A 144179-nucleotide genomic window follows, 5' to 3' on the forward strand; every position below is an offset into this window, starting at 1 on the left:
CACTATATGTACATTGAGCGCAGCCCTCCAGACTCCTCCTTCCTCAAGTATTACTTATAGAGGGTTCCCCCTGTCTTTTGGAGACCAGCAACCTGTATACACCATTATCCCTGGTGGATTAGTGCCACCTCCCTCTTTTCCATTATTTTATGATATATTCTAACTGCATTCTGATATGACTAAGCATATACAAAAGTAACAGACAACACATTCTTAGGATGAAACTCAATTATTGGAGATCTCCATAAGATGTTAGCTTTCTGAACATTTCCCTGACAGGGATGCAGTTAAAGTCCCGGCGGTATGGATCCCGGCGTTCAGAATCCCGACCGCCGAAATCCCGACACTTTCTCCCTCCGTGGGTGTCCACGACACCCCTGGAGGGAGAATAAATTAGTGTGCCGAGCTTAGCGAGGCACCGGGCCCGCTGCGTGGCGAGCGCAGCGAGCCCGCAAGGGGGGGGGGGGGCGATCCATGTCCCCCCCTTGTCGGGATTTCGGTGGTCGGGATTCCAGCGTCGGGATTTTGAACGCCGGGATCCCGACCGCCGGGATTTCATACTGAATCCCCCAGACAACTGTAGCTGACACCAACATTGCAAAAAAAAATCACATACTGTGACAAAGGTGCACAGAAAATTCTGCAATATTGCTGTATCATTATTCTCATAGATGAACATCACAACTGTTCCATATAATGCTTTTCAGAATGTACTCTACATTGAAAATACAACTGGTGCCAAAGAGTCTTCCTCTTTGGATCTAGCGTGGTCTGGGCCCATGTTCTAAATCAGTAAATTTTTACTGCGGATTATATTTTTACAAACATATTTCTAAAATGTTTTCCTATGCTTAGCTTCTCCAAAACAGGACATTTACAATGTTGTTGATTTATTGTAATCACCTTGACTGTTCCCTGTCATACTTTGAGTGTTTTGGCAATACACAATTGTGTTGTGTATCCACTACAATTTACTTGATCTGATTAGTACTTATTTTTATTGCACTTTTATGTGCTTGCTGGCTTCTCCAAGAATCTATGCAATAACTCTAATCACACTATTGGTCAAAATGATTGGAATGCCTAAATAAAACCAATGTGCATATAAAATTAATTTTCAACTTACATGTGTGTGTGTATTTTATCCATTGAGTTATGCATGACAACATAAAACCTTTCGTGCCATCAAAATTTACTATGATATGCAAGACACCACTTCAGAGCATATTTCACTACAGACCATTACTGTTCAAGACAAATGATTAACTGTACTGACACTTCATACCATAAAACAGAATAATCATATTGCTGTTACACTACATAGACATACCACTCAGCATGACTCTAGTTTACAATGTGGAAAAAAAAGTGTTATGCTTCCTTACTTTTTTCTATCTGAACTGAGTTAACCCCTTCCCGACAATTGACGTACATTTACGTCATGGTCGGGAAGTACTTCCCGACACATGGCGTAAATGTACGTCATGGCATTTAACTGTCACCGCGTCTATAGACGCGGTGACAGTTTCAACATGTCTGCTGTCCCTGACAGCAGACATGTCCGTGCATGCCCAGGGGGGGCTGCGATGCCGCCCCCCCGTCGGCGATCGCTGTGATTGGCTGTTCAGTGTGAACAGCCAATTACAGCGTTTTCTGTGTCACCGGCGAATAACGTTCGCCGGTGACACGCGATCGGAGGTGATTGGTGCTGTAAAGTACAGCACCAATCACCGCGGGGTGTAAGGGTGACACTGGTGTCACCCCACCTCACCCCGCCCGCCCCCAAAGGCCGTGATTGGTCCGTCGGACCGACGGACCAATCACAGCCATGGAGGGGGGTTTAAACTAACGGTGACTGCACTGCAGACGCCATTCCGGTCTGGAATTGCGTGCAGTGCGGTCACCGTGCCTAGCTGCCGCGATATACTGACCAGAACCTTGCAAAATACTTACCTGATCCTTGCAAATATCTTGCCTGCTTCATCACTGCTTGTAGTGTGCTGGATGCTTCCTGGATCCTGTTACTTGTGACTTCCTGTGTTGTGAACTTGTGCTGCTGCAGTGTAATAGCGTTAGTTAGATAGAGAGAGATAGAGAGAGATAGTGTCAGAGAGTGCTATATTTTGTGCTGCTGCAGTGTGATATAGTTATAGAGAGAGAGATAGAGAGAGATAGAGAGAGATAGAGAGAGATAGAGAGATATAGAGAGAGATAGAGAGAGAGAGATAGAGAGGCCTAGTGACAGAGAGTGCTATATTTTGTGCTGCTGCAGTGTGATAGTTATAGATAGAGAGATAGAGAGAGATAGAGAGAGAGAGATAGTGACAGATTGTGCTATATATTTTTTATATAACTGACTGCTGCCCCCCCTTTTGTGCTGATCAGTATAAATTAACTGATCAGCAACTTTTTGGGGGCGCAGGTTTTTTTTTATATATATATATATATATACCTGTCACTGCTGCTGCTGCAGTGTCATAGAGTGTTAGATAGTGAGAGATAGAGAGATAGAGAGAGATAGTGACAGAGAGTGATAGAGAGTGCTAAATTTTGTGTCTGCTGCCCCCGCCTTTTGTGCTGATCACTATATCTGAGGTGATCAGCAACTTTTTGGGGGTGCAGAGGTTTTTTTTTTTTTATATATACCTGCCAGTTGCACTGTCAGTTGCACCAAAGGTTGTGCACCTGCTGCCCCTCACTGGTAATCAGTGTCGCATCACTGATCACCTTTTTTTTTTTTGTGTGTGCTGTGGGGTCTTTTTTTAATTTTTTTTTTACACACACTGTGATTTTGTGGGTGTCCTGTGGCCGCTGTGCGCTGATCAGTGACGTACATCACTGATCATCTTTTTCGGCACAGGGTTGATCTATTTTTTTTTTTTTTTTGATCAAATTCCTGTTGCCTTTGAGCGCTGTTCAGTGACGGACGTTACTGACCAACATCTGTGCTCAATTTTTGGCGCAGGACCTTTTTTTTTTTTTTTTTAACCCCTTCAATTTTTTTTTTTAACCCCTTCAATTTTTTTTTTAACCCCTTCAATTTTTTTTTTTTTTTAACCCCTTCAATTTTTTTTTTTTGTATAAAGTATTTTTGTTTTTCTGCACTACATACACACTACACACTACATACCCCCCGGGTTGAAATAAAGTTTGTACCCCCCCCTACACTATACACGTGTTAAAACATTTCACTACCAGTAACACAAAAATAAAAATGGCATCCCAAATGTCATCCCAAATGTCATCCCAGTCATCCAGAAGAATGTATTCAGCGGAGGAGGCATATGCCATGCTTGCTTCTGACTCTGACACAGCCAGTGATGCAAGCGGGGAATTTGAAGGATTCGCCTTAAGCTCCTCTTCCTCCTCTGGTGATGAGGGACCCCCTCAAAGACGCCCCCGTAGAGCAGCTGAGACCCCCCCCCCAATAATTGATCTCGTATGGACCCCACCACCAGACAATTTTGAGCCCCAGGTTCCTGAGTTTTTGGCCATGCCAGGAATCCAATTTAATTTCCACAGGTCTCAGAGAAATTGACTTTTTCAAATTATTTTTCTCTGATGATTTTATAAATTTAATGGTGGACCAAACTAATTTATATGCCCAGCAGTTTATTGCTCAAAACCCCACATCATCATTTGCTAGGTGGACCCCTGTAGATGCAGTAGAGATGATGACGTTTTGGGGTCTGGTGTTTCATATGGGCATAGTAAAAAAGCCAGAAATTAGGCAATATTGGAGTACAGATGTTCTGTACAGCACCCCATTTTACCGTATGGCCATGCCCCGGGCTCGATTTGAGACGATCCTTAAATTTTTGCATTACAACGATAATGCACAGTGCCCACCCAGAGATGATCCCACCTTTGACCGGCTATTCAAAGTCAGGCCGGTCATTGATCATTTCAGTGCCAAATTTGAAGACATGTACATCCCAGATAAATTCATTTGCATAGACGAGTCCCTTATACATTTTAAAGGAAGGGTTAAATTCCGCCAGTACCTTCCCAGTAAGAGGGCAAGGTATGGCATAAAAATGTATAAGCTGTGTGAAAGCACCTCAGGGTACACTCACAGGTTTAGGGTATATGAAGGGAAGGATTCAAGAATTGAACCGCCAGAATGCCCCCCCTCCCTCGTAGGTGTTAGTGGAAAAATTGTCTGGGATTTAGTGCACCCCTTCCTGGATAAAGGTTATCACCTCTATGTGGATAACTTTTACACCAGCATCCCCCTGTTTAAGGCCCATGGTTCAAGAGGTACAGCAGCTTGCGGTACTGTGCGCAAGAACCAAAGAGGCCTCCCAAAAACGCACATTGCCCAAGTAATGAGAAGGAGTGAAAGCAGGGGAATATGCACCGGAAATATGTTGTTGGTCAAATATAAGGACAAGAGGGATGTCCTTATACTGACAACAATTCACGGAGACAGTACCACCTCCGTCCCTGTACGAGGTACCAGTACCCACACCTCAAAACCTAATTGTATCCTGGATTACAATAGGTACATGGGCGGAGTGGATCTTTCAGATCAGGTACTGAAGCCGTACAGTGCCCTGCGGAAAACAAAAATCTGGTACAAGAAGCTGGCCGTGTATATCATCCAGATGGCACTGTATAACGCTTACGTGCTATTCCGTTCTACCGGCCAGAGGGGGACATTTATGCACTTTCAAGAGGAAGTCATAAAGGGCCTAATATTTGGGAACCAGCAGGCAGAGGGCCCCAGTACTTCTAGTACTGGCCCCCGTATTGTACCAGGGCAGCATTTTCCTGATGAAATCCCCTCCACTGGAAAAAAGGGCAGGACACAAAAAAGGTGCAAAGTTTGCTATAAAAAGGGAATAAGAAAGCAAACTATTTTCCAGTGTGACACTTGCCCCGACAAACCCGGCCTATGTATAAAGGAGTGTTTTAAAATATACCACACATCTATGGATTATTAGGTTCATAATTTCACCGTGCTTCGGGGGTCTTGCTAATGCCACATAGCACCCACCATTCATTCCACCAGAATCTGAGCTGCAAAATCCAAAAATCACTCCTTCCCTTCTGAGTCCTGCCATGCACCCAACTGGTATTTTTTGGTCACATGTGAGGCATTGCCGTACTCGGGAGAAATTGGGGCACATATTTTGGGGTGATTTTTCTCCTTCATACCTTCTGAAAATGAAAAATTTTGAGCCAGAACTGCATTTTTGTGTAAAAAAATGTAATTTTTCATTTTCACTGCCCACTTGTATCAAAATTGGTGAAACCCCTGGGGGTTTGAAATGTACACTATACCCCTAGATGAATTCCCTGAGGGGTGTAGTTTGCAAAATGGGGTCACTTGTGGGGGGGTTCCACTGTATTGGTGCTTTGGGGGTCTTGCTAATGCGACATAGCACCCACCATCATTCCACCAGAATTTGTGCTGCAAAATCCAAATATCACTCCTTCCCTTCTGAGTCCTGCCACTTTTTGGTCACACATGAGGCATTGCCGTACTCGGGAGAAATTGGGGCACAGATTTTGGGGTGCTTTGTCTCCTTCATTCCTTCTGAAAATGAAAAATTTTGAGCCAGAACTGCATTTTTGTGTAAAAAAATTTAATTTTTCATTTTCACTGCCCAGTTGTATCAAAATTGGTGAAACCCCTGGGGGTTTGAAATGTACACTATACCCCTAGATGAATTCCCTGAGGGGTGTAGTTTGCAAAATGGGGTCACTTGTGGGGGGGTTCCACTGTATTGGTGCTTGGGGGGTCTTGCTAATGCGACATAGCACCCACCAAAATTCCACCAGAATCTGAGCTGCAAAATCCAAAAATCACTCCTTCCCTTCTGAGTCCTGCCATGCACCCAAATGGTATTTTTTGGTCACATGTGAGGCATTGCCGTACTCGGGAGAAATTGGGGCACAGATTTTGGGGTGCTTTTTCTCCTTCATACCTTCTGAAAATGAAAAATTTTGAGCCAGAACTGCATTTTTGTGTAAAAAATGTAATTTTTCATTTTCACTGCCCACTTGTATCAAAATTGGTGAAACCCCTGGGGGTTTGAAATGTACACTATACCCCTAGATGAATTCCCTGAGGGGTGTAGTTTGCAAAATGGGGTCACTTGTGGGGGGGTTCCACTGTATTGGTGCTTGGGGGGTCTTGCTAATGCGACATAGCACCCACCAAAATTCCACCAGAATCTGAGCTGCAAAATCCAAAAATCACTCCTTCCCTTCTGAGTCCTGCCATGCACCCAACTGGTATTTTTTGGTCACATGTGAGGCATTGCCGTACTCGGGAGAAATTGGGGCACATATTTTGGGGTGCTTTTTCTCCTTCATACCTTCTGAAAATGAAAAATTTTGAGCCAGAACTGCATTTTTGTGTAAAAAAATGTAATTTTTCATTTTCACTGCCCACTTGTATCAAAATTGGTGAAACCCCTGGGGGTTTGAAATGTACACTATACCCCTAGATGAATTCCCTGAGGGGTGTACTTTGCAAAATGGGGTGACTTGTGGGGGGGTTCCACTGTATTGGTGCAACATAGCACCCACCATTCATTCCACCAAAATCCGTGCTGCAAAATCCAAAAATCACTCCTTCCCTTCTGAGTCCTGCCATGCACCCAACTGGTATTTTTTGGTCACATGTGAGGCATTGCCGTACTCGGGAGAAATTGGGGCACAGATTTTGGGGTGCTTTTTCTCCTTCATACCTTCTGAAAATGAAAAATTTTGAGCCAGAACTGCATTTTTGTGTAAAAAAATGTAATTTTTCATTTTCACTGCCCACTTGTATCAAAATTGGTGAAACCCCTGGGGGTTTGAAATGTACACTGTACCCCTAGATGAATTCCCTGAGGGGTGTAGTTTGCAAAATGGGGTCACTTGTGGGGAAGTTCCACTGTATTGGTGCTTGGGGGGTCTTGCTAATGCGACATAGCACCCACCAAAATTCCACCAGAATCTGAGCTGCAAAATCCAAAAATCACTCCTTCCCTTCTGAGTCCTGCCATGCACCCAAATGGTATTTTTTGGTCACATGTGAGGCATTGCCGTACTCGGGAGAAATTGGGGCACAGATTTTGGGGTGCTTTTTCTCCTTCATACCTTCTGAAAATGAAAAATTTTGAGCCAGAACTGCATTTTTGTGTAAAAAATGTAATTTTTCATTTTCACTGCCCACTTGTATCAAAATTGGTGAAACCCCTGGGGGTTTGAAATGTACACTATACCCCTAGATGAATTCCCTGAGGGGTGTAGTTTGCAAAATGGGGTCACTTGTGGGGGGGTTCCACTGTATTGGTGCTTGGGGGGTCTTGCTAATGCGACATAGCACCCACCAAAATTCCACCAGAATCTGAGCTGCAAAATCCAAAAATCACTCCTTCCCTTCTGAGTCCTGCCATGCACCCAACTGGTATTTTTTGGTCACATGTGAGGCATTGCCGTACTCGGAAGAAATTGGGGCACATATTTTGGGGTGCTTTTTCTCCTTCATACCTTCTGAAAATGAAAAATTTTGAGCCAGAACTGCATTTTTGTGTAAAAAAATGTAATTTTTCATTTTCACTGCCCACTTGTATCAAAATTGGTGAAACCCCTGGGGGTTTGAAATGTACACTATACCCCTAGATGAATTCCCTGAGGGGTGTACTTTGCAAAATGGGGTGACTTGTGGGGGGGTTCCACTGTATTGGTGCAACATAGCACCCACCATTCATTCCACCAAAATCTGTGCTGCAAAATCCAAAAATCACTCCTTCCCTTCTGAGTTCTGCCATGCACCCAACTGGTATTTTTTGGTCACATGTGAGGCATTGCCGTACTCGGGAGAAATTGGGGCACAGATTTTGGGGTGCTTTTTCTTCTTCATACCTTCTGAAAATGAAAAATTTTGAGCCAGAACTGCATTTTTGTGTAAAAAAATGTAATTTTTCATTTTCACTGCCCACTTGTATCAAAATTGGTGAAACCCCTGGGGGTTTGAAATGTACACTATACCCCTAGATGAATTCCCTGAGGGGTGTAGTTTGCAAAATGGGGTCACTTGTGGGGGGGTTCCACTGTATTGGTGCTTGGGGGGTCTTGCTAATGCGACATAGCACCCACCAAAATTCCACCAGAATCTGAGCTGCAAAATCCAAAAATCACTCCTTCCCTTCTGAGTCCTGCCATGCACCCAAATGGTATTTTTTGGTCACATGTGAGGCATTGCCGTACTCGGGAGAAATTGGGGCACAGATTTTGGGGTGCTTTGTCTCCTTCATACCTTCTGAAAATGACAAATTTGGAGCCAGAACTGCATTTTTGTGTAAAAAAAATAATTTTTCATTTTCACTGCCCAGTTGTACCACAATTGGTGAAACCCCTGGGGGTTTGAAATGTACACTATACCCCTAGATGAATTCCCTGAGGGGTGTAGTTTGCAAAATGGGGTCACTTGTGGGGGGGTTCCTAACTTTTAGCATCTTATGGTGCCTAGAAACCTACATGGTGCCTAAAAAATAATCTCATAAAAAGGAGGCTCCAAAATCAAGTAGGTGCTCCTTCTATTATGAAGCCTGTGGTTTGGTCAACGTGCACTCTAGGGCCACATATAGGATATTTATGAAAACAAAAGAATTGGGGGAATCAATTTTTAGTCACATTTCTCTAGTAAAATGTACTGTGTTCCTTAGAAAAATGTATTAAAATTGCAAATCTGCAAAAAAAATGAAATTTTGAAATTTCACCTGCACTTTGTTTTAATTCCTGTGAAACACCTAAAGGGTTAACAAACTTCCAAAATGCTGTTTTGAATACTGTGAGGGGTGCAGTTTTTGAAATGGTATCATTTATGGGGGTGTCTCACATACAAGTCCCTCAAAGTCACATCAGAACTGAACTGGTCCCTAAAAAAATCAGTGTTTGAAATTTTCTTGAAAATTTTAGAATTTGCTATTCATATTGTAAGCCTCCTAGTGTCCAAAAAAATTAAAAGGAAGTTGAAATAATGATGGAAACATAAAGTAGACATATGGTCTATGTTAGTTATTAACTATTTTGAGTGGTATGATTATTTGTCTCACAAGCAGAAAATTTAACATTTTGCAAATTGCTAAATTTTCCATTTTTTTACGACATTTTGGTATTTTTCACAAAAAAACACAGACTGTATCGACCCAAATTTACCACTAATTTGAAGTACAATGTGTCACGAAAAAACAATCTCAAAATCACTGGGATAAGTAAAAGCAAAAAAAAGTTATCCCCACTTAAGTGAGACATGTCAGATTTGAAAAAAGGGCTCTGTCAGGAACGCAAAAACTGGCTCTGTCAGGAAGGGGTTAAAGCATTTTATTATAATATCTACTTCATCCCACATTATTGCAGCTGGTAAATATGTGATTATGGTAGAATTAGAAAACAAATAGGTTGCTGGGAAAACACCCCAAAAATAATAATCAATAGTCATATAAGTATGTGTAACAAAATAATTTAATACTATTGTTTTGTGAAGTGATATATATTCAAATTTAAATAAACCAGGCCATGTCTTAACAATAGCATTTTAATACATTATTATGATCATCTAAAAAAAAAATGGTGATGGATTATAGTGTTACATTAATTTAACACATTGTAACATAACTATGCAGTTCTCAAACCTGTCCTCTAGGCACAACTTCTGTTCAAGTTTTGTGAAAGTATTATTTTGTTATAATGATCAATAATTCATCTATTGTTCTGAAAGAGCAGAAAACATGACATAATAGTGTCCTTTAAGTATAGGGTTGAGAACCACTTACATCAATTACTGTATAAATAGTTACAGCACTCCCAATGACAAATATAACATAAACAGAACAATTTTTGCACAATGGATACATACTATATTTAACACAATTGATCGACAAATTGTAATTTATACTGCAATAATATTTACTATACAATGCGCAAATTGCAAATTACAAAGTTTATTTTTTTATAACTTATTTCAATTATTAAATAACTTTCTTATGGTTACATAGATTCAGACATATATTTATTTTGATAAAAATTACTTTATGTTAAAATTAAAGTATAAAACAGTAAAACCAAACATATTTAAACTGTTTCTTAGATTTGGTGAGAAGAAAAATAGGACATTAATTAAAGTGCACTACCCTGAACCTTGAAGTGAATAACTATTTTATATTTACCTGAGTTTCATTATGTAAATATTTGCTGACAGCAAGCTTCTATGAGTGCATAGCTTTACTGCATATGCAAAAATTACATGGCAATATATTTTTCTCACTATGACTATAAATCACATGTGCTAAAGGAAGATATTTTGAGCTGGTACAAAGATAGTAGAGATAAAGAACATTTTTAAATCTGTTCTGCAAAATATTTGTTTTATTCATCATTTTTTCCATATAACTTTGTACAGAATTTGTCCGTAAGTGTTCTGAGACTTATTCTAACAACACCATAAAGCAAAGTAGAATACAAACAAAGGGCCAGATTCTCTAAGCTTCATAAGTGATAAAATGGATAGTTATAAAAAGCCAGCCAATCAGCTCCTGCCTCACATTTTTCAAACACAGTCTGTAACATGGCAGGCAGGAGCTGATTGGCTGGCTGTTTATCACTCTCCATTTTATCACTTTTGAAGCTTAGAGAATCTGTCCCTCAATGTGAAATGATTTGGAACTGAGTAGAGTAGCAAGGATGAAACCTAAAAAAAGAAGTGGAACTACCATTGGTGCAGCAGGTTCATTGTACCGCGCCCCTTAGGACCAAGGGGCCCATTGCTGCCACTATCAGCAATTGACTTATTGGGTTGTGGTAGAGGAGGGGGCCCAAATTATATTTTTGCACATGGGCCCATCCCTCACAAACAGGCTGATTAGTCATGAACCCTTTGTACACAATACATTTGCCACAACTTTATTTATTTAATAGATAGCATGTATGGATTCCCTGATTCACAATATACATATTACCTCCATAAAATCAGTATGTGGCTACATTACCTTTGCAGTTCTGAGAACACACAGAAAATACATATTATGGAAACATTAAAAACAGTGTGTATAAGTCCAAAAAAATACTTTAGGAACCTATACTATATATTTATTTTTTATCCTACAATCCTTTTTTAATTAGAATCATGTATGCATTAAATTAACTGTGAGATTAAGGGAACATCTGGATAGTATGTGTTACATGTGCCAATCTTGTGGGTGTAAAGGTTTTTGTTGCATTGGCACAATTGTGCTTTAAAATGTGCATTTCTTAAAAGTGCATCTGAAAAGTAAGAAATACAGCCCATTAACCCTTTCAAGTTCAACGTCTAGTCAGGTTCAACAGCCCTAGCGCTAGTAGCAGATCCAATGGACAGCCACTTAAAATAAGAACATCGTCGTCAATTTCAATGAAGGCCATTTTTTTAATTAAAAAATGACAATTAATTTAAACAAACTGTTTGAATTGCAAAAAAAATTGGACTGTAAAAGGCTAAAGGTAAAAGGTGCACACCTGGAATTCCAGCACTTACTTATAAACACTGCAATAAGCCATTTTACACCCATAAGTAAAACAGGGAAACTCCCTAGATGTGCAAATCCTGTACAAAGTTTTTTTTTAACTAAAGTGAGCAATCTTCGGCACCTATGACCTGATTCAAGTCAGCTGGTGCCAACATCTTTACCTGTAAACTGCATTAGCCAGGAGCACATAACAGTTTTTGATGTGACAAAAAAATGCAATTTGGCAATTTTGTAATTCATGACTAAATTATTAAATATATTTTAATAATTACATTAAACACTAAATCTGCTATGAATACATTAATACTTGAATACTTCTACTTAAAATGACAAATTACTATGCAAATGTGGAATGCACATGTGCATATAAAGCAGCACTGAGTCAAATGTAATGAATAAACCGTTTTTAATTAGCCATAAAAATGTATATAAAAACAATGTAGCAATGTAGCCCTGCTTTATATGTACATGTGCATTCAACATTTGCATAGTAATGTGTCCTTTTTGGATTTATGTGAGGTTTGACTACCCACAATCAAAGCAGCTGCTATTGGACTACTCCCCATATCAAGCGCTCAATTTGTAGCAATGGTAACTTAATGTAGGCTAAATACTTCTACTTAATCTGATTGGCAGTGGTCTCATTGTTCATTGTTGTAACCATTTAACATTAGTTACTTAATCCAACACATATTACAAGAAAAAGACTTTACAGATAAAATGTGAGAACAGCCAATGGAAAGATGAAGTAGAAATGTAGGGTTAACTGCATGTAAAAAATACATACATTTTTTATGTAATTTTGTAAAAACTAATAGCAGCTTCCAAGACCAAAATTCAAAGAAAATGCTTAGAAATCATGCCTGCCAAATTATTCTCAAGTGACTAAAATTAAACTTGCATTATTTTAAATAAATCCTAAATATGAAAAAGAGCACAAATGGAACAGATTGTTTTATTATAATTTTCTATAGTGCTTTCCTCTAATAAGAGTGTTACTTCCCCAAATGAAAAAAAAAAAATAGAAAATACCATTAAAAAATATATCAGCTCAAAAAACACTATACACTACAGTACTGTTATTATTTAAGTTTTAATTTGTAGAAAACACATGAACATTTTTTCCTGCATTTACTGTGGTTTGAAAGTGAATCAGACAATCTGGTTAAGCCTCCAAAAGAGATCAACATACATCAAAATCACCACTCAGCCCTCAAAAACGGCTTGCAGTATAAAAAGGTGAATACAAAAAAAATATTTGACAAATAAAAATGATTTTCAAAAAGTGGAGGACAGGAAAACAATTAAAATTGTACACTTACATATATTTACATACTTACCAGCATTTCTACAGATACAATTCTCAAAAACAGAGGTTCAAGTAAGTATCTGAAAAGTAGTGAAAACTAATATTTTTATATAAAATAAATATTATCAAATATACATTTATGTTTTTCAGAGGCAACTTGAGAGAGGGCAACCAGCAGCACTGGTGCCCCAACTAAAACATGCAAAAAATGAAACTGCATAGAATACTGCATAGAATAATATGATTCTATGTTACATTTGTGAAGAAATATATCTACATCATATTCCAAACATCTACACATGGTTTAATAGTAAAAGATAACTCACAAAAAATGAACTATTGTTTCAAGCAACTTTTACAGTGTACAGTTTGTTAACCTCTATTTTCAAGAAAGTTCTTTTTAATAAATGTCCATACAAACATACAATATGTTGATAAAGAAATACCCAACTATACAGCTGTTTAAGTACTCGAAGGCTGTCTAATAAAAAAGTAAAAGGTTTTAAAGTTTGTTTTATTCTCTATGTATTCTACTCTACTTTATCCTAACTCTCTTAGTCCACTTGCCCTTTTCGTTGAAGTTCATACAGCATTTCTCTAATACATTGCTAACAAATTTAATGATTAACTTTGTCCATTGCTGTTCAACTTTGCGCAATCCACAACGCATGCCAGCAATTCATTTCATAATAAATACTATTAAGGTGTAAAAAAACTGTTGTTTTTTTACCCTTTTAGGCCACTCCATCTGTTTTCCAATCCATGAATTTTTAAAAGGTGAAGCCAAAAAATAACTAATCAAATTGACTTTATTACATCTTAGATTATTGTCTCGTTTTTTTTATCTTAAGAACCTATCTTAAAGAATGGAAACACATGATTTAATATACCACGAAGCTCATGTTAAAACTGTCTAAACAATAGACCTGCCAGTGGCAAGCAAGTTTTGCTGAGCTGGTTATGTATTTGAATCCCCCTATTTTAAAATAACCCACACTAGGCTGAACCAACTGGGGGCTTGATGCTATAGCAAGGGAACAAAGAGTCATAATGGCAACCAACCCCTAACTGGTAAGCCCAGGGCTGGAATTCTTAGGGAAATTTAGATATCTATGATATCAGCTGTAGTCTGCCCTAGATACATCTAGGGGATACTTAATAAAGAGAGAAGCAATAAAGGAAAAACCAGACACTTGGTACTCGCAGGTTTCTTAAGCCTTTTCCCGAAGACATCCATGCAATCAAAGTCACGTGGAAATGCTAGTTTACATATATATATTTTAATATGTCTTGATAAACTGTGAGTTATAAAGCTATGCATCATTTGCACATAGTGGGTGAAATTTTATAGGATGAGAGATTCAGAAAGTGAGAGATTTGGTAAGAATTCTCCAGGTTTTTTAAAGTGCCAATCATTTACACTGCAAAACCAGTTTGATTTTGAAGTGAAAATGATTGCCGCTTTAAAAAACCTGGAGATTTCTTCCCAAATCTCTCACTTTCTGAATCTCTCCTATCAAATTCCCCCATTGAGGTCTTCAAAGTAAATTAATAAAATAAAAAGTTACATTTTTTGCTTTATTGCTAAATGTCTATTTTAATCTAAGGTTCAGTACAGCACATAAAACTATTTTATAAAAAATAATTTATTTACTCTAATTTGGAATAAATGGAGTACTTTTGTAAGTGTAGTACACAACCCTGAATATGCATTTGTTTAGCTAAATATTTTATTTCCTGAAAAAATTATGACTGTGGCCTATAAAATAGTTGGTGTGCTAACCAATACTATAATTGATTTGATTTTTCAACATTATTTTTTCACTGGTAGATGATGATGATGATGATGATTCCTACTATCCTTTATTTATATGTTGCCACAAGGGGTCCACAGTGCCTTAAAAAATATATAAACAGAAACAGTATGCACAAAACAAGAAGTGACTTGCAGAACATGAATAAGGTTCATAAAACATTGCTATTATTAGCAGTCATAATACCCAAATAAGCATTAACATGGAAGAACTCAAAAGGTTTGGTGGCATTACAAGTAGTGGGGTTGAGATCATGGTTTGAGGGAAAGAAAAGCAAATAAAGAAAGAGTATACAGCTTGTGAGAGCTATCAATCTAAATATCTAAATATTTCAAATATGAAACCATTTACATATAATTAAAATTCTTATAAGAAATACATTCTAAGTTATTTTGTAGTTCTTAAAATAGTACAAATAATAAATGCAAAATGCTGTTAAATAAAAACATTTTTTTTTCAAAACATAAGACAGTATATTTTTTATATAACAATATTATAAAACAAAAAAATGTAGTAACATATTCCTTAGCATTTTCAATATAAAGAAAGTGGATTTGGTTGTATTTAGCAAGATAAGTCAAATGCACACCTACAGTATTTCCCTGAAGTTTGGTACTTTTAATTTTTGTAGATGGTAAGTGATTTAGGTTCATTCAATGTTATCTGATAAAACTAACAGTACCATTAATCAGCATACCATTTTGTATGATACTTTTTTGTGTTAGGTGTACAAAAATAAATCATATTAATACCAGTTTATTTTATATACTAGTTTCCCTATCATTTAAATTTTTATCTGCATTGGATTGCTTTTTAATAACATCAATGGGTTCTGGGCTCTTCAAAGGTTCTGTCTCTTTTTCAGGTTTTTTTGCGTCATTTGCCAACTTTTCCTTTGCTAGTAGTCTGTAATTAATGGCATTTCCAATAAATAACCATATACTTGCAACGATCACAATTATGCCACATACGAAGTACATATATTTATAGTTTCCAGTTATGTCCACCAACCAACCTGAAAGACAAGAAATATATATTTTTTGTTAAATATGTTCTATCACATCTATTGACACTCAGCTATTATTGAAAAGCCTATTTTAAAAAAAATGTATCATAAGGTGCCCATACACGATACAATTATTGTATACAATATTGCATACAATATTGCATCTCATTGCATCTCGGTTTTGCGATGAGATGAGATCTAGCACAAAAAGTATGTGCAGCACATACTTTAGTTACTTTAGTTTTTCTTCAAGAGACTTGCTTCCCATCCCATCCCCAGGCTTCTGTGCTCTGTTGCCCACTCACAGACAGCCAGCTTATCATCCCATACCCTCTCTCCACCCCTGTCATACCACCAGCGGTCAGCAGACACACACTAGTGAGAGCTGACCCACTGGCATTGGTGTGGCACCTCCACCCCTCTGGTATGTTTACACACAGAAACCCCCCCCCCCTTCTTCACCTTCTTTTACTCTGTACCTTTATATAAATAAATAATCTTCATGATTGCTAACAACACTGAGTACTAGCCATTCTTCACCTGACACTCACACACCTAGAGGGTGAGCGCAGAACCAATTAACCTTTTCTGCAATCCACTTAGGAGTATTTTACCACTCCGGTTCAGCTGCCCCCTTGAACCACTGTACTTTAGCGCTGTCACATCTTGTATTTGCTATTACAGTAAGTACAAGTAAAGTGGTTGGACCAGATGTAGCAGTCAATAAATTAGGAAATGTCTTTACTAAACCTTTTCATGTTTGCAACTCTGCATACCGAGCGATGTAAAATTTACCTGCTTATAAATATTTTGTAATATTTATTATATTCTCCATATTCTTCAGTGACATGACATCATAGTGGTTAATACTACTGCTTCAAAGCACAAAGGCCTTGAGCTAGATTCTGACCAAGGCTATCTGCATGGAGTTTATGTATTGTCCATGTACATGTATAGACTTCTGGATACTGTGCTATTCTGTTATTGATCAAAGGCATACAGTGCTGTAGGTACTGTATGATAATTGGCTTCTTAAAAAATTAACCTAATGTATGTGATTGTCAGCAATAGGGATTTTGAAACAATCAATGCGGTTTCATGATGAATTTATTTGATTGTTCTATGGTACATAATATATTTGGATACTACAGTACCTGTATATTATATAATCATTTTTGCTGTACTAGCTTTATGTAAATTTTATAAAATTGCTTACTTTCTGCATACTGTATGTCTAGCTTATATTTTATGCAAAATATCCTTGATCTTAAACACATGAATCTTGCAAAAGATTTTCATTTGATGAGTTTCATATCTTTCAACACAATGTTCTCTTGGGCTCCAGGAATTTAAAGTTAATCATGTTATGTCCTTCAGCAGACAGGCTTATATAATGGTTCAAATTCCTCTAAGAACTCACATTTAATGCCACAATATAATTCTGATATAATTTTATACACTGAGTTTACAATTATGATACTTTACTAAAAAAGAATTCTTGTAAATATAATAATTCCCTCACTGGTGTCAGGAGGAGACAGCACTTCCCTTCAATACAAAGCATGTATAGGTAAGACTTAACAATAAGTAATTTGACCACTTAGTACTGTACAGAAGTTGTGGAACGGCTAGTAGTGCCTCAAGTACATGACCGATTTTAAAAGCAGCACATACCCATGTTGGGGTGATGGGAAGCTGGGTGAGGTCAAAACACTGGAGAGGGTCCTACATAGGGTTTATTGGCCAGGGAACACATGGACAGGAAATTTTTTGCCAGAATTGCCCCATTTTCCAGAAATATATAATATTTTAATTACATTATTTTTAACACAGTTTTTTTCACTGGTGTGCTGCTCTGGGCTTTCTGTCTTATATTGAACTTTTGGGGTGCTGCAGCCTGCACCTAGATATAGCAATAGAGGGTACTTGTTTCCTAGCACGGCCACACCGATTAAGATCGGGGTGGTCGTGCTGAAAAAAATCGGGTCGATCGCATCGCATGCGATTTGGTCGCATGCGATGCGATCGACGCGACCGACCGATTTTTGACCCGATTTTTTTCATTGAATCCAATGTAAATTGGGTCCCTGGGACCCAATTTTACATTGTATTCAATGAAAAAAATTCCCAACCCCCCCAATTGAAGCGCGTAAACAGCAGCCCACGATAGACGCATACCCGAAGCGTGGCGAGCGCAGCGAGCCCGCGAGGGGCGGCGGTACGCGTCCTCCGACCTTTTCATGCCCTACTATCCACTAGGGCGTGGAGTGAGAATAGAATAGTGTGGCGAGCGCAGCGAGCCACCGAGCCCGAAGCGTGGCGAGCGCAGCGAGCCCCGCGAGGGGACGCGGATACCTTCACAGGTAAACGCGTCCCTTCGCGGGCTTCACAGGTGTCCGCGTCGCCACGGACACCTGTGAAGCCCGCAAGGGGACGCGTATAACTGTGAAGGTATCCGCGTCCGCTCGCCACGCTTCGGGCTCGGTGGCTCGCTGCGCTCGCCACACTATTCTATTCTCACTCCACGCCCTAGTGGATAGTAGGGCATGAAAAGGTCGGAGGACGCGTACCGCCGCCCCTCGCGGCCTCGCTGCGCTCGCCACGCTTCGGGTTGGCGTCTATCGTGGGGCGACGACGGGGACATCTATAATGTGAAATGGGTCATATGGACCCATTTCACATTTTTTGACATTTTTACACCATTTCAATGTTAAAAATTTTTTTAACATTGAATCCTATGCAAAAATCGGGGGCATCGCGTCGCATCGCGTCGGGACCAATGTTAATGGTCCCGACCGACGCGATGCCCCCGATATTTTACCTTTCCCGACAAGATTTCAATGTTAAAATATTTTTTAACATTGAAGTCTATGGAAATATCGGGGGCATCGCGTCGGTCGCGTCGGGACCAATGTTAATGGTCCCGACCGACGCGATGCCCCCGATATTTTATCCTAGCCGGCAAAATGGACCTGATTTCAAAAGAAATCGGGTCCATCGTGGGTAATCGTGTCCCTTAAGTAAGGGACACGATTACTCACGATTGTGGCCGTGCTAGGAAACAAGTACCCAATAGAGATCCCCAATACACAGAGAAGCCTTGACGATGGCTTCGGGGCTTATTCACATATTTGCACAAATTTAAAGTTTGTAACCAAGATCTTTGAATTCTATTATCATGTAGTGCTTAAATCTGGTTACCGATATAATTCAGTGTGCTGGGGGAAACAGTGTAGTTTTTCATACACATTTGCCAGAAAACCTGCCATAATCCTTGATACTGGCCCATTGTTACTCCACTACCATTTATACAGATGCCCTTTGAACAAATTGTCATGGATTTGGTTGGACCCCTAGAAAAGTTGGCTCAAGGCCACCAGTATGATTTGATACCCATTTGAAAATAACTAAGGAAATTCCTCCTGGGTACAGTATGTCTTTCATGTCAAGGCTAATGTGGGATTTGTGTCAGTTGCTAGGGGTAAAAACTTTATGCACATCTGTTTACCATCAACAAATGGATGGACAAGTGTAGAGGTTTAATTGGACCCTGAAGCATATAATCAGGAAGGCAGTTCTGTAGGAAAATAAAAGGGACCAGGGCTAGGAAAGTAACTGCGTGTCTTTTACCACTGTGCGACACAACGCGCTGGCTGTGTTGTCACACAGAAAATGGACGATTACAATTGATGCAGAGCAACTGGGAGGTGAACAAGGTTATCAAGTGGTTCTTAGCAGTACAGACTTTTAGGTTTACAGTAAAGCATAGGCCTAGGATTTTACATGAAAATGTGAATACCCTGCCCAACAAATTTGCACTGAGTGTTATGTCACCATTGCCTGACTTGTCAATGCTAGGGTGAGGGATATGTGGCAGTAGGATGAGTGTTCTACAAAGGAACCATGGATGTTTAGCTGACAACATTGTTGAGAATATTTTACCTGTATAATTGACCTGTATAAATTACCTCAGTGAATGTCTCCCTTCCAGCTTGGTGCAGCTAACACAATGATTAACCAGTGTATATATGAGGAATTCCCTTAGGTAAACAGGATTGACATGTAGCTATAGCGCTAGGGACCCCTAATATACAGAGAAGCCTTGACGTGGCTTGGAGCATATTATACACCTACGCAGGTATATGTAACCATTATCTCTGAATATTATATTTTTATTTTTATAGACGGAATGCTAGATATATATTTTTGCTTCATATCATAAAAAATTTGAGAAAGATATAGACATTCTTACCTCCCAAAGGTGGCCCAATGAGAACCGGGATACATTCCACAATGGTTACCAGTCCAACAGCACTTGAGAATCTTGCTGCTCCCACAAGGTCCATTAATGTTTCAAACAATACACTGCTTACCATGCCAAAGGCAAAGCCAAAAAACACTGCGTAGATCACTAATCCAGTGTAGTCATTAGCTAACGGGCACAAAACATGGCAAATACCATTATACAAAATGGCAAAACTGAAAAAATATTGTATCTTTGGACGAACATATTTGGAGTTTGCTACTATTCCCATTGTAGGTCTTGCAAACATATCTACAAAAGCTAGAATGGACAATAAAAATGCAGATGAATACTGATCAATTCCCATATGCTTAGCATAGGGTGCTAGGAAAACAATTGGAGCGAAGAATCCAACAAACATGATGACATTCCCAGATAAATATATAAGAAATCCCCTGTGTTTAAAAAGTGATAGATCTAAATATTTGTTAATATGTTGGTATACTGTCAACTTTGTGTTTTGGTTCTGTTCAGTTTTTTGTTGCACCTTCTCCACGTCTTTGTTTACTGGTCTAGGTCCAATTGGCCTCATGAAACATCCAGCCACACAGCAGTTTAATAGGAGCCCTCCTAAAATTAAAAAACTCCCTCTCCAACCAAATTTATTAAACAGAAATTGATTTAGAGGTGCTAATGTGCTCAAAAATACTGGGCTTCCTGCCATAGCCAGTCCATTTGCAATTGGGCGTTTTTTGAAAAAATACTTTCCAATAATGGTTAGAGAAGGTTGAAGATTAAAAGCTAATCCAAAGCCTACAAGAAACAATAAAACCTAGGTAAATCATAAAGCATTATTAACAAACACTAATCAACATTGTGCTAAGTGCAAAAAATGTGCAATAATCATGCATTAACCCTTTTATGGGGAAATGAAAACAGGACAAAACTACTGTGAGAATGGAACTTCTATATTTACTTATATAGCATTGGTTGTTATAGCATCTGAGTTCAGCGGCTGAGCGGTATACCAGCCAAATTCTGACATTTTTTAAAGGAGTAAACATTTACAAGGCAAAACCATGCCTTGCAAATGAGTGCCCCTTTAATGAAAATGTCTGAGTTGGGCCAGCATCCCACAAGGCCCTGTACTGGGATGCTATTACATCCTACTCTAAACATAAATATATATATTTATTAATTGACATTACACTTATGCTACATTTAGGGAGGTATTCAATCTCCAGTGAGCATATCCCGTCAGGCCCTATTCAATGCTGTCTTTCCCAACAGCATTGAGCAGAGTATCTCGGCAGAACAAGCCCGACCGCACAAGCTGTCAGGCTCGTTCTGCCGAGAACGGCCGGAAGTGACGGGTTGCCGGCTGCAGCTCACCTTTTCCCGGCTGCAACTCGCGGCCATGCCCCCTTCTCACTCCCAGGCAGGCGGGACATTGAATCCCACCTGCATGTTCTCGGTCAAGCTGGCCGAGAACGGGACTGGGTCACGGCGGTCGAGCAAGCTCGACTGCCGTGACCCTCACATTGAAAACCCCCCTTAATGTTATAATATTTTCATCTGCCCCAAATGTTGCTATTATGTAAATGGTAATACTTTAACCCTTTGGAATTAAAATTATACAGTAGCACAGTTTCATAATCTTTGTTCTACATGGAACTGAATGGCATAAACTGATCATCAATGGAGGTAGGGCTATTAATATACAGTATCATTATAAGGTAAAAAAAAAATGACTATTATGCTTTAGATCACAATGGGATGAAGACCATTTTTTTTAAGTCTCAATTTATATATTTATTGGAGTAATATCTTAAGTTTACATCTATGAATAATCATTGATGTATATATAACATTCCAAAATGAAAACATTATTTTCGGTACTTATATGTTAGTTGGGCGCCCACTAAGCTATTTGCTTAGTTTTACGTGTCCGCTCGCCACGCTTCGGGATCAGTGGCTTCGGGATAAGTGGCTTCGGGATTAGTGGCTTCGGGATCAGTGTGGCGCTCGCCACACTATATAAAATCAACTCCACACAGGCATGGATAGTGCGGGTATGAGCGTACTAACTATAGTGGGCGCCCAACTAACATATAAGTATGTTCTAATGGGGCATAGTTTCCCATTACCTAATAAACAACACAGGTAACTACTGTAATGGATGATAATCTTTGTTACTCACCGCCAATAACACCAATGCATATGTATAGCTCAAGGACACTGTTGCAGAAAGAAGCAGAAATCATTCCCAAGGAGCATAGTAAACCTCCTGCTAATACAACTGGACGACTGCCATACTTGTTTACCAGGATACTGCTTATTGGACCTATAGTAAAGTAATAAAGCAATAATGACATGCACATTATTAACAATTAACAGTCATTTTAATATTTTTATAGAATAATAAGATTAAGGCATGAAAGTTATTATAAATGTGCAAAAATTGGTAGCAACCACTCCAGCAATTGGTGTCATTTTATGACTTGCAGAAGATCAATAAACAATAATTGGTAGTTTGCGGCTATGGTGTAGTGCAGGCAGAGGCGGAACTAGCAAGCTGTAGGCCCAGGTGCAAAAATATGTTTTGCCCCTCCCCCCATTACACTCACATTACACCACATAGTAGTGCCACATGCACACTTTGAGCCAGGTAGAGCCCCTCACACCCCTGTGCGATGTAAAAGGACAACAAAAAGGACCTACTGGGGATAGAAATCTGAAAGATCCCCTTAGACACTGTGACAGGATTAGGTACACCCTAATGCCCATTACACATTGTCATACACTATAATGCCAATTACACATTGTCCCATTGCAGTACCCATTACATTTTATGTTACACACCATAATCACCATAATGCCTATTACATATTGTTTCCTACTGTAATGGCCATTACCGCACAGCCCATTACACATTGCCACACACCGCAGTTTCCCTTACACATAGTCGCACACCGTATAGCCCATTACACATTGTCGCACACTGTATTGCCCAATACACATTAAGACACACACACCATAAGGCCCATTACACATTATGCCACAAACATAAAGTCCATTACATATTATACCCCCCAGTAATGTCCCTTACACATAATTCCCCCAGTAGTGCCCCTTAAACAATGTCCATTTTAGAGCCATATAAGAGGGGAGGAGCTTGCAGTGGCCCTGTGTTGTATGTGTTCAGCTCCTATGCTGCTGAGCGGCTCATACCATCGCTGACAGACATTTGGCGCAGGCTAGTGAGCAAATTAAAGCTTGCTGTCCGTCAGCCAATCGCTAACTGCGTCTGCCGGTCCGTGAGCTCTGATAGGCTGGTGGACAGGAGCAATATATCAAATGTCCACCAGCGCTGGTTTAAGCCACTAAGAAGACAAGGAGCTGTGCACACACCACACAGAGCCATGGTGGTGGACGGTGAGTAGCCATCTCTCCATCCTTCTCACCCCTGCATCTCTCACTCCCCCCGCCTCTCCATCCCCATCACCCCTGAATCTCTGACTCCTTCCACCTCTCCACCCCCATCACCCCTTCAACTCTCACTCCCTCCACCTCTCCGACCCCATCACCTCTCTGTCACTATTGAACCTCTCCATCCCACTGCTTCTCCATGTCCATTACCCCTGCACTTCTTTGCCTCCTTTGTCACCGCTTCACAGCCCACATACACCCCCTAACAGCTATCACCATACCCCTATACCCTTACACTACTCCCCCTGTCCACCCACCCACACACTACTACTGCCCATGTTTTCCCACATGCACCACATAGCCCTCTACCCACAACATACCCTACTCCCCCTATCTCCTACAAACACTCTATATACCACTACCTTCAATCAATCCTGCACTTCAGTTCCTGTCCCCAATATACACCCAATAATAACCACCTATCCTGGCCATAGACAACACATGCCATAACCCCCCCCCATCCTATATGACCATCTGGTGGCCACTGACAGTCCCTGACATTCCTGTACACATCCCATTCCTGTACACATCCCTCCTTGCCCCCTTTCTTCATATCCCACTTTACATCCTTTATCTTTGCTTTGAAGTGGTTACTTCTGGTAGCCACATCTTGGGAGCCGAGCAGGAGGAGGTTAGCTGTGGCAGGCAGCTGGCTCTGTTCTCCATCCTATAGCCTGTGCAGGCCCGGCGCAGGCTGCACAATCACAGACAGCTTAGAAGTCAGCCGTCACAGCCCCTATTGTGATGGCGGCTGTGACGGCTGTCAGTGAGCAGTGCCGCAGATCCACAACAGAGATCCAATCGGTGGTGCACAGCATCCCAATCACTCAACATCCCCAACATCTGTGGCGTCTGAAACGTTGGCTTGCGGTGCAGACAGCAGTGCCGCAGTGGGCCCCATGAACTGGCTTGGGCCCCGGTGCACTGCAACGTCTGCACCGCCAGTAGTTCTGCCCCTGAGTGCAGGATATTACTTGTTGGTAAATAGCCCTGTAATTTGACATACTGAAAATCTTTGATAAACAGATTCACAATTACTCAATAAAAATTGAGCATAAGCAATTTACCTGGTAAGACAGTATATACAGTTGTATGACTTCTTACTTTGCAATTTTACACATTTCCATACTGCACATGTGGAAAAATATGTGCTACAGTATTATGAAACAGATTTATGTAAAAACCTGGAAATGTGTGGGCTTATGACGATCAAAAATGTGCTCCCATATGCTGGACACAGACAATAATCACTCAGACAAATTGTTTAAATCAATCTGATATAACAAGTTTATTCAAGCAAAATGTTTTTTTCTGTTTTCTTTCATTTGGGAACACATTTTTGATTGCCATTTGCTCTTATACATTTCCAGGTTTTTGTTCCTACCAGATAGATTGAACAGGTAAATCTGTAGTGTACACCCAGCTTTAGAAGTGAAGCCACTACACTTAGTAGGGATATGAGTACAATGTTCCCTTGCTATCAAATTACTCAATTTATAGTTTAAATTCTAAAAAATGCTGACAAGTATTTTTGTTTTTTACTTTTCATTTTTTCTTTACCAGAAAGAACATATTTTCATTTTAACAGTAATAAAACGTTGTTCTAAGTAATAACATTTAAAGCTGCATTACTACCTTGTAAAACTTTAATAAGGTAGGCACTTTTTAGTGATAAATTAATAAAGAAAAAATGGAGATTTCAGTTTGTGGCAATCTAGCTAATTACATACAATAGAGGATTGGGATGAAACCTCCAGCCTATCGTACAAAAATTATTAACATGAGCATGTAACAGTTAACACTGAAATAGGTAGTCATCAGATCAGATTCTCTGGTTCTGTTTTCTAATACATTCAAATGTACAGTGATGGCAATGACCTGCTTGAACTTGTTCTATGCCAAACAAATATGCACTTTCTATGTGAGCTCTGTAAAGTTTTACGCCACTTGTTTTGTTAGGAATTCTACTGGTCATGGTTGATGCTTATAAGTTAAATATACCTTGCATGCTGAGGAAGTTTATAAACTCTGGAAATATTATGACAGAATAATAATGAAGTGATACACAAGGTACATTTGTAACACTTCTGCACAGTAGACAATGATAAATAGAACACTTTATTGTAAAAAAAAAAGGGGGGGGGGGGGTGATAATGTTTAACCATAATACTTGACATATGCGGATTATGTTTGTTTCAGACACAATAATGATGCAGATAGCGATTGATTTTTACCTAAAGAACAATACAATTAATCGAAATGTGTGTGTTTCAAAAGCAAAATAGTTAAGAAGTATGACCAAATCTAATGTTACAGCAGAAGCTTTAAAATAAAAAGTTTTTAACACATAAAGTGATGCCACTGACCAGGGGCTGGCTGGCAAATTTTAGCCTGGGGGGCAAGACCAGAGCACTGGCCCATAAGTTATAGCACATTGTTAAATTTAGGTTTTTCATTAAAAAAATATGTATTAATAAAAGAAAAGATTAGGCCTGGAGTTGATTATATCAACTCCAGACATCACAGGCTGCTCTCCTGCACAGATGCTTTACAGACGCAGAGGTGGGCGGAGTCATCATCATGACATCCACCCGCAGCGTCTGTCACCGCCGGCGCTGAGCATCAGAAGGAACAGGCTGCAGGGCCCTCCTCCATGTAGCCCTGGAGGCCGGCGGCCATGTTCCTGTAGCCGCGGCCATGATTTCAAAGTCTACAGGAACATGGCCGCCCACAGTGGAGGAGCCGAGGTGGTGGTATGGCGACCGCGGCCCGCAACACTCCAGTCATTCAGATACACATTGCAGATATTGTTTATTGTTTTTTTCCGAGTGGCCTGATATAATAATACTAGTTACATCTGCCCCACGTGCACATGTTACATCTGCCCCACATGCAGTGCACACGGTTTTGCCCATTTTAAGAACAAATTTGTACTGCGATCAGATCTGAATAAGGGTCATAGTCTACTTATTTCAGCAATAATGTGTAGCAATGCTTTTACCCCTTCAGTGGCAATCCCAAGAATTTTCCGGGCTGTACCTCAGTGCCCAGTTTGGCAAGCCCGGAAAATTCTCAGGATTGCCCCTGTTTACAGCCGGGCAGCGCTGCTGAGTTCAATCACTCCCATCTGCAGCGCCTCCGGCTCCCTCCTCCTCCCCCCTTCCCTCCAGGTTTTGTATGAAGTCCCCGGCGCCGGCTTATGACAAGCTGGCTGCCGGGGACAGGGACACGGTGCGGGGTGCGCAGGTCCGGGCAGCCGCTGATTGACAGTGCTGCAACGCTGCCCGGACCCAGGGAGGCAGTGGTGTTTTTTTTTTAAGGAAGCGCTCCCCATAAAAAACTCACCCAGTGGGGAGCGCTCCCAAAAAAAAAAACACCACTGAAGGGGTTAAAGTTTATTGTTATTTTTGTATCCTTGAAAAGTGGTTCATACACAGATTAGCAATGTCATCCCACATAAATAAAAAAAAAATGATTGCTCTTACTGTCAACTGTTTATTTGTCCAACACCTTTATAATTTAACAAATTATTGAGGCCACTATGAAATTTACAAACACATTCTGGTTATGCAGTTTGCTGTAATTGCACTAATGATTTGACTTTTTTGACCTTCAGATACTTTACTACATTAATTTATTTCTCTATGAAAATAAATAATTAAAAGCTATGCAACAAATATGTGAAAGAATGGTAATTATGTTCATTTATTTTATATTGAGAATTTGTTATTTAAAATTACAGTAAACCATCTGCTTGTCCATATGGTGTTATGGCTTATCCCAGAATATAGGTTTAGCAGATATTAAAATATTAATAAATGCCAACCAATAATGAAAACATAAACACGTATACAATATGGCCATTAAAGTATTTTAAAGCAAAACTAATTAAAAGTAGAGTGAATACTATAAATTCAATTTGCAGACAAGAACCATAAGGATAAATTACTTTGACTAGTGTTATCCTTCCATTCCACTATTACAAAGTATTACATCTTGTCAGAACAATCCAATGAGAGTAGAATCCAAAGAAAGCAGTCATTTATGCCACTGTACCTAGCCCTGCCCACTGTATGAATCAACCAATCCACAAAGACCATCAATGCAAGGTAAGTCTACCAAGCAATGCTATTCATTTTATTAGAGAACACATCATTTCTAAAATTGCAACAAGGAATGTGGTATTAGTTATGCATGGTAAAAAGGTTCTTACTTTACACTTGACTATTAGCTCTACTCACTGAGGTCAAATGGTATTTTCAGCTACCATTAGATAGCTTAAGACAGTTGCCTAAGAGCGCCATGGTGCTGATGGCTTATGTGGTCTGGATCTAATCATACACTATTCATGGCTCCCATCTTACATAACCTCACTGGTTACTGACAGGTCCGCCATGTCACTGCTGCATTTGGGATGTCACTTAATTTAACAGCATTTGTACCCACCATAAACCCTCACATCTCATTCTCTATCTTCACCTTCATTTGGAGAAGAGCAAACATCTGGCCTGGACAGTGGCTTAGAATAGAAACTGTACTACTGTCCCAGCAGGGCCATATATTTGCTATTTTCCGGAGAGGGGGGAGGGTGGGTGGTGGTTGTTAGTGGGGGGGGGGGGGGATGTGTCTGGAGTATTTGTTTTATTGAATATTGTTGCCTAGGGCTTTAGGTATTTTACAGCATATCAACAGTCATGGTTAGCATTAACTAGAAAAAGCCTGCAATAGAAGAACGCTACCCGAATCTGACACCCAAATGCATCAATCCTCCTAGGTCATTCACAGCTGGGGTCTCTTTCCGATCTCATCGCAAAAATCTGTCACATCTTTTGGTTGATATTTGCAAACCCACAGGATACCACCCACACTTATTCTTTGGTGTCTTACAATAATTAATATCCGAAAAAGTATTCTTTGATTATCTTCCTTCAAAATACCATCAAAATACAGATTGGTCATTCAGCAATATGTAGAAATGATTAAATAAATTGTGAACATATATACCTAGAGCATGTCATTATGTGTCGGCATATCCACAATTTAACTTGTAAGTGTATTTTTCAGGTAGCAAGTTTGAAGCCAAATGCGAATCATCCTCTATTTATACAATAAACTACAACTATCTAGAGAAACTGTACAATTTGACAGTGTATTTACCAATGAAATACCACAACATATTTGTGTACTGTACCTGATAATCCAAATGGAAATGTACACGACGCCATTGCAGTATTCACTGTATTTCATTTTTTCCATCTTAAGGATGATTAATACATATGATGTATTAGACATAAAAGCACAGTGACCTACTGTACATGCGTGATGCATACTGTATGTTATGTCAGCCCTTTCCCAATATACAGTATGTGTAAATAAGTAAAAGATTACTTTTTTAACCAGATATACTGACAATACCATAAAGGTAGTAGTAAATGATCAATACAATAATAAAGTTATGAGTAAAGCTATTAGCAAATCCTAAAGTTACAATATTCTATTTGTACAGTGCATAATATAATAATTTATCATATACACAAGAAACTATTATGTCTGGGCAGTTTTTTAAATACAGTATAGGGAAAACATGTTTTCCACAACAAATATAATTACAATCGAACAAATATAATAGCTTAAATTAGAGACATCTTTTTCCGAACACCATTTTCCTTCTTTAGTAGCCTAGACCTAGACTGTCAAGTAAACAGTATAAATAGACAGTCACAAATGATATAATACACACATAGCACTAAGGATTAAAGTATTATCAGCAAGAGAGGTCAACACACAATCAGTCAATCAGAAGCAACTGGTGATAGTCACTATCATCATTGTTGCCTCAGGCCTATATCTGTTTATGTATCCAGGACTAATTTTGTCACAGTTACATGAGCACGTAATTACTGTACTCAGTATGTCCTTACCTGCCCTTGATCATTTTCTCCACTCATAAGAAGTAAATAGTAATGTATATGCACATATGCACACACATTTGTGGCATTAATATTCACTACTCATGTTGGGGTTAATTTGATTAGATCCGAGCCCTATCATATGCCAGTGCAAAGTGTGGACATGCAATCAATGATACATAAGCTCCTCATATTAATCTGAGATTTCAGCACTTGGTGGGACTGTTAACTAAAATCCATGGGGGACCATCAACACGCACTACTCACTTCTACCATCTACTTCTAACAGACCTCAATGACTCTTTCAGTGCTGACTCTTTCTCCCCTCTTTCTGTATTTAGTTGTGCTGCTTTGTATCGCCGTATAAAGTGTAAAATTAAGTAAAATAAATATGTTACCAATTTGGTTCAAAGAATTTATATGGATTCTTCAGGATAAATTTACTAAGGTGGGAGTTCTTTTAAAGATGGGATGTTGCCCATAGCAACCAATCAGATTCTACTGCTTATTTAGTTAGCACCTTATAGAAGATAATAGCTAGAATCTGATTGCTATGGGCAACATCCCATCTTCAGTAGAACTCCCATATTTGTAAATGTACCCCTTAGATATGGAGTTTGCAGAAATAGTGACATTTTAGGCAGATGTCTCAACATTGTCCAATTTTAAAAATAACATAATACTTCTACAAATATAGTTATATATGTAATAATTAAATTTACATGCATAACATTACACAAAAAATATATACAGATGGAGTGTCAGCCATCCTTGGCCGGCACTCGCCAGATCCCTTGCACTGGCGAGCGCTGGTGATAGAGAGTGGGACGCGCGTGCATCTCACACGCAAGTGTATCCCAGTATCACGGTGGCTGGGCAGCATCTCCCTGCCCGTCTCCCCTTCAGGGAGACACTGCCCAGTTCGCGGTGGGGTCGGGGCGGCAAGGGGTACCAGTGGGGGAGGCGGAAGAAACCGGCGGCAGGCTCCGTTTGGCAAGGGGCGTGCAAGCATCTAGTGTGCGCACGCCCCTGGTGGCAGCCGGCCGCTGGCGGGGGAATCGCCAGCCCCTGCAATGTTAAGGCCGGCTCCATCTGTAGAACAATAAACAAAAAGGCAGTATCATACAAAATAACAAAGTACAATGAATCACACAAATTCCCCTATCTCAAATTGAAGACTGTCCGATGCGCAATGTGTTATAAAAAAACAGGTTATGCATATAAACAAAGATTCTAAAGTTTCAATAGTTTGTTTTTACAATTCATCAACATGCAAATGAATATTTGGTGTCTAAAACTGACCTAATTAGTGGAATATTTACACAATCCTAGGAGAATACATTCTAAGCCAAGCTTCATGATTAGAAGTATCCGCTGTGCTACATTCTCTTTACTGTTGACTCATTAGCAACATTTTGGCCTGAACAACATTGTTCTAACTATCTTAATAAGTAAGGTAATGTACGTTTTAAAATCTAAAGGAGCACATTTATTGACGTGCAGTTTGCGGAACTATTTAACCTATATAATTTTTAATCATTAAAATACAGTTAATTAAATATACAAGCCAACATCATAGTAATCTACAGATATAGCCGTGCTCATTGGCGCTATGATATGGTCGCTAGTGCCTACTTGGTGAAGCAAGTTGTGACTCGGATAAGCTACACTACACCGTGCACTGGCAAATTCTTTTGATTGAGCCATAGGTTCGATTTTGATGCACGAGTATGCCGATGGGTGCACGCCTTCTGCCATGCTCGATAAATGTGGCTATATCTGTTCTGTAAGTCACCACAATGCAATCAGCTTCTGACTGTCATGAACGAGGATTTGTGAACTCGGTCATGACTGTTGTGGAAAGTGATAATTAATATGTTATAGTAGAATACCTTGTAGCAGGCTGGAACTAGCAATGCCAGAATGGAATTGGAGGAATAGTCAGGTATGCTGGATTGTCACTAGAGTACTGGGGATAGCAGACCAGGAATGGATGCCGGAGGAAGAATTTGAGGATACTGGAATGTACAGGTGAATGCAGGATATGGGAATACTGGAAGGTTAGTGGAGGACTTTGTCTGGGGATACCAGACAAGTTCCAGAATCCGGGGAAGCCTTAATGTATAGCTGGAGGCTGGAACTGTATAACCAGAGTAACCACACAAAGAGACTAGGTGGCAAAGTCAACTGGAGACTGAAGAGCGACTAAGCAGCTAACAAAAAACTGATGATATGTGCCTTAGGAGATGAAAGACAACTTAGTAGCATAACAGTGATGGATTGAGGAAACATCTGGATACTGGTAGCATCTTAAAAGCACAGGAAACCGGGCAATGGCAGATGAGTGGCTAGGAACCCGGGCAGCAGCAGATGAGCAGCAGAGATTCAGATACAGGCTGATGAGCAGTAGAAACATAGAAACATAGAATTTTACAGCAGATAAGAACCACTTGGCCCATCTAGTCTGCCCCTTTTTTAAACACGTTACCTCAAACCATATTTGATCCTAATTTTTTTGTAAGGATATCAATATGCCTATCCCAAGCATGTTTAAATTGAACTACTGTATTTTCCTCTACCACCTCTGATGGGAGGCTATTCCACTTATCTACTACTACTACTCTTTCTGTGAAATAATCCTTCCTCACATTTCCCCTGAATCTTCCTCCCTCTAGTTTCAGTGCATGTCCTCGTGTTCTGTTGCTCCTCTTCCTGTGAAGAATCTCTCCCTCCTGTCCCTTGTTAAAACCCGTGATATATTTGAAAGTTTCTATCATGTCCCCCTTTCCCTTCTCTGCTCTAAAGTATACATATTAAGATATTTTAGTCTTTCCTGGTATGTTTTGTGATGTAGGCCATGCACCATTTTAGTTGCCCTTCTTTGTACAGTCTCTGATGTATTTATATGCAAAAAAAAAGAAAGAGGACAGAAAAGGAGTCTGTTCGTGGCGCACTAACAGTAATGATAATTCTTTAAAAAAAATTAACTTTTATTAGGTTATGGTAAAATTATGGTCTATTGCCACAGCAAAAAAATTTTTAAACTTTTTGTAGATGGAGTGTAAGAAGAAATTTGAAATTTAAAAATAAACTGTGTCCAAATCGGCTAGATGTGTGTGTGTCTTTTTTTATTTATTTCCTCTCTTGCTTTACAGTGTACTTGGGTATGTATCCATGTAACTATAACATATAATTAGTTGGATAGATACTTAATATCTGTTGTAGCTAGTCTGGAAATCAGAGCTTAATTACTTGTTTCTTTTTCCAATGTATCCCCTGTAATTTCACAGGGTGTATTGGTTCAGTTCCCTGTTCTTGCTATATTATTTGTTGCACATCCAGTTCTCATTCCACGAGGGTGTCTGTGCAGTGGACAAGCAGTGATTTATGTAGGTGACTTATGTAGCCACCTACATAAATCACTACATGTCCACTGCACAGACACCCCCGTGGAATGAGAACTGGATGTGCAACAAATAATATGGCAAGAACAGGGAACTGCCCGTCACCTACATAAATCACTACTTGTCCACTGCACAGACACCCCTGTGGAATGAGAACTGGATGTGCAACAAATAATATAGCAAGAACAGGGAACTGCCCGTCACCTACATAAATCACTACTTGTTCACTGCACAGACACCCCCGTGGAATGAGAACTGGATGTGCAACAAATAATATAGCAAGAACAGGGAACTGAACCAATACACCCTGTGAATTTACAGGGGATACATTGGAAAAAGAAACAAGTAATTAAGCTGAGATTTCCAGACTAGCTACAACAGATATTAAGTATCTATCCAACTAAATATATGTTTTACTTGCATGGATACATACCCAAGTACACTCTAAAGCAATAGAGGAAATAAATAAAAAAAGACACACACATCTAGCCGATTTGGACACAGTTTATTTTTACATTGAAAATTCCTTCTTACACTCTATCTACGAAAAGTTTTAAAAGAAATTTGCTGTGGCAATAGACCATAATTTTAACAGAACCTAATAAAAGTTAAATTTTTGAAAGAATTATCATTACTGTTAGTGCGCCACGAACAGACTCCTTTTCTGTCCTTTCTTTTTTTTGCATCTAATTCAAAGTCTGAGGCCGCACCCCTACAAAAACATAATCAACTGTAACAATAAAATAAACAATAAGGGGCCATTTTCTGAAAAATAATAAATATCTTGAGAAATTAGTCCTAGTGCGGGTATTGTCTCTCCAAAACTTCTAATGTATTTATATCCTTCTGGAGATATGGCCAGTGGAATCCAGATGATGATTATTAGCTGGATATAGACTGGAGTCTGAATGATGTATATTCACTGAATAGCGGCCAGAGTCTGGATAATGAATGCTTGCCAAATAGCAACTGGATATTTGATGATGAATATTTGCTAGATAGCGGCTGAAGTCTGAATACTTTATACACGCTGGATGGCTGTGTCAGGATGGCGCCGATAGCTGGGCAGCGTAGGAGGCACTGGAAGACCGGGCAGCGGCTGCAGCTAGATGATTCCGAATGGCCAGACAGCAGCGGGTGATTTGATGCAACTGGGAAGCCAGGAAGCTGGACAGCGATGGTGTATCAATAGTGCTGGTTACAGGTACAGGTCTAGATACTAATAAAAGTCTATAAGCATCAGATAGTGATGATCAGCATTGAAGACAACTACAAGTCAGAGACACGGAACCAGGTCAAATCAGCGACGTTGCTCAAGGCAACTCCTGTTGTTTGAACAGGATATTTAATCCCCTTTCCTAGCATGGATTGGTGGACTAACAGGATGGTAACTGTAATCTCAGGAGTGGAATTCAAAAATTACAGTGAGAGCTCAAATGGTGAATGCTGAAACACTGCTAGCAGGAAGCTAAAGGGTTATAGCTGTCAGAACACTGGGCTAGAGTCTCTAAGGTGTCTAATCAGGGAGTGCCTAGCATAGGTCTACACACAATGATTGCAGCCTAAGTGCATGCTGAATGAATACAGGCAGAATACACTGAAATACCATGCAGAAACTGAAGAACAGAAGGACAAACACACAGGTTTGTTACACTGACATTTTATAGTGATAGATCAAAGATTGAAATGTTGGTAGGTTGCTATGGGAAATATATCCACTTTATCACTTTGGAAGGTTGGATATACCTCCTCCAGAGTGAGAGGTAATGAACTGCAAAGACCCAGAATTCCTGTCACCCAATGTTGATATAGACATTTCTAAAAGTAAATGGGCAATATATTCTCATTTATGTTCCATAACGTTCTGCTGTGGAGGTGGTCCTTATACATAACCACTGTAGAACTATGGCCTTGGGCACTCACTAAAAATGGTGGGAAGGAATGAAGGTGGCCCTCAGATGGAATTCATCACTTCTTATGAACTTTTCCTTTGTGTAAACTGATTTAAACTGCTGATAAACATTTTCATTCTAGAAAAATGATATTAGCAATTGCATACATCATTACATGTAAGTGTAAATAGTTACAGTGTCAACACAGTGCAAACAAGAACTTGCCCAACCACTTGCACTGGCTGCTCTTTGCCAGCCAGATAGATTTAAATTAGTAGTAACATCAAATAAAATTGTTGATTAGTGTTCATTTCTATTCCCTCACTTTTTGAATATGACCAATAGATCATTCCAAGCATAAAATCAGATATTTTTTATTTAGATTTTTTTTGTCATTACAGAACAAGAATGTTGGAAATGTTGTTTGAAGTTTTTTGAACTTTAAGTTAATTTGAGTTCATTCTGAATATCATTTGAAAGCTTGTGTATATAAAAAGGCAAAAGGATGACAAGAATGTTTATGAGAATAAATCTATGCCAACATTAAAGAGAGAAATAGTAAGTGGTTTAAGACCTGACTCCTGAAAACCTGCTCTGCACCACAACATTCTACCCGAATATGATGTGTTTCCTATTGCTTGAGGGATGCAACTCTGTACATCAAAGAGTGCATGTCTTTTTTTTCCTTACCATCAGTATAGTAACAACATCAGCAGATTCATTAGTGTTTATTTTGCTATATAAATTAAAAGCAAAAAAGTAAGCTTAGTATACAATTTCACTGGTTAGTATAACTAAGCGCAGGAAACCAAAAATTTGTCCCAGCTGCCGTCTTAGAAGGGATACTCAACCCTTCTCAAAGTCAAAAAAAAGGAAATATACAGATAGACGGCGCTAATGGACAGAATTACAATAATTCAGTCTTAATTTAAAATACAATATATATTTTTTATTTTTGCGATATCTAAAAAACAGGGCACCGGCCGGTGGGACCAAATATCAATACATTAATTATGCATAACACAAACAAATACAATGAAAATGGCACACTAATTCCAACATTCACAAAAATAATAATATCACTTGCTCACTGAGCAGACTTGCTGTAGGTTTAATTACAGCAGAAAAGAGCTATAAAAGCTGTTAGCTTGGTTTTTGCATACATGGGGTTAATACTTCATCCTGTCCAGCAGGAATAAATGACAGTTAGTTGGTAGGCAAGCAAGCATAAGCAGAAGTATCCGTTTTGAGGTTATTGGTTAGTCAGTGAATAACTTTTGTTAGTGGCTCAGTCATGCACACAATTAGCATATAGTTTATGCAGAAGAAAAATGTAGGAGCTCCGTTATGCACAGACTTTTTTAGCATACATTTTATGCAGAAAGGTAAGGAGTGATATACTTAGTCTCCTGCAGCTGCGGAATTGGTGGTGATTTGTAATCCACTTTTCAGGAGTAAATTTCCCCTGCCTCGAGCGTGTTCCCGGCTGCGCTGTGTTTTCAATAACGCTAGCCTTATCTGGAAGTCTTTGCTCCGGCTTCTGGGTCTCTCCAGCTGCGGTGATTCCTGTCACAGGCACTTGTGGATGACGCGTTTCCCCGCCTTACAATGTGTCAGCGGCTTCATCTGATGCTTGCCTACCAACTAACTGTCATTTTTTCCTGCTGGACAGGATGAAGTATTAACCCCATGTATGCAAAAACCAAGCTAACAGCTTTTATAGCTCTTTTCTGCTGTAATTAAACCTACAGCAAGTCTGCTCAGTGAGCAAGTGATATTATTCTTTTTGTGAATGTCGGAATTAGTGTGCCATTTTCATTGTATTTGTTTGTGTTATGCATAATTAATGTATTGATATTTGGTCCCACCGGCCGGTGCCCTGTTTTTTAGATATCGCAAAAATAAAAAATATATATTGTATTTTAAATTAAGACTGAATTATTGTAATTCTGTCCATTAGCGCCGTCTATCTGTATATTTCCTTAGTATACAATTTATAAAATGTCTAAAGCAAAATCCCCTTTGCTTCAGCAACATGTGATGAGTTTAATCTGCCCCTCTTGTGTTACAGATGTAGCATAGTATTTTTAATGATACTAGGACACGGGATGAAGTCAAAATCCCGACGGTCAAAATCCCGACAGGGTCAAAATCCCGAATGGGTCAAAATACCGACAAGGACAAAATACCGACAAGGACAAAATCCCGACATTTAAAATCCTGACAGGGTCAAAATCCCGACATTTCAAATCCCGACAGGGTCAAAATCCCGACATATAGAATGTACAGGTGAAACAGTCTACATGACTTTCAGTTGACAGGTGCGAGATCGACATGGTTTTTTTCACTGCTTTTTGAACCGACATGTGCCGACAGGCGGTATTTCATGCCCTACTATCCACTAGGGCGTGGCGGGAGAAAAAAATAGTGTGCCGAGCGCAGCGAGGCACCGTGCCCGAAGCATCACGAGCGAAGCGAGCGATGCGAGGGGCTGCGGTTCACTTCCAGCAGTGACGATGTCGACTGTGTCGACATTCGGGTAAAAAACCAGTGAAAAAACCCATGTCGACCTCACACCTGTCGACCGAAAGTCATGTAGACTGTTTCACCTCTACATTCTTTATGTCAGGATTTTGACCCTGTCGGGATTTTAAATGTCGGGATTTTGTCCATGTCGGGATTTTGTCCTTGTCGGTATTTTGACCCATTCGGGATTTTGACCCTGTCGGGATTTTGACTGTCAGGATTTCATACCGAATCCTAGGACACCATGGAACAATGAAAGAATAAACAAATTAGTACCACAATAGCTGCAACAGATTCTATAACGGTACTAAATTTTCAATGCGTGACAATTCTGAATCCTCTTAAAACATATTTTTGCAACACATACTGTATCTTTCATACATCTGAATTGCATCTACACTTATGACTAAAGAACTGGAGCTTTTGGGATGTTCCCATGTTGTTCAGTGAGGCACGGGGGCAATTATGTCTAATATCACGGGCAATATGGTCGCTGAGCGACCATATTGCCCGCGATTGGAGTGTGCACCGGCGATATATTGCCGGGTGCGTGCTCCCATTTTCTCCCCCATAGTGAACGCTGGTCGCAGGAACATGCTCCTGCGACCAGCTGATTTCCACTGCCGGGCTCCCCCGGCAGTTTCTTATTCATCAACGACCATCGCTGGTCGCTGATGCAAACTGCACAATGAGTGATATATCGCTCATCGCTCGCCATATATCAGCTCCTAATTGCCATGCCACAGGTTGTTTGAAAAATGGCAATTGGGAGCTGAGATATCCCCGTATGAGGGAGTATCTGTTGCACCTAGGAATAGATGCAAGTGATGATAATTACTAGTAGGACAAAAGGCATATGTATACAAGTGTTCAACATAAGGGCAAATATGAATGCTTTTTCTGTTTCTCTAGTAGAATGGTTCTCAAACTCGGTCCTCAGGACCCCACACAGTCCATGTTTTCCAAGTCGTACCACAGGTGCATTTATTACTCATTGACACATTTTAAAAGATCAACAAGTGGAGCTAATTATTTCACTTGATTATTTGAGGAGACTTACAAAACATGCACTGTGTGGGGTCCTGAGGACCGACTTTGAAAACTTGTGCACTAGTACAACATACACATGATTTACATATAACTCTGCATCAGGACAATTAAGCTCATGTCATAAACATATTAACAGACAGAATTATTAACTGGATATAATTGTGTAGTAGTTTACTGCAAGCCAGATTAGTGAATACAAGTGACTTATTGATTTATTTGAGCCATATAAGTTCTGTTATATCAGTCATTCTGTATTTTACTGGTTTTATTTAGCCACAATACCTTTATCGCCCAAATGTGTCCATTACTAATGGAATGTACTGTACTGTCGTTTTTATAAGGCTTAGTAAATTGTAAGTTATCATCTGTATCATGTCTGCAGGAGGAGAGCACATTACTACATTCCCTACACACAGGTGACAGCAGAAGACCAGGGGAAGTACAGTTTGTATTAAGTTATCAGCAGGGGGACCTGGGGAAGTGTAGCACTAACAAATCCTGATTTTTGTGGGCCAGGTCCCTTTTTTGGGACTATTCTGCTGTCCCACCTGTGGTAGGGGGGTAGTTGTGAGTCCCTTTGTGAATAGACACTGTGTGCATAGGCACAGCATCTATTTACAGTAGACAGAGGGACTCCAGAGCACTGGCCATGTTCCCAATAGTGAGGGAAAATGGGGCATGGCTCACAGATGTGGCATTTTCCCTCATGGGCCATGCCCCTTCCTCCAGAGGCTACACCTATATTTGGGTGCACATGGTAGATGCTGCCAACCAGTACCGATTCCTATGCTTAAAAATGTTTATGGAACTTTAAAAGTACTATAAAAAGAGTAGCAGTTGTTTGAAAGGCTTTAAAATAGAATATAAATCTAACTAAGGCTATACTTGGTAGAATTTGCAAGAAGCAGAAAGAACAGGAATTCATTTGGTAAGTTTTTAAACTGTAACAAAATGCAGGCTTTATGGAGAAGTGAAGCTCTTGACAAGTAAAGATGATCGGCCCGAATACAAACTTCTTTGGCAACACAGAGGTCAACCAAGCATTTCATCATTTACCATAGACTGTGTTGAGAAAACAAAAGCTCAACTGGATGATAAACTGACTGACACTTAAATAAATATCATGCCATAGGATTATTAGGACTCCTCTTACTGCTGTCAGACAATGTTGCTAGGCAGCTATCACTGCGCTGCGATGGCATTATTTTAATAGTGAATTTGAGAGGATTTTTGTAATTTTATAAATGCAGATAAAATATATAATGCAAAATGTGAAATATAAGGGTTTGACAAACTCATTTCCACGCAGATGGAAATAGGGGTTTTATAGTGCAAACATGCTCAGAGAAGCATCATGAAGCTTGCAACATCTAGGGCCATGTGAGGTTGCAGTGATAGTCACATGACACTATGGTTATAAATCAGCTAGTAAAATGTAAACGGGTGAGCGGCTCATCCCTCGCTCTGCCCCAGATAAACTTATATCTGTTTTTGTTGTAATGGTCCTTCTCTCCCCTTCTGGTGTGTCCTGTTTCTGTCACTATGGGGGTTCTTCTTTCTGACAAATTCCTTCTTAGATGGACAAAACCATGTGCACTGCAGGTGGGGCAGATGTTAATTGTGCAGAGAGAATTAGATTTGGGTGGGATTTTACTTCAAAGTGAGATCTATATTGCAGTGTAAAAATAAAGCAGCCAGTATTTACCCTGCACAGAAACAAAATAACTCACCCAAATCTAATTCTCTCTGCACATTTTACATCTGCCCCACCTGTAGTGCACATGGTTTTGTCTTTCTAAGAAGGATTTTGGCAGAAAGAGTGAACTAGAATAAGGCACTATGATTGGTTCAGTGGGTGGGGGTTAGGTTAATATATAGGCTGGGTCTCCTTTCCCTCTCTGTTCCATCATTTGCTCTGTCTAGCCATGACTCATGCTTTATTCTGCCCCCCCCCCCCCCACCACTATTTGCAGCTCTGACCTTGCTGCGCTCCAGGACAGTTGTTGTATAAACAGCAACCTGGAGAAACAAACCAAGGAATAAGGGTAATTACCAAGCACCTTATTATAGCCTTCAACATTGATTTATGTAAAAAGAGCATAACTAATGTAATTTTCATAGGATTTATTTTTTTATTTAATGGACAACTAAAATCATTGTTTAATGCATATAATGGACAAAATGTGTAACCTCGCATAAATGTTTGTGCACTAGCTACTGTCGCAGTTAGTTTTTTACACAAGAAAATGTAATTGTATTAATCACGGTGCCGGTGGGGGATTACTCCCAAATGCCCCACTAATGGTTTTAAGAGTCCCAATTGCTGGTAGGAGGGACTATACCCTCAAATTTGGACTGTCCCAATGAAAATAGGATGGTTGGGAGATACAGTATGTGTATTTTATCACAGTACAGCATGGCATACAGAAACATATAACTAGGGATTTCTGTCTGTTTTTGTGAAATGTTCACATTTTTTTTTTAAATGTACGGTAATAGCTTTGCAGAATAAAAAGTCAGTTCCAGATGTATTTTCCATCTTAACACTGTAACCTCACTGTACCATCAGATTTTGTATACAGTTACAATCACAATAACGTACAGAATATACTCATACTGCAAATCATTTTAATCAGCAGAAGCTGTTGTACATTGGCCCAGTTCAGACCCGATCTAAAAAACAGAGCCCTGCGATCATTTAGCCGCTGACCTGCCAGAGTGAAATCACGGCCTTGCCAAAATCTGCTATTCCATCCGCAATCTCTCACCATCGAATGATTGCCAACATGTGCCCAGTACATGAGTATCCCAGGATACTTAATCCACCCAGTCTCCCTGATAACGGCTGGGTCGCCTGCATATTTTCTTGACAGTCCCTGGACATGATCAGGTACCACCCCCAAACGCGGGCCCCTGTCAATCTTCCTGCATACTGCCAGCAATGAAAAGCCGACGCTGGCTTTCACCACAGGGAGACCTCCTGCATGTGCACTATGGTCCATGTGCATTCTAAAATAGCAGTTGAAACTACAGGTCTGAATTGGGCCCAATATGCATATGATGCATTTGACAGAAAAAATAGTATAAAATGACATCTACAGCACATGACCTACTTTGACAGATCAAAGAATATTTAGCATTTTTAAGGTTACAAATAATTTTAAAATTATCTGTTGCAAATGTGCCCTAATTGTGTACTTGGAAATGATTTTCAGCATTGCCCAGTACATCGTTTCCAAAACAACAAGCTCTATTTGTGTCCAACTTTATAGAGCTGTTTTGTGTGAGACTGTCTTACTTGGCTATCATTACATCCTGACCTGCAACTGTTATACTATACGATGAATTCTGGTTGGACTTAAAAAAAATCAGATGCTTCCTGCTGTAAAACTACAATCAGCAGCAATTGGATCTGATTTACAATCAGAGCATGAAAGGTGAGCAACTTTTTCCCAGTCACTAAAATTGAATGTCATTACATCCAAGCCTCCATGTGGTATCAAAGAGTGGCCTATTGGTGTGAAGAACTGCTGGTTTGTGCCTTGCATTAATGCAAAACATTGCATATGTTTCAAAATACATAAAGCTGCAATAGTTAATGTAATCTGATTCATGTAGAAGCTGATTAGTTGCCTTTTTCCAACTTCCCCACATTATAGTTCTAGAAAATTCAATACATCTCTGCTTATGTATGATAACTTTAAAAAATAAATACACATAACCTAACTACTAACCTGTTGGAGGAGCCAGACATGAGTCTAGGGCAGATGCTGAATGCATCTACCAATTGCAGCGTGCAGTGTGACTTTGCTGTACAACACATAGGGGAAAATTTATTAATATGGGGATAAGACTTCACATGTGATGTTGCGATGGGTAACCAATCCTGTCTACTATCTTCTAGAGGGTGCTAAATAAAGAAGAATTAGATTCTGATCGGTTACCCATAGCAAAATCACATCTTAGTAAATTTCTCCTAGTGTATTTTCCTTGGTGTTTTCTGGAACGGGTGTGGCCACATTTTTCTGTAACCCCGGTACGTGGGTCTCATGGGAGTCTCAATGGCCCTATATTGAGCTTTAACAATAATATAGCTGTGGCCTTTCCACAACACAAATTAGTCTGTGTGTAATTAATACATAAAGTGTTATTATGTAATAATGAATTGGTTATTATAAACAAATGCATTGACTTTACCCAATGCCATGGTTCAAAGGGATACTGGGATAATTGGTTCTAAAGTTTTAACATTTGCAAAAATTTTAGACTGACAATGTAAATACAAAGGAAAAAAATATACAGCGCTGATGCACACTCTACTTATAATGTATATATGTAACACAAACAAGGTTGAACATGCGTAAGTTTGTTTAAGCTTTACTGGCTTCACTGAATTGTGTTTTTCATGTTTCTCCAAACTTGAGAATTACAATGTTGACTGCTCGTATTAAAATAACACATAAATGGAAATACTACTGTATAACATTTAGGACTAAACCTTGTAGAGTAACGAAGTGGACACCATTAAACTACCAACCAATCAGCTTCTAACTCATTTTTTAAATATAGCCTGTAACAAGGCAGTTAGGATCTGATTGGTTAGTACTTTATCCCTCTACATTTTATCTGTCTACAAAGCCTTAGTACATCTGCCCCTATGCCAATAAATCTTAAATAAGTAGAAAATGTGACGTTTCAAGCTACAAACAGCAAACACAAATGTGAAATTGAATTAACAATTTAGCTGTTTTAAAATTCACATAATTTTAGCATGTTGGATCTATTTAAAAAACGATAGCACTGAGCATTATTTGAATTGCATTGCTTTATATTACACATACTGTATGAGGAATATAATGCATTTCAGAATGTTTTTACTAAACTTAGATTTTTATTTTATCAAGCACAGTTTAGCTACACTGTTGTTTCTCTTATATATGTAAAGATAACTAATATTTAAATATATTAGTTTGCATAGTGGATGATAACTTGGATACAGTTATCCACTCTTTATATTTATTTATATGAGTTCCTATGCATTTTTAAAGTGGAGATTATAGCACTGAAACTACTGTATGTAAAGGGAAATCAACAAAGGAGATTTGAATTAGTATCTGTAACATTAAACCCAATCAAGAGGAGTTGAAAATATATGTTATGTAATTGCAGCGGCTTTCTGGGATTAGTTTCACACATAGAATCCTCCAAAGCACAGACAGTGATATGGCCTTGTGTCATGCCTCCAAAATGTGCATGCTCCCCCATTCTTGTCACACAAGGTGTCTGCACACATCATCCATTACACTATTGTCACTGCTCAGAGACACTACCTTAGGGTGTGGCACCAAAATACTGTGGTGTCATCACTAAAAAATGGTGGTCTGCATTTTATAGTGATGCCACTGTGTAAGTTTCTTTAGTTTTGCCCAAAAAAATAATGCAAAGAGCCCTAACAGTAAACACCCATAATTACTGTTAACATTACCATTTGTACCCAACTGATAAACAGCAAGGTATTGGATTTGACTACAAAACAACAAATTAGCTTTTGAATTCTCTTACCACAGAAGAATCTTATACCCCTTTCACACTGCACTTTTAAAACGGTATATTGCTGTTTTTTTCCATTTTAAAACGTTAAAGGCTGCAGTGGGAAAGTGCCAGAGTTGATTTACCGGTTAAAGTTAACCGGTATTTCAACACGGTTAAAAAGCAGAGTCCTACACGTTTTAAAGCCGTTTTTTTGGCAGTTTGAACAGCTCTATTTCAATGGCTTGAAACGTGTCCCTTGGGGGTTAAACGGGTTGAATGTTTGAATGATATTAAATGATTTTTAAAACGGTTTTCACCTGCAATGTGAAAGGTCTCAAGGCTCAGACCCGTTTTAAAGTCCCATTTAAGAATACCGTGTCATTACCCATTTCTGCAATGTGAAAGCAGTATGAATGAGGTATTGTGAACTTTTCTTTACAATCACTAATCTATATTCATCTACTGTAGAAATAAGTAAACAGCAAAAATCAAATACAATGGAAAACTATTGTGCTGAGTTCATGGGAAAGAAAACATTAAGGCTATGTAGTTACAAGAAATAAGGTCAAAGATAACTCATAATGCAGATTTTGCAATGTAAAAACATGGCTAATGTCTCAGATAAGATGCCTACAGATAGATTCACATGATTAGCTTAGTGAAACAGTTGGAGTCACAGCAAACAATTGTTCAACAACTCAAAACTGGACACACTAAAATTTGTGGTTATTTCCTTTTACTAGATCAAAGCAAATACGGACAAAAAAAATCATATTAATTAATTTATATCCACAGGTGTTTTACAGCACATCAACCAAACACACTCATGATTTAAATGTCACATAGAATAAATTAAATACAGAACAAATTAATTACTGAGGTTTTCAAATTACCTTATTTTACTCAAAAAAGTTTATACTGTTTTCTTAAATAACAAATGCTGTGTACACATGGTGCGATTTGCGCTATCGATTTTGACTACATAGTACAAATCAAACTAAGCTTTGCAGCACCAGATCCAGATTTGATCCTGATGCACAACCCCACGGCATCAGAATCGAATGTACAGCCTATTTCTACTATCTTAGAACGGGGACACAGCATGGTCCTCGGCAGGTGCCTATATCAAATCGATATCGTGGCCCCCAAATTGTAAAAAAGGATTTGTTTTGATTTTCTTTAAAAAGCTCAATATATGCATTTCTTGTCTTTTTTTTTAGAAGAATAGATGGATATTATAAACTCTGAGTCACTCCAGAAGAACAACCAGTGTGATAGTGTCATTCTGGCTTCATGGTTATTATTATGGTCTTTTCCTAAATAAAAGGCTATATTTCACCCATACAGTAACCCTTTACTATGTTAATGATGAATCAAAGGACCTTATGTATAGAACTATCCTGATAGTTAAAAAAATGAAAAAGACTGGCCAGGCAGAAATAGCGGCTGTTGCCTATTCAATGCTGCCATTATTGACAGCACTCAAGGCAGGTTCTGACTAAACAGATCCAACATTAAAACAAGGGGAATTGTCGAATTCACAGCTGTTTTTCACCAATTCACGGCCATTTTCGCAGATTTGTGGACTTTCCAACACTCAACAGTTGGTACATTGAATATGGAAGGAACGAAAACGGAACAGATTCCGACTGTTGGAGCATCTCTGAGTCTCAATTCCTCCCTTAAGGGAAAATGTAATAGAATGCAAGAAGAAAAGGAGGGGCATTCAATTGTGGATTCTTACTGTTGGAACTTTCCGAAAGTCGAGATCCAGGTCCATTTATTCCAGGCTCGACAGTTTCTCGATGGCCAGAATTCAATGTTCAACCTATTGAGTGGCGAAAATGGGTCTTGACAGCAAAAACGGCTGTAGATTGACAAGATACAGCCATGAATTCATCAATCCGTGGCCATTTCCGACAAAGCAGATCCGACTGGTTTGAATGTCAGATTTGTTTTGTCAAGATCCGCCTTCAATGCTGTTGGAAACAGCAACATTGAATAGGCGGCAGGTACTATTTCCACTAAATTGAGTGGAATATCCCTGGAGTCGCTGGAGTTTATTTGAGAATTTAAAGCATCAATTCTTGTACAATTCTTGGACAAACTTGTACATCTGGCATCTCACACTCGTGGGGTAGATATAAACATCTAGTAATAGGAAGATATTACTAAAACTTGTAAAATTTAAAGATTCAGATTCTATAACTTTCTTGGATACATTAGGCATTATTTTTAGAAGCTTAATTAAATTTACTGCAAATGGTATGTGTGCAGTGCTGGCATGGCAAAGGGCCCTGGGGACAGCACTATCTCTGCCTTTGCAGCCAGTGTCACTGCTACACCTTTTGATGTACTTATTGTGCTGATGTATAGTGATGTCATGCACTAAGGGGGTGGGACTCGGACTATGTGCACTGGTTGCTCACCTCAAATTGTTGACTTTTTTACAGCTCTTTAATGAGTAAACATTGACTCAATGTATTTTCTGTGTGATAAGCTAATATGATGCTTGATGTGTAACTTGCTAATGGTTGTACTTGTATTTCATCTAATATTTGTTTTATGTTAATAGTATTTCAGCAAATTAAGGCAGGTCTAAGAAACAACAAATGAATGTATGACCTGACAATGTTGTCGCTGGCTGAAATAAGTTTCCCCGGTTGTAGAGGAGTAGAAGGTAGCACAATATGCGTACTTCATTCAATTAAAGAGAGGTTAAGCCACAACATAATGAAGCACACTGCAAAGGTGTAAACAGACACTATTGACTGTCAACCTTTTCACAGTTAATCTATTAAACTACCCCAATCCAGAATATTTGGAGTAAATAGTCCTTTGAGGAGATTTTGGTTCAAATTGCTGCTTTTATTAACTAGCATTTTATAATATCCAGTATGAAATTCTCTGCTTATGGGCCCGTTTTCAATCATCGCATTTACACTGCAAAATGGGTACGATATTATTGCCCAGAATCACAATGCAGTATTTATCAAAAGCCCCATTTATCAAAGAGCACTGCAGGTTCAGGGCTCCAAAAGGAACCTGTCCTTGCAATGTGATCAGAGTGATCAGTTGGAATCTTGCACAAGTGCTGTCCAGATGACCATCCAGTGGCAGGACAAAAACAGGCGCCTTAGGTCAAAGTTCTGGGACCCAATGTTACCATTTTGTGACGTTTTCTTCCAAATCCAATATGTGGAAGGCCCAGAACAAGCTACCTGTGTCAATTTTCTGTCCAGCGCATTCCAACTGAGGTCCAACCAACCCAAAACTATCCAGTGGCATGCCGAGAAAAGGCCCCCAGTCCCCTATCTTGTGTGCAACAATGGAAGGTCCAACTGAGACCACAACCCCCTAGTACAGGGGTAGCCAACTCCAGTCATTAAAAAATACAACAGTTAATGTTTTTTCTGGTCTCCTCATAGAATTGCATGTGAAGTAATTAGCTCTATGTGTGCATCTTTTCAATTGTGTTAGTGAGTAATGAATACATCCGTGCACTTGCTAGGTCTTCTGCATATTGTGAACAGTTGGTATCTCTTTTGGACTGGAGTTGACTACATTTGCCCTATTATATGTTCTGGGATACTATTTTAACACTTTTTGTGAAATTTTCATCCAAATTCTTCCAGTGGCAGGCCCACAATTGGCTCCCCGGGTAAAAGGTCTAGGCAGCATATGTCCCAACTGGGACCCCAACCACATAGTATGTCTACTGGGAGCCAATGTTTCTACTTTGTGAAGTGTTTTTCCTCTATCTATCAAGTGTAAGGTGCAGAACAGGCTTCCTAGGTCACGGTTCTGCTCACCACATTACACCATATGGTTTTTACACTCTGTGAAGTTTTCTTCCTAATCTATATAGTGGAAGGTCTAGGATAGACTCTTTGGGTCAACGATCTGTCCAGCATACACAAATGAGAGGTCTGACTGGGACTCCAACCCCCTTGTTTATCTTCTGGTATCCAATGTTACTATTCTGTGTAGTTTTCTTCCAAATGCAAACCCCCAGAACAGGCTCTCCATGTCCCGGATCTGGCTGGTACATTTGTAGTGAGGTCTGACTGGGGCCTTAACCCACCAGAGATAGATAGATAGATAGATAGATAGATAACAGCTGTAAAAATCTGTTGGTCTAACACCTGAAGAAAACAGTGTAAGAATGTGTATAATTAGAATAAACATGTTTGCTAGAAAAGAGAGCTATTCATAATACAGTAACTGAGCTTGGGGTGGTAATATAAAACATGACAGAATACCAGCAGCAACTGTGAGGTAAAACAGACATAAGTGTCTAAAATATTACAGTTGGGAACCATTGAGAAGTCACACAATTGTAACAAAATGGGAGTCTAAATAGGTGTATAGTCTGCTGGACATCCCTTCTCATTTAAAAGTATTAAAAACAATGCTTTAGTTTAGAGGCAAAGTTGTATGGGGCCACGCACAGTGCTACTATTGTGTAGTCCTGCCTTTTGTTAGTGTACTGTTCTTGAACAGTAAATAGTGGACACATTTTATTCTGCATCACTCAGATTGGCAGAGATACAGAATATATCCACTGACCCATCAATGCTACATAGACCACTAGGTGGCATAATTATAAAAAAAAATCTATTATGCATTGTAAAGAATTATCTCTTATAGCTGCTATAAAACTACAAAGGATAGATCTTTATCAAGCAACCCCAGCGGGGAAGTCCGTCTGCTGTCCCAATAAAGGGTTTATATTACTGTAATAACTTTCACTATCACTACTGTAAAACATGTACTTGAAATAAGGACTCGATAGTCAGGCTTCCAGTGAATACACAGTATCTATGTACAGGCAGCAGACACTGAAGAACATCATACTCAGGCTTAAGCCTGGAAACACAGGTACAGTACATACAGAAACGAAGTAAATTAACATAAAAAGTCCCAGCACTCCTCATGCTTAGAAATCTTTTAACATTTTTATTAACGATATTGGGATAGGGTTACTCAGCAATGTATCCATCTTTGCGGACGATACAAAACTTAGCAAAGTCATCAAATCACCAGAAGATGTCACCATGCTTCAAAATGATCTTGCAATTCTAGATGAGTGGGCAAAAAAATGGAAGATGAGGTTCAATGTAGATAAATGTAAGGTTATGCACCTTGGGAGACACAACCAGTGTGCAAGTTACAACCTTAGCGGAGAGGAACTGGGTAATTCCATACTTGAAAAGGATCTAGGAGTCCAAATAGACAGCAATCTAGGATGTAGTGCCCATTGTAATGTAGCTACAAAAAAGGCCAACAAAATTCTGGCATGTATTAAGAGGGGAATGGAAACTAGGGACTCAAGGGTAATTATGCCACTATATAAAGCATTGGTGAGACCTCACCTAGAGTACGGAGTACAGTTCTGGGCCCCACACTATAAAAAGGACATCATAGAATTAGAAAAAGTCCAAAGGCGTGCAACAAAGCTTATTAGGGGAATGGAGAATTTAAGCTACGGGGAGAGATTAAGCAATTTGGGACTATTTACATTAGAAAAGAGACGTTTAAGGGGGGACATGCTTAACATGTACAAGTATATCAAGGGCCAATATAAGGAACTGTCACACACCCTATTTTCTACTAGAAAGGAATCTAGGACGCGAGGGCATGAGTATAGATTAGAAGAAAAAAGATTTCATTCAGCTAGTAGAAAGAATTTCTTTACGGTCAGAACAGTCAAACTCTGGAACTCTCTTCCCAGAGAGGTGGTAACGGCTGGCTCATTAAATGCGTTCAAGGCAAAGTTGGACAAACATTTACTGGAGAAAAACATCCATGGGTACAAATAAGAAATATAATTTGTCTGTAAAATACCAGAACCTACCAAATCAGCAATGGATATCTATACCAGGTTGAACTAGATGGACGCAAGTCTTTTTTCAGCCTTACCTACTATGTAACTATGTAAAAATCAGTCCGCTGTAGTGGGCTACAGCCAAAATCGTCCATGCTCTCTTTAGAAGGCCCTTGGCCCTTACAGTCACTCTCCTTACTATCTGGCCTCTAACATGCATTAATGCACTGAGGACTAGGTGAATGAGAGTTTAAAATGATTCCTCTGGTGCTGACCTCCCTCTGGCTCTGGAAAACTTGGAAACCCTGGAATTCCACTTTGAGCTATGCTGGAGTTCCAAACATCTACTGCAGCTGTAGAATATGCCAGTATTGCTTTCTTTTACCTTGGAGAGATCTGATCCCATGAGAGTGTGGACAATTCAGGTGAGAGGCCACCCCTCTCACCATACAATATACTTCTAGAATCTGATCCATCTCTGCCACTGAACATATGTGATCTATGCCCAGGCATGCACATAACAGCATTAGAAGAGGAAGGGGATATTTGTGCATCTTGCTGGGTAGGGATTTGAAGATCCCTCTCCAGTTGGACTCTGTCCAATGGATAACCAGCTAATGCTATATAAAATTGATATTACCTTTTGAAAACAAGTTACAAAAAAAGAAGCGTTTTGGACCTTGTTAAATATCCCCATATAGCTGCCCCTATAGATAACTGAATGTATTGATTTGTAAACTCTACAACAGATATATCCAGCATTATAGCATTAATACATACTGTAGCAGTATAACATAAAAAACTGTTGTCCTGCCATTAATTCAGGTTGAGAATTTCAGGCTTTTCAAGTTTATGACATATTATAAATGTGAAATATATTATTACCATGCATTTCAAGGCCTCCTAATCAAATCAAAGTAAACTACTTTCAGCTACCAGAAAGGGAAATTTTAGGAGCAGTAAATCTTTTGCATTTTTAGATCTTAATGTAGAAATCCATGTAAAACATTCTGTATATTAATTTACTGCAGCCAGTGATGGTTTAAGCACTTTAGTGACCCTTTTACACAATATTCCCATATATATAGTATGTAGTAGTTATCCCAATGGACAAAATGCTTGTGGTCAAAAGACCAAAAGGTCAAGAGATCCTACCTACAGTACACCACAAGTATATTAATATATATGTGTCTTTATGCACATGCACTTTGCTGGAATCAAAACAGCTGTTAAAATTTACTGACACCCCGTAATATACTATATAGAGCCTGTCTGATAAATCATGTAAGGAATAAAAACGTACGGGTTATATGTAAAAGTGCCATGAAGTGGGAATCACATATAAAGATCACCATAAGACACAGTGACCCATTTATCACTGATCATTCACAGTCTTGAAGTTAAAAACAAATAGATACATTTGTTCCAGCTGAGTCTAATGGCTATTATAGTATACGGACACATTTGTGTCCACTACCAGGTACAACAGAACATCAAATATTACTCCCTTGATAAGAATACAATATAGGACCATTTCATAAAATGAATCTATACCATTATTCTGATGTATGATTTATATATTATATACTACATAAGAAAGGTGTGCAGCAGCATCATAAAGATCAAAGGGGCAGATGTATTAAGCCTTAACAAGAGATAAATGCAAAGGTGATAAGGAGAGAAAAACATCCAGCCAATCAGCTCCTTACTGACTTTTTTCAAACACATCTTGTAACATGTCAGTTAGCAGGTGATTGGCTGGACATTTATCTCTCCTTATCACCCTGGGATTTATCTCTTGTTAAAGCTTAATACATCTGCCCCTATATTTTTAAAAACACTTCAATCTCCTATATAATAGCCCAAATCTGTCACTCTGTGACTGTGTGTATAACACTGGGCAGAGTCGTGGAGTGACAGATCGGGGCTAATAGCTTATCAGAGCACCGATCTGTCATTCTATGACTCTGCCCAGCCTCTACAGTACAGCCCTGCCTACCGGCGGCTTTCCGGAATTTGCTTCAGCAGCCAATCATCGCCCATTTCTCTGCCTCCTTCTCCAGAAGCGAAGCAGCCTGATGCACAGAAAAGGGCCATAGTTCACTGTCCACCTTTCATTTACCAAGCAGTGGGAGTGTCACAGGCAGCAGCAGCAGCGGGCAGCACACGGGGGAGAGGACTGAGGAGAAGATGAAAGGCGGAGTCATGGCTGCAGCCACCACCACCGCACCCCATTGGGCTGCACACGCATCACCGCTGCCTCCTATCCATCTCATGTTATACTTTATATCTTCTGATTACTTTAATGCTATGAACATATAAGCAGAAAAGCTAGCGCTGCAGCCTGTATGGAGAATGTTATCTCTTAGCCCAAATAATATTTAAAGAAGAGATTTACTGAATGGGACTTTGAGAATATATATATAATCCAGCAGTGCTTAAAAAATAAAACTTTATTGACAAAGAAACAATTAAGTGACAGACAGACTGGTTTTTAATCTTAATTTTTTGCACCAATTTGATTTCTTTTCTTTTTCTATACACTTTTCTATACAGTACGTGATTTTATATTTCTATACTTCACTTTGTATTTCCAATGTAGGAATTTGAAATAAAATAAATATATTGTAAGGTACGAATATGTATCCATACAGTGCAAGACATTTTGAATTAGACTTAAGGATATTCTTTATTCTATTTGCTAATAAAATTTTGATTTTTAATAATAATTCTGTCTGTGGAAGGAAGAGTGCATCTAAACAAACTGGTTTTCCTGGTGTTTTTTTGCTTCATCTGTTTAGTATATAAAACCAGTAGGTAGCACCCCCAACTATCTGTCTGATAATATAAATCAATCATTCAATTGTTGTGCTGGGTGTTCAATCCCCCTCCCTTGCAGCACATGAGGGGCATTACTTGTTTGATTAAGCAACTTTCACATTGGTTTTATATGCAAGAGGCATTTGTTGGGACCTGCATTTGGAGGGCATACTGGTTCCTGTAGTGCCACAGGGAAGATTTATACCCCTTTTACACCAAAACGCTGGGTGGCACCCGTTTTTTTTTAGACCCAGGTTCAAGCCGGGTGCGACCCGGCGTTTAGTGCAATTTACACCGGGCGGACAGCCCGGCCCGCACCCGCCCCCCCGTGCTTGGAGATTACAGGATGATGTCATCTCCAAGCGCCAATCACCGCCGCCGCCGGACCGGAACGCTGCTGGGTGCAGCCCAGCACTAAGGTAAGCTGCTGGGCTGCCCCCAGTCCCCACGCACACTCCCCCCGCCGTTGCACAGGAGGTGAATGGATGCTGCACACAGGCATCCGTTCACCTCCCTCCCCCGCCGCCGCTGCTGTCTGCAGGGTATAGCAGACAGCAGCACCGGCTGTCAGTGTCAGGCTGACAACCCGTCCAACCTGCGGACGCTGCGGTCCGCAGGTTGGACGTTCCCCATTCATGTAAATGGGAGCCGGGTCATCCGACCCGGCGTTCCCATTTACACCGCCCTCTACCCAGGTCCTAGCCGTGTTCTACCCAGGTCAGGACCTGGGTAGAAGTCCCGTGTAAAGGGACACGGCATCAGGGATTTACACCACCGAAGATCCGGGTCTGACCCGCCGCTGACCCGGATTTTTCGGCGGTGTAAATGTAGTGGTAACTCCTGATAGGCTGGCTCTCAACTTAGATATATTGGTAAGTGCTGTTATCATGTAGCCTTACAGTAGACAATTATATGGCCCAGAATAGGTGCTGTTATCATGTAGCCTTATAGTAGACAATTGTATGGCCCAGATTGGGTGCTGTTATCATGTAGCCTTACAGTAGACAATTATATGGCCCAGAATAGGTGCTGTTATCATGTAGCCTTATAGTAGACAATTGTATGGCCCAGATTGGGTGCTGTTATCATGTAGCCTTACAGTAGACAATTATATGGCCCAGAATAGGTGCTGTTATCATGTAGCCTTACAGTAGACAATTATATGGCCCAGAATGAGTGCTGTTATCGTGCAGTGTAGGATTTACGGTATCAGAGAGGCCTTGACAAGGCCCGGAAGCTTATCATATTTTTTGCAAAATATATGTAACTAAGATGTCTGATTTACCTTCTATTACAGTATGTTGGTTTTTCATTAAACCAAAATGTCGATTAGTGGGTTGCTAAATAAAAAAAACAGCTCTAGATGAGAGGTAAAAATATGTTAACTTGAGCACCCTGCACCTAGATATAGTGCTAGGGACCCCCAATATACAGAGAAGCCTTGACGACGGCTTACTCACATATGTGCAAATACAGTATATGTAATCAATATCTCTGAATTCTATTATCATGTAGTATTCTAGACTGGTTACTAATACTATTCGGCGAGCTGGGGGAAACCATGGATTTTTACTTACTATTTATGAAATAAAGCCAATATTTAAATTTGGCTCCCCGGAAAGGTGCCCCACCCCATCCTCGAAGCCCTGCGAATTGCGGAATTTGCAGTACTGGGGGGCATCATCATCATTCTCTGATGAAGTCTTGGGGACGAAACGCATTAGGGCGTGGCTTAAGATACCCGCTTGTCACCCGGCATTTTCCCTGGTCCGTGTCCTCCATAGCTTCCGAGGTTGGAGATTCCAGAGCGCAAGCCAGCGTCTGTGATTCCCTGTGATTCGGCGTTCGTGGAGTGTACATTGGAGCAGTGTACCCCGGGTATTGTTCATGTCATGTGGTAACCAGTCCACAGTGTTTGTTTTATTGGTACGAGCAATTGCTTTTACTGTTTTTATTGGCTCCTTATTAAATATGTCATTTACATGCACCATGAAGCGCCCCCTTGTTCTTTGTATTATATATATATAACACACAAGATCCTAGGAGAGCTTGTTTCCTTGTAGAGCACATGAGCTACAGATGCGAGTCCCAGATTCTGGGCCAATTAAGTAAAACATAGAATATTTGCAGGAGCTTGTTCCCATTGTGCTCTTTGCATAAAATATGCAGTTCCCTGCTTGTTCTCTTCCACTCATGTCCTTGAGAAAGGTCAGGGATATGTGATATCATGTTAGCAGAAGTAAATGCAATTTAGTGCCATCAATTTATTATACTGTATGAATCATACTTACTAGGAGCTTAAGTATGCAAACGGGAATACAGCAAATCCTGTAGATTTACACTGTACTACATATTGTACAATTACAATAATTGTTTCATACCTTTGAGTGTCACACTGCATACAGATACAATGTGTGACATAAAGATGTATTTTACAAAGTATTTGAGATCGCTTAACAGAATTAATGAAGACATAGCTGGATCAGAAAAGTTATAGCCTGGTGAGCTTGGCAACATGCCACATAGCAGCAAAGATAAGCATGGCTACATCTGTACAGGTATCAATAAATATCACAACCCGGTGGTGTAAGTGTAATAAGGGGTTTGTATGGTGTAAGTGTAATAAGGGGTTTGTATGGTGTAAGTGTAATAAGGGGTTTGTATGGTGTAAGTGTAATAAGGGGTTTGTATAGTGTAAGTGTAATAAGGGGTCTGTATGGTGTAAGTGTAATAAGGGGTTTGTATGGTGTAAGTGTAATAAGGGGTTTGTATGGTGTAAGTGTAATAAGGGGTTTGTATGGTGTAAGTGTAATAAGGGGTTTGTATGGTGTAAGTGTAATAAGGGGTTTGTATGGTGTAAGTGTAATAAGGGGTTTGTATGGTGTAAGTGTAATAAGGGGTTTGTATAGTGTAAGTGTAATAAGGGGTTTGTTTGGTGTAAGTGTAATAAGGGGTTTGTATGGTGTAAGTGTAATAAGGGGTTTGGGGTGATGCAAATGGGGTATAGTACTTTTTACAATTAAGTCATTGTACATTAATTAGCTCTAAAACATTATATCTGGGCTATAAATTATCATATTTAAATTATTATAATTGAATGTTATAATGCATCAAATCTGATTGGTTAAGAACCTTGTTTTATGTGTAAATCTTCATGACCTATGAATGCCTGCTGTACGTACATGTGCACAATTTGCCTTTAAAGCATTTGACATATTTGGCCACAATTTTGCTAATTCTTGATCATTTGGTAACCCCATGTGTAGTCATCAACATAAAGTTATAAATGCTTAATTTTTGCATTCATATGGTCCATTAAACATACTGCAAAATAAGTGTTTTTCAACTTACCGCCAGCATACATAACAGCCAGCATAATAGATGATATCCATGCAATTTCACTGTATGATGTGCTGAATATCTCCTGAATTTCTTTGAAGTAAACAGTAATGGCTTTGGGAAATGCATATGAAAATCCAATTGAAATGAAAGAAGCAAAAACGACCACCCATCCCCAGCCTCCATCTGGAGGGGTGTGTTGTAGCGTCACTGGCATGTCAGGCATTTTTTAAAGTGTGGATATTCTGAAAAACAAATAATTTTTTTCTTAGTTTAGTCATGAATAAAAATACATATAAAAAAAATACATATAAAACACATCCTAGTATTTTGAGACAGGTCATTACAAATGAATAACTATAAAAAAGTACAAGTTGGGACAGATTTTTACTTAAACTTCTACAACAAAAACCGTCTTCTCCCATTCATCTCTAAAAATTAAATTTTACATTAGGTAATATAATATCAAAAGAGATGAAAGAAACATACAGGAAGCAATATAATTGTAAACAACAACTCCACAATTGGCCACTACAACCTGTATATATATATATATATATATATATATATATATGGCACTGAGTCTACTAATGACTATCAGTGGTGCCGAGAGGGGGGGGGGGTACTAATTACCTAGGCCCAGGTCTGATGGACCACCCATTACCTGGCAGCAGCAGCAGCAGCTGTAGTCACTCTTCTCAACACAGAACATGCTGCTGTCTGCTGGGCTGCAGTGTGGCCAGCGAGGTGCTTAAAGTGCTATTTTTTTCTGTATTTTGTTCCAAGGGTACATGGTCATGCCTCCCATGATTAGGTCATTCCCCCTGAAAAGTACTGGGCCCAGTCAGGCTCTCTACTGCCCTGATGGGTAGCCATGAGCAGAAATAATGTAATTTATTTACTACTTATAGGTGGTAGAGGTGGAACATTTTACCTTAGGCATTATTACAGAATCACCCCCAAATGCTATATGGAATCAGTAACAGAAGGCCAGGACATAAGTATAAGCTCAGTGGCATGTTGATAAATCCACTGGCTCATATAACCTCTGTGAAAGAGCTAATTATAGACACCTCTACAATCAGGAAGCAAATACTGGAACATGGGTTAAAGATGACTCCCATTAAGATCATTGACCTAGCCTGCTAATCGTGTGACTGCACCCATACATTTCAGTTTGTAGATCTTTCCTAATGGAATGTGTTTTTGAATATTTGCATGCATAGTGGTAAATTACAGGTAATTGGGTACTTGTGTACAATCACGGCTCCCACGATGTCCATCGTATAGGAAAAAATGGCATTGCATGCGATCGCATGCGATTTTTAACAGAAATGCATCCAAATGCATTGAAATTAATATCAAACATGTTCGATGACCCCCAAATGTAATTTTTGAGGCTGTACCACCCCCACTATCAACGCGAACCCGAAGCGTGGCGAGCGCAGCGAGTCCGCGAGGGGCGGCGGTACGCGTCCTACGACCTTTTCATACCCCCACTATCCACGTCGGCGTGGAGTTGAGAATAGAAAGTGTGGCGAGCACAGCGAGCCACCGAGCCCGAAGCGTGGCGAGCGCAGCGAGCCCCACGAGGGGACACGGATACCTTCTCAGGTATATGCGTCCCCTCGCGGGCTTCACAGGTGTCCGTGTCCCCTCGCGGGGCTCGCTGCGCTCGCCACGCTTCGGGCTCGGTGGCTCGCTGCGCTCGCCACACTTTCTATTCTCAACTCCACGCTGACGTGGATAGTGGGAGTATGAAAAGGTCATAGGACGCGTACCGCCGCCCCTCGCGGGCTCGCTGCGCTCGCCACGCTTCGGGTTCGTGTTGATAGTGGGGGTGGTACAGCCTCAAAAATGACATTTGGGGGCCATTGAACATGTTTGATACTAATTTCAATGCATTTGGATGCATTTCTGTTAAAAATCGCATGCGGTTTTTCAAAAATGCTAAAAACTGCAAAAATCACATGCCATCGCATGCCATCGCATGCCATCGTATGCCACTACATTTGGCATGCGATGGGAGCCGTGAAAGTACACAAGTACCGGTAATTGTGTCGAATGCCTCAGCATTGTGTACAACCTCTGAAATAAGTTTAACGAAATTATCTTCATTACCTACTTTACCCAGGAATGGTAACTCATAATGTATGTTAGTTAATCAGGGATATGAATTACCTATTTTGTCTAGAAAATATGGAAAATACCAATTTTGCCTGGGATCCACTTAGTCTATAGGTGCCACCTTAAAAAGGGGAGAGGTCTCACACCTTCTAAAGATTGTAAGATAGGAACTTGTTGATAATAAGCAATAATTCTATAACACCTATGGTTTAGTAGTGTACTAGATAAATAATAGTTGATGGGCTGCTACAGTATGGGCAGCGTTTTGGATTTGACTGATATCTTCACTCACCATCCATTTTCCAGCCAGGCAATGGAAGAGAGTAAACAACAATTATTTCTCATTTTGTCTGAAAAACATTTAGGAAATGTGCACAAGTGGGTATAGCACCTTCATTTCTTCATTTCTACTTTGCCTAAAAGTTACAGGTGTTGTGCTCAAGGCCTTTGTTGCCTACTTTGCATATAACACATATTAATATCAATTGTGAACATTACAAGGGGGCTCAGGCTATGCACAGAACTCCTGAAAAATTGGCACCACACCCCATTATTTAGGGATTCCCGTAAATTCTGCTGCCTCCATTCCCATTCCCCAGGAGGGATAAGTATTGAAGAATGGGTGCCATGTGTGTGGAGTGGGCCCTCTAGGACTCATTGCCCTTTTTGCACATAAAAATCTGCTACTGGTCTGCAACATACTGAGGAATTCTACCCCAGAAGAAGATGGTTGCAATATTTATAATATTTGATTGCCATGGCAAATTCACAAGCAGATTATAGCGCTCCATCACTGAGAGAAGTAATGGGTTCTAGTACAACTGTTTAGTTCCCCACAATCTGGCAGCTAATTATTATCAGCTGACATTACATATTCTCCTCATGGTCACCACAGTCTCCCAAAAGGAAGAATTCACAAGCCTAAGGGAAAAATTGCACTTTAAAACAAACTCCACACCCCAGAGAACTAGGATTGCCTGGCCAGATTATACACATTGCCAAATAATTAGCCTCCAAAGTACTATAACAGCCTTTTTGGTCAATGACTACCATTTACTGGTTCAAAACAAAATATCTACCAGGTCATTCAGATTTTTGAACATTAGCTTTAGTTGTCAAACCAACATTGGTTTACAAAATCTGACAAGCCTCGTCTATTCATAGGTGCTGTGGTTGTAACTCACTTATTTGCTCTTCTCTATCAGGTGGGCAGTAAGGTCACTCTCTACATTCACTTGCAGATAATTAACCCACAGGGGCATATGCATCATTGTTTGGAGATTGATAAGGTGGAGACAGATAAAGTACCACCCAATCAGTGGCTAAAAATGACAGTTAGCAGCTCAATAATTGCTTTATCTCTCCCTACTTTATCACTCTACACTCGCCTTTTTATCCCTCCCCCAGTCTCTTCACTTCGGAGGCTGTCTCCTCAGACAGTCACTGTGGTCACTTTGCATCATCCCAACTAGCGAAGAGATGCTCTCCTGTGTCAAACTGGCCACTGTGGAAGACCTGGAAACCACTCAGGAAGTGGCGAATATATTTAATGTCATCCATGCTGCTAACCTCTTGAATCTTTTTGAGCAGGAGAGAGTATATTTGGAGCCAGTAACATCAAACATATGCAGTATTTAGTTTGCACAAATTATGTGTTTTCTACTTTATGGCCAATGATTCATTTTAACCTGTAACATCTGGACTGATACCATCACACCAGCAATATTTTAAATGAACTTTACACAAGTTTTGTGTCCTCACAAGACTATTGCATACATACAGCTAATAATCACAGAGCATGAATTTAAGGTAGCATTCCGTAGGCTTGCCGGGCTACTTAATGTCTTTGAAAATCCTATAGATAACACATATGACTAAGTTGAGACAAGCTCAGCACAGAGACATACAGTATATTGACCACCATTGCTAACACTACCTTCATAGGCGGGTATACTGTCTGTGATGCAAATACAGTATGTACATAATGAGTACTATGCTTTGCCATCTGGAGTTTTGCAATAATGCGTATATCCTTAGATGGAGGGAGGAAACATTCCAGAGGGATAATTGCTGTTTACTTATGTAAAAAGAAACATAATTGATTACATGAAGCTTCTTTGCCGTGCTTCACACGAGTTAGCTGTTGTATGTGTATATTTAATGCCTAGCATTGCTGTTTTATGGCAACTCTCTTGCACCCACCTGCACAATACAAATATAATGACACCCAAATTGTCACTAGGGCCGAGATGTACTACGCCTTCAAAAGAGATAAAATGGAGAGTGATAAACTACCCACCAACTGCCATTTTTCAAACAGAGATGGTAGCATGACAGTTAGGGGCTGATTGACTGCCACTTTATTAATCTCTAATTCATCACTTTTCAAACTTAGTACTATGGGCCTGATTCAGGTCCAATTGGTCCCCGGCTTATTCACACCAGGGACCAATGTTTTGGCTCTGCACATGCAAATATGCTAAAATACGCATGTGCCAAGGTGTTCGCATGGGGGGGGGGAGGGTGCGGGATGGAGACGTTCAGGGGGATGGTGCATGGGAACACCCAGGACATCCCCATGGAAACGCTGGGTCCTTCCATGGGTACGTGGGCGGGCAGATGCCTGCCGGGGTGGGCGGAGGACATCACAGGAAGTCAGCCTCCTGCCTCATTCTCGGAGTCGCGTGCTGCAAATATAGGTCAGTCAAGACTGACTTATATTTACGAACAGGTGAAAAATCATTCTATGGTCTCCCATACAAATGAATGTTTATGGTAAACATCCATTCACATTGCAGCAGGGATGTTTATGTGGGGGGCAGGCATTCGCTTACCCAGCGGGCAGCGTTAGAGGGCTCGCTAAGCAGCGAATTTATGCTGTTTAGCGAGTCAATGTGAATTGGGACCTTTGTGTGATAAAATATACATGTGGACTATTGAAGATCAGCTTCTGCAATCTTGTGCTGGTGTCCTCCTCTACTCCCCTTGGAAAGTCTGTCTGCTGCATAATCTGGTTTTATAATACTGTAGTACACCCATTGTACATTGGGTACTTGTGTATTTTGGCGGCGCCCGATTTCAGCATCGTTCGATGAACGCATCGCATCGCATGCCATGTACCCGATGGCATGCGATGCGACGCGATTTTGACCCCCTATACGATGAAAAATCGTATAAGCACCCTAAAGGGTGCTTTTGAGCACCCTAATGGGTGCTTACAATGTTAAATGCACCTGCACGCCACCCCCCCACTATAAACGTGAACCCGAAGCGTGGCGAGCGCAGCGCGCCCGCAAGGGGCGGCGGTACGCGTCCTACGACCTTTTCATACCCCCACTATCCACTATGGAGTTGAGAATAGATTAGTGTGGGGAGCGCAGCGAGCCACCGAGCCCGAAGCGTGGCGAGCGCAGCGAGCCCCGCGAGGGGACGCAGATACCTTCACAGGTAAACGCGTCCCTTCGCGGGCTTCACAGGTATCCACGTCCCCTCGCGGGGCTCGCTGCGCTCGCCACGCTTCGGGCTCGGTGGCTCGCTACACTAATCTATTCTCAACTCCACGCCGACGTGTATAGTGGGGGTATGAAAAGGTCGTAGGACGCGTACCGCCGCCCCTCGCGGGCTCGCTGCGCTCGCCACGCTTCGGGTTCACGTTTATAGTGGGGGGGGTGGCGTGGGGGTGCATTTAACATTGTAAGCACCCATTAGGGTGCTTAACATTGTATAAGCACCCATTAGGGTGCTTATACAATGTTTAATCGCATCGCATCGTATGGCATTGTATGCCATGTACAATGGCATACAATTTGAAAATTGTATGCCATCGTACACTAACCAACGAAATCGCGTCGCATCGCATACCATCGCATGCGTTATGGTATGCGATGCGATGGGCGCCGCCAAAATACACAAGTACCGTACATTGTAGCAGAGAGTGAACATTCAGTAGCCCTTTAACCATCTGGTAGTGGGAATGCATTTTGTCAGAAACTAATTGATACTTTTCAAGTGAGTATGTGGTGATAACAAAGGGTTGCCGACCCTCCCGGAATTTCCGGGAGTCTCCCGAAAATCGGGACCCCCTCCCGGCCCCCTGGAAGGGTGGGCAACCCTCCCGGATTCAGGGGGGACCCCCGCTGTCCCCCGGATCGCGGCATTAAAATGCCGCAATCCTCGGGTCTCAGAGGAGAGGGCGGAGCTAAAACGGCACAATTGCGTAATTTTCCCTGAATTCCCTGCTTTACCAGCATGGGGGCGGGGCTTAGTGATGTCACTCATAAGCCCCGCCCCCTGAGCGGAGAGGAGAATCTTAAAGTCGGCAACCCTGTAATAACACTGTTTTTTTAGATCCTACAATCAATGACAGAGACAATAAGGATGTATATACAGCATAATGTGAAAAAAACAACATTTATTTTGACATATTGTGGTTCAGCGAAGAAAGATTAATGTACACTTTTGCAGTTTTAAAAGATTATGACACAGTACTTTTTGTTTTTAAGAAGCAGATACGTCAGTGCTTGCTCCAGATAATCCTTGCCGCGTCCGCTCCAGAGTGCACACATTTCTTTTTTGTGAACTTGTGGAAATATATTTGCAAGATATGCAGCCCATATTAGAGGATAACAAGCAGGTAAGCACCTCACAAGGGTGTGCTTTTAGACAGGTGTGGTATAGCAGGGACTGCCGGGACTCAGACAGAGTCGTGAGTGATGCGCTCGCCACACTGCAGCCACAGTGGCTCGCGACGCTCACAACCTATTCTATTCTCCCTCTATGGGGGTCAAGGATCCCCACGAGGAAGAATAATAGCCGCTGCGCATCTTTTGGGATTTTAACAGCCGGGATTCCGAAGTCGGTGTAATGATTGTTGGAATCCCGACTGTCAGTCAGTCATCGGGCACCCCTTTTAGACAGCTGTTGCCATGAGAATGGTGAGTAACGCCTTCACTGAGTGCAAAGAATAGATGTAATATCACACGCAATTGGTAGCTGCTAAATACACTCTGTGATCACCTTAACCTGTACAAAAAACAATCACACAAAAATGTTGGTATAGGGCTACACTTGGAGGGTGAAATCAATGTTTGTGATATAGTATGGTCAAAATTGATCAAACCCAGCAGTCTTTCATTAAAACTTCTTAATGTGCCCTTTGTTCCTCCAGCGGCAGAGTTCAATTGCTAAGCCAGTCAACGGCATTAAGGAATTAGTTGGGATAATTGGTATATTTCTCATAAATTTGGCTTGAACACCCTGAAAAGTTTATAATACTGTAAAAAAGTCAAATGTCAAAATTGGGTGGGGTCTGACCTTTTGTTTTAGGAAGCATAAAGATAATTATTTGAAAAACCAGGATCAAATGGCCTGAGTTATTTTGTTTCTGTGCAGGGTAAATACTGGCTGCTTTATTTTTACAATATAACTTAGATTTCAGTTTTAACATATCCCACCCACATCTAACTCTTTTTGCACATGTTACATCTGCCCCACCTGCAGTGCACATGGTCTTGCCCATTGTTAGAACAATTTTGTCCTGCACTGAATTAGGCCCAAAGTCCTGGAATAAAGCCAAGAAGGTGCATGATTCAAAATGCTGCTTCACAGAGACGCTGCTTACACAGATCTGAACCTGTGGTAACTCAACGCAGCAAATCATTAATGCATTCACTAGGGCAGGTCTACCCACATCAAATGAAAAGGATGCAGGAGGTTTGTTATCAAACAAAAGGGTTGATATCCTGCACCACATACATAGATCTTGTCTATAAATCATGCAAATGCCTCCTTCAAAGTCAAGTCAAATTGCTGATAAATATGTGTGAGAAAAATAAGGTATCAATAAAAATATGTTACTAGTTGGTGACAAGTTTGTAAATTGATGTGTTAGTTTAGGTGAGCTATGTGTTCGTTTAGGTGTAAGCTGTGGCTGCAGTGTGGCGAGCGCATCGCTCACCCCGTGTCATGCTCCACCCAAATGGAGTGTCTAGTTCCATATATGGAGAGATTGTGAAAAGAGATTGTGAACTTGACACCTAGAATCACGGGTGTGTACAGCTACATCTGACTTAGATCCATATGTAGCTCATCCCCAAAACAATTAGTAACGATTAGTAAATGTATCTGTCACTCATTCCATTTCCCCCCAAAAATGTAACAGTATAATGTGGGCTAGGTGAAATAAGGGATAATGCTAGACTAAACAGGGAGAGAGGGAGATTGCTGTTATTTCAGGAGTCTCCTACAGAATGCAGGAGGGTAGGCAACTATGCTATATATAGTATTAAAATAATATTATATACACCAACCACCAAACAGAAGTTCCAGCTCTTTGCTTTTGCAAATAATTTGGTATGTGTGTAACAATCTCTTCCTAGATGTGTAGTCACTAGAATGCTATCAGTATCCTAAAATAGTCACTCGGAGGCTCTCTGTATCATAAATTGCACAATTAAAGTTTTGGTATTCCAAAGAGGTTCATTAAAGTACTATTTATTAAATATAGGTCACTAGAATGCTTTATGTAGTTATATAGGCCACTATAATACTTTTGTATTTTAAACTGGACGCTGAATTACTCTTCATTATATAGAACTAATAATACTTGTAAGTTAAGCCTGAGTTTGAATACAGCTCCATAACATAGAATTTGCTTAAATAAAATGTCACTCACGTTAAGTAAATTGTCGGAGAGCTCACAGTGACCTCCAACCTGACCCACTAGATACAGTATGCTACTGCTTATATACACAGCTTGTCCATGCATCTTTTCTCCGCTGTAGAAAGATATGCTCATGTCTGTCTTTCCTGTATGGAGATGGCTTGTTATACCAGAGAACACAACTTCTTGCTTCATATAATGCACTACCACACACTGGCCCTTATTCTGATCGGTGCGGCCGGATCCGATTATGCGGCCAGGACCGTGCGTGCGAAACCCCGCCTTCCATACGGATCGCCAACTCCGTCCGTACGCGGTAAGAAGCTGGCACGTGTATTTTCCACGGAATACGCCTCCTCCATCTAAGGGAACCTCCCCCATCATTCGATGGTCGCAGACCATCGAATGCAGGACCGAGTGCTCCACCAGCTCCCGCAACCTCAGACCACACGGACATTTTTCCGTGCAAAAGCAGGGATCTGGGCGGGCAGCTGACATCCGGCGATGTCATATGTCCGCCCCCTACACGTGCGTCACGGCCGCATTACCATACGTACGCCCAGCGTTTGCATGGGAACGCCCATGAAACGCGGTGGCGTATGCATATGGTAATGAGCCCAAATAGCCCTTCACGCCCCTCTCCACCCCCTGTTCGGAGTGTTCACATATCATGCGGGATTTGGCCGTACGGCCCGCTCGCACATGCGCAGAGACGCCTCTGCACATGCGCAGACACAAAACATCGGCGGCCCGAACGCAGGCGGATATATCCGCAACGACCAGAATAAGGGCCACTGTGTGCAGCTGTGTGCTATCTAAGCAGAACACTACCAGTTTTTAACCCCCACATGTTCCTGGTTAGATCTCTTGAACTGGCTATGTACATTGATTGCTTATTGTATTACCTGTGCTATTCAACAAAACATAATACTGTACCTGGTTAATAAACCACAACCTGTAATTCATTGTGTGGACTGATCTCCATCACATGCTGCTTCCATCTGTATTTAATTATTATTATTTATTAACAGTTTCTTACATAGCGCACACATATTGCGCAGCGCTGTACAGAGAATATTTAAAAATTCACATCAGTCCCTGCCCCCGTGGAGCTTACAATCTATATTCTCTACCATGTGCACAAACACACACACACACACACACACACACACAATTTTAGAGTTAATTTTGTTGGGAGCCAATTAACCTACCTGTATAGTTTTGGATTTTGGTGGGAAACCAGAGTACCCAGAGAAAAACCATGCAAGGGTGGGGAGACTATACAAACTCCGCACAGTTAGGGCCATGGTGGGAATTTAACCCATGACCTCTGTGCTGTGAGGCAGTAATGCTAACCATTACACCGTCTGTTATGTATCACTATCAACATATATAGATGATCTGCCAATAAGTTAGGCCATCAGCATGTAAAAAATAACAATACAAAGAACTCGTCAGCAGAAAAGTCCTTTCTTCATACTAAGGGTGAAAATGTACCATGCCAGTAATACTATAGGCTTTGCTAAGGTAACAGGCTCAGAGAAGTACGCTACAGGAAATTCTCCATACAGAGGGTAGGTAACATGGCAAAAGTTGCTGAAGGATAATACTGATCTAGGGGATATTCCCAATCTGGTTGATGTGGCTAGAGCCACGGGAACCATAGATATAGCAGAAGAGCAGCATGTGTATTCTATAATTCACAAGAAGTTGACAGCATGTAAAATGTGGTTGGCATTGCAGAGGTGTTATTAAGACAAAATGTTAATGAGACAACTCAGCCTGAGGCACACTCTATACAGCCTTAAACTAGGTGTGTGCAAGAATATGAATGAGACTTGAAAACAGCTTTACATAAACTGAAACGTTGTTATACGTCTCTGCTTCACTGCATTAAGTTACTCCGAGTGACGCACCTTCGCGTTCTGTATATATATATATATATATATATATATATATATATATATATATATATATATATCTCTCTCTATATATATATAGATATATATATATATATCTATATATATATAGATATAGAAATACAATATGGACCTCGTATTGCGCTAACAAGTATCTGCTGCTACTCCGATAAGGCTCCCCTGTTAGTGGGAGTCAGACAAGAGATACAAAAAAATAAACTGATAAAATTGGTGTAGCGACAGTTGATAATTGTCCCTTTCCCGAATGAGATGTGCAAATCTGTTCAATGTAAAAAGTTCTTTATTGAAACCCAACGCGTTTCGTCAGAACGACTTCATCAGGGGTAAAACAGAATGATTTTCAAGTGTATGATTTGATCAACTTTTAGAATTCATACAGGGTAAAATCCAGATGTAGGTAAGTAGAAGCCAAACTGGCTGGGTGATAGGATGTTGGTGTAGATCCGTGAGTAACACAGTTATTAGGGTCCCTATTCAGAAGGTTCAGGGGAAGGATTCCTTTAGGCTAATAGTTATCCGGTCAATAGACGCTGGAGACACTAAACATATTTCAATAGCAGATGACTTTTTATGTAGAGTCCGTTTATTAAGATATAGGTGTGATCCTGAGCTGTAAAGTTCAGAAAATAATTCAATAGAAGGTGAATAGATATGCAGACTCCTTTTAGTTGGGTGTGGGTAGGCGTGGTCCTAAGTTGTAGTATTTCACCATTCCAATAGTGTGAGCAAGATGGATGTAGGCTACACCGGCCTTAAGCTGGGTACACATATGTACAATCGTCGGGCCGTTCTTCCGTTCTGCGGACGAATGGCCGTTCGATTGTATATATGTGTACGCAGTCCCGATCCCTTCGTTGCGATCGATAAACGGCCAAAAACGCTCTTGGCCGTCCACGGTCGGTCGGTCGAAGGTTCTTTGCTGCTTAATATTCTTCCGACAGGACGGCTCCATATCGAAAGAAAAGTGACATGTGTACGCACGTTCGATCGATATGCAGCCCGTTCCTGCGATCATTCCTCCCAAAAGCAGCACGCCCATGTGGGTGTTGACTAGCTGCGTCATCCCTCCATCAGCGCAGCATGTAAACAACAGGAAGTCTTCTCCCCCGTACTTTCCGCGCCATGCTGTTAAAGAATATTCGTTGTGTGTGCATTCCTTTTGAAATAAATAATCGTTGTGTGTGCATTCCTGACAGATATAGTTATAGAAGATAGATAGATAGATAGATAGATAGATAGATAGATAGATAGATATGTGATGTTCATTGTTCTGCATAAACACTTAACATTTATTAAGAAATACTGACAAAAAATACTGTGAACACTTTGTTTATTTGAGGTAAAACGGTGGTCGGACCTGAACAGAGTGTCACATACAGGTGCTTGTCATGACATAAGTGCCACGTGTGAAGGTGTAGCAGGAACGCCCACCCACCCAAAAAACATCAAACACATTTAAACATGGTGGTGTATGTAGTGGAAAGCGGTCCCACGGCAGCAACGCATCACATGGGAACATCCCGGCCTGCTCACATGTGATGCATTGCTGCCGTGAGACTGCTTGCCATGACATAAGTGCCACGTGAAGGTGTAGCAGGAACGCCCACCCACCCAAAAAACATCAAACACATTTGAACATGGTGGTGTATGTAGTGGAAAGCGGTCCCACGGCAGCAACGCATCACATGGGAACATCCCGGCCTGCTCACATGTGATGCATTGCTGCCGTGAGACTGCTTGCCATGACATAAGTGCCACGTGAAGGTGTAGCAGGAACGCCCACCCACCCCAAAAACATCAAACACATTGGAACATGGTGGTGTATGTAGTGGAAAGCGGTCCCACGGCAGCAACGCATCACATGGGAACATCCCGGCCGTATCTAAATAATTAGTTTCCAGAGATGCCAGTCCTAACGCCTCTTCAACTAGCTCACTTTCATCCATGGCAGCAACATGGTGGTGTGTGGGCTGCGTTCTTCTGCGTAGATATAAAAATATATGGAAGTCTTAAAAATCGATAGTGATACATCATTGTTACATCTTGTTTTGTTACAGCCATCGCTATTTGCCGAGGAGGAATCTTCTGCATCGCTGGAGGTGGCATCACAGCTGCCTTCACCGGCCCTCTGCTCCACCCCCACACCAACCGCCACCCCCAGCGCTCAACCTCAAGCAGAAGCACCATCAAGAAGAGGGCGCAAAAGGCCGAGGCAGACTCCAGATGCTGCGGACGTGGCAACCACCAAGATCCTGGAGTCTGCTAACAGATTGATGACCATGGAGGAAGATGATGCGGACCGGGTGGGAAGTGTATTGGCTGACAATTTGCAAAAGTTAGACCCGGCTACAAGGGTGGAGGTAGAGCGGATATTCTATGAAACGCTGTACCGGGCCCGTGTGGGGACTCTGTCCCGGCACACACGGCTCACCGATGACACCCCTCTGCCTAGGGTTGAATTTCAACCCATCAGCCCTGCCCCTATACCACAACAACCGGTATTTCACCCGGGGCAATATCCGCAGTACCAACATTACCAGCCACCAACCGGGCAAAAGCAGCACCAACCGGCAACGTCGGCTAATACACTCCCACCAGGTCCACCTGGTGGCCACTTCCTTGGTTTATTGGAAAGTCCATCTCCTTCACAACCGGCGATGGATACAGGGGATTATGGGGTGGGACAAGTTTACCAGCAAATGTAAATATTTTATATAGTTGATTTAATTGCATAATTGTTTTAATAATATAGTTTAAATATTTTTATGTTTAAGTATTTCTTTATTATTTATTTCCTTGTTATTTATGTTATATTTGTTATAAGTTTATAAGTTAATAATTTATATAAAAATTAAAAATTCTCTAATCTAGTTGGTGTCCGTGTGAAAATATAATTTACCATGCAGGGTGACTATAGGGCACAGATATACATATGGGGTACATGTATGTTGTTTCAATATTTATCTTCATGTATTGCTCCTGGAGATTGTACAAAAGTACCAGGAGAAATTGGCATAGAAATAGGTGTGGTGGAGCCACTACATGCTAGTACATAAACACCAGTACTGGGTACAGTCTGCACTCCAGGTGTCGAGGCATTGTGCCCTCCAGGAATGCCTGGCACCTGAGTACTACCACTCACTTGCCGTGATTCGGTCAGTAATCTGGCCCAAGACCAGGCTATCGCCTCCACCTCCTCCTCCTTGCTGCAAGAAGATGCGGAGGACAACTTGTGCGGCACTGTGAGTATACAAATTTTATTGGCATAATATTGATTTGTACACACCAAAAAACAATATATTTACAATGACAAAAACCTACATTTTTGAGCAATCATGTCATTCTGCCACTCCACAGCCCCAACACCATTGAAATAATTCAAGTACTCGTCTCTTGACAACTTTGCTTGCGTTGATGCATTTCTGGTGTTTAAATTATTTGCCAAAGCTGTCAGACCAATAGGCTCGTCAACAACTTGGCTTTCGTCCACTGTAGCCCCCAGTTGTTGTGTGTGCACCGCTTTTCTGCGCATGTAGTTGTGCAGCACACAACAGGCCAGCACCACTTTGTCAATCTTATCTAGGCGCAGATTGATGGCACTGTGAAAAATTCTGAATTTATTACTCAGAATCCCAAACGCATTTTCAACCACTCGCCTGGCACGTGACAGGCGATAGTTAAAAATGCGTCGTTCCCTGTTCAGTGCCCTTTGTGGGTAGGGTTTAAGGACATTAGGGTGCAATGCAAAGGCCTCATCCGCCACAAAAACAAAGTTCGGTACTTATGTAGTAACTGGGCTGCCGATTTTGAAATCGGGTCCATCGCATCGCATCGCACCCGACCAAATCGCATGCGATGCGATGCGATGCGATGCGATGCGATGGACCCGATTTTTCCATAGGATTCAATGTTAAAATGGACTGAGTCCATTTTAACATGGAATTCAATGGGAAAAAGGGGTCCTTTTCATACCCCTACTATCCAAGTGGGCATGGAGTTGGATATAAACCTGTGGCGAGCGTAGCGAGCCACCGAGCCCGAAGCGTGGCGAGCGTAGCGAGCCCCGCGAGGGGACACAGAATACCGTCCCCTCGCGGTGCTCGCTTCGCTCGCCACGCTTCGGGCTCGGTGGCTCGCTACGCTCGCCACAGGTTTATATCCAACTCCATGCCCACTTGGATAGTAGGGGTATGAAAAGGACCCCTTTTTCCCATTGAATTCCATGTTAAAATGGACTCAGTCCATTTTAACATTGAATCCTATGGAAAAATCGGGTCATCGCATCGCATCGCATCGTATCGCATCGTATGCGATGCGATGCGATATCGCATCGCATCGCATCTGATTGTATGCCTTAACTTAAGGCATACAATCAAAAAATCGGCAGCCCAGATACTACATAAGTACCCAAAGTTCAAACCGTGCTCATTTTCAGTCCGCTCTGGCAGATTCAGTTCATTTTTTTTCAGTTTGTCATGGAAAAATGTATTCTCCAGGGCTCCTCCATCTGAAACTCTACCATTTTTTCCAATGTCCACAAATACAAACTCGTATCGGGCATTAGCGATGGCCATTAGAACAATGCTGAAGAACCCCTTATAGTTATAATAAAAAGAGCCACTCTTTGCAGGGGGCATGATTCTGATGTGTTTGCCATCGATAGCTCCACCACAATTAGGGAAATTCCAAAGATCACTGAAATCACGTGCAATAATTTGCCACTCCTCCTTGGACGATGGAAACTGCAATATAAAAGTATATGCGTATTAATAATCTGTTGGGTTGATTTTAGACCCATCAGCCCTCCCCCTTTGCAGCCTCAAAGCTATTACCCGCCTTATCAAAATGACCCCCCACCCACTGGTGTAAAAGTTTAAATTAACAGGCATTGTAAAGATATACATTTAGGGTACAGGTATGTGCACATATGGGGGACATGTATGTAATTTCCATATTTACCTTCATGTATTTGTCCTGTAGAACTTGGACGATGGCATCACAGGTGTCTGGTATTATCAGCCCCAGTGAGATGATATTGCGGTGGTGAATCTCAGGTCGGCAAGGGTCCTGCCTGTTGCCAGGTAACGCAGCGTTGCCACCAGTCTCTGCTCTGCAGAAATAGGCCTCCTGAAATAGGTGTCCTCTCTTTCTATTAAAGGGGTAACCAGTGTCAGCAGCTCCATGAAGGTAGCGTCATCCATACGGAGATAATTCCTGAAGTCATCAGGATTGTTCTCCCGTATCTCCTGTAGCAATGGCATGTGGGAGAAGGTGTCTCTCCTCAGAAGCCAGTCTCTGGTCCAGCAGCTCCGATTCTTGGTCCTTTTTCTTTTTTTAATAGCCTGCAATCTAATGGCCATAGCAGCCAAAATGCACGCACGAGCCTTCCTTCTCCTCAAGCTCATAATTAAAAAGGCCCAAATGCACCGATAGACAAACGTACGTACGTATATCCTGTACAGCTAGCAATGATCTGAATAGTCACGGCTCTATTCACTGTACTACACGAACGATTCTTTGTTCTGTGATCACGCCTCGTTTTGGTATGCTCTTTTAATCCAGCCCATTATGATAATGTTGTGTACATTTTTATCGTGCGAATAGCCAGAAGGGGAGAGTGTGTACGGTGGTACAATCTTTTTCTTGCGATTGTTTGGACGGGAGTACATCGGACGTCGCAAGTAAAATTGTACATATGTGTACGCGCAGATCGGTCGTATGTTTCGGACGGCCGAACGTGTATTCGGTCGATCGACCGGTCGCAAGAAAAATGAAATTGAACATATGTGTACCCAGCTTTATATAGAGAATAAAACGATAATCGGGAGCAGAACTCACTCAATCGTATAAAAGTAGATTTGATTTTTCAGCGCCAGTGGGGAAAATGAAATGGATGAAGTACTTGATTTTTAGAAGTCACTTCACAAAAAATATCACCACAATGTAGCAGTTTTCAGTAGCTCCTTCACTGGTCACTATCATTGTATGAGACAGATAATCTGTAGTGTGTACCCTGCTTTAGTCTCATGATCTGCTTCCTGTATAAACTGGCCATGCCCAATTCATTAACTATGGAACCCCTACAGCACTGTGCTATTGAAAAGGAGCTGGAACCCATTTAATTCCAAATGCACCTAATGAACGTTACAAGCATTTAAATAACTAAAAATGGAATTCAGCTAATGGTTAAAAGACACAGGGGGTTATTCTGGTCTGTTCGCAGGGGGGACTGATGTTTTGCATCTGCAGCCGCATTTCTGTGCATGCTAATATGCCAAGTGCATGTGGCAATGGCAAACAGACTGTTCACCGGGTGCACGCACCCAAGACCGCGGACGGGGGGCAGCCGCGGATAGTCGCTACCATGGGAACGCCCAGTGGTTCATGGCTGTTCCCATGAAAACGCTGAGCGTTCCTGTGGAAATCGCCCGGTGACATGGGCACCGGGGGAGGGCAACTGTCATCACCAGATGTTAACTGCCCGTCCATTTCCTCTCAAGTGTACACGCATATCTAAGTGACCTGAGAGTCACTTTAGATAAGTGTGCACTCACCATGTCTTTCGATGGTCAGCGACCATCGAATGATGTGAGAGTTTCCCGCTGGCCTGCGAATAGATGTTTATGTTAAACGTGCAGGTGTGGGGGAGGGGGGTCAGGCAATCGCAGGGCAGCATCTGGGGGACTCGCCGCCTTGCAAATCATCCATAATAAGGTCCACAATCAAAGGTATCTAAATTGTACACTTTTTAAATTCTTTTAGTATAGAACTACAAAACATGATACACAATTATTTCAGAAGATAAAAAAGTGAGTAAAATACTTTAGGAAGAGTAAAAAAAAGAGTTTAAGAAATAGATATTAGTTATGTTCATGGGTGGATTGGGATTTTAAACCAGCCTGGAAAATTTCTAAAAGCAGCCATAATTGGGGTGGGATCTTGTGAGGGGGTGTGGTCAGCCAAGGGGGTGGGGATATTCCCACCTCATGTATACCTCACCCCTCCTGATTTCCCCACCACATTTATGCTGCAGACCAGGGTGTATGAAAAATTAGGAGATGCAGACTTGGGGGTAGGCTGCTAGTGGTGAAACATAAATTCTGATGACAAGCAGGGAAGAGAGGGATCTGATTGTTTGGAGGGATGGGCCCAGTATCAGGCATCAAGTGCATATACTGTATCTATCTTTATAATACATTTGCTCATGCAGGGATGGTAAAGCATACCCTCCAACATGACCCATTCCATTAGGTACAAAGGGGTAGATTTATTAAGCTTGGTGAAGTGATAAAGTGTCTGGTTTTTATCACCGGCCAATCAGCTCCTACCTGTCATTTTTCAAACCAAGCCTGTAACTACACAGTTAGAAGCTGATTGGCCAGTGATAAAAACCAGACAATTTATCACTTCACAACTTAATAAATCTGCCCCAAAATGCTCTGTTTCTGGACTTGCCTGCCAGTTACAGATGTAAGCCTGCAGCACAGCCCAATATTCAAAAAGGGGAGCCACACCTAATACCACTCCAAACATCACTGTCCTGGACACACTGGCAGTTGATGTGACCCCCCTCTTTGAATATTGGACTGTGCTGGAGCCACACCTCTGTAACTGCCACTGACTGGAAAGTCCAGGAACAGAGCATTTTGTACCTAATGGAATGGGTCATGTTGGAAGGCATGGTAAAGGAGAGACTCTCTTCTACATTCTCCACCAGCTTGTTTGTACTTACCACAGGTGCTTCTTTCAGCATCTACTGCATACTGTACTCCCTCCTTCTGCCTGTCTGATGTCCATGTCGGCGGCACCAGGGTTCATGGACCAGGCAGGAGGCAAGATGCTGTGGTCAGCGTGTGAACAGTGCACACGGAAAAAGTGAGGTGTGGGCCCAGATGCAAAAATATGGTTAAGGGCCCCCCAACACACACAAAAACTGCAGTGTATTTTTGTTTTGTTTACTTAAAATTATAAGCCCATTACACATTATGCCACAGATTGTAGTGCCCATTACACATTATGCCACACACCATAATGCCCATTACATATTATACCATACACCGTAATGCTCATTACACATTTTCTCAGACATCATAATGTCAATTACACATTATGCCACACCGTAATGTCCATTACACATTATACCACACACCAAATTGCCCATTAAACATTATGCCACACACTGCAATGCCCATTACACATTATGCCTAACATCGAAATACCCATTACACAATATACCACACACACACACAGCAATGCCCATTACATATTATACCACACACTGCATTGCTCATTACACATTATGTCATACACCATAATGCCCATTACACTTTATGTCACATACTGTAAGTGCGCTTACCTACATGCTCGTTACCAGGAGTTACATATTTGTTGCCTGGAGTTACATGTTCAATGCCAGGGTTTGCATGCTCCTTGCCAGAGGATTTACATGCTTGTCTCTGTACATGTATAATGCCCCCAGTAGCAGAGCTGCTTCCATGCCCCACAGAATGCCCCCAGTAGTGCCATTTACACACAGAAAGCCCCCCGTAGTTCCACACACATAATACCCCCATAGTGCATAACGCCTCACATAGTGCCATGTGCATAATACCCCCCATAGTGCCACATGCATAATGGCCCCATAGTGCCACATGCATAATGCCCCCTGAAATGCCACATGCAAAATGCCCCACATAGTGCCACATGCATAATGCTCCCCCATAGTGCCACATACATAATACCCCCATAGTGCCACACGCATAATTTTCCCCATAGTGCCACATGCGTAATGCCCCTATAGTGTCACTTGCATAATGCCCCCTTTGGTGCCACATGCATAATGCCCCCGCAGCATCCCTCCCACGGCCATTTTGGATTTGGTCAAAACGTTGCTGCCGTGGATGCTATATGATGTGAACACTGTTGCACGGTCCATGGCCCAGCCAGCTCAGGGGGGGGGGCAGCGGTCGGCCTGGTTCTAACGTGTTATGGGCCGGCTGAATGGAAAATGGTCCAGTTTCCCGGCCAATCTGCCCCTGCTTGTGTTGAAATGTATTAGTTTTAAGATAGACATTGTACACATTACATTCTCTTTCCAGAGTGCACAAGCAGCAGCAGCAAATATGGAGTGGAAACTTCTAATTATAACAATGAGTTAAGTAACTGAATCACCCTCTCCAATCATATCTACAAGAATGCTCCGTACATCAGGTGATATGTCACAGCAGTGCAAATGAGAAGCATGTGACTGAGGTATGTATATATTCAATGTCATGACTGGCTAGGGCTCTGTGAAGATATAAATTCAAAGAACATTAATAATAGCTGTAAAAGTCACAAGTGTCAAATAATGTTTGACAATAGATCCTAGATTACTGAATACACACGTGCTGTTTTTCTTTCTAATGCGTTGAAAACAGATTATTTTTAAAACTCAATTTACCCAATTGTTAAAATAATCTGCGAACAGTTTGAGTGTGTATGTATATATTTTTTAACAGGGCAAATATAAAAATAAAAAGTAACATAAACCAGCAGTTCATTTGTGCAGTGGTTTAGGTGCCCACTCTCTTCTTTAGTAATATAAGATGAATGTGGAGCTACCACGGGTATATTGGCACAGTACATTTACAGTTGACACAAAGTCCAATTCTCTTTTCAAATCAAGCTTTACTTTTATTCCATATAGTATTTTTTTTGCGTGGTTCTAATGCCATAACTCAGAGTAGTATCACTTTGCATGATGGCATCAAAGTTGAAAACGGGGGGCATTCTGGTTTACAGGCAACGCTGTAAAGTTCACAGCGTTGCGTGTTATTTTTCGAATGCCTCTCGCAAATGCCGCCATCCCCCTTCGCAGGCCGAATTTGGCCACACAGCTGCAAATTGATGTTTTATATTAACATCCACTCACAGCCTATGGAAACACCCACACCATTCGATGGTTGCCGACCATCGAAGGATGTGGACGGTACATGCAAAACTAAGACACTCTAAGGTGTCTTCATTTTGCATGTATTCCTAAGGGGAAAATGGCGGGCAGCTGACATCCGGTGATGTCAGCTGCCCACCCCTGGCACCCCCATCACAAGGTGTTGTCCATACCCAGCGTTTTCATGGGAACGCCCCCATGAAATGCTGGGCATTCCCATGGACGCGACTACCCACCGCCACCCCACGCCGCAGTGGCAAGTCCATGCGCATGGCAAACACTCTGTTCACCGTGGCCGCTCGCACCATGCACATGAGCAGATATGCGCATGCACAGAAAATAAACATCACACAAAATCAGAATAACCCCCTTGTGCTCAGACTTACTCCCACAATTTCATTCTCCATTATTAGTATCTCCACTTGCTCTGCTCCAATTTCACTAGTTCCCCTTTACACCTCATGTAATCACAGGCAGTCAGATCCTGTACACATACTTCTCCTTGGATGCGTCTGATAATACACATTCATCGTCTTGTCAGGCAGGAGAATCTGGCTCAGTTGGTTGAACCCCAGAGCAGGGGTAGCAGGTACTAATTACCCAGGAATAGCATTGCCTGAAGGGCCAGCAAGTTGTAGATTAGGACAAATGTCCACCTTGTTAGCACGTAGCAGTGGCATAAAAAAAATTCTTTATGTCCTGTCTCTCCTCCTGATCTTGAAGTTTGTCAGTGACCCTAGACCTGATCTCAGTGCCACAGTATTTGTATAAATAATATACTGTATGTGCCCCTCTTTTTTTATTAAAAATATATGTGGCCTGTTAGTAATAATCATTTTAGATCTCATGACCCCTTCTAATTGAATATTTATTTGATATTTAACATATCCCCATATGTAACATAGTGTAGATAATATTTTTGTATAATTACGGTAATTATTGGAGGGGGGGGGGGGGCTTACACACTGTTGTTCGTAAGTTTAACATTGTTCCATTGACTCATCTACAAATATTTCTCCATTACAGCATATAAACTGTGTCTATGCTTTAGTGGTGTTTTATATATAATACAAGAATACAATGAACTGCTCTCTTTAGATCCTATTTCATGTGGTCCTGTTTCACTATTTTGTTGCGTGATAGAGACATGGTACTTGGGAAAAAAAGAGGTGGTCTCCAGGGAACATTTTTCATTAAGCTTGGTACGCACCAGCCAATCAGCTCCTAACTGTTGTTACAAACTGAGTTAAAAAATGACAGTTATGAGCTACTGCGTTATCACCATCCACTTTATCACTTCACCAGGCACTCATCCAGGCACTTCATCAAGCACTTCACTCATCAAGGCTTATTATATAATCCCTGCAGTTTCTCTCTCTTCCCTGAGACCCCGAGGGTTATTCCTCAACTGTAATAAATATATTTTTAGTTAAAAAGCAAACATGAAAAAGGATAAAACATCATTCTCCCCACCAAATTAAAAAGCGTAAACCAGATTCCTAAATGTCTGTAAAATCTATTGATACAGTGGTATTTTGGTATTTTTGTATACAAAATATAAATGTACAGCAAGTAATTATAAAAGCAGATGGACAGGTTTATACAAGTTGCTCCACTTAACATTTGCACTGTTTGTATTTAATATACGTACAAAGAAAATCAAGTTGTTCTGATTTCTGTGATGAGCACACTTTTATTGCTCTGAGCCTAAATCATGTAATTAACTCTTTAGATTGTAAATATTGTGCAGTTTATATTATAAGATATTTGAATGAATGCCCCAAAGGCATTACCTTGTTTTAAGCAAGTGTACATTGTCACCTCCAATGCAAATTATGATAGCATGCTTGTAGTCATATTCAACTACTTAATCTAGCCATCGCCAGATTATGTCATCCACACCAGGATGGAAACTTTACATAACTGCAATACTTAATATTTGCTTGTTCCCCAACACACACCCACTCCCCAAAAATGAGTGTTTGCTTTTTAGGGGATATTCCACAAATAAATATTGATAAATATGCTGGCAAATCTGAAGTATAAATTGGTTTGGACAATATGTACAATATAAAACTAATCCCACTGATTTGATTGGACGGATTTGATCCGAAATTCTGGCGTTCAAAATCCCGATGCTGGAATCCCGACCGCCGAATCCCGACAAGGGGGGATGTGGATCACCCCCCCCTTGCAGGTTCGCTGCGCTCGCCACGCAGTGGGCCCGGTGCCTAACTACGCACGGCACACTAATTTATTCTCCCTCTATGAGTGTCGTGGACACCCATAGAGGGAGAAAGTGTCGGGATTTTGGCGGTCGGGATTCCAGCGTCGGGATTTTGAACGCCGGGATTATGACCGCCGGGATGATAACTGCATCCCGATTGGACAAATAAGATCACATGACCATACATTTTTCACAACAATTGCACAGATCCCAGCAGAACCGCATGCCTGTACTACTTCCAACTGGAATCAAGATATCACCACAGAGGCCCAGCAGTATCACTACACAAGTGTAAACAACATTATCACTCACAGAGACACTACATAAAAGGAGCATATCCCTGCCTCACTGCCAGTAGCACATCCCTGCAGAGGCACATCCCTGTCTCACTGCCAGCAGCACATCCCTGTCTCACTGACAGAGGCACATCCCTGTCACTGCCAGCAGCACGTCCCTGTCTCCCTGACAATAAGCACATCCATGTCTCACTGATAGCAGCACATCCCTGCCAGACAGGCAGAAACATTTGTGATAGAAACATTTCAACTATTTTTTTTTTTTTAAACAATGAATTTTTATTTGAATTTTTTCTTTTACAGAGAAAAAAGAACAAAAACAATTATACACTTTAGCAGGTGGTTCCATTACACCTAATTGTAGCATCAAGTAAGGTTAATATAGGTACATCTGAAGGAAGAAATACAGATGAATAACTTTTAACATGGAATAAAATACAGTAAAATACATCTAGCAGAGTCCAGGGATGGGGGAGGAATTATTTTATTCAATTACAGTGTTGTCCAGTTACATGTTTAATCCTTAAGCAACCTGTTTAGGACTATTTCCTCCTATTCTGTATGTATATTTCACTCTAATGTGTCTCAACAGGTGCCAGACAGACATACTGTAGTTACTTCTGTTCTTCTCATACAATACTTCTTGTTCAAAATACATTTATAATACTGCTTCATTGCAAATGTAAAGGTGGGCATAGCTAGAGTGGGGCAGATAGTTTCAATACTATGGGGCCACTGTAACAAGGGTCACTGCATGTCACATTATCAATTTGGGGTTATGTGTGGCATTATGTCAGCACTATCAGCCCTACAATGTGTAACTATTAAATCGGGGGCCGAAAATTTGGCAGCAAAATAGAGTAAACAACCCCCCCCCCCCCCCGTGAGGCCGTTACCTCTGAGTCCTGCCGCCAGCGCTCCTGTCTGCGAGGGTCCCGGCTCTCCCGGCTACTGCTGCTATTGAGAAGTGACACTCGGAAAATGGCTGCTCCCATACAGCAGACCATTTTTAAGGTTGCTAGAGGAGGCCGCACCCCCCCCCCCCCCCCCCCGGCACCCTCTCAGCGCCTCCCAGCCACAGCGGGGGTTGCGGGACTATAGTTACGCCACTGCTTATCAGAAATAGGGCAAGATGCTCTAAGCTTCAAAAGTGATAAAATGGAAAGTGATAAACAGCCAGCTAATCAGCTACTACCTGCCATTTTTCAAACACAGTCTGTGACATGGCAGGTAGGAGCTGATTGGCTGGTTGTTTATCACTCTCCATGTTATCACTTTTGAAGCTTAGTGCATCTGGCCCTTAAAATGCTAAGAAGAGGTGTCTCCAAAGGCAAATACTACTCGACACTGCAAATACTAAGGCGGACGCCCATCTAAATACATTGTGATATCTGTTAAAGGGACATAATTGGGTACTATCTGGGGATGCAACAATTTCTGGGGTGTTTTGGGGATACAAAGGGGAGGGGTGGGGATATTTATGATATTCAGGAGATTATGGTAATAAGTTGTTTGTCTGCATGATGGAGGTTTTGGGGTCTGTGTACAGCCTCAGTGGTGTGAGTGATATGGAGGTCTGTGGTTTGTCTTAGCCGCTTAATAGTCTGAGGGTCACTAGACTGCCAAGCACATTGAAACCAACAGCTTCCACCCAGGTGTAGTGATATATGAAGCCTACCTATTTTAGTGTTGGCTCCACCTACATTTAATTTGGTGCTGCTCAGGTGAGACCACTTCTAGAAATTTTTCCAGGACCATTTGGATCTATATATTTTTTAAATCAATAAATTAGCTAAAATCCCAGAATGTCCACTCATTTCCAGTTGATTTGGACCACATCATATATCACAAAAATATATTGTTTAGATCCAGGCAGGGTGGCAGTTTAATAAACTGTTACAGTCACAGTACCAGTGGGGGCATGGCCTGCAGCCACAGTACTGTATACACAGCGGGGTATGGCCGGCAGTCACAATACTGTATACCAGGGCTCGACAAACCCCGGGGCCAGGTCGCCACAGTGACCAGAGTTTCCTCCCTGGGGACCAGATCCTGTGAGGGGTATGGCCTGGCGAGGAGATAAGACAGCGGCTCCTGTCTATGCTTAAGGATGCTGAAAGCTTACAGTAATGTGACCTTCCACCCCCCTGGCAGCATATCGGAGATCCAGAGCGCCACTGCAGCGTCTGGGCTACCCCTCCACCCACCCACTGCAACGTGGAGATCCTTCTATCCTTCAGCACATCCTCATGCAGGGTGACATACGGGGCTCCCCATGCACCCAGTTACTCACTGGCTTCAGACAGCCGGCGCCGATCCCCCTTCACCCCTGCCGCATCCAGGATAGGGCCGTCCTGCCCGGCCACTGAAAGCTGCACAGCAGATGATATGCAGCGCTCCCTGCCATACTGCCGGCGCTGCTCCCTCTTCCCTTCTGCCGCAGAAGAGAGCGGCCGTCTGCTACCCGGCTCCGCCACCGCATCCTTTACCGTCCGGCCCACCAACTCATGACTGTGCAGACACCAAGTCCTGCCGTGAAATGGATGATCTGCAGGCCCCACTGACTGCTCCTGCTCCATTGCCTTGGGAACAGAAGCTGGGCACTGGGCATTTGTACTATGTGCTTACAAGTTGTGTGTGTGTGTCTCAGGGTGCCTTTACAATTTACTGTATGTGTGTTCCCTTACAATTTATCTGTGTGTGTAAGTGTGCCCAGACATGCTGTGTGTGTGTGTGTGTGTGTGTGTGTGTGTGTCAGTGTAAACCTTGTACAAGTTTTCAGTAATTTTTATTTTTGGGTTGGCGATTTAGTTTGTCTGGCTCCTACACTTTTGTCCTGGCTCCTAGATTTTTGAAAAATGTGTCAAGCCCTGCTGTATACAGTCAGGGTAAAGTCAGCAGTCACAGTGCTGTATACACAGTAGGGTACAGACAGCAGTCACAGTACCATATGCACAGTTAGGGTATGGCTGGCAGTCAGAGTGCTGTATACACAGTGGGGTACACTACAAATAGCAGTTTCAGTAAAGTATACACAGTTGGGGTAAGGCTGGAAGTCACAGTATTGTACACAAAGTGGGGTGCAGTATAAAAAAAGCTAAGTTTTTTTTTATTGTTTTCAAACTCTTATATTTTTTTAATTTTTTTTTTTTAACTTGTGTTAGCAAACAGTGGGGTATGGCCAGCAGTGACAGTGCCATATACACAACATGACAAACAGACAGTTGAGGTACAGGCAGCAGTCACAGCATTATGCACAGGGGGTTTAAATATATTTTGGCCAGCTAGCAGTGACAGAGTAAAGTATGCAGTGCAGAGTGTGGTTAATGGCCAGCCAGCATTGTACAGTATACACAGTGGGCTTATGTTTACAGCCGGCATTCACAGTACCGTATTAAAAGTTGGGGTATGGACAGCAGTCAAAAAAACATATTAACAGTTGGGGTATAGCTGGCTGTTACAGTACCGTATACACAGTTGGGGTAAGGCTGGCAGTCACAGTATGGAATACACAGTGGGGTGCAGTATATAAAAAAGAAAAGGTTCTTTATTTTTTTTGAACTTTTATATAATTTTAAATTTATTTTTTTAACTTGCGTTAGCAAACAGATTCGGTCAGCAGTGACAGTACCATAAACACAATGGGGGTAGGCCGGGCAGTCACAGTACCATTTGCATAGTTGGACCTTCAGTCATAGTCCCATATACAACACAGCTGTGGTACAGACAGCAGTCACAGTAGTATGCACAGTGGAATTAAATGAGTTATGGCCAGCCATGGGTACAGTATGCAGTGCACTCTGTGGTTAATGGCCAGTCAGCAGTGTACAGTATGAGATTGGGTTTGCACTTACGCCCATCTCACAACTAACTATGCAGCTCACATTGGTTATCCAGCAAAGTTTAAAAAGGAAAATATTCAGAGTGCAATCCCATACAAGACACCAAGCCAGCGACTCAGCGCCTTATATACTGTAGGATCTCGCGAGAATCCGGCCCTGCGAAGACAGCCTTTGGCTTTGTTGTATTTGAATTCCCAATGTTCGGAGCGGTTCAAATTCCAAATAATCCGAATGGCTCCTCTCTATTTCGTATGCAAATTCAGAGGCTCGACTGCACACTAATATACAAGTGTCATATATGAAATTTATCAGAATAGGGTTCTAGCTGTATCACACTGAGTAAAGCTGAGTAAACAACATTGCGTGATAACAACATTATCGTACATATCGTGTAGTATGTAGCTACTATATCATAATGATGCACGCTCCCTAAAGTCATTGACGCATACCCCCCAACACGACCCTCTCAAGGAGGGACACATTGCTCTGCTCCTGGACTTCCCTCTTAATTTTGATTGCCATCACCTGTGGAGAAACACCTTTCTTATTAGTTAACCTGTTCAAAAACATGTGATGGCAATTATACATTAAGAGAAAAGTCCAGCAGCAGAGTAGTTTGTCCCTCCTGGCCTGGGTCATGTTGGGAGGTATGATTAACAACACACCTGGGTTTCCTCCTGGTGTGTCACATTGTGGGACTGATGTAAATGATCAAATATGCAGGACTTATGTGTATAACCATCTATACATACATATTAATATAGTGTTACAGAATAGGTGTGTGTATATATATATATATATATATATATATATAAATATATATATATAACTGTAATCTACAGTAGTAGTAATGAGCATTCCTATCCTGCAGTAAACCAGCTTTGCACCCATCCATCCAATGTCTCCGATCAGAGAAAGTCATGTTTGGCAATACCTGAAGAAGCTGTTAAATTTAAGTGAAAAGCATGTAAGCATTTGGACAAAACAGACCTGTAATTGTTCATAGTTGACCACTTACGTTATTTTGCCAGCATGAAACAACAACCAGGAATGCAATCTGTATTTTTACTTACCTAAGATTTTGCCAAGATAAGAAATTGCACTGTGTTCAAGGAATTACGCTAAATACTGGAATGCAACAAAGTGAATGGGCAGTTCTAGCAGTAACACAGCGTAACATTGGCAACATTAAAAATGTAAAATACAAAATGATGCAGCTCTTCAATTTCTGCAGCGTCTTACAAGCATGCTACACAGAGTTTCATTCATTCCACAAACATTTGCAGCTGATTGGTTGCAATGAGCCATACCCCTTTTGTTGTTTTAACAAGCGTGCTAACCTTGCTATTAGGAAAATGACCTTAAACGCAACTATTCACATTGAGTTTGCCTTTTAATCATGTGCTTTCAGACGATAAAGTTCAGCATGGTCACAGAACAAATCTTACTTTGCACATGTTAATGAAAAGATGATAAGCTAACATGGACTCAGTGTAACAAGGCATAAGCCTAGCAAAAATATTGTGTGCAATAAATGTGAAACCATGGTTTCACATTTATTGCACACATTTTGTTTTTGACAGTAGTCCTGATGAAGGGGCTCAGGCCCCAAAATTGTTGACCATGGCTGTACATGTTATGTTTTGATTTTTTTCAATACACTTTTATATTGATTTTTCACCAAGTCCGACGAGTGCTGCCATTTTATTCCTGGAATATTTACATCCCAGGGATTACCCTTCTATATCTAATTGCTAGGAAGGCACAGAGTGCCGGACCGCTGCACGGTATATATATATATATATATATATATATATATATATCCTCCATTCTTTAAGCTCACACCCAGAATCCACCAAAAAAGGTTTGCCCTATTCTCAGTTCCTGAGAATCCACAGAATTTCGGATGACATTACCAACACCGAAAAAGAGATAGATCTGATGATCGATCAATTCCGCACACGCGGATATCATCTCGCAGAACTAAAAAAGGCTAAAAATAAGGTTTTATCCATACCCCGCTCAGAGGCACTCAAACCCCAAAAAATCCAGGGGACGTCGAACAACAAAAAAACTCCCTTTGTCCAAAAGTTTCATACAGGTAGTCAGGCCATAAACAAAAAAATCAAAGAGTTTTGGCCAATGGTTACGTTGGATAGGGACATTAGGGCCCTCAAGGATTATTCCATCATGCCCAGTTATGCACGTGCCCGTAATTTAAAAGACTGGCTCGTGCATAACGATATCTCCACGTTTAAACCACCTCCATCCATCAATTTCCTTACTAAAAAAACAGGCTGCTACAGGTGTACAGGGTGCACCTGTTGCAGCTTCATGGAGACAGGGGAATCTTTCAGTCACCCCCAGACGGGCAGAAAAATCCCCATCAGACAAGTAGTCACCTGTACCTCCACTCACGTGGTCTATTTCCTGCGCTGTCCTTGTGGTCTTTACTATGTTGGAAAGACCACAAGGCAGTTCAAGGAAAGAATGGCCATGCACAGGACATCTATTCGCCAATCCCTCAGTGCCAAAAAAATTGACACTGAACAACTGGTAGCCCGGCATTTCCGTGAGCATGGCCACAATCTATCTACACTCCGATACAAGATCATGGAGCAAATCCCTAAAAAATTGCGTGGGGGTGATAGAGCCAAAATCCTGCTTCAACATGAAGCCAGATGGATTTACAAGTTGAGGACAGTATGGCCAGAGGTCTCAATGAGAACCTACCCCTAGCATGTTTCCTCTAAATAGGTCTCCCATCTATGCCTGGTTCCTTACCGTATGCTCTTTTTTTGATTTACTATCTTTTGAATATTTGGTTATGCGTATTATGTTTTGACATACATATATATTCATGTCCGTTTTTGACATTGGCACTAATATACACCCTTTTTTTGTGCCATGATTGTATTTTTCTATATATTTTCTATTTTTTTCATCTTACAGTATATTTCTCCATGTGACATGTTTTCCATGTGATAGCATTTGTTTTCATTTTTTTGCATGAGCATTGTGACCCAGTGGCCAGTTCTGCATTCAAGCTAGCCATATTACATATGGACACTGAGTAAAGTCTTACAGAGTGTCATTCTAGCTTTGTTTCTATCTATCCAGGCAACACAGCACGTTTTGCTGCTCCAGCAGATCTGCCCACTTGGGGTTATGCCACATGCTCCTTGTCACCTTGTTACCTCACTATTGTACAGTGAGGAATGTTAACATCGTTCCTGGACGCGTATATTATGTTTTTATATCACGTTATTCACTTGTTTGTATTTTGCTTCCTGTTGCAGAATTGGTTGCCCAGCAACCCGTCTCCAGAGGCCGGAAGTTCCCTATTCAGCTGCACACCACTCTGAATAGGTCATCAAACTGCGCAGGGAACGCACGTCGCTGGCTGGTGACGCTGATGTATCCGGAAGACGAAGGCGGGCGGCTGACACATGGAGAGGGATATAAGGTATTCTCATTGTATTGTATGTTGATCTTGACAAAGGTTTTAATAAACCGAAACGTTGATCGTTTACCAGCTTGCTGTTATTTCTATTGTTGGAGACCGCCGAGTGCCGCTCCCCCCCCCCCGCTTGTCGGAGCCTCTTGTATATTGTGGCCACCAGGCCTCTCGGAGGTGGCACCGGGGCACCTATTATAACATTGATTAGAGTGCCTGATCATATCTATTTGTATATATATATATATAGTATCGTATCCAAAAGGTCCGGCACTTCCAATATAGAAAAGTAACTATGGCCGGTGCCTGCACAAATATTGAAAGTACAGTTTGTGGAGGGTGCGGCACTCGGTACTGGAGAAATAAATGAATACAGGTTGAGTATCCCGTATCCAAAATGCTTGGGACCAGGAGAATTTTGGATAACGGATTATTCCGTATTTCGGAATATTTTAATATTTCAATTATATATTTTGAAGTATCTTGCATGTATGCTGTATAAACACATAAAATACACACATATATATTTTATTACCACATAAAATACACACAAATATATTTTATTTGTTCAAAAAACAAGGTTTCAAAACATGAAACAAAATTTGTGTACTATCTCAGATACTGAATTTGAATGCCAAGCAATCATTTTCTTGCACATATATAGTGCCAGTTACATATCATGTCCCCAGTAGTGCTGTTACAAATGTCCCCAGTAAGTTTTTAGCAAAAAAAATATTTTTTTTTCACTTTCTGGAATGTATGGTTTTCGGAATAATTCGGATAACGGATACTCGGATACGGGATACTCAACCTGTACCAACAACAGTGGTTTCGACAACGTTTCAACTTGAAAAAAGTTGTGATAATACAACTGAAACGTTGTCGAAACCACTGTTGTTGGTATTCATTTATTTCTCCAGTACCGAGTGCCGCACCCTCCACAAACCATATATATATATATATATATATATATATATATATATATATATATATATATATATATATATATATATATATACAGAAGATGAGAACCGTCACTCAGGATTTACTGGTACCATGCTGCATACCCTGCCCTGGTGCCTGCCACTTGGTTGGTATATTGTGGCAGGGACAGCATCTTTGCACATGAAAGTAATGTGGAAGATCCAGTCCAGGTATTAGAGCAGCAGCAGCAGTAAGAAAAGTAATGTGATCAAGGTTGGGCTGATTAGCAGCACCTAGCTGAGAGACAGCAAGCTCAAATGCAGATATTTCATGGGGAATTGAAGGAGCTGAGAAAAAGGGGTGCGGGAATAGGAAAGGATACCGAAGCTCTCCCTAGCTGATGACATAGAGGAATTACTTTGTACGTTTGAGTGCATGGCCACGCATTTGGGATGGCCTTCGGAGGATTGGCCTGACATGCTGGCTCATTGTTTAACAGGGGAGGCACAGGTAGCCTATGTGGATATGTCTGTGGCTCCCCTGCTGAGTCATATTCCTACCCTGCCATTAAGAAAGCTATACTTTATAGGATTGGAGTAACGGGCCCCAGCAAAGTCCAAGAATTCAATGACTGGTGGCTGGAGCGCTCTGAGCCTCCCAGTAATCAGATGGCCTTCAGGCTGATCTCCAGACATTTGAGGAGTTGGCAGTGTTGATTGAGCGGCACCTGGCCCTGGGAAATTTGAGTAAAGCCAGGTCAGGATTCGTGCCAGTACCAAAGCCCAGAACTCAGGCCCCAGTGGTTAAGCCAAAGGCTCCACCTCCCACCATGTGCTTTGAATGTGGAAAGCCTTGTCATGTGCGTCAGGACTGCCCAAAACAGGGAGAGCCCATGGATTGCAGTGCGGGATATGGTCAGCATGGCTACTGTGGGTGAATCCCAAGTGGAGTCCACCCTGTTCTGGATGCTGGAAGTCAGAGAGATCTGGGCACTGGTGGATACTGGTAGTGAGCTCACCATGCCTTAGCCTGCTCATACCTGCCTTTTCTATCCTGTTTGGGCGGATTCCTCCTGCCCCACACACAATTTACCATCATACTTACACAATACTATACGTAAACAAACAGAAAATACACTAGCATTTAACAGTTCAGATGTTCTGTGGAATTTTATGCTTGCCTTAAGTGTTATATTATCTTCCAGACATTGCTGGTAACCATACATTAATGCCAACAACTAGAATGATTTGTAATTATAATGACAGTTATCGATGTGTCAAGAGACAGAAGACCTGTGTTTGGAATCTCTCCGTGACAGCTGAACATACTGTATTTGACTGTAGGTAAAAAATTCAAGTTACATAATTGGTTTTACAATAATTGCCCAGATACAATAGGTAGAGGTTAGAGACAAGGTTAGAGAATACTTCTGAGGCATTATCTATCAAAGGTTTTCTGCGCTTTTTAAAAATAGTTAAACTAGAGAATGCAGTAGAGTAAATCACCTGCAACACACTCCTTGAATATACATTTTTCTTCAGTGTGCCACAGAATAAAAAGTGTGCACCCATGGTGGCTCTTACCCCTCTGCGGAGGAGGAGGGCTGCCGTGATGCAGGCCCCCCTCCACTGCCACTGCTGTGCAGCTTGCAGTCCCTGCCGCCGCCAATCCCAGTCCCTGTCCCAGCCACCATTCCCAGCCACGGGGCTGGCGCATGCACAGTAGCTTCTTCAGTACTGTGCATACATTGGCCCCCAGCCTCTATAGGCTGCTTTTGCAGCAGCCCCCAGAGGCATATTGAGGGTCCCGGGTCCGTGCATGCACAGTATCATCCTCTTATTGCACATGCGCGGAACCCGGTTTGTATGGACTGCCACTCAGCAGCCCATTTAGAGGCGTCCCAGAGGGAGGGAACATCTTCCAATGGGACTGTCTTGGGTGATTGGCAGGTCAGACTTCCAATAGGAGTCACTGCCAGTCACAGTGAAGCCAGAGCAGTCTCACAGACTGCATCTGGCTTCCCTTAGGCAGAGAAAACAATGGCTGATTTTACCTGGGGGGTTGATGGCAGTTGTTTCATTCTGCAGTATGACAATATGACCGATTCAAGGTAGTAGTTTTGTGAAGTTTGTCAAAACTACAACTCCTGGTGGCAGCATGCCGGAGGCCACACAACACAGTGTAGGGCCATCCTGCATGCCGAGTCATTCCCTGTGATGCCATTGCAAAATCTTGTACTCACATCCCAGAAATGCGAACACTTCACTGTTTTCCTGAATGTGACCGCATTTTAGGGTCCCGCATGCAATGACATGTGCGCGTGTGCAGAGATTGCTGATTATCTACTTTTAGTGGTTTTCAGCAATAAGCGCTGGTTACTGAATTAGGCCCAATATTAGGGTTGGTAGGGCTTCACTGTAGTAAAGAATGGAAGGAGGATTATCACAAAATGAAATACAGCAGTGGAAATATACACAGTTTAACTGGTCTTGCAGAAGCATCACAAAAATAATAGTTAGAAATGTCTTTGTTTCCTGAACTTCTTTATTCAGGAATAACTGAGGCAGGATTGTGCCACTAGCCTTTTCACCCAGAAATCTATTCTCACCGAATGATCAATCAAGGAGGAAGAGAAAAAGAAAACTGGAATATAAGTGCAAAAAACTTTGAGTCATCGATCCTTACCCTGGTCCTGCTGAAATAAGATTTTCAGTAAAAATCAGCACTTTGATTCAAGATACCCCAATATTGGAGAAGCATCACTAGTTTTCCGCACACATTGGGCCTGATTCAGACTTGATTGCTGGGCTGTGAATTTGCAGCCTGAGCAATTATCGAACGACCACTTATGCGCACAGTACACAATGTGCATGCGCGGAGTCCCCTTGCGAACGAAGCCAGCGATGGCTTGCCATTGCTGGCTGTTTGCAAGGTGCTTGACATCCGGTGACCGTATATGGGAGGCACGCAAGCGTTTTATGAGAATGCCATCAGAAAATGCAGGCCTTGCCCAGCCGTTATGAGGGAGGGCCGCTGACGTCAGCAGCAGCCTCCATCTCCCCACGGCCATTGCACCGCCAAGTACAGTAAGTCGAACAGTGCAACCATTAGATAATGAGTGATTGTGACACCCCTGCAAGAGCCTTGTGGTCCCCCAGGGTGCCTGGCTCACAGTTTGGGAAACGCTCCCCATGTATATATATATATATATATATATATATATATATATATATATATATATATATATACTAGTCCTGTATATATTATAAAATATAAATGTAATTTAAAATGATACAAATGAGCCAGCGCTGTGAGTGCCTGTTTCTATGATACAGTGTAGTTGTGGCGCCTGTATGGAATCTGTATTTGATTATCTTACATAAGGGTATGATTAACCAAGCAAAGCTGTGCTGCTGTATACTGTATTTCCCACTAATATACCACATTCATTACAGCTGCATTACAAGCTATTGGATATAGCTCAGGCAGTTCTTAACCTTGGAACAGCAGTTTTGATGACACCATATGGTCAAATATTTATTTGCTGATTGTAAAAGAACATTACACTGTCTGTTTTGTCTAAAAAGTGTTATATTTTGAACTTCAAAACAAACTAACCCCCCCCCCCCCCGCCCCCAAAAGATTACAAATAAATCTACAGTATAATGATTACTAAAATATTCCCATCACCCTGTCAGACACACAATTAATAACATTGTGATGTATTTTTAGTGATTTTTAAATATATAACCATGATCAAGGGTACGTATTTAAACATACTGTGTGGAAACATCCAGTCAATGGAGACAGTGTGCAAACTGCAGATTTCCATAACCATACTCAGTATAAACAGAATCTGTGTGGATTATTCTACGTCACAATGACACATATTATTCCCTTGCTCTGGCAACAGAGAAACAAGCACACAGCCCCTGCAATGTAGGACGGCTACAAATATTTCACAGAAGACTGGAGGCTGGCTCCATACCTACACAGCAAGCTGGATTCTCAACATAAAACAGGCAAAGAGCCACTACAGGAAGCACAAGAACCTACATAATCAGTATTGCACGAGTGTCGTATTGCTAGGAAGAGTCACTCAACACATTTGTTCTTTCATTTCATTATGTTATGAAAGCAGAGGGGTCTATTCTTTATGCCAAATCTGAACACACACATTACTGTACATCATTTGTCAGCAATATACTGTTGAAAAACAAGTCAGTTTACCTGATCAATGCTGGAATTCCTACTTACGTCCTGGCTTTTATTTCTTTTTTTTTTAGAAGTATGAATGGACACAGTGTCAGTGTTTCAGTGACGTTTCCAATGTTAAGTAGGAGGAGTAGACTTGAATGATCTTACTGCTCCTAAAGAAAGAGGAGGTGGAGTAGGAGGCTGGTTTAGCTTGTCCTGCTGATGCTGGCTCATTCTCTTGATTTCATTGTCAGGAATGCCTTAGGCAACCCAGTCGAAGTTTCCTGGTATGTAATAAACTATTAGCAAATGGCACCTAAAAGAGAGGAAAGGGTGGAATTGTAAAGCTACATAAGAAAATACTAGAACACAGGTTAGACCAGTGGTTCCCAAACTGTGTGCCGTGGCACCCTAGTGTGCCTTGGGGGACTTGCAGCGGTGTCTTGGGTTGGTGGTCCAGGACCAATTCAAGTTATTTATGTCCAATATAATAGTCAAATTGGGGACAGACAGTAGTGAACCCTGTCCATTACCACATAACTGATCCTAAGGATGCGTTCTAAACACAATTTATTTCACTTAATATTTCTTTCTGACTTTCTTAATGATAAACCTTTAGCCTAGGGGTGCCGGGAAAATGTTTCTGGTGCTTTGGGGTGCCGTGATTCAAAAAGTTTGAGAAACCTTGGGTTAGACAATTTGCTAGATTGTAAGCTCCTCAAAGCAGGGCCCTCTTCCCTCTTGTTGTCATAGCCCTCATCTCCTCACAATTCACTTACTGCTCTCCCCTACTCAGCGACCATCTTTACCTGCATGCTCTCCTTCTGGTAAATTCTCATCTCCTGCCAATGGCTGCCAGCCCATAGTAGTATGCTGACTACTCCCTCGCTACATACATCTCAGCTGTATTATTTACAGTTTCTTATACTGTGCTACAGCAATGCGTGCTACAGATATAGCACCCCTCATTCAGGCAGGGCTGGTGAAACTATCGCCAGCCCCTTTCTCCCCACGGGTCCCCGCCGCCTTGCCGCCCTGTTCCGATGCTTCCCCCCACCTCCCCGCACCCCCCTAACCCTGCCCGTCTCCCTGAAGCGGAGACCGGCAGGGTCCCGGCGCCCAGCCGCCAAGAGACAGGGATGCGCTTGCGCGTGAAACGCACACGCGTCCCAGTTTAATGGAATCCCTGTCCGCCGGCACTTGCCAGAGGGGGCGTTCTGGCAGGTGCCTGGGCAGGAATGCTCCATCTGTATGTGCTGTAAAAAGTGTGCACAACATACTTGGAGAGAGATAAACTTGTAAGAGATAAAGTACTAACCAATCTATCTGCTCCTGTCATTTTTCAAACACAGGGGCTCATATATCAAGGTGTGATAAAACTGATTGTGAATGATAAAACTTGTTGCATATAATAAATGAAGCTCCAACCAATCAGCTACTGTCATGTGTTTGAAATGTGATAGTTGGGAGCTGATTGGCTGGAGCACCATTTATCATAAGCAAAGAGTTTTATTATTCTCTTCGAGTTTTATAACTCATTGATGAATGATCCCGACAGTCTATTAAATGTAAGGCAGAAGCTGATTTGCTAGCACATTATCTCTTACAATTTTATCTCTCTCAGGACTTGAAAAACATAACCACCACCATACTAAAAAGGCAAACTATTATTTATACATGTTCTCTAGTACAGTGCTCTAAAATCTTTTAGACAATAAAGTGGATACAGTGTTGTTATATCACTGTGCCATCATGTTTCTGTAGGTTACATCATGTGCACACATTTTAACCACATGTTACAGCAGATCTGATGCTACTTGTACACAGCTTTCTGCATCATCCAGGTGAAAGCAGAATGCAAATGCACTGTATACTGTATATCACATTCCAAACATAATCAATGCAACGTAGAATATACTCATGAAAAAGTCCTTAACTGCAACATCTGTACAGAATTTCCTAGCCTTGCTTCTTTATATATAATGTGTAAAATACTGCCAAATGATATAATAACAACTCGTTTTCGGAAAAGTACTTGCTAACTCAAGAACTGCACACAAATAAGCAAACGCAATGCTTAAACAAACAAAGCATAACATTTCCTAACTATAACGTGGAAGCAGCTGCATCATACCTCAGGTAAACTGCAAAGAGAAATCACGTTTCAAAACTACTGTACCAGATAGTTGCAGACACAGCTGGTCTCAGAATTCTTTCCCAGCCCTTATGTTCTGATTCTTCTCCAGTGAGAAAGTCACGCTGTAAACCCTGCCTCCTTTTCCATGAGGACAGGTCACCAGCAAGAAGAGTTTCATAACAGCAAAGTCAGAAAGACTTTAGTGGTACCAAATGAGGTGGTTGTGACAATGTTCTACATACTTTTCAATGTTTGGGAGTTTATAATCAGGAAAAGGGTGTGGATATTGTATGGTTTGTGCATGGATAACATAGCCACACTTGTGAGCTCTCTGTCCTCTAAATCTGGCATTTTTATTCAAAAAGACCACTTTCAGCGAATTACTCCCAAACCTCCAAGCAACAATGATCACAAGAGAGCAGGACAGACCCCCTCAAATCTGGCATGTGGTTAATATATGCTACGGCGTACCTTATCAGTTAGTGGAGGGCGGTGATGAAGGTACTGTACCTTTTGCAGTTGTTGAAATATAAATTTGGGGTATTAAGAATCTGAGAGCTTGCAGAAGGATCTGCCTGTGGTTGTACACCCTGGGGTCTACCCACAAAAATAGGAAATGTGTATGCTTCTTTGGTGCTCATGATCAAAATATATATTATAGGTCATAAAATAGGAAATGTATACGTTCCTGATGAATGACTGTCGTAGGAGACTCCATGACATGTTCTCACAGTCATGTCGACCAGGAATATATAAAATATATAGAAAAGAATAATGGTCAATGTTTAGTATGATTTCAAGAATAAATGCCCAAATCTAGTTTCATCATTGTTCTATCGATCTTAGGATGTAATGAGAAGAAAAAAGCATACCCCAACTGACAAGGAACAATGAAATAGCAAATATAGCAAGGTATCTTTAGTCTTCACCACTAAAAGCAGTATAAAATCTCAGTGCGTATCCCACTCAGAATGCAAGGATGACATATTTTCATTTAGATATCTTTGTGATCCCTTTTGCTTGTTTGGGATATGCGTAGCCAATACTCACAAGAAGATGTTGCAAATGAGGAAAAGGTATCTTTTTGGTACTCTTTACCTAGAACGGCGCCGCCGATCAAAATCGTGGTCATCGCGGGTAAAAATCGCGGTGATCGCGGTAATCGCGGGCATCGCGGGTAAAATTGGATGGTCGCGATGCCCGCGATTACCGCGATCACCGCGATTTTCCCATAGGAAACAATGTTAAAAAGCCTGATTGACCGCGATTTGACACTTAAATGCCTCAATGGACCCGATTTTGGCATATAAATCAATGTAAAATGGGCCACACAGCCCAAATAGGGCCAATGAACCGTTAAATGTCCCCCCAAATTTGTAACGCCACCCCACGATCCACGCCAACCCGAAGCGTGGCGAGCGCAGCGAGCCCGCGAGGGGCGGCGGTACGCGTCCTCCGACCTTTTCATGCCCTACTATCCACGTCGGCGTGGTGTGAGAATATAATAGTGTGGCGAGCGCAGCGAGCCACCGAGCCCGAAGCGTGGCGAGCGCAGCGAGCCCCGCGAGGGGACGCGGATACCTTCACAGGTAGACGCGTCCCCTCGCGGGCTTCACAGGTGTCCGGGTCGCCACGGACACCTGTGAAGCCCGCGAGGGGACGCGTCTACCTGTGAAGGTATCCGCGTCCCCTCGCGGGGCTCGCTGCGCTCGCCACGCTTCGGGCTCGGTGGCTCGCTGCGCTCGCCACACTATTATATTCTCACACCACGCCGACGTGGATAGTAGGGCATGAAAAGGTCGGAGGACGCGTACCGCCGCCCCTCGCAGGCTCGCTGCGCTCGCCACGCTTCGGGTTGGCGTGGATCGTGGGGTGGCGTTAAAAATTTGGGGGGACATTTAAGGGTTAATGGGCTCTGTGGCCCATTTAACATTGATTCCTATGGCCAAATCGGGTTGATTGAGCCATTTAACACTAAAATCGGGTCCATCGCGACTTTTAACATTGTTCCCTATGGGAAATCGTGAGCATCGCGTCGCGGGCATCGCGGGTGCGTTTATGTGCGGCCGCGACGCGACCGACACGATTTTTATGTTTTACATTGATTTCAATGGCAAATCGCGGGCATCGCGTCGGTCGCGTCGCGGCCATACATTAATGTACCCGCGATGCCCGCGACGGGCGCCGCACTAAGTAAAGAGTACCTATCAAGAAGAGGCTCTAATGTCCACTCTATAAAATATGGTTTTATTTAAAAATGGTAAAATCAAATAAAAAAAATAATATACACACATTTAAAAGAAAAAACAAAAACCTGCAGGTTTTATGCATCCAGGTTACCCCAACCGCACCTCAAACAATCAAAAAGCACAATCCATATAGGTTGTAGCTGAATGAAAGTCTGTGGAACTTACCTTTCTCCTTGTCAGTGTCTAGATGTGCTGACACCAGGCCAACATGTTTCGAGATTTGTAGTATCTTTGTCAAGGCTTATGAATGGAGAGTATTTGCAAGGTTTGGGTAACATTTCCTACCTCACCACTATTCCAGGCCCTTCATAAAAAAACATGCCTACAGGATAATGCAGAGATTAATGTTGCAGGTACTGGGCCTGTTCACCTTACTTATAATCCATTCAGGGGATTGCCATCCCACTATAGAAGTGTTACTCACTGTCAGTAACAGTGAATCTTGAAGACTGCCCTGTCTATTGCAGTGGTCGCCAACCTGTCGGTCGTGAGCTACCTGAAGCTCACGGTACCAACCCAGGTGGCTTGACCACTCTGCAGCCGCTCGCCCGCCTATCCCTCCATCCGCCGCCGCTCATTCCTTCATCCGCCACCACTTCCATCCTAAGGGGAGGAGAGCGCATTGCGCATCTTTCTTTCCCCTCATATCACTGTGAGTGGGCTGTCAGCCAATCAGAGCTCCCAGGCCAGCAGCCAATCAGGAGCCGGCCTGCAAGTTTTGATTGGCTAATGGCGCAGTCACAGTGACACAGTGATGGGAAGAAGAGATGTGCGATGTGCTGTGCTCTCCTCCCCTCAGGGAAGCAGCGGCTGTGGACATCATACCCCCATTTTCATTGGCCGTACCCCATGTGGCTACAGCTCTTAGAGCGCTGACCATGCCCCCATAGCAGAAAAAAACGGGTATGTGGCCTCGCATGAGTACCACAGTAGTAGGGGATCCCCCTAATTTTGAGCACGTGCCTTTGGCATACCTGACACTGTGGGTACATACTTGGCACTACCTGGCACTGTGGGGACAAACTTGGTGCTGTGGGGGCATACTTGGTGCCGTGGGGGCATACCTGGCCCCGTGGGGGCATACCTGGTGCTGTGGGGGCATACTGTACCTGTTTCTGGCACTGTAGGGGCATACCTGGCACCGTGGGAGCATATGTGTATCTGGCACTATTGGGGCATGTGTGAATCTGGCACTATTGGTAGCATATGTGTATTTGGCACTTTTGGGGGCATATGTGTATCTGGCACTGTGCTATTGGAAGCATATGTGTATCTGGCACTGCACTATTGGGGGCATATGTGTATCTGGCACTATTGGTGGCATATGTGTATCTGGCACTATTGGTGGCATATGTGTATCTGGCACTATTGGGGGCCTATGTGTATCTGGCACTGCACTATTGGGGGCATATGAGTATCAAACCCCCATTTTCATTGGCCACACCCCATGTGGCTACAGCTCTTAGAGCACTGACCATGCCCCCATAGCGGAAACAATGGGGGATGTGGCCTCGCAGAAATACCACAATAGTAGGTGATCTCCCCTAATTTTGGACGCTTGCCTTCGTCATACCTGACACTGTGGGGGCATACCTGCAACTACCTGGCAATGCGGGGGCAAACTTGGTGCTGTGGGGGCATACTTGGTGCCGTGGGGGCATACCTGGCCCCGTGGGGGCATACCTAGTGCTGTGGGGGCATACCTGTTTCTGGCACTGTGGGGGCATACCTGGCACCATGGGAGCATATGTGTATCTGGCACTATTGGGGGCATATGTGTATCTGGCAATATTGGTGGCATATGTGTATTTGGCACTGCGCTATTGGGAGCATATGTGTATCTGGCACTGCACTATTGGGGGCATATGTGTATCTGGCACAATTGGTGGCATATGTGTATCTGGCACTATTGGGGGCCGATGTGTATCAGGCACTGCACTATTGGGGGCATATGAGTATCACACCCCCATTTTCATTGGCCGCACCCCATGTGGCTACAGCTCTTAGAGCGCTGACCATGCCCCCATAGCGGAAAAATGGGGATGTGGCTTTGCAGGAGTACCACAGTAGTAGGTAATCACCCAGATGTCCCTTCTCTTCTGCCTCCAGTGTTGGGAGGTATGTCTGTGACATATTGGACATTGCAGTGTGTGGCATATTGTGCCTGGGGTATTGCGGTTTGTGGCATAATGTGTCAGGGGCATTACAGTGTGTGGCATAATGTGTAAATGGCAGGAGATTATGTTGTTGCCATCTGCAGAAGAGGACAGGGAAGTACAGAGGTAACTAATCAAGGGGGGGGATATGATCTAAAAAGCAGAGACAGAGGTAGATTTCCTACAAGGTAACCTAGGCACCCACCTACGGCCCTGAGGTGTCTGAAGTGGGGCTCTATATAGGTCAATTCTTTGTGTTCACACCACAGACTACACTGCAGATGTACCCTCACAGCAATCTTCTAATTCATAGCTCTCTCAGATCAGGCTTATGTGTTGTATGTATGGAGTAAACCCTTTCATTTATAGTACTAAGTGGTAAATAAAACGTAGGGTTAAGGTTAGTTTTGGGGTTTGGATTAGGGTACTAGGGGCCAGATGTATCAAGCTTCAAAAAGTGATAAAGTTAAGAGTGATAAACAACCAGCCAATCAGATCCTACCTGTCATTTTTCAAACACAGGGCCAGATGCACTAAGCTTCAAAAGTGATAAAATGGAGAGTGATAAACAACCAGCCAATCAGCTTCTGTCTGACATTTTTTAAACACAGAGGGTTGTGGATAACAAGTTAGCCACTGGTATAGGGGTCGCAATTGATGGGAGGTGCTTTGCCAAGCTGCAGTGTGGAGAAGGGGGTAGTCAGCCCCCGTTAGATTACAAGGAGAAAACAGGGGTACACTGTGCTAAGTAGCAACAATTCTACACAAATAACAAGTGGTGCCGATGGTTAGAAAAAATATGAAATATTATTTATTAAAACATATAAAACTTGTAAAAAAATCAAGCTACCTTTTCTTCCCCAATGGTGGGGGAAAAAAAGGGGGGGGATATTAAAAGAAGAGGAATGGAGGTGTAGTCCAGTTCATATGGTACCGTATTCAGTAGAAACCATGTGTCGATGGGTCCGTTCCAATATTATCTCCAAACTTGAAAAATTGTAAATTTACGAATAATGTGAATTACTGTGTGTGGTTACTATAATGTGTTATGGGCTTTGAGGTGAGAAGCATAATGGGTACTTATGTAGTATCTGGGCGCCCGATTTTGTGATCGGGTCGGAAAATCGCATCGAATCGCATCGAAATCGCATGCGATGCGATTCGATTTTGCATAGGATTCAATGTTAACAAGGTCCTGTTCATTTCCCCACTATCCATGTGGGCATAGAGTTGATTTCATATAGTGTGGCGAGCGCAGCGAGCCACCGAGCCCGAAGCGTGACGAGCGGCCACGGATTACTTAAAATGTTTTCCTCGTCCCCTCGCGTCCACATCAGTTGCCGACATTAGTACACTCACACTTTACAATGGTGGCAGCTCATTCTGTTCTGTTTCCTGTTGTCTTCAGGCAGTCTTGCTCCCTTGTAGCTCCACCCCTTCTGGTCCGTGTAGCCACGCCCCCTCCATCAGTGTAGCTCCGCCCCCTTTCGGCCCCTGCCGATGACCAGCTGATAATGAGCCAGGATGTGTGACAGGCGCAGCAGCAGCCGGCAGGCACGGAGGACAGCAGAGGATGTACAGCAAGGAGGGCGCCTCTCCTGCCCGGCGCCTACCTGCTTTGCATCCTCTGCTGAGTGGGTAGCGCCGGCCCTGCTGGATATGAGTGTTCCTCTGGTCCACCAACGCATTTCGCCAGGTCTTTGGCTTTATCAAGCCCTTGATCAACACCTTGATAAAGCCAGAGACCTGGCGAAACGCATTGGTGGACCAGAGGAACACTCATATCCAGTTCCCTAACAACATCACAAACCATTTATTGGATTCGGACCAGTCTCCTTTTTGTTTGCAGTCCAATTTACGTCCATCCGGCAACCAGCAGATACCCCTCCAACCAGGGCGTCCATTTGCCGAACCAGGATACAGGTGCTACACCAGGAGATCGCCACTCCCAAAAAAATCCTGTCTCTTAACCACACTGGACATATTGGATACAAATTTACAATTTTTCAAGTTTGGAGATAATATTGGAACGGACCCATCGACCCATGGTTTCTACTGAATACGGTACTGTATGAACTGGACTACACCTCCATTCCTCTTCTTTTAATATCCCCTCCCCCTTTTTCCCCCCACCATTGGGGAAGAAAAGGTAGCTTGATTTTTTTACATGTTTTATATGTTTTAATAAATAATATTTCATATTTTCTCTAACCATTGGCACCATATGTTATTTATGTAGAATTGTTGCTACTTAGCACAGTGTACCCCTGTTTTCTCCTTGCATTTTTTAAACACAACCTGTGACATGGAAGTTAGGAGCTGATTGGCTGGCTGTTTATCACTCTCCATTTTATCACTTTGGCCCTTATTCTGGTTCGTGCGGTACGGCCCGCGTGCGGCCGTACCGCCGATGTTTTCCGTCTGCACATGCGCAGAGGTCAATCTGCGCATGTGCAGGTGAATTCGCCGCACATATCGTTTGTACGCCGCAAAGGGGGCGTATAGGGGCGTGAGGGGCTTCATGCCCTCATTTCCCTATGTATACGCCCCGCGTTTCATGGGCGTTCCCATGCAAACGCGGGGCGTACGCATGGTAATGAGGCCATGACGCAACTCATGGGGGCGGAAAGCTGACGTCGCCGGATGTCAGCTTTCAGCCCCCATACAAGCTACCACACGGACGATTGTCCGTGTGGTCTCAGCTTGCGGGAGCTGCCGCGGCGTGCGGACCTGCCTTCGATGGTCGACGACCATCGAATGCAGGGGGCAGCTCCCACCATGGTGGAGGCGTACGCCTCCACCATTTTCATGCGGATCGGCAGCCGTCCGTGTACGGACGGCCGTGCCGATCCGTCTTGTAGGCGGGGATTCGTCTGGTGCGGTCGGAGCCGCATATGCGGCTCGACCGCACCAACCAGAATAAGGGCCTTTGTGAAGTTTGATACATGTGGCCCTAGGGTTGATTAGGGTAGGGGTGTTATGCATCCTTATTTTTTGTGATCTAAATAGCATTGTGTATATTTAGGCCCAGGCTCAGAATATACAATTTTGCAACTACTGTTTAAGGTAGAATTGCAGTCTCCTTTACACACTCATCTATACACCTAGATACTGCCCAAACCAAGAAATACAAGGTCGTGAACCAATAATCCAGAGAATGCAGACTATTAATTTATTAGGGACTAGTAATGTTCTTTGATGTCTGAACACAAAATGGTTTCATCCTCTCTATGGCCCTTATTCTATTTGATTCAGACGGATGCGTATTTCGGACAGGAACCGAGTGTTCTTAACCCTTCCAACCGTACTTATTGCTCACACCGTCCGAATGCGGTAAAACATAGTGCGAAAGGACCGCGAGTGGATGTTTAATGTGAACACCTCCTCCATCTGTGGGAATGTCCCCCATCCTCCGTTGGTCGACGACCATCGAATGATTGACCGAGCTGTCAGGCAGCACGAGTGCTCCAGACCACTTGGATATTTTTCCGTATGAAAGCAGGGATATAGGCGGGCATATATCCCCCACACACGTGCACATGCATTACCATATGTACGCCCAGCGTTTTAATGGGAACGTCCATGAAACGCGGGGCGTACGCATATGGTAATGAGCCAAAACAGCCCTTCACGCCCCTCTCCACCCCATTTTCTGCACGGAATTCACACCATGGTCGGACGTACAATGCCTCTGCACATGCGCAAACACCAAACATCGGCTGTCCGAACGTACACGCAGCTGTCCGACTCAATCATAATAAGAGCCTATGTGAGCAGTTAGTATATTTTAAATTTGACACAGGTATTAAGTCTACTTCCAAAAGATCTACAGCATAATTTAGAATTTCTACGCAATGCTGATGTTCACGCAACTGAGAATATATCAGGAGAGTGCGTATGTGTCAAGGTGCTTAAAGAGTGATGCCAGCAATCAAAGCAAATATATAGTGCTATGGGTTATTTAAGGGATGGGGCCCCAAACTAGTGTCTGCCCAGGGTCTCATAATGTTTAAGAGGAGAGGGCCAAACAATACATGAGAATAGAGGAGGGGGTCAATACAAGAGAAAGAACAAGACATGTAAAGGGTCACAATATAGAAAAGAAGGAATGCACAGCACATATACCTATAGATTGAATGGAGAATGTAGTGCATAATACAGATGGGTTGGAGAACACAATGTAGGGGTTATTCAGAGCTGATCACTGATGGGTGATTTTGCAGAGCGACAAAGTGAAATCCAGCCCCGTGCAAAATAGCTTCCAAAAATGTCACCAATGCAAATCCATATGCAACTCACTCACCAACTAATAATTTATTTAATTAAATAAAATAGTAGAATGGTGATTGCTTGGATGTAACTTATGAGAAAAATTAGTTTATTGCTATTTATATTTTTTATTTTTTGTGTTGTGTTACACGCCCTGGAGATAATCTTTTTTTATTATTTTACTTTTTATTTTTTATTGGTGTGTAGTTGGTTAGGAATTAGGTTTTTATTCTGTGCTTTTACCAAGGAGGACGTTTAGTTTGTGTAGGGTGTGTAAATAATTGTGAAGGATGTGCTAATAATAAGAGGGTTAAGGGGCTGAATAGAAGAATGCTATATAAGGTTGGGAATATAGGGAATGGACAGTTAGTGATAAGTGATCGGCAGGGTTGGTGATGTGTGCTTGTAATGATCACCCTGGTTAGATTGTGATATAATTTGGTGAGAGTAAGGATAATCACTAGAAAGTGAGTGATAATGTATGGGAGAAATGGTGTATTTGGGTAGTGGTATGGTGAAGCTAGTGGTGTCAATCACCATTCTACTATTTTGCTACATAATCAAACAAACTATTCCAACTATAAGCCAATTGCGGCAGAATACTGTGATACAGAAAACCTACTATCCAATAATACTAGCCACGTCTCTTTCTTTCCAACAATTAATATTCTTACTACATGAATAGTACCAACAAATATGTTGCAACATATTATCATACCATTAAAGTACAATCACTTTTTGAGAATAATTATTTGCAGCGCAATGTAATCAATCCTCATATGTTACATTGAATCTGTTAACACTTCTTTACTGCATAAATTATCCAAACTGCTAGCAATTAACATGCAGCAATTTATTGGTACACAATGGCTCACTGTTTCTTCCACAAATTACATAAATAAAAGAACAAGGAAACATTATGTTTGGTATTATCACAAATGTCTTATTCTATATCACTTATAGGATTCATCCAAATATACGCCCACTCAAACGTATCTCCGACCAGCACCCCCCGAGCTCGCAAGTTTCCGGCTTTGATCAGAAACCCGAGCTTGGCTGAATGCGGGAATCTCACGTCGGATTCTCGCGAGACGCTGAGTCTTTATAGGCCCAGTGTCCCGAGAATTGTGTAGTCTGGGGTGTTGTAATGTGGAAATGGGAGTAACAATCGTGCGCAATTAAAGCAATGTGCAGCTAGTGTAATAACAACAAAGGGTAAAACATCCAGAAAGTACCCAAATAAACACCTTTTTGTTGCCTATTGAATGTCTAACACAAAGCGCTTAGTGTATAACCTTATAGAATAAATTTATAATGAAACAATGTCACCATTTTTCACTTTGTAGACACTGGATAAATTCAATAGACAGGATTGATGACCTGAAATTATAGTCACCTTTTTTCACAAGGTGGTAATAAAAGACAAATATAGTGCAAATTATCCTCCTTTTAAAAGGAGATTTAAAGGAGATTTAATACATGTCCACACTTACAAACGTAGACAATAAAAACAGCATGATAAGAAATCCCCACAATGGCAAGAGTCAGATGGAATGGGCAGGAGCAATCACAGATCCACCAACCAGTCCGGAACTAGGGATGGAGTCTGCCTCTGTAATACCACAATGACCGCTGACCAGCTTTTCTTCTGGGGGGAAGTCTTCATAACACTCAACGCATTTCGGATGAAGGAAACCTGGTCAGTGGTCATTGCGGTATTGCAGAGACGGACTCCATCCCTAGTTCTGTATTCAATCTTCTTTTAAACTGAGGATCATTTGCACTATATTTGTCTTTTATTACCACCTGTCTCACATATATTGTGAAAAAAAGTAATTTCAGGTCATCAATCCTGTCTATTGAATTTATCAAGTGTCTACAAAGTGAAAAATGGTGACATTGTTTCATTATAAATTTATTCTATAAGGTTATAGTCTGGGGTGTTACTGGCAGGGGTCTGAGGGGTGTTGTGCAGCAGTGGGGTGTTGTGCGGCAGAGCGTTGTTGTGCAGAGGGGTGTTGTGCTGTGCAGAGGGGTTTGTATTGTGCAGAGTGGTTTGTGCTGTACAGAAGGGGTTGTGCTGGGTTATTGTACTGGTCGCGTGTGTTAGGCAGGCTGTATCAGTGCACAGAGGACAGAGGCTGTCAGTCAGTGTAGTGGGGTACAGTACACAGGCAGGCTGTCAGTCAGCTTTTCAATTTTTTTCCATTGTTTATGGTGTGTGGTGTGCTGCACTGCTCCCCAATACACCATATACTATGCTGTCAGAAGTTCTGTGTGTGATTGTTCTGCCTCCATGCAATGTTATTCAAGCCCGGTCCATAAAAAAATAAGTACAAAAATAAAAACATTTGCTCTTCTTGATTGTTTGTGTGTACTGCACCCCAATACACCCTATACTATACTGTCAGAAGTTATGTGTGTGATTGTTCTGCCTCCACATAGTGTTATACAAGCCCCATCCATAAAAAAATTTAAAAAATTATTTTGCTCCTCTTTATTGTTTGTGTGTAATGCACTCCAATACACCATACTGATAAAGTCAGAAGTTTGTTAATAACCAGCCAGCTTACTTTAGACCTTGGCCTAAATTGAATGAAAACAACTATGGCCCTTATTCTGATCTCGGCGGTACGGCCCGCGTGCGGCCGTAACGCCGATGTTTTCACTCTGCACATGCGCAGAGGTCACTCTGCGCATGTGCAGGCGAAATCGCCGCACAAAAATTGTATACGCCGCAAAGGGGGCGTATAGGGGCGTGAGGGGCTTAATAGCCTCATTACCCTATGCATACGCCCAGCGTTTCATGGGCGTTCCCATGCAAACGCGGGGCGTATGCATGGTAATGAGGCTATGACGCCAGTGATGGGGGCGGAAAGCTGACATCGCCGGATGTCAGCTCTCCGCCCCCATACAAGCTTTCACACGGACGATTGTCCGTGTGGTCTAAGCTTGCGGGAGCTGGTGGAGCGTGCGGCCCTGCCTTCGATGGTCGCCGACCATCGAATGCAGGGGGCAGCTCCCACCATGGTGGAGGCGTACGCCCCACCATTTTCATGCGGATCGCCAGCCGTCCGCGTACGGACGGCCGTGGCGATCCGTATTGTAGGCGGGGATTGGTTTGTGCGGCCGGAGCAACGTATGCGGCTCCGGCCGCACAGATCAGAATAAGGGCCATTGTGATCTGCAAAGTGGTCAAAATTGTCTGGAAAGGGCAAGAAATTAATGTTATTGAGATGAATGTTACTCTAGGGACAAAAAAATGCAAAAATTACATGATTTTGGCATTTTTTGACAATTTTTGAAAAAAATCCATAGCCTTTCACCACCGCTTGACAAATCCAAATCCTGGCGACGAATCCAAATATAAATCTATGGCTCTGGCACCCATCTCTACTTTAGACCACACACACAACAGTTAAGTGGAACATATAAATAAATTAAAATAATATATTAAATATTTTAGACCAATTAAAAATTAATAAGTTAACAGAAGAATGTATTGAGGTAATACAAAGCAGTTAGGTTAGAACAACAAACCCATTTAGTACAGTTTATGTGTGAACATCTTTACAAAAAAAAAGCATGTCCTTCAAAGTCATTGAGATCATGTTACAGCATATGACTGCACCATTTATGCTGCTGGATGAAGCACAAGAAATACAGGAACTCTGCCAGTACACCAAGTAGAGACAGGATTAGAGAGTACATTTAACACTTTAAGTGAATGATAGTGATTGACTTAGTATAGTAACTGTATATGTATTGCCTTCACCCAAGATCACAAAGATATAATACATATACTGTATTTGTATAAGTCATCCATATCAGTCAACTTGTAAACCTCTGCTAGTACAAAAATACATGCAATGAACCTTTATTTTACTTATTATAGTATTTTTTGTCTGAATTTATTATTATTCCATGCCTTTTTTATATATTTTTATTAAACAAAATTATTTCTATCTTTTACGGTGTGGGGGCGAGAAGGGGTGTGGTTGGGTTACACAGGGGTGCAATAACTTTAAAAAAAGGTCATTATGGATCATGGGCCTTCTTTACTGTAGGTTATATTATAACCACAGAATTGTAGCCTAATCTTAAAATATGTAGAGTACAAATGTAAATATGTGGCCTTAACAATATATGCTCTAAGCATACTTGCTTAACCTCCTGGACTAACCAGGAGGCTCCTGAAAATCAAGTGGCACTCTTGGTCCCTTGAAAAGGTGATCAGGTGTCCCACATCCCCCTATATACTCCACACACAGCCCCCTCAGCAGCCCACTTACGGAGCAGAAGTGGGTGAGCCAAGGGGGACACAATGACGTATTACCCACTCTACAATGCCTGTTTTACAGGGCTGTATAGTGGAGGGTGAAACCATGATGACACCATGGCCCTGCTGTCACGACTGGGACAGGGTGTGTAAACGTGACCTACTGTAGGTGTTTTGCAATGTTTGCTGAATAACATTAGAAAGAGTACACAAATGCAATAGGAGAAGATGAAGAAACTTTTTTCACACAATGGTAATGATGGTACAGGTGAATACTTGAGAAAGGATGAATATAAGAAACAAGGTAAATTCTTGAGAAAAAGGTGGTAGACTGTGGCTGAAGAGTGTGGCTTTGAGGCTGACGAATTGAAGACTGTGACTTTAACGCTGAGGAAATGAAGACTGTGGCTTTAACACTGAAGAATTGAAGACTGTGGCTTTAAAGCTGAGGAACTGAAGACTGTGGCTTTAAAGCTGAGGAACTGAAGACTGTGGCTTTGAAGACTGTAGACACAAGATAGGTGGCTTGAAGACTGTGGCAAAAAAGATTCAGAGTCCAGAATCATAAAAGTTTTAAATAGTTGGTGCCTTGCCTTTTGCCTGCCGCAACTGCAACCTGTGAAAGATTTCCATGGAATATTTAGGACCAAACCTTACTCTCCCTCAACTTACAAATGGATTGGAGGATCATTTGCTGCTATTTGCATCATACAGTATACGAGAATGAATTTTTCAAGCTGTCATGTATTTGTGTTTTCAACAGAGTTGATAGGGTGGCTTTATAGGTTTCCCACATAAGAAATAATTTCTCTATCAATCCATTGCATTTTAAATGAATAATTCTATTTAGCTTTGAAAAGTGAGAGTGGGGGTGGGAGAGGCTGCAACCAAGTCTGGAAAATATCTTTACAGGTTGCCACGCCAATGGCCAACAAGAGACATTTACAACTTTGTGTTATACGAGTATTAGGAGGAAGTATACCAAATAAGGCCCAGTCTGGTGTTATAAGGATATAGTTAACCTTGGTTAACTGTGGCATAGTTAATAACCTGAAGTCAGAATCTATGAATGATTGGGAAAACCCAAAGACAATAATGCACATCTGCAAACTGGTAGTACAGGAAGGATAGGGCAATAGTGTACAAGCCCTAGCATGAGAACAAAGTACAGTAGGTCATTTGATGATATGTTGGAAAATGCAGAGAGCCAAGGGTATAATTTGTAGAAGATTAAACAGGAATAAATACCTCTCGCAAGCGATTGTATATTACTAGCTCTGCCTGTTAAGGTCAAACTTTGTAAGATAGTATCTACTGGATTATCCCAGTCCAAACTTAAATAAAAGAGGTGATACCATAGAATATCAAGAGGGAAATCTGCCAAAGGGGGATATAGGGGGGGTCATTCTGCTTCATATGCTCCCCTTCGCGTTCAGACGAGGAGCAATGTTTTTTTTTCTGTGCATGCGCTTAATGATTTATGCGCATGTGCAGGCTCTCTTGGCAAATGGACTCATGACTTGCAGTACTCTCGGCCCGTTCACACGGAACAGTGTGGGCAGGGGGTGTGGTGCTGCGGCTCGGGTCACGCCCATGGTTACGCCCAGCATTTCATGGGCGTCTCTCCATGAAAATGCTTGGCATTCCCATGGGATTGCCCAGTGGGAAGAGGAGTGCTCAGGGCGGGCAAATTACATCACATGATGTCAGCCACACACCCTGTTTTCGTCTCGCTGCCCGCAAATATGTCAGTCTCCACATGACAATTTGCATCAGGGCCGTCTTTTCGTATGGGCTTAATGGGCACTTTTCCAGGGTCCCCATGTGTACAAGAGCCCAATGCTGATAGCTGAGGATCCCCTTTTTCCAGGGATACCAGAATTTTGAAAATCGGCCCTGGGGAACTGGAGATATCCAACTTCAAAGCAGCAGTCCACATTTGACCTGTTAATTGCAATTCCCATTCATATTTCTCAGATTCTCTCTGACTTAGAGTTTTTCTTAGAGTATTCCAAAAGCTGGGAATCTTGCCTTTTTGTCGACACTAGCGGCTTGTCTCTATCATGCCCAGAACCAAAGATATCAGCCTTCCAGAAGCTGGTCCCCGCTCCAGCTCCAAATGTTTGGTGTACAGTTTTATATTTTTTGTCAATGGATTGCTCTGGCTCCTGATCTCTGATTCCCAAGTTCCCAGCACCTCCTGAAAGTTGGGACTCTAGGTTTTTATACTATTGAAGGCTAAGAAATCTATTTCCTGTGTATAAAACACCCCCTACCTCCCTGGAAGTCATTTACAAGGGACCCTTCATTCAACTCAGTGCCCCCTTCCACACGTTAGTGTTCACCCTCCCACCACCTGTGCAGTAATTGTGAGTAATTAGCAGAAGTTACTGCTCCAGGTCCTAGATGTTGAATGGAAGATAGAGCACCTCCCTGCCACCCGTGGGACATCAAAGCTGCTGCTGATAGCACCCCCCACCCCTAGGAGGGGAGAATGGGTAAGGGCCCCAGTGCATTGCTTTGCCCGGGGGCCCACACTGCTGTTAAGACGGCCCTGATTTGCATGGCTGAAGAAATCATTCGATGGTTGGAGACTATCGAATGATTTCTCCACCAGCAGGACATGTGACAGGTTGTGTCTTAGTGACACATCCCCTCGCATGGTTGCGAGGTTATACGGCGGCGGGGGCGGCAGCAGGGTGGCAAGACGGGCACTCTGGGACTCGGTAAGCTGCGAGCTTCACAGCTTACAGAGTCAACCAGAATCAGGGCCATTGCTCCTTGAGTTCCTGGAACAGAAGAGGCCTCCGTTCAGATCTATATATCAGTTTACCGACAACATCCACTCCATGGGGTGAAATGTAATAGGATGAGAGATTCAGAAAGTGAGAGATTTGGTAAGAAATCTCCAGTATTTTTAAAGCGGCAATCATTTACACTGCAAAATCAAACTGGTTTCTTACCAAATCTCTCACTTTCTGAATCTCTCATCCTATTAAATTTCCCCCAATGTGTCCGCCAAATCTTAAATGGTTAAGAATCTTGTCCATTTTGAAATTCAGGATTAGCAATAAAAGTAAGGTATAAATTTATGGGCGTTCAATCCAAATTTGTGCCACTGGCCACATAAGAAAATATATTGTCAGTCAAGTCATAAACTTGATGACTGTCATTTAAAAAACAAATAATAATAAAAACATAAAGCCCCCTATAAAATAAACAGCATAGACTAGCCTGGCAAACACTAACAAATGGTGAAATCTGTAAAAGTAGCAAACAGCCCAACAGGGCTGCTGACAGTCCCATCACAGATTGGGATCCACTTGAGGCAGATGGAAGGTAGTGACTTTAGGGTAACCTTAGTTGACGTGCATTTCTTCCTTGCACACTTGCCATGAAATCAGACCTTTTTCCAATGACAGGTATTGGCCATACTGATGAGCTATGTTCCTTGCAGCTAGGTATCTGGTGTTTCTCAGTTATGAGGTCTTGTAAATGTATTTAATCTTCTCATTTTCAGCAACCAGACATTTTCTGTACTGAGAATCTTGTGGAAATGTAGCTATTTAACAGGCATCAAGCTTGATTCCTATTGTATTTGCCCTTTCTAAAATACTGTCACTACCGTCCGCATATGTACATTTTTGGGGTCTGATTTAATTTAAGAAAGTGAATGACAATTTTAATTTTGCTAATTGTTAGTTTGTATATTCCTATGTATAAACCTATAGTTTTTGAATATTAACCCCTTATTTGGGAATTTTGTATAATTTTACTTTTTTATTACAAAGGGTTTATTATTGGCTCCTGGCACCTATTTATGATGGTAAATTTCTTTCAAGATAAAGGCCTACTATAATGTACTGTAATGATGTTATCGGACTGATGTAAAAGTTAAGCATTAAGCACAATGGAACAAGTGGGGACTCTTTTTATTGACTTATTGAAAAAAGTCTCCTAGCTGCGTTGTTACTCAATGGCAGCAAGTACAATTCAGTTCTGATTGGTTGTTCTCTGGGTTGTTCTCTAGGTCTGATTCAAAGTTGAATTCTGTTGTGAAAGACAATCTGTTTGATTATCGAATGAATGTGCATGCGTACATATTGTAGCATTAACCTTACTTTAAACATTTTTAGAAAGCACTTGTTAGCAGTGATGTTCCATTTACTATTTACTCATCATCTACATGTGTTCCTTGATCACCATCCACAACACCCAGCCGACAGTTATCGCTCCCAGTTCCTATCAGAACACTCAGCTAACAGATATTGCCATTATCTCCTCTACTTTTCACAACACCCAGCCAACAGTTATTGCTACCAGCCTTTCACCATCAACCTTCCTCTTCACCATTAACATAGACGCTATTGAACTGACTATCATAGACCTCCAGAACGTCAGCACTCCACCCCCAACCATCCGACATGTTCCATTGTTATGCATGTGTGTTCATAAGGATTGCAGTACCCATCAACAAACATTTTCCCATGCACCACCATGGTACAGTATGTGTGAGGGAAAATGTGGATAGTTGCTGGATATAAGGAGTTGTAAAAATATTTGGAAAGCCGGTACCTTGTTCCCATTGTCGCTATCTGCATTGTTCTCTTAATATTATTTGCTAGTGGCAAAATTACACTAAATATCAAATCAACGGCAGCTAGCTACTATCAGCCTCATAAAAATAATGGCTGGCAGCTGTATGAGAAGTCTGTTCGTCAACAAGTCCTGCATGTATCTGCAGATGAATTAAGTGTCTTGGACAGTCGGGCTTCAAATTTCAACCTTGAAAACGAAAAAAAAAGGACAATACATAAATAACTACTATGTGTGGAAGAGGGAACGAGAACACGACAGGGACGGGAAGAGGTGGTTAACTGGGATCCAGCGGCAAGGACTCATGATGGGGGACGCACACCAGCTAACCCCCACTCGTGAACTCTGTCAGACACTCCACGTCACCGAGCACGGACACTGACTGATAAGGTAGACGGCGAACAGCCGAACACCCGATTAGTCGAGCCGGCAAAAAAAGGAGGCACACGGAGCCCCCAGATCCTGGTAACCACGCACCCTGACCCTGGGCACCCGTGCACACACAGCGACCGCCCACCTCTGGCCAACACCCAAAGAGGCCCTAATCCGGACCCTGAACTCCACCACAGGACTGTTCCTTAATACAGGCAAGCGGGACACCGCACCTGTACCAACCGGTGACTTTCATCTCCTAATCTGGACCCCATACCCTGCCTACCCTGCCTTTGGAATCCCCTAACCAGCAAACCCAACCCCATACCTACCCCCCACCCTGCCCCAGCACCCCATCACACAGGACACATACCTGACGTGCAACCCTTGTGTTTATTACTATTGTCCACTGTCCACATTGAATTTGTATGAATGTATTTTTCTGAACTATACCGCACCAGTGCACCAGTGTACTTTTAAACCCTTGTATTTATGTATTTGCACCGTTTACAGTAAAAGATTTTGGTACTTGTGTAGTTTCACGGCACCAGCATGTCGCTGTGTGTCTGAGTCCCCTTGCCGTGAAACTACACAAGTACCAAGATTTTTTGAACACATATACCTGCTTATTATTTACGCTACCTACACCTGACACCAAGAGTGCTGCACTTAATTTACTTTAAACTACTATGTGTGGAAGTAGTTATTCATGTGGAGTTTTACTTTTTGTCAGTTATGGTCCTTGTGAGTGACAAGTTTAATATATTTTTTAATATATATATATAACTTTTATAAGGCCATCATATAATTCAATATTATACTTAGTCTTATATTAACTGGTAATATGTATTGTTCATGAGATTTGTTAATTTTATAGAGACTGACCACCCATAGTTCCTCCATCCAGTACGGGGGTGTGTGCATTAATTCAATACAGAGATGTTGCATATTTATTTCTGCATTCACACAAGATTTTATCTCCTTCCCTCTCTGGGTCCTGAACTCTGACATGTATTATAATGTAAAACCCCAGTCTGTCAATTTAGAACTCAGACAGGAATTGGATCCAACCCCATGGTTATAAAGCACTTGTTTCACTCACCTGCCATAGCATATGCAGCTTTTCCCCCATTCTGGTCCTAGAAATATATCCATCTTGTTCATTAAGAGAATTGTCCTCCGGGCTGTTGAGAAGTTGTTTTTGTTTTTAGTAAGTCACAGTTTCATTGAAATAGAGAATTTCAAAACAATGTCTTTAGTGACAATTGACCATCAATCCAATCTAAGATATCAAGATAGTTAAATCCGGTTATTGAGTTAGATTTTTTCTGTTTGTACTAGTTTAAGCACCAATATAGAAATAACCAGCTTGACATGTTTTTAATAGGTTGTAAAGCACATCGGAATTTGCTGTGCTATATAAGAAACCGTTAATAAATAAATAATAGATTGATTTTTGTTTACAAAAGTACTAGACTTGCACATTGCATGCTTGTAGAAAATAACATAACACACTACAATAATGAATTACTTCCCTAAAGTATTACTTAGCAGCTGTTTAAATTTATGGTGATACATAATTAGGCATAATGTGACAACACTTATGCAAACTTAATTGCACACAATCTGTTAAATCTTGACAAAAAAATATGTCTGTACAATGGTAAACTAAAAAAGGATACACTTCCAATAAATACATAAAACTATGTCACTTGTACTTCATGTTATTTTTATTAATGTCACAGCAAACAATGACAAAAAATAGTGAGCTGAATGTGTTAATATATATATATATATATATATATATATATATATATATATATATATATATGAATCGTTTTTTCCTCCTCTGTGTACTGAATGTGACAATCGCTTGTCTTAGGGTTGAATTAACAGTGCTGAACGTTCTTTTAAGAAATTTTTCTCAGACTATGAGCAGATAGGGACTCGGGATGGAAGAAGGAGCCATTTTGATGGGCTTCTAACTGGTAGCTAATATACTTGTATCTGACTATTAGTCTGAATCAGTGGCGGCTCTAGGAGGATAGGGGCTGCCGAGATGCTGCCCCCCCTCTGGTGCTGCAGCTTCTGGTCCCCGCAGGTCCACGCCGCCTCCATCTTCTTGTTCCGATCACCTTCACAGGACCGGCGCATGCGCAGTAGAGTCTTTGGTACTGTACATGAGCAGACCCCAGCCTCTATGGCTAGTCTTTTGGGACCAGACCTGTAGAATTGTATTGATAGTCCAGGGTCTGGCGCATGAGCAGTATCGTCCGTGGTACTGCGGATGCGCAGAACCTGTTTTTAGGGGATGCCCCGCAGCTGCTCATAGAGAGGCACCCTGCAGGGAGGGAACACCTTCCAATGGGACTGCCTTGAGTGTCTTGCATGTCGGACTAACCAATAGGAAGTCACTGTCAATGACAGTGAAGCCAGTGCAGTCTCACAGACTGCATCTGGCTTCACACAGTGGCGGATTTTACCGGAGGGGGCTGCAGCTCTGCAGCCCAGAGGTAAAAACCGCCGGTAGTCTGAATCATACATAGCCAAAAACCAGACAAGGAACTGAAAGTATTATACCATTTCCTAATTTGCAGAATTCAACAGGATATTTATATTATATAAATTTTCTAATTATATATATATGTTTAGATACCGTACAATCGGTGGCTGTTTATGCTTATAGTATACTTAAATTTGCTGATTATGGTATATGCTGACTTGTATTTTGCATGATTATTATTATTATATTACAATGGCTTTATGTTCTGAATCATTTTGTAATCTGTGTAAACCATATGTTTAATAAAAATGTACTTTATTCAAAAAGTTTGTATACTGAATTCAAGAATTCAAGGGTAAGCTCCTCTAAATATCTAGATCCAGGTTTACAACAAAATATTGTGCAACAACAAATAGAGCTGATGGATAATTGACTGATTAATATCTATTATGAACATTTGTATGTATACTAATCAGCGGCATAATTACCAGAGATGCCCCCCCCATGAAAATATTGGCAGCGCCCCCTCCCCCAAGTAAAGTTTACCACCCACCCTGTAAAGTTACCCCCCCCCCCATGCCTTACCCCTCCTTACCGCTTCTGTAGCAGGGACCCGCAGTTCTTGTCTGCGGTCCTGGCTCCCCTCCTGGCTTTTGCTGCTGAAAAATGGACCATCACAAAATGTTTTCCCCATACAGCATACGGTTTTTGAGGATGCTAGAGAAGGCCGCTGCCTCCTATAGCATCCTCGGAAACTGTCTGCTGTATGGAGGGTAGACATTTTGTGATGGTCCGTTTTCATAGCAGCAGAAGCCAGGAGGGGAGCTGCGACCGCAGACAAGTAAATCTGCGGGTCCTGGCCACAGCACAGATGCAGCAGTGGTGTTACAATAGCCCCGAACACTCCCGGCACCCACACTTACACAGCACCTCCCCGCCACAATGGGGTCTGTGGGGCTATTGTTACGCCACTGATATTAATGAAAAAATCTAAACTCAATTGAACTTTGCCTCTGTTCCCTATCCAAGGCAAAAACCTCAAGAGCTCACTTTCGTGCCACTTTCATTGTCCCACTGAAGTCCCATTAAAATCAATGGGCAGCCACTGATTGAATGAGAGAACCCTCTGTCAAGGCTCTCAGCTATTGGGCAATTCCCCATAGACTTCAATGAAGCAAGCCCCGGAAGATAGCACCGCCCTTGCACTTAGGACAATGCCACTCATACTCCTGACATCACAGGAACCTATGAGCTGCTGACAGGAACCCCCACAATGAGGAAGCCACCAGCACCCGCAAACTGAGGACACCACCAGAATTCCTGCAACATTGGCACTCTGGCACTTAGGACTTTAAAGGCAGCTTCACACTGCCAACATATTTGGCACCCTTGCACTAAGGATAGTGCTGGCACTTCCACATTGAGGACACATCTTGCACTCCCTGAACTACCCACACTGCTAGCGGGCACATTGTGGGGAGGTGACCACAAATCCCAGCACATGGGGCATTAAAGAGACCGCTGATACTTGTTGTTCTACAAAAAAAGCCAATAGTGAAATAAAACACACACATAAGAAAAATAATACTTTGATTCATACTACAATCACTCATACATTCTTACCTGTGGATTCCACCATAGGCCCATCTTCTTCTCCAGTAGTATCCAATCGAGTACCTGTGAAAGCAAATTATACTCACCAGGGCCTCCGGCATAGATTGCATCCTCTTCTGTCCATGTAGCATCCCAAGGGTTAAAATAACAAAATGAGGAGTCCCATACCACCGAACTGGAGTAGCTGCAAGTGTTCGTTTACACTTGGAGCTTCTACCCTGAACTTGGGGATTGGCTGGTTATGGCAGACACCGGGTCCTCCCCCAGCCAATCAGCAGAGGGCTCCATGGGTGTTCCGCGGCTGATTGGGTAGTCGCGGCTCTATAGGAATCCCATGTTAAAATTGAACATGGGCTCCTATGGGCGGGTCGAATCATAGATGGTTTTTTTCTGTGGGTTTTATTGAATCAGAAGAAAATAAGTTAAGAAATGTATCCCTCTCAACTTGAAAAAGACCATGTATCAAATTGTCCTCAGTAACTGTAAGAAAACTCTAGCAATGCAATTTACATGAAGGGGCGCTCTGATTTATGACTAAGAAAGAAAACAATGAAAATATAAAAGTAACATTCTTTGTTTATATACATAGTGCCACTTGCTACAGTACTATTTGTAATTTGTGTGTATGGGACAGCTGAACCTGTGACAGGGTAGCAGTCATATAGGTTAGTTCATCAATGGTGTTTGTATTTTATGGAAAAGCCTTGGCATTGTTTGTGGTGCAGACAGTGATGGATTTCCTACAAGGAATGTGGGATATATGCGTAGGGACCCCACTTCACTTGGTGGTGCCACTGAAAGTAGCCCTACATCAGAGCCTTGCTAGGACACTGGTCAGATGAGGCAAGGTAATTGTTTTTTGTCATTGGGACTTATGTTTTTAATTTGCAATTGGGGGTAACTTGTGGGTTGGGACTGCTTTGGCAGTGTGGAGGCATCAGGACCATTTTTTACCCAATTCAGGCACTGATTATGCCATTTCCAAATGCTGGCAAAAAGAAAGGCCGCAGTGTAAACAGCACCAAGCCAGGAATGAAAGTGTGAAAGGGCTTTGTCCCAGGTCTGACTCAGATTAGGACTGTGTTCCAAATCCTTAGTTGGACCTTGGACTTTGTTGGAAAAGGTGTTTTACTATACTTCTTATTATAGACAACATATTTCTGCACCACCATAGCAACTTCAAGTGGTGAGTTCCATTTTGAGAGCAAATTACTTTTTATTCAATATTAATGTTGGCTACACTGTCAGAAGAAAGTATGTTTTAAAAATAGTTTATGTGAGATCTATTCTGATAAATCCATTTTTTATAGCTTTATAGATATACAGATGGAGCCCCTCTCATTCACTGCCAGAGCTCACCAGAATGTGCCCGCCGGCGAGCGCTGGCGGAGAGGGACTCCTTTAGACTGGGAGCGTCTCACATGCACGTGCGTCCCAGTCAGTCAGCGGATGGGCAGCAGGACCCTGCCAGTCCCTGCTTCAGGGAGACAGGCAGGGTTAGGGGAAAGGGTGCGGCGGCGACCGACGGAGACCAGGGACGAGGTGGGGGCCGACAGGGAGCTCTGTCGGAATGGTACACGAGCGTCTTATGCGTGTGTGCCCCCTTCCAATGGCTGGCGGGGCCTAGCAGCTGGCAGGGGCTGGCGATTCTATCGCCAGCCCCTGCAAGCATGAGACCGGCTCCATCTGTATATGGTTTATATATACAGTTTGATTATTATTTGATATGGAAAGGGATACTGTATTTACGTTTTAACTTCTAGAGAACCTGTTCAACATACAATATGGGAGAATACACATTGGGTCAGATGTATGAACCAGCGTTATGTGCAGAAATGCACTTAACGCTGGTTAACTGGGGGGATTGCGATTTTCCTAATGTATTACTAGCGCACCTAACGTGCGCTAGTGACAGCCCACCGAGTTACGCTCGGCAGGGCTGTCCCCTGCAATCCCCCCCAGTGTTTAGCGGCGATGTATTAACAGCCACTCAGTCGTTAATTCATCCCCGGCCACTTCGCCAGCTCAGGGCTAGCGTTGTCCTGTCCTCCACTGCTTCTGGCTCGGGCTGCGCAGGAGATCTCGCGGTTTTTGCGAGATCTCGCGCATGCCCATTAGAGCCGGACAGGGGGGGGAAGCGCACTGAGCATGCGCGGGATGCCGGGGGAGCCGATAAGGAGAGCCGTTAACGTTGGGCATAACGGCTCTCCAGGTTGCAGGGGGTTAATACATTAGCAAATAACGAGTGCCTGCTTCTCCTCATTATGCAGGAGAAGCGGGACCCGTTATTTGAGAAGCGCTAAGTTAGTACATCTGCCCCATTGTGATTTGTGTTTATTTGTAACATCATCGTAATAAAAAAATAAAAAAAAAAGATAAATTGCAAATATAGTTTGTCCTGGAAAATAAATTATATTTACATGGTATATTAAAATATTTAAAAATGTCTGGGCTACCTGAGAAACATATCTTCCATATTCCATTCTGGTACTGATACCAGAATGGGTTACTATGAGTGAAAAAATAATACTAAGTTTGTCTGCCAAAACAACACATAATGTATTACTAAAGTATATGTTTCTACTTTATTTCGATACTATTATATGTTGACTTTTTATTTTGGAAAAAAAAAACTCTCAAATTTGTCTTTGGGAAGGGGCATTGGTAGAGGAAGGATATATTCATATTTATTTCAGTACAGCAGAACTGTCTTTATTATAACATCAGGTGCAGGAATTATCTAATTTACTGCACTGGAAATTGCCAATTATGTTTTATAATATTATACAGACGATTACTGTAACACACCTTCAAAATGTAAAATGCATAATTTTATAAAACCACACTAATAAAACTGTAAGCAAGAAAAAATGTTAATGACATATGTTCAGTGAAATTTTATATCAAGTACATTAATGTAGATAACCTAGAGAACTAGGCAGGACAATTCCCCAGTCGTATTTTACAGTATGTCCCTGTTGCTGCCTCAGTTATGGTATTTTGATTATTTACTTTAGTAAATGAGCAAGAAATAGACAAGGGCCCTATATTAACTATAATGTAAACTCTCTTATGCAATGCCACAAACGCTGCAAGGTTATCTGTTCTAATTATTTTCAGTTATAGCTTACCAGCATCCCCTGTCCACCCATTTCCTTTCCCCATCCATATCTTTACAAGATTCATGAACTTAAACTTGAGTGCTCTTTGTTATTCAGCCACACTGTCTTATATTGCATTTCAAAATTCATGAGATTCAAACCCATAGCCTGTAGAATTGCAGGCAGATACGCTTTTCACTAAAACCCCTTTTACATTGCCGCAAAAACCCAGGTTTTTCCCTCGTGGACCCAAGTGAGCAGCGGTATAAAAGGGGGCAACCCATGTCCATTTACACGGGACATCTACTCAGGTCCTGACCAGGGTGGAACACAGACAGGACCTGGGTAGTGGGCAGAGTAAACGGGTATGCCGGGTCATCCGACCCAGCTCCCATTTACAGCAATGGGGATGCCCAACCCTGCGGTCAGTATGGAGGTTGAGTGGGAGGCACACACAGCCTCCGCTGTGGTCTGCTGTACTGTACACACAGCAGCAGAGGCAGGGAGGTGGTGAATGGATGCATGTGTGCGGCATCCATTCACCTCGCGGATGGGAGGGTGCTCGCGGTGTATGGAGGCTGGGGGCAGCCCAGCAGCTTACCTTATGATCGGCGGTAACAGCGGGGTGAACGGTGGGTCGGCACCCCAGTGTAAACAGTGCAAATCCCAGATCCGACTTGGCTTGGAACCATGTTACAAATATCGGGTCGGATCTGGGATTTTGGTGTACAGACAGAGCAGCTCACATTGGAGCTGCTCCTGGTGATTCTATCGCCATTCACCAGCAGCCGCTACCCACTACCAGCCAATAAAAGGGAGCACGCCCGCACAAGATGCTCACGCACCCCATTCTGACAGAGCCTGCCGTCGCCTTCCGCCTCCTCTCCGCTGCTCCCCTGCATCCCCCGCTCGCCATGTCCATCTCCCTGAAGTGGAGATGCGCAGGGAGTCCGCTCCCCGCTGCTGTGCTGATGGGGTCGCGCTCACGTGTGAGATGCTAGCGTGTCCTGGTCAGATGGAGCTCCTGTTCACCAGCCTGCACCAACTCAGGAGATCTGGTGATCCATCTGTAAAAGGGGTATTGGCTAACTGACACTGCTCAGAAAACCTAGAAATGTCTTACTATTTGAAGCTTACCTTATACCTTTTGAAATAAAAAATCAGCATGCAGCTGAGCAGGTCTATGCAGTGTGTGGCTGCTAGGGATTGGATGTGTAGTTGCAAAGTATATACTGTAGATATGCTCAATTTCAATGCTGAATATTTTTTAGAAAGTATAAGTAGCTTTATACAAATAGAAATCCCAAAGTTCGTATGTAAGATCAAATAAACCAATTAGTGTGGTGTTTGACTGGAATACAACAGGTTATGAGATTGAATCCTGTGTGGCAGTATCCTGGGTGTTTGACTTAGTAGGAAGTGAAAAAGTGTATCCAGGGAACATACAGATTATCCTTCTTTTTCTGGCTAGTCTAGAACATATAGCAAAGAACCTGCATGCGACTGTAATTTTTTTGATGTTTTCAGAAGAGAAGGATAATGATAGCACAGTGACAAATCTTTGTGTGTTTGTTTTTTTAGTATATTTGAGATGGCTTCAGGATTCAGTGACAATATGCAATATATCTGTGACAGAAACCAGCACTGTATCTTCTATTATCGATGACAGACTCCCCATCTACAAACAGTTCTTAAATATTAACCAATATGGAAAGGACAGAAATGGCTTTATCATGAAAGTACATTTTTATCAAATTTTAGGTCTCCACTTGATGGAAGAACTGGGCCCAGGCCTGTGGGCTCCATACAGGATATATGTGCTTGCTACAGGCAGTTCCAGGGAATGATAACATAGATTTCCTTAACACGCATCTCCTTGAAAAATCCATTTTTATATGTAAAAAAAAAATATTTAAAAAAAAAAACAATGTATAACCATAATATGAGGAAGAAACCTGATTAACTGTTTACCTCAGAATATGAGGCAATTTGGCCATCAGGTATTATAGCTGAAGGATTTTTTAGTCTCTTTGATAAATACTTTTCTATGAAGAGGGAGTAGGAGACACTGATATGGCCTGTGCCAATGTATATTATGTCTATTTTAACAATATGGAATTGAAAATCAGATTGTAAGTCATACCCTTTTCAGAAATACTTGAAAACGCATCAAAACCCGGGAGTAGCATATGTCTGAAAGGGTCTACCCGGGATTTCCCTCCTGAATCCTGAGTGTAACGTGCGTGGGTGTAAGCAATGATAGTGTTGGGCTGAGCCCTCAGCCGGGACCGCTGTTTAGAACGGCCAAGGCGAAGCACTACGCTAACTCGGTTGGCCATCCCGGGAAGGTGACCGCAGGCTGCAGAGTACTAGCCTTTTCCTTTAGTCGCCGCGTTCGAAGGAGCGTAATAAGCCCGCTCCAACCTCGATGCAACCAGGTTTTATGTTGGGACAAACCCACGGCGACCGTCAGGGACTGGACCAAAAGGAGGATCTTACTAAAAGGTCCTACCTGGACTAAACACCCTAACTAATGGCACCAGGCCAAGGACGGGGAGCGTGACCAAGTCACAGACACCGAAGAAAATAATAACGGGGTGTCACCAAACAAAACACACGCCAAAACTAAATGGTACACTTACAATAACGGTACCCCAAAACAGGCATGAGCCCACAACAGTGAGCCTCTCCGAATCACGGAGAGCTGGACTAGGAAAATAGCAATAACTAAGGATGATGGGCAGCTTGCCCGCAAAAATAAAAGATAAGGAATCAGGCTCCACTGGAGCACTTGCGTAACCAGACCGGACCACTGGCAGCACAAGATGGTAACATGCACGCCCGGGGTGACTTAGCAGGACCAGATGGGGATATCGCTGACCAAGATGGATCCGGACCAGGACTGGAGAATGACCGCAGCTAGATGGCAGCTGGACCACGTCTGAACCATGGCTGGACGGTGGCAACAACACTGGAGTTGGTGCACGGCTGCAACACAGCTAAGAAAGCAACTGGGGCAAGGCGGACCGGGACAGCAGAGTTCAGAAAACCCTCTGCAGAGAACAATATCACCGGCAGGGCTGAGCTGGGCCAGATCCCTTAAAAGGGATGCACTGGCCAATCAGCCGCCGCCGCCAGACCAGCCCCCGCAATTCACTTATTAACAACAGATACGGCGATGCTGCGGCGATGCTGCGGCAATGCTGCAGCAGCGAAATAGTCAGCACTGCTGACACTGAGCACCTGCAATTGACCTAGGTTTTAAATGGGCTTTTACCAGTAAAATTACTTGGGTTATGTCTGAGTGTTGTTTTGGTGCTAGGTGGCGCTAGGAAGCTGGCACTACCATCTTAGCTATGGACAAAAGAGCGATTGGGCCAGGTCAGAGTCTTTCCTGTGTCCCTGCCCTGTCATCCAATGGCAGCCACCCTTTAAGGTATATAGGGGATCTACCTAGGTTGATCAGAGTCAGTGCAAAAAGTCTTCAGAGCCATGTAGTTTGTTTGGGAAGACTCCTGGCTTTTCTAATGCCTGCAGCTTGCTCTCAGCTCAGACAGTCTGTTTTCCATTGCAATACTCCAACTCCATTGCTAGCCTCTCAACCTAACCTGGAGCATTCTTCCCGATCCGGTCGAACTGGTTCTTTCTAGACTCTGTCAGTACCCTCCGGCCCAGCTCCAAGTCCAGCTCCAGTCATTCACAGTCTTTCACAGTTCTTTCATCATTGGATCCAATTCTTCTTCATCATAATACTAATTTTTTAACTGGATATTACCTCCCAAGTTATCATCATCTTTCTTAATTTTCAAGTCATCTTCATTCTTTCTACAGAGTCTAATTATTCTCTCAAAGACCGTTATGCAAGGACTCAATGCTTAATATAATTTAGCCCATGGACTCAAAAAGAAGTATTTGAGAAACCAATTGTTTATTTTCCTATGAAAATGTATTTTATTAAACCAGCTAATTTTAACCCATCATCTTCTAGTCCAACTGCAGTCTCTGAGCACCACATGACTCCATTAAATCCTCCATCTGTAAATTTGAAGAAAAAAAAGGATATGTATGAATGTTTCACGAGATCAGTAAGTAAGAGCACTGGTTTATATGATTGCATTTCCAATTTAAGTAATAAAAATACAGAGATTTTACAATCTTTCAATAAAATGCTTTTCTTTACAAGCCCTCTACTTACTTTCCAAGATCAATCCTTTAATTTGTTCTGAGATTGTTTCTCCCTTTTAAGTAATTATTTTAACCCCTTATGACTTTTGTTTGAATATATATTAAAAAAATATATTGAACTGGGATTTGTCAAATATGACTTAAGTGTTGTGTGACACATTTCTGTTTTGTAGATAATAAAAGATATTACATGTTTTATTTCAGTCTACATCAGACATCATTTTCAGCTGACAGCACTGGGATAACCTGTGGATGTTTGTGTTCTAGTGGCAGTTAATGGTGTAGTATGAAGAGAGAATTACAGATATAACTCTCTTGTGTACAATGTTGTATTTCTATTTTTCAAATAATGGCACAACCCTGTCCACTGTGTGCAATATGTTTTTTTCAAGAATTAAAATATCAATATTTTTTTTTCACATTGCAATCTCACAGATGTTTTCAATTTCATTGTGCTTTCTTCGAAAAATGTAACTATTTTATGCTTCCAATTGTTTACAAAATGTTATTAGTATTTTCAGCAATCGGAATGGTTAGATAAAAATATGTAATAATCTTTTTTAACTTTTAGTCAGGGCAGTAAGGTAGAATCACTACTGCAGTATAATAAGCAAAAATAAACATGAGGTTCAGTCACTTATTCCCCAGCAACAACATACAACTTTTTGCACTCCAGGAATTAGTTAGCCCCCTCCCTGTCAGAGTGAAATCCCGCCATGTGCACAGCTGCGAATGGCTTTGCAGCCATGCAAAATAAGGGGAAATATTTTGCAATCACTCACCATTGACCTTGCAGCCACAGGCCGTCACTGGCTGTGGCTGCACGGAAGGCTTGTGTATGTTCACTGCCAACCATGCGCATATGCAGTCCTCCAATAATCGTCCGCACTGTAAATTTGCAGCCCTATGTCATGACTGTGGGTGGAGCGATCCTTATGTGTGAGCCTTTTTTGGGATATTAGGCAAAGAGGCAATACATTGCTCTAGGCTCAAGCTGGGTACACACTATGCAATAATGAGGACAATTTATTATTATGAGGCGATTTGTAACAATAAATCCATTCCCAATTAATTTATGAATTTGCATGTGGCATTTTCTCTTTCTGTCTGTGTTGTGGCTATCTACTCGCAGTCAGCTGCAACTTCTCAGATTAGCAATCCATGTTGAATTAGGCCCCAGTCCTGCAAAGATAGTCAATATCTGAGAGTGCAGTACTAAGTAGTAACCTCAGCAGAAGCTATGTTGTACTGGCATCTCAATGAATACTGCAGTCAGGTGGTCTTGGAGCAGCATTCGTATTGGCTGTGGAAAGTCAGTTGAGTGAGTCCAATATGGCATTTCCTATGCTGGCATTTTGGAGGGAACTCTGGCATTGAGGACACTCAGTGGACATGGAACACAGTGGAGAGACACACACAGGAACAACTTTACCATACTGGATGCTGTACAGGGCCAGCGTGGACATGCTTCAATGCCAGCCATGAGGGACAGGTACAGCTTGAATGGACCTCAGTACAACCGGGACAAACACTTGAAATGTCTCTCCAACTTTAAAACATCTTCCCTAATTTATAAATAAATAGGTGCCAGCTTCAGAGATGACAAATATATTCCTACAAACGTAAGCAAACACATGAAGAAGGAAGGAACAGCCAGTACATTGTTCAGGCAAAGATAAAGATTATCCCTCTGCCTCTGTTGTTAAGCCTTATACTGTGAGGTTTATTTACTAAGATGGGAGTTCTATTTCAGATGGGATGTTGAAATGGGCAACCAATAAGAAACTAATCGTATTTATTTAGCACCGTGTAGAAGATAATAGATAGACTCTAATTGGTTGACACAGCAACATCCCATCTGAAATAGATCTCCTATCTTAGTAAATAAACCCCTGAATCTTCACATAGCTTGGACTTGCAAATGTACATCCCTCCAGCTTCTAGGGAAAACAACTTTCAGGGAGGGCTGCATGGTGTTCTGTACAATAATCTTAGAACTTGTACATTGCTTGTACTGTATTGCTGCTTTAAAGGTAGCAATTTATATATATATTTCAATCACTTTGATGAGTATATTGTATAACAGAGAGGGCTGGTGGTGAGTTCCCGTGCGCTCGCCATGCAGATGTTCAGGCACAGGAAGTCCCTTTGGAGCCTCAATGCATATGCACTACCCCATATTTCTGATGACCCTGGACTGTAAGCTGTAATGGATTTGTTTCTCACCCTGGGGCAGATTTGTTAAGCCTGGTAAAGTAATAAAGTGTTCAGTGATAACAGCCAATCAGCTCCTAACTATGTTACAGTAAGGGGCTGCTGTGTTCACCAGGTTATTAATTTAAACATGCTTGGGATAGGCATATTGATATCCTTACAAAGCAAATATGGTCTGAGGTAATATGTTTAAAAAAGGGCAGACTAGATGATGGGCCAAGTGGTTCTTATCTGCTGTCAAATTCTATGTTAAATAACCCCCCCCCCCCCCCCCCAGCCGCCGCTACAACCACAATTCTCCTGCTGCTGGCTCCACCATTTAGTGGCACATTGTCAAGATTCATGATGATCCTTTAAATTTGTATTTTTCTTCTGGGCCTCTCAGCCTCCAGTCTGATACAAATCCTGGGGCCAAATGTAATAGGGTGAGAGTTTCAGAAAGTGAAAGATTTTGGGAGCGTTTTCCCATGTTTTTTAAAGCAGCAATAAATTACATGGCAAAATCAACCTGGTTTTGCAGTGTAATTGATTGCTGCTTAAAAAAAAGATGGGAAAACTCTCCCAAAATCTCTCACTTTCTGAAGCTCTCACCCTATTACATTTGGCCCCTGATTTTCATTCTCTGTGTAAGCCATTTTGATTTGCCATTATTTAATGCTTGCTGCATTCCTTGTAGCTAACAAATAAAGTTTTGGCCTATCTCAATAAGATTTTTTTAAATACAAATTACACTTTATGGTATTCTGTAGTATGTCACAATAATTTCCACTTTATTTTGTTATACTTGTTTCCTATAGTAATAAACTTTTATATGTCTTTATTTAAATTTGTGTTAAAAGACTATTTATGAATCATGTTTTAAGAAAATGTAAGCCCATGCACTTCTTGCATATAGTTTAAACAAATAAAGAGTGTACTTTAGCTAAATGAATTCCTTTTTATTTTAAAATATGAAAATAAGGTACTTGTTTCCTAGCACGGCCACAATCTTGTCCATCGTGTACCTTAAAGTTAAGGTACACGATGGACGCGATGGACCCGATTTCCTTTGAAATCAGGTCCATTTTGCCGGCAAAGGCAAAATCGGGACCATCGCGTCGGTCGTGTGCATTAACATGGCCCGCGACGCGACCGACGCGATGGACGAGATTTTGCCATAGGCTTCAATGTTAAAATATTTTTAACATTGAAATCGGGAGCATCGCATCGGTCTTGTGCCATTATAATGGCACAAGATGAGATGGACTTGATTAAGTCCATTTTACATAGCAAACAATGTGAAATGGGCCAATGTGACCCATTTCACATTGTATATGGCCCCGTCATCGTTAAAAAGTTAAGCAACCCCATTGTGAGCGTCACCCCACGATTGACGCCAACCCGAAGCGTGGCGAGCGCAGCGAGCCCGCGAGGGGCGGCGGTGCACGTCCTCCGACCTTTTCATACCCCTACTATCCACGTCGGCGTGGAGTTGAGAATATAAAGTGTGGCAAGCGGACCTGTGAAGTTATACGCGTCCCCTCGCGGGGCTCACTGCGCTCGCCACGCTTCGGGCTCGGTGGCTCGCTGCGCTCGCCACACTTTATATTCTCAACTCCACGCTGACGTGGATAGTAGAGGTATGAAAAGGTTAGAGGACGCGTACCGCTGCCGCTCGCCACGCTTCGGGTTGGCGTCAATCATGGGGTGCCGTTGAGGGGGTAAAATTTGGGGTCTGGGGACTACTTTACATTTAATCCAATGTAAAATAGGGTCCCAGGGGCCCTATTCACATTTGATTCAATGTAAAAATCGGGTCCATCGCGTCGGTCGCATTGCATGCGATTTGGTCGCATGCGATGCGACCGACGCGATTTTTCCGACCCGATCACCCCGATACAAATCGGTGTGGCCGTGCTAGGAAACAAGTACCGAAAATAATAACGTAGTTATCAAGAACTGTTCATGTTTTTGGCATGCAGCTACAGATGGAGCCGGGCTTATTATTGCTGGCGGAGCGCCAGGACCGTGTCCCTGGCGATCCGCCAGCAATCTGGCGCTCTGGCTGAATGAGACGCTCGTGCGTTTCCCACGCACGAGCGTCTCAATAGCCGGGCGGCGAGGCGGCGCGGCGGGTGCAGTCCTGCCCGTCTAAAGCTTCAGGGAGACGGGCAGGGCTGCGGGGGGCTGCGGGGGGGCGGTGTGGACCGGCGGGGACCCCGGGAAGCCGGCGGGGGACCCGGGGAAAAGCACCGTCGGAACGGGACGCGCGTGCACCTCGTGCACGCGCGTCCCCTTCCGACATACAGATGGCGCGGGGCGGGGGATGGCGGGTGGCGAGTCCTCCGCCATCCCCAGCAAAGACAAGCCCGGCGCCATCTGTATGTTCAAAATGGCTCATCTGGGGCTGTTGGCAGGTACGCATAAATAGATGAGCAGCTGGCACCTTTGGTATGCAGCTGCATGAGGATAATTTTGGTGATCTGTAAAAGGCAGGCCATGTTGCTAACACCATCAACAGGAAACTAGGATTCAAAACAGATCAATATATATTTGCTTTAGTTGAAGGTATAGAGAGAAATGAATGGTGGAGGGAGAGAGAGATAGAGACATATATAGCAGGAGTTGTACCTGAAGACTTGTACCCTTGAATTTCTGAGAGGTAACTCATTTTATGCAGTTGGGTTGTCACCACTTATGGTGTCGCCATGCACAATGAAGGTAAACATTGATTATGTCTACATGGATAAATAGTCAACATAAGAAATGTTGACACTTGCAAAATGTTGACAATATCATAATGTCAACATTTTTGTGAGCCTTTGGGATGGGATTGGACGTAACATTAGTGTAAAGTTCGGGTTTCCTTTAAGGTTTTTTTGTGGTAGCTGTTAGGGATAGTGGGGCTGATGTATTAAGCTTTAACAAGAGATAAATTCAAGGGTGATAAAGAGAGCCAATCACCTGCTAACTGCCATGTTACAGGCTGTGTTTGAAAAAAGTCAGTAAGGAGCTGATTGGCTGGGCGTTTATCTCTCCTTATCACCCTTGCATTGATCTCTTATTAAGGCTTAATAAATCTGCCCCAGTGTTTGGTATTCTAACAATGTAGATATAGTGTAGATATAGTGTCAACATGGTGAATTTTGACATTACAAACATCTATATATTCTTATGTTGACTTTATGACACATTCAACATTGTCAACATTGTGAATGGAGAGTGAAACCATTTTACCACAACTCTGACCTCTTTCTTCTGATTCTTACCCACACAGGTGCTAGAGCAGGGCTGGGCAATTGCGGCCCTCCAGATGTTAAGGAACTACACATCCTAGCATGCCTTGCATCAGTTTCAGCATGGCCACATAGCAAAACTAATGCAAAGCATCCTGGGATGTGTAGTTCCTCAACATCTGGAGGGCCGCAATTGCCCAGCCCTGTGCTAGAGCATTCTTTCGTAATGCTGATTCACTGTTTTGCGTTCTGATACCGTCTTTCAAAATACTACATATATACCCCTTTCACATTGCCAAAATAACCTGGGTTATTGCCGGGTTTAGGCTGCATAACCCGGGTTAAGGTGGACTCTAAATGCACCACTATTAAATATCCCGGGTTGGGTTGAGCAACCCAGTATTTCAACCCGGGATATAATTAGTGTTATACACTGGTTGGATCCGGGTTAAATGGCCCTTAAATGGTCCAACCTGGGTTATTCAACCCATGGTTCATTATAAACTGCTTATTGGCTGCTCATTGTGTGTCTGATGACATCAGCAGCCTGTGCCTGGACAGCAGAGTGCAGAGGAGAGTACAGAGAGGATTTTGCTTACTTCCTGCAAACACAGCCATGGCAAATTGGAGTCCTGAGAATAAGGTGTGAGGCAGAGATTGCCAGGCAGCTGACAGGAACTTTCAAAGATTCTGTTGTTTACATCTGCCTCCTGCACAGATACTGTTGTTGGGTAAAAGTTATATCTGCCCAATAGTGCAACCTCCTCCTCAAATAGCTCTCCCTGGCTGGAGTAGAAGCAAGCATGAAGTCAGGGCTCCAGCCTTGTGCTCTGTCAGCCATGATTTCTGCAATGCTGTGAGCTGGTCCTACCTCTTATGACATACATGGTGTAACGGCTGACCTGGGATGACTGAAAAGGTGCCAACCTGGCAATAACCCGGGTCCAAAGTGCAATTAAAAGGGTCTGACCCGGGTCATAGCCGGGTTGTAAATCCTGGGTTGGACCCGAGTTTGCTATGTGAAAGTGGTATTAACCCCTTCATGACAGAGCCAGTTTGTGCCTTCATGACAGAGCCCTTTTTTTCAAATCTGACATGTCTCACTTAAGTGGGGATAACTTTTTTTTGCTTTTACTTATCCCAGTGATTTTGAGATTGTTTTTTCGTGACACATTGTACTTCAAGTAAGTGGTAAATTTTGGTCGATACAGTCTGTGTTTTTTTGTGAAAAATACCAAAATATCGTGAAAAAATGGAAAATTTAGCAATATGCAAAATGTCACATTTTCTGCTTGTGAGACAAATAATCATACCACTCAAAATAGTTAATAACTAACAAAGACCATATGTCTACTTTATGTAGCAATCATTATTTCAACTTCCTTTTCATTTTTTTGGACACTAGGAGGCTTCAAATATGACTAGCAAATTCTCAAATTTTCAAGAAAATTTCAAACACTGATTTTTTTAGGGACCAGTTCAGTTCTGATGTGACTTTGAGGGACTTGTATGTGAGACACCCCCATAAATGATGCCATTTCAAAAACTGCACCCCTCACAGTATTCAAAACAGCAGTTTGGAAGTTTGTTAACCCTTTAGGTGTTTCACAGGAATTAAAACAAAGTGTAGGTGAAATTTCAAAATTTCTTTTTTTTTGCAGAGTTTCAATTTTAATACATTTTTCTAACGAATACAGTAGATTTTACTAGAGAAATGTGACTAAAAATTGATTCCCCCAATTCTTTTGTTTTCAAAAATATCCTATATGTGGCCCTAGTTTGCACGTTGACCAAACCACAGGCTTCATAATAGAAGGAGCACCTACTTGATTTTGGAGCCTCCTTTTTATGAGATTTTTTTTTAGGCACCATGTAGGTTTCTAGGCACCATAAGTGCTAAAAGTTAGGAACCTCCCCCACAAGTCACCCCATTTTGCAATCTACACCCCTCAGGGAATTCATCTAGGGGTATAGTGTACATTTCAAACCCCCAGGGGTTTCACCAATTTTGGTACAACTGGGATGTGAAAATGGAAAATTAAATTTTTTTACACAAACATGCAGTTCTGGCTCAAAATTTTTCATTTTCACAAGGAATGAAGGAGACAAAGCACCCCAAAATCTGTGCCCCAATTTCTCCCGAGTACGGCAATGCCTCACATGTGACCAAAAAATACCAGTTGGGCGCATGGCAGGACTCAGAAGGGAAGGAGTGATTTTTGGATTTTGCAGCACAGATTTTGGTGGAATAAATGGTGGGTGCTATGTTGCACCAATACAGTGGAACCCCCCCACAAGTCACCCCATTTTGCAAAGTACACCCCTCAGGGAATTCATCTAGGGGTATAGTGTACATTTCAAACCCCCAGGGGTTTCACCAATTTTGATACAACTGGGCAGTGAAAATGAAAAATTACATTTTTTTACACAAAAATGCAGTTCTGGCTCAAAATTTTTCATTTTCACAAGGAATGAAGGAGACAAAGCACCCCAAAATCTGTGCCCCAATTTCTCCCGAGTACGGCAATGCCTCACATGTGACCAAAAAATACCAGTTGGGCGCATGGCAGGACTCAGAAGGGAAGGAGTGATTTTTGGATTTTGCAGCACAGATTTTGGTGGAATAAATGGTGGGTGCTATGTTGCACCAATACAGTGGAACCCCCCCACAAGTCACCCCATTTTGCAAAGTACACCCCTCAGGGAATTCATCTAGGGGTATAGTGTACATTTCAAACCCCCAGGGGTTTCACCAATTTTGATACAACTGGGCAGTGAAAATGAAAAATTACATTTTTTTACACAAAAATGCAGTTCTGGCTCAAAATTTTTCATTTTCACAAGGAATGAAGGAGACAAAGCACCCCAAAATCTGTGCCCCAATTTCTCCCGAGTACGGCAATGCCTCACATGTGACCAAAAAATACCAGTTGGGCGCATGGCAGGACTCAGAAGGGAAGGAGTGATTTTTGGATTTGGCAGCACAGATTTTGGTGGAATGAATAGTGGGTGCCATGTTGCATTAGCAAGACTCCCAAAGCACCAATACAGTGGAACCCCCCCACAAGTCACCCCATTTTGCAAAGTACACCCCTCAGGGAATTCATCTAGGGGTATAGTGTACATTTCAAACCCCCAGGGGTTTCACCAATTTTGATACAACTGGGCAGTGAAAATGAAAAATTAAATTTTTTTACACAAAAATGCAGTTCTGGCTCAAAATTTTTCATTTTCACAAGGAATGAAGGAGACAAAGCACCCCAAAATCTGTGCCCCAATTTCTCCCGAGTACGGCAATGCCTCACATGTGACCAAAAAATACCAGTTGGGCGCATGGCAGGACTCAGAAGGGAAGGAGTGATTTTTGGATTTGGCAGCACAGATTTTGGTGGAATGAATGGTGGGTGCCATGTTGCATTATCAAGACTCCCAAAGCACCAATACAGTGGAACCCCCCCACAAGTCACCCCATTTTGCAAACTACACCCCTCAGGGAATTCATCTAGGGGTATAGTGTACATTTCAAACCCCCAGGGGTTTCACCAATTTTGGTACAACTGGGCAGTGAAAATGAAAAATTACATTTTTTTACACAAAAATGCAGTTCTGGCTCAAAATTTTTCATTTTCACAAGGAATGAAGGAGACAAAGCACCCCAAAATCTGTGCCCCAATTTCTCCCGAGTACGGCAATGCCTCACATGTGACCAAAAAATACCAGTTGGGCGCATGGCAGGACTCAGAAGGGAAGGAGTGATTTTTGGATTTGGCAGCACAGATTTTGGTGGAATGAATAGTGGGTGCCATGTTGCATTAGCAAGACTCCCAAAGCACCAATACAGTGGAACCCCCCCACAAGTCACCCCATTTTGCAAAGTACACCCCTCAGGGAATTCATCTAGGGGTATAGTGTACATTTCAAACCCCCAGGGGTTTCACCAATTTTGATACAACTGGGCAGTGAAAATGAAAAATTAAATTTTTTTACACAAAAATGCAGTTCTGGCTCAAAATTTTTCATTTTCACAAGGAATGAAGGAGACAAAGCACCCCAAAATCTGTGCCCCAATTTCTCCCGAGTACGGCAATGCCTCACATGTGACCAAAAAATACCAGTTGGGCGCATGGCAGGACTCAGAAGGGAAGGAGTGATTTTTGGATTTGGCAGCACAGATTTTGGTGGAATGAATGGTGGGTGCCATGTTGCATTATCAAGACTCCCAAAGCACCAATACAGTGGAACCCCCCCACAAGTCACCCCATTTTGCAAACTACACCCCTCAGGGAATTCATCTAGGGGTATAGTGTACATTTCAAACCCCCAGGGGTTTCACCAATTTTGGTACAACTGGGCAGTGAAAATGAAAAATTACATTTTTTTACACAAAAATGCAGTTCTGGCTCAAAATTTTTCATTTTCACAAGGAATGAAGGAGACAAAGCACCCCAAAATCTGTGCCCCAATTTCTCCCGAGTACGGCAATGCCTCACATGTGACCAAAAAATACCAGTTGGGCGCATGGCAGGACTCAGAAGGGAAGGAGTGATTTTTGGATTTTGCAGCACAGATTTTGGTGGAATACATGGTGGGTGCTATGTTGCACCAATACAGTGGAACCCCCCCACAAGTCACCCCATTTTGCAAAGTACACCCCTCAGGGAATTCATCTAGGGGTATAGTGTACATTTCAAACCCCCAGGGGTTTCACCAATTTTGATACAACTGGGCAGTGAAAATGAAAAATTACATTTTTTTACACAAAAATGCAGTTCTGGCTCAAAAGTTTTCATTTTCACAAGGAATGAAGGAGACAAAGCACCACAAAATCTGTGCCCCCATTTCTCCCGAGTACGGCAATGCCTCACATGTGACCAAAAAATACCAGTGGGGCGCATAGCAGGACTCAGAAGGGAAGGAGTGATTTTTGGATTTGGCAGCACAGATTTTGGTGGAATGAATGGTGGGTGCTATGTTGCATTGCCAATACAGTGGAACCCCCCCACAAGTGACCCCATTTTGCAAACTACACCCCTCAGGGAATTCATCTAGGGGTATAGTGTACATTTCAAACCCCCAGGGGTTTCACCAATTTTGGTACAACTGGGCTGTGAAAATGAAAAATTAAATTTTTTTACACAAAAATGTACTTCTGGCTCAAAATTTTTCATTTTCACAAGGAATGAAGGAGACAAAGCACCCCAAAATCTGTGCCCCCATTTCTCCCGAGTACGGCAATGCCTCACATGTGACCAAAAAATACCAGTGGGGCGCATAGCAGGACTCAGAAGGGAAGGAGTGATTTTTGGATTTGGCAGCACAGATTTTGGTGGAATGAATGGTGGGTGCTATGTTGCATTGCCAATACAGTGGAACCCCCCCACAAGTGACCCCATTTTGCAAAGTACACCCCTCAGGGAATTCATCTAGGGGTATAGTGTACATTTCAAACCCCCAGGGGTTTCACCAATTTTGGTACAACTGGGCTGTGAAAATGAAAAATTACATTTTTTTACACAAAAATGTACTTCTGGCTCAAAATTTTTCATTTTCACAAGGAATGAAGGAGACAAAGCACCCCAAAATATGTGCCCCCATTTCTCCAGAGTACGGCAATGCCTCACATGAGAACAAAAAATACCAGTTGGGTGCATGGCAGGACTCAGAAGGGAAGGAGTAATTTTTGGATTTTGCAGCTCAGATTCTGGTGGAATGAATGGTGGGTGCTATGTGGCATTAGCAAGACCCCCGATGGACGGTGAAATGATGAACCTAATAATCCATCGATGTGTGGTATATTTTGAAACACTCCTTTATACATAGGCCGGGTTTGTCGGGGCAAGTTTCACAGTGGAAAATAGTTTCCTTTCTTATTCCCTTTTTATAGCAAACTTTGCACCTTTTTTGTGTCCTGCCCTTTCTTGCAGTGGAGGGGATTTCGTTGGGAAAATGCTGCCCTGGTACAATACGGGGGCCAGTACTAGAAGTACTGGGGCCCTCTGCCTGCTGGTTCCCAAATATTAGGCCCTTTATGACTTCCTCTTGAAAGTGCATAAATGTCCCCCTCTGGCCGGTAGAACGGAATAGCACGTAAGCGTTATACAGTGCCATCTGGATGATATACACAGCCAGCTTCTTGTACCAGATATTTGTTTTCCGCAGGGCACTGTACGGCTTCAGTACCTGATCTGAAAGATCCACTCCGCCCATGTACTTATTGTAATCTAGGATACAATTTGGTTTTGAGGTGTGGGTACTGGTACCTCGTACAGGGATGGAGGTGGTACTGTCTCCATGAATTGTTGTCAGTATAAGGACATCCCTCTTGTCCTTATATTTGACCAACAACATATTTTCGGTGCATATTCCCCTGCTTTCACCCCTTCTCATTACTTGGGCAATGTGCGTTTTGGGGAGGCCTCTTTGGTTCTTGCGCACAGTACCGCAAGCTGCTGTACCTCTTGAACCAAGGGCCTTAAACAGGGGGATGCTGGTGTAAAAGTTATCCACATAGAGGTGATAACCCTTATCCAGGAAGGGGTGCACTAAATCCCAGACAATTTTGCCACTAACACCTACGAGGGAGGGGGGGCATTCTGGCGGTTCAATTCTTGAATCCTTCCCTTCATATACCCTAAACTTGTGGGTGTACCCTGTGGTGCTTTCACACAGCTTATACATTTTTATGCCATACCTTGCCCTCTTACTGGGAAGGTACTGGCGGAATTTAACCCTTCCTTTAAAATGTATAAGGGACTCGTCGATGCTAATACATTTATCAGGGATGTACAGCTCTGCAAATTTGGCACTGAAATGATCAATGACCGGCCTGACTTTGAATAGCCTGTCAAAGGTGGGATCATCTCTGGGTGGGCACTGTGCATTATCGGTGTAATGTATAAATTTATGGATTGCCTCAAAACGAGTCCGAGTCATGGCCATACGGTAAAATGGGGTGCTGTACAGAACATCTGTACTCCAATATTGCCTAATTTGTGGCTTTTTTACTATGCCCATATGAAACACCAGACCCCAAAACGTCATCATCTCTACTGCATCTACAGGGGTCCACCTAGCAAATGATGACGTGGGGTTTTGAGCAATAAACTGCTGGGCATATAAATTAGTTTGGTCCACCATTAAATTTATAAAATCATCAGAGAAAAATAATTTGAAAAAGTCAATTTCTCTGAGACCTGTGGAATCAAATTGGATTCCTGGCATGGCCAAAAACTCAGGAACCTGGGGCTCAAAATTGTCTGGTGGTGGGGTCCATACGAGATCAATTATTGGGGGGGGGGTCTCAGCTGCTCTACGGGGGCGTCTTTGAGGGGGTCCCTCATCACCAGAGGAGGAAGAGGAGCTTAAGACGAATCCTTCAAATTCCCCGCTTGCCTCACTGGCTGTGTCAGAATCAGAAGCAAGCATGGCATATGCCTCCTCCACTGAATACATTCTTCTGGATGACTGGGATGACATTTGGGATGACATTTGGGATGACATTTTTATTTTTGTGTTACTGGTAGTGAAATGTTTCAACACGTGTATAGTGTAGGGGGGGGGTACAAACTTTATTTCAACCCGGGGGGTATGTAGTGTGTTGTGTGTATGTAGTGCAGAAAAAAAAAATACTTTATACAAAAAAAAAAAAATTGAAGGGGTTAAAAAAAAAAAAGGTCCTGCGCCAAAAATTGAGCACAGATGTTGGTCAGTAACGTCTGTCACTGAACAGCGCTCAAAGGCAACAGGAATTTGATAAAAAAAAAAAAATAGATCAACCCTGTGCCGAAAAAGCTGATCAGTGATGTACGTCACTGATCAGCGCACAGTGGCCACAGGACACCCACAAAATCACAGTGTGTGTAAAAAAAAAATTAAAAAAAGACCACACAGCACCCACAAAAAAAAAAAAAAGGTGATCAGTGATGCGACACTGATTACCAGTGAGGGGCAGCAGGTGCACAACCTTTGGTGCAACTGGCAGCAACTGACAGGTATATATAAAAAAAAAAAACCTCTGCGCCCCCAAAAAGTTGCTGATCACCTCAGATATAGTGATCAGCACAAAAGGCGGGGGTAGCAGACACAAAATATACACTCTCTGTCACTATCTCTCTCTATCTCTCACTATCTCTCACTATCTATCACTATCTATCACACTGCAGCAGCAGCACTGACAGTTATATGTATAAAAAAAAACCTGCACCCCCAAAAAGCGGGGGTAGCAGACTCAAAATATACACTCTCTATCACTCTCTGTCTCTATCTCTCTCTATCTCTCTATCTCTCACTATCTATCACTATCTATCACTATGACACTGCAGCAGCAGCACTGACAGTTATATATATAGAAAAAAAACCTGCACCCCCAAAAAGGGGGGGTAGCAGACACAAATCTCTCTATCTCTCACTATCTATCACTATCTATCACTATCTCTCACTATCTATCACTATGACACTGCAGCAGCAGCGACAGTTATTTATATATAAAAAACCCCTGCACCCCCAAAAAGGGGGGGTAGCAGACACAAAATATAGCTCTCTCTGTCACTATCTCTCTATCTCTCTCTATCTCTCTCTCTCTATCTCTCTATCTCTCTATCACACTGCAGCAGCAGCAGGAAGTCTCAGGAAGTCAGATCCAGGAAGCGTCCAGCACGCTACAAGCAGTGATCAAGTGATCAGGTAAGGTATTTGCAAGGATCAGGTAAGTATGAGCAAGGATCAGGTCAGTATCACGGCAGATAGGCACGGTGACCGCTCTGCACGCTACTCCAGACCGGAATGGCGTCTGCAGCGCAGTCACCGGTAGTTTAAATGTCGCGCCTTGGCTGTGATTGGTCCGTGGGTCCCACGGACCAATCACAGCCTTGGGGGCAGGTGGGGTGAGGGTGGGGTGAGGTGTCATCGTCACCGATGACCCCCTCATGCCCCCTGACGCCCGGCGGTGATTGACACCTGTGTTACCGAGCGTCTGATTCGCTGGTAACACAGGAAAACGCTGTGAATGGCTGTTCACACTGAACAGCCAATCACAGCGATCGCCGACGGGGGGGCGGCATCGCAGCCCCCCCTGGGCATGCAGGGACATGTCTGCTGTCAGGGACAGCAGACATCGTCCCTCTGTCACTGCGTCTCGAGACGCAGTGACAGTTTAAAGTCATGACGTATATATACGTCATGTGTCGGGAAGTACTTCCCGGCCATGACGTATATATACGTCAAATGTCGTGAAGGGGTTAATAACTTTATCTAAAAAATACAATCCTCTTGAATTTGTTCCAAAATGTCTACACAAATTCACTTTTGATTTTCTGTCCGCTAAGCAGTAAGTAAGAAGCTGTGGAACTTTTGTGATGTTAAGATCTTGATGCCAGATCTTGCCTAACAGTTTCTTTTTAATGTTTACTATTTCTGCTATTAATCAGATGCTGAGTATATGGTCAGTTGTAATTAATTATATGCTCTTTACTATGTATTAGCTAATAATAATTTTGTCTAGTGTCTGGTACCATTTTGTTAGATTAAAAATCTTTTTATTTACCATTATTATTATTATTATTATTATAATTACATTCTGTTTATAAGGTGCCACAGATGATTAACAGTGCTGTACATATGGCATACATTAGAATGACACAGGGTACACAAGACTTAACATAACAGTAACTAAAAATTAGCAGCACAATTCTTTGTACACAATAGATCTGAGATATAGGGAAGAAAAGAAGTTGTCCGCATGCTTCCAGGGGCAGGTTATCATTGATCTAGATGACACAAGTAAGAAGAGATGTGGGTATAGATGGTAGGTGAGTAAGAGAGCTGTAATTGAAATGCAAGAAGAGGGCTGTGAGAACAGGAGGCAAGAGGACCCTGCTCCAAAGAGCTTATATTTTCCTCTAAACCTGTAAACTCAGATTCAATTTTAGATAAGGTTTTATCATCTCAAAAATTATAATTCTCATCAGATTTCAGGAACATTCCTCTAGTGCAGTGGTTCCCAACCCTGGTACCCCCAACAGTGCACGTTTTCCAGATCACCCAGCAGGTGCACTCATTATTCAGACACATTTTAAAAGATCCACAGGTGGAGCTAATTATGACACTTGTGATTCTGTGTGGAGACCTGGAAAATGTGCACTGTTGGGGGTACTTGAGGACCAGGGTTGGGAACCACTGCTCTAGTATCCTGTCCCACTATCATAAAGTGGAAATTGTCTAATTCAAAAGGTGTGAACCTTCTTGAACCTTCCATACACTCTGTTGACTATTAAATAATGTTATTTCCTGATATATTTCTGGATGGATGGATGGATGGATAGATGGACAGATGGATAGACAGATGTAGATGTGTAATTATACAATTATCCTACTATTGTCATGTATGATATAGCCCTTCTATAGTAGGGACACTATACTTATCTATTTAATATTAATAGTTGCACCAGATCAATGTATCCCTATATAAAGAGTGTTTTGCTTGATTTATCCATTCAGACCATTTATGTTTAAATCTAATTCCTATTCACTTGAGGTAAAAAATACGTTTAATAAGAATTTTCCGATCCTGTGTTTGGATGATACAGTCAAGGCAGTCTTGTAAGATGAGCCTCTTATATTTTTTAAGAAAAGATATCAGATCTTATTTAGTTCCCATTTTTTTATTAAAAGTAGAAAAATACAGGACTAGAGTTTTCAATCACTAGTTTTAAATGGCCATTGCCCAAAGTAAAAGGATGTTAGAAATATGGCAGAAGTGGCTGCAGGGAATTAAAATCTAATATGTTTGTAAATGTTTATGAAACATTCTTAGATTAAATGTCAAAGTGAATACATTATCAATATTCTAGAGTGTGGTTGGTAAAAGTAGGTAAAATAATTAGGACCATGAATATTAGATTTTTGGAAGACATAAGACTTCCTCAAATGTCTCTTCACCTTTTGTGTGTCTATACACTTCAAAACTCACCATAATGGTAAAATGCAAGGATTTACAATTACAGGAATGAAACCATTGGTACTGTAGGTGTGATTTATATCAATGACATTGGGCCAGATTCACCAAGCTTCAAAAAGTGATCAAGTGGAAAATGATAAGCTACAAGCCAATCAGCTCTGGTCACATGGGAGCTATGAGCTGATTGGCTGGTGCAGCAATGTGTGATGAACGATCTGTACTGGATCCCTCAGCACAAAGCGGTACTTGTGTATTATAGCGGCGCCCCCGATGTGCATCGCGCAATGTTTTCATTGCGTCGCATCGCATGGCATGCATCGCATGGCATGCGATGCGATGCTACGCGATTTTTGCCCCCTATGCGATTAAAGATCGTATAAGCACCATAAAGGGTGCTTTTAAGCACCCTAATGGGTGGTTACAATGTGAAATGCACCCCCACGCCAACCCCACACTATAAACGTGAACCCGAAGCGTGGCGAGCGCAGCAAGCCCGCGAGGGGCGGCGGTACACGTCCTTCGACCTTTTCATACCCCCACTATCCACGTCGGCGTGGAGTTGAGAATAGAAAGTGTGGCGAGCGCAGCGAGTCACCGAGCCCGAAGCGTGGTGAGCGCACGCGGATACCTTCACAGGTATCGGAGTCCCCTCGCGGGCTTCACAGGTATTAGCATCTCCTCGCGGGGCACGCTGCGCTCGCCACGCTTCGGGCTAGGTGGCTCGCTGCGCTCGCCACACTTTCTATTCTCAACTCCACGCCGACGTGGATAGTGGGGGTATGAAAAGGTCGGAGGACGCGTATCACTGCGCTCGCCACGCTTCGGGTTCACATTTATAATGGGGGGGGGTGGCGTGGGGGTGCATTTCACATTGTAAGCACCCATTAGGGTGCTTATACAATGTTTAATCGCATCACATCGCATTGTATGGCATTGCATGCCATGTACAATGTCATACAATTTTAAAATTGTATGACATTGTACAGTATCGCGCGATATCGCGTTGCATCACATACCATTGGATGCCTTATGGTATGCGATGCGATGGGCGCCGCCAAAATACACAAGTACCCACAAAGCTCCCATTGCCTCATGTGTATGGACATTACCCCCATATCTCTGTCACTTGAACATCTCTCATGATCTTTCTCAACCACATGTCTCTTTCATCTCCATGCAGGGGCGTAACTATAGCACCGCAGCCCCCGTGGTTGTGGGGGACGCTGTGCATGTGGGCGCGCCGGGGGGCTGCGGTGCTATAGTAATGCCCCCGCCCCCCATCCCCCACAGGCTTACCTGTGTGCACGTCCCGGCTCCCCTCCTGTTTTAAATCAATTCTATGGAGACGGACCACGATAAAGTGGCCGCCCCATAAAGCAGACAGCTCTCTGAAACTGTCTGCGGTATGGGGGCAGCCATTTTATCGTGGTCCGTCTGCATAGAATTATTAATTGAAGCCAGGAGGGGAGCCGGGACGCGCAGACAGGTAAGCCTGCGGTGATGGGGGGGGCCGGCAGGGAGGCGCCCCCCCATTAACGGCGGGGGGGCGTCCCAAACCAAGCTACGCCACTGTCTCCATGTCTTTCTCACTTCCATGTTTGTCATTCTCACCCTCTCTTACACCAATATATCTCTCATTCCAACATCTCTCGATCACTCACCATCTCTCTCAACCCCATGGGGGATATTTAATAGGATGAGAGATTCAGAAAGTGAGAGATTTGGTAAGAAATCTCCAGTTTTTTTAAACGCAGCAATCATTTACACCACAAAACCAGTTTGATTTAGCAGTGTAAATGATTGCTGCTTTAAAAAACCTGGAGATTTCTTACCAAATCTCTCACTTTCTGAATCTCTCATCCTATGAAACTTCACCCCATATCTCTTTCCCTCTTCCATGTCTCTTTCTCTCTCAAGATTGCTGAAAATAAGGGGGACCAGAGTCAGGTGCAGTCTGTATGAGTGCAATGGTTAGTGGCTTCCATGTGAATGGAAGCGACTTCCTATTGGAAGTCCCACCTGCAAGTCATCCACATTACAGGCAGCATCATTGGGAGGTGTTCCCATGATCGGGTACTGCCATAACCAGGCTGTGATAAGCTTAGAGCTAGATTCCTGTGGGATATGCACTCCAGCCATCACTTGTGCACATGCACCAGGTCCTGGAACCTTCCAGCTCCATTGTGCAGGTGCGGGAACCCAGGTCTCTTCTCTCCTCACCATCATGGACAGTGGCAGCCCCCCTACCTATAAAAGGAAAGAGCCTCTGCTGCTCATAGCACTTGGGATTTTTAGCTTAACTCTCCTAGCTGTTGGAGTCTACTAAATGCTCTTTGTAATTACATAGTTTTGCAATGGGTACTCCAGTTTTCTCAGACAATCCAAAAATATACTGGTAGTTTATGTGTATGCTACTTAACTGTTGATAAATAAATGAAAATGGGCTGCTTAGGCTACCATATTATCCCTACACACACTGGAGGTTATTCAGATGCAGTTGCAGTTGCTATCATTAATGCTTACACAGAAGCAGCAGTGATAGCACTAATAAGGTACTTCAGTCTTCACACTGCATTAATCACCCGAACTGCATCCTGAGACATGGATCACCTCCCAAACCGTTAGCCAGCTGCGTGACCCACGGCACAGGCCAGACATTGCAGGTATGCTCTGATAACATAGGTTTCTTTTCTCATTCAATCGGTCCCCCACGCGATCGCATGGGGCGACTGATTGTTCCCCAACTGCGCATGCGCCCACAGTGCTTGCACACAGAAGTCCGGGCAGGGGGTGTGGAGGGCCATGGGGCAGTGGACCAGGGAATTTGCCTATGGAAACACCCAGCATTTCATGGGCATTCCCATGAGAACACTGGGTGTTCCCACGGTAATTTCCCGATGAGGCGGGTATGGGGGGTGGTGTCAGCTGCCCACCTGCTTCCCACACAGGGTGCTCGCAGTTCTGAGACACCATAGAGGTATCTCAGATCTAAGAGCACTGAAGAAATCCCCAACTATGGAAGGATTTCTCCCCCGCACCCAAGGCTGCGAATGGAGGATTATGCCAATCCTCCATTCGCATGCCTGCGGGAGTTGGGGGTGGGAGGGCAGCCATGTGGGCCGCATCAGGGGGACTTGCAAGGCTGCGGAATTCTCAACCAGAATAAGGACCATAGGGTATAGTTATGTCCTGTACAGTATGTCCCCATTTTTTCCATTTATGTAACCTCTATATAAGAAATAAAATTATTCATAAATAAAAACTGAATTGTCTTTACTGTAGCTAATAAACTATTGCTCTAATAAACAAGACAAATTAAATGTATATTTTATTAACAGTAAATAATTGACAAATGTGTTATGAGTACAAACTTTCAAAAGTTTCTTATCAGTTCATGATAAATACCTTATAACATTGTTTTTTTTTTTTTTTTTAGATTAAAATGTAATAATAACCTGAAGCACAAAGTCACCCTGAGCTTTGTTTGGAAATAAAGCATGCATTTCCTCTAGAGATAACTCAGGCTGATGTTAAAAAAAGGATAAGCCACAAAAATGACATGAAAGTTGTTTCACAATGCTTTAGGGGCTATGGTCAACCTTCCTAATTTTATCTTTTTTTTTTCCTTTTTAAAGTTCATCTTGTACTTGAGGCTACAAGGGGCACAGGAAACTACTATTATGGATAGTAAAATAAAAATACAATATAACTGACAGTTTTACAGTACATAAAATATGAAGTAGGTTACTCTCAGGTGAGTACTTATCACATTTAAGATTAGGCCCAACATTTAAGTTTCAGGAGATCCATTGGGGAATCTCTAAATTTTTTTACGTTTGCCAAAAAGGAAACCATGGAAATATTACATTATTTTCCCACATGTCTCTAATCAATATTCTTCTTGTTTATACATCAATGTTGGTACACCAATGAGCCACTATTTATTAAAGTTATTATTGATATACATATATCTGTCTAGATAATGATAGAATGTTATAACTTACACTTTTATGAGAACATTGTTTTTACAGTTAAGTTTGTGTGTTAAAATTTTATTTCTCAATACTTGTTAACTATAAGAAAAAGATTTTGCAACTTGGGAAGTATAAAATCTTAGACACACACACATATATATATATATATATGTTGGTATTTATCCAGACATGGCATAAAGTGGAGAGAAGTAAAGAACTAACCAATCAGCTTCAGTCATCTTTCAAACATAGGGCCAGATTCTCTAATCTTCAAAAGTGATAAAATGCAGAGTGATAAACAGCCAGCTAATCAGCTTTTTTCAAACACAGTCTGTGACATGGCAGGTAGGAGCTGATTGGCTGTCTGTTTATCACTCTCCATTTGATCACTTTTCAAGCTTAGAGAATCTAGCCCAATGCCTGTAAAAAGTTTGGTTAGTGCTTTATATCTCTACACTTTATCTCTCTTCATGGTGTGATAAATACCCCATAATATTTGACGATACGGTACAAGATATACTGGGGCAGATGTATGAACCAGCGTTAAGTGCAAAAATGCACTTAACGCTGGTTAACTGGGGGGGATTACGATTTTGCTAATGTATTACTAGCGCACCTAACGTGCGCTAGTGACAGCCCGCCGAGTTACGCTCGGCGGGGCTGTCCCCTGCAATCCCCCCCAGGAATTAGCGGCCGGGGCGATGTATTAACAGCTTCGCCAGCTCAGGGCTAGCGTTGTCCTATCCCCCACTGTGGGGACAACGCTAGCCCTGTGTCTGGCTCGGGCTGCGCTGGAGATCTCGTGTTTTTTGCGAGATCTCGCGCATGCCCACTAGAGCCGGACATGGGGGAGAAGCGCACTGAGCATGCGCGGGGCATAACGGCTCTCCTTATCGGCTTGGGGGATGTTAATACATCTCCCCATAACGAGTGCCCGCTTCTCCTCGTTATGCAGGAGAAGCGGGACCCGTTATTTAAAAAACGTTAAAAGGTTATTGATACATCTGCCTCACTGTATCATATTTATGGTGTGGTGAAAGAGAAAAATGATTCACATTTAACTGTAGAACTTTACACCCAGTAGCAGTTTATTTT

The 144179-nt window shown here is 42.1% G+C and overlaps 1 protein-coding gene across 2 annotated transcripts; it reads right to left on the bottom strand.

Annotated features, from left to right (window-relative positions):
* Window positions 1–9447: 9447 nt before the first annotated feature.
* LOC146074490 (monocarboxylate transporter 2-like) lies at window positions 9448–93569 on the bottom strand. 2 transcript variants are annotated; one of them, XM_083182633.1, is made up of 6 exons: window positions 93446–93569; window positions 91300–91582; window positions 55677–55909; window positions 22077–22220; window positions 19886–20689; window positions 9448–15642 (listed from the first exon to the last, which is right to left on the bottom strand). In XM_083182633.1, the coding sequence occupies exons 3-6, from the start codon at window positions 55888–55890 to the stop codon at window positions 15389–15391; spliced, it is 1416 nt and encodes a 471-aa protein (XP_083038759.1). In that variant the 5' UTR covers window positions 55891–55909; window positions 91300–91582; window positions 93446–93569; the 3' UTR covers window positions 9448–15388. The 2 variants fall into 2 exon arrangements, with proteins under 2 accessions (XP_083038759.1, XP_083038758.1); XM_083182632.1 differs by having other exon boundaries at window positions 93401–93518.
* Between the last annotated feature and the right edge of the window lie 50610 nt (window positions 93570–144179).

The sequence above is a fragment of the Crinia signifera genome, chromosome 4 (genome assembly GCF_055691185.1).
Source record: "Crinia signifera chromosome 4, ASM5569118v1, whole genome shotgun sequence".
NCBI classification, from domain to species: Eukaryota; Metazoa; Chordata; class Amphibia; order Anura; family Myobatrachidae; genus Crinia; species Crinia signifera.

Coding starts and splice junctions, on each gene's coding strand:
- LOC146074490 (XM_083182633.1), bottom strand. CDS start 55,890: ATGCCTGACATGCCAGTGACGCTACAACACACCCCTCCAGATGGAGGC. Junction 20,690..22,076: donor ATGCATTGGTGTTATTGGCG/GTGAGTAACAAA, acceptor TGTTTCTTGTAG/GCTTTGGATTAGCTTTTAAT. Junction 15,643..19,885: donor CATTGGGCCACCTTTGGGAG/GTAAGAATGTCT, acceptor CTTGTCTTTCAG/GTTGGTTGGTGGACATAACT.